Below are 144179 nucleotides of genomic sequence, written 5' to 3' on the forward strand. Positions count from 1 at the left end.
ATTGGAATATCACTAAGTGGGCACACGGTCACCCAGAATGAAAATAACATCTCTCACCCTCCTTGCACTAGATGTGACCATGTGTCTAAACTCTTGCTGATGGGATACAAGTAGAAGTGTTATATGGCAGCTTCTAGGAACAGAAAATAAAAGACTGTTGGCGTACCCTTTGCCTACTTCTCCATCTTTTGACAAACTTCTTTCTCCCTGGTCTGCAGATATTAACTTGGTGCCTGAAGCTGAAGGCCACCCATCAGCAATGGAGGGTGACCCAGGGAGCTGGAAGCAGCTGAGCAGGGAATTTCGTGGAGTAGAGAGCTTCTATTCCTGCCCTGGGCTGCAGGCATCTGATATTTTCTATTCTATTCCACCTCATTAAAAAAAAGTTGGCTGTGACCCACTTGACTTCACAACACACTAATGGGTCACAAGTGCCGGCCGCCCTTGAAAGGCAGGTTCCAAATGGGGCAGGAATACTGGAGAACTGGTAGGGAATATTCAGTCATCGTGTGCATTGGGTGCTGTTTTCTGCTTTCAAGAGTCCTCAGAGAGCAGGGCACACATAAACAGAAGCGCTCCAGTCTTCAGCAGAGATAGAAAGGAATGTACTCTGCTGGCAGCCCCCAATCCAAATTGTCCAAGGGTTCCCTAACATGGAGAAAATCGGGGCTGAAAGAAGCCCTCTGCTTTGGTATTTCAAACCTAGGCAATTATGAGGAGCGGCTTAGGAGCAGTAGTGAGAGATAAGGCTAACTTTCCCCCAGAGGCCAGGAGCCTGAAGGCAAAAAATGGGATTAAGGAATTTGCCTTCCCACCCTGTTTTAGAAGCATTGAAAGCGGCTGCCATTAAACTCAGCACAGAGGCTCATTTGTAGACCAAACTCTCCCGGCCTAAAAATTTTATCTAGGTGAGGTCTTTGACTGTGGTCATTTGCACATGAAGCAAATAGTCTGGAGGGCTGCTAAGTGTCCCCCCTTAACCGTGGGGGGATAGTTCCAAGACCCACAGTGGATGCCTGAAACCATGGCTAGTACTGAACACTATACATACTGTTTTTTCCAGCATCACTACTCTTGCTCTTTGGGGCCATTATTAAGTGAAATGAGAGTTACCTGAACACAAGCTCTGTGACACCACAGTAGTCGATCTGATCACCGAGAAGGCTACTAAATGTCTAAGGGGCGGGAAGTATATGCAGTGCGGATGCACTGGACAAACAGGTGATTCATGTCCCTGCAGGACAAAGGTACACTGGGCAGGGTTTCATCACACTACTCAGAACGGTGTGCAATTTAAAACTTATGAATTGTTTGTTTCTGGAATTTTCCATTTAATATTTTCGGATGGCATTTGACCTTGGCTAACAGAAACCAGGGAAAGTGTAAGTGAAACTAAAACCGTGGATAAGGGGGTGCTACTGTATTACCCAAGTAACCACCAGTTTGGCCTGAAAACATCTGTGACTACTCAACCCTGAAACCATTCCCAGGCTACAAACCTGCACCAGAAGTGAAACAGGCACTGAAAACCTTGTGGCCCCAACAGGCATCTCCCCAACACCAACCTCTCCTGTGTCCTTGGGGGATAGTGGACATTTCTCTCATTTTCAGAACAGTCATTTTTATTGTGGTTACCTTGTTCCTACTCCACTAGTACATACCTAAAGACAGTTTGTCTTTTAGCTTATAGGTTGCACCTCTAACTGGACCCAGTGGGTAGTTATAGACTTAGGTTATAGACTTTGAGCTGAACACAGTGGGATTTGGGGAGTTTCTCTATTGGGGATCAGGTGAATGTGTTTCATAAGTGGAGAGAAGAATATATATAGGGTGACCATTTAATTTATCATCCAAACTAGGACACTTCTTTAAAAATTATTTTTAATATTATTTATTCATATGTTAATGAAATTATGTGTGCATGTTTATTTTAATAATATTATTTAGGTATCCTTGACATATAAAAAACTGCACATATTTAAAGTGTACAAATTGAAAAGTTTTGACATAGTATATACCTGTATATACCCATGAAACTGTCACCACAATCAAGATAATGAATTTATCCATCACTTCTGCCAAAGCTTCCGTGTGTTCCTTGGTTATCCTCCTCTCTTATCCTTCCTTGTACCCCCCAGCAGGCCACCACCAATCGACTTCTGTCACCATACAGTAGTGTGCACTTTCTAGAAAGTATGTGAATTCTATATAAATGTATATATAAATATAGCATAAATTATTTTATATGGCTTCTTTCACTCAACATAATTATTTTGAGATTCATCTATGTTATTGCAGGTATTGTGAGTGTATTCCTTTTTCTTACTGAAAAGTATTCCATTGTATACATATACCAGAGTTTGTTTATCCATTAACCTCTTTTTTTTTTTTTTTTTTTTTCTGTGTTACGCGGGCCTCTCACTGTTGTGGCCTCTCCCGTTGTGGAGCACAGGCTCTGGACGCACAGGCTCAGCGGCCATGGCTCACGGGCCCAGCCGCTCCGCGGCATGTGGGATCCTCCCATACCGGGGCATGAAACCGTGTCCCCTGCATCAGCGGGCTGACTCTCAACCACTGCACCACCAGGGAAGCCCTCCATTAACCTCTTGATGTACATTTGGGTTGTTTCCAGTTTTTGGCTATTACAAAAAGCTGCTCTGAACTGTCAGTATTTGTATGGACATATATGCTTTCTTTTCTCTTGGGTAGATACCTTAAGGGTTTTTTTCACTTTTAATGGGACTTCCCTGGTGGCGCAGTGGTTAAGAATCTGCGTGCCAATGCAGGAGACACGGGTTCAGAGCCCTGGCCTGGGAAGATCCCACATGCCGTGGAGCCATTAAGCCTGTGCGCCACAACTACTGAGCCTGCGTTCTAGAGCCCGTGAGCCACAACTACTGAGCCCGCGTGCCACAACTACTGAAGCCCATGTGCCTAGAGCCCATGCTTCACAACAGAAGCCACCGCAATGAGAAACCCGTGCACCACAATGAAGAGTAGACCTTGCTCACCGCAACTAGAGAAAGCCCGCAAGCAGCAACGAAGACCCAAAGCAGCCAAGAATAAATAAATTTAAGAAAAAAATTGTGGTAAAATATACATAACATAAAATGTATCACTTTAACAGTTTTTAAGTGTTCAGTGGCATTAAATATATTCACATTGTTGTGCTACCATCACTCTATCAATTTCCAGAACTTTTTCATCATCCCAGATAGAAACTCCTGTACCTATTAAACAATAACTTCCATTTCTCCCACTCCCCAGCCCTTGTAACCACTCTCTGTCTTTATGGATTTGCCTGTTCTAGGTAACTCATATAAATGGAATCATATAGCATTTGTCCTTTTGTGACTGGCTTCTTTCACTTAGCATAATGTTTTCAAGGTTCATCCATGTTGTAGCGTGTATCAGTATTTCATGCTTTTAGTGGCTGAATAGTATTCCATTGTATGTATAGTTCACATTTTGTTTATCCTTCTAGCTGTTGATGGACACTTGGTTGTTTCTACCTTTTGGCTATTATGGATAATGCTGCTATGGACATGGGTGTACAGGTATCTGTTTAAGTCCCTGCATTCAATTCTTTGGGGTATATACCTAGAAGTAGAATTGCTGGATCATATGGTAATTTTATGTTTAACTTTTTGAGGAACCACCAAGCTTTTTCCTTTTTTTTTTTTTTTTTGACTTTTGAGTGAAAAGGAATTCTGTTAATAATTATGTGGGATAACAGTGTAAACCGTGACTCTCCCATGCAAACTGGGATGTATGGTCGTCTTTTGTATATATAGATGTAAGGATGGAATGTGGCAGAGAAAATTGTTTCCTTGTATATGTTCTCTACTTGGTCTGTAAAATTTAGGTGTGCACGTGTCTACTCAGAATGAAATTCATGTTTCCAAGGCTGCCTTGTGGCAAAGGTGTAGTTGTGTAAAAGTGCTCGCCAATGGGATATGTAAAGGCAGCTGAGGTTTCTGGGAAGGGTCCTTATAGGGACCTCCTCCTTCTCCCATTTCCTCCTTCTCCTGACTGGAATGGACGTGCTATGGCTGCTAGATCTCGGAACAGAGATAACTTAGGAAAGGAAGATGGATGGAGCAGAGCGGGTAGAAGGAGCCTGGGTCTCTGCTACCGGCTGGAATCACTAATGCCAACCATGAACTAACTACCTCTGGACTTCTACCAGAGGAAAAAATTAATTCTTGTTTTGTTTGTTTTGAGGTTTTCTGCTCCTAATTCTTACAGGGACTCTCAGTAGCTAGTCACTGATTGTTTTAATGCTCTAAATATGATAGTTACATATTACTGATCTTGGAGTTAAGTTTGTGGAAATCCAACCCATTGCCTTGCTTTCTTTGCTTTGCTCAACACTAGGCTATTTCAAGCTCCCTCACCCATCACACCTCCTCCCTCCTTTTCTCCTCGGCCTTTTGCTCCCCCTTCACGGCAAACAAAGCCCTCAGTCTGGACCCGCACTTCCAGCAGCTTGCTCTCACTGGGGCTGTAGAAGCTGGCGGTGTCCCGAAAGCTGCGGGAGCAGAGGCTCCTCCGGGTTCCCTCACCTGCTCCGCCCGGGGCTCTAACTCTGAAGCTCCTCCTGCCAGCTCTTCGCCATTAGTCCTTGGTCTCTTCATGCCGTCTCCTGTCACTGTTCACTCTTTGAAAACTCGGCATCTGGGCCCGGGGCAGGGGCAGACAATGGAAGGCAAAGGGGCCAGAGATCTGTGCTCATGGTTGACCAGGGGGTCCGGACGAAAGCCTCAGTTGTCATGAGGATCTCAGCACCTGGGCAATCTTAGTCGTTAACATCCCCTTCAGGGGATGTTACACACACCCACTCCCTCTGCCTTTCAGAAGCATTCAGCCTCCCCATCTGTCCACCCTGAATCTTTCTCCTTTCTCTCGGCCTCACCTTAATCACGCTGCTTTTCCTGCTGGGCTAGGGCCCACAGTCACTCTCTTGCACTATTTATTATCTCTCCAGCCTCACCGGCATCTCTGACTCCTTCTGTGCTCCCAACCCCCGCCCCTGCCTCCTGGAAGGCAGGAGTCAGCAGACTTTCTGTCAAGGACAAGATAGCAAATAATTTAGGCTTTGCGGGCCTTTCTTCCCTTGTAGCAAGAAAGCAGCCATAGACAATAGGTAAACGAATGGGTGGGGCTGTGTTCCAATAAAATTGTATTTACAAAAACTGGCAGCTCTTGTTTGCCGACCCCTGCTCTAGGGCATTATTCTGCCAGGCATTCCTGACTCCCTTCTGGATTTTTAATTTCCTTCTCTATGCCAATTTCTTCTCCACGTTCTACAAATATATTCAAGTATCTGCCTTTTTTTTTTTAATGCTGTGGGTTTTATTGTTAGTTTGTTTTTATTTATTTTTATTTTTTATTTTTATTTTTGTGGCAGCATGTGGGATCTTAGTTCCCTAACCAGGGATCAAACCCACGCCCCCTGCAGTGGAAGCAGAGTCTTAACCACTGGACCGCCAGGGAAGCCCCAAGTGTCTGCCTCTTAATGGGAAAATAGCTGAAAGGAGAGAGAGGATGAGTCAAAGGTGAGGGAACACAGAACAGTTTGGGCTGAACTTAAAGGAGAGGGCAAGAGAATGAGAGTGATTTCAACGAACATACATCAAGTGTAAGTCCTTGGGGACTTCCCTGGTGGCGCAGTGGTTAAGAATCCACCTGTCAATGCAGGGGACACGGGTTCGAGTCCTGGTCCGGGAAGATCCCATGTGCTGCGGAGCAACTAAGCCCGTGCACCAAAACTACTGAGCCTGTGCTCTAGAGCCTGTGAGCCACAACTACTGAGCCCACGTGCCACAACTAAGGAAGCCCTAGGGCCTGTGCTCCGCAACAAGAGAAGCTGCTGCAACTAGAGGAAGCCCATGCACAGCAACAAAGACCCAACGCAGCCAAAAAAAAAAAAAGATAAATAAATAAATTTAAAAAAAAATAAGAGCAAGTCCTTGTAATGATCATATCTAAAGCATTGAAATAATAAGAAACCAGCCCTTTTACTAATTGGAGTAGTTTCCAGGGCCACACCAAAGAGAACGTGGATCACTTAGGATTAGGTTTGGCTGGCAGCAATTGGAAAATCCAAAATAACAATGACTTAAACAACATAAGAGTATTTCTTTCTCTAAATAAAAACTGAGAGACACACAGCACATGGAGGGAATGGTTCTCCACAATGACAGGGACCCTGGCTTCTTTTTCTATCCTTTTGCTGTGCCATTTACACCTTCCACTTCCAAGATCACCTCACAGTACAAGGTGGCTGCTTGAGTTCCAGCCACCATCTCTGTCTTCTAGCCATCAGGCAGAAGGAAAAGGTAAAGAGGTGAGCACATGCCCCCTGTGGTGGGCAGTCTCTATAATGACTCCCTGTTATCCCTGTCTCCCAGTATTCACATCTTTGTGTAACACCCTCTCCCTGAGCATGGGCTGGATTTACTTATTCACTTCTAGGGAAGGTAATACAGGAGAAGGGTAGAATATTACTTTCAAGATTAGTTCATGAAAAGATGGTGGTTCTGTCTTGGGTGCTTTCTCTCTCTCCTTCTCTGGATGGCTCACTCTGAGGAAATCCAACTGCCGTGTTGTGAGGCTGTCTCATGCAGAGCCTAATTTGAGGGAATTTGGAAATGGATCTTTTTTTTTTCAATTTTTTTTTTTTTTTTTGGAAATGAAATTTTGAGGCCTGCCGATAGCCACATGAGTGAGCTCAGATGCAAATCCCTCTCCCCCCCTCCCCCCCCCAACCCTGGTAAAGTCTTGGGATGACTGCAGCCCCAGCTGATACCTTAATTGCAGCCTCTGAGAGAGAACCACCCAGCTAATTTGCTACTGGATTCCTAACCTACAGAAACTTCAAGAAACAAATGTTTCCGGCTTCCCTGGTGGCACAGTGGTTAAGAATCCGCCTGCCAATGCAGGGGACACAGGTTCGAGCCCTGGTCCAGAAAGATCCCACATGCTGCGGAGCAACTAAGCCCATGCGCCACAACTACTGAGCCCATGCGCTGCAACTACTGAAGCTTGTGTGCCTAGAGCCCGTGCTCCGCAACAAGAGAAGCCACCACAATGAGAAGCCCACGCACCCCAACAAAGAGTAGCCCCTGCTCGCCACAACTAGAGAAAGCCTGCGCGCAGCAACAAAGACCCAATGCAGCCAAATCATGCTCAAATCACGGGTCTTTGGTGATTAATCTCCAGCCCCGCCCTTCTCCCCAGAAGTGGGTGGGTGAAGATGGAGTTGCAAGTTCCAACTCTCTAATCCCATGGCTGGCTCCTCTGGTAAGGGGCTACCCAAGCTTGGTGGGCTTCTGGTACCTCCTGAAGCTACCCAGGGGGCCCACCAAGAGTACATCATTAGCATAAACTCAGGTATGATTGAAAGGAGCTTATTATGAATAACAAAAGACACTCCTCTCCCCCCATCACTCAGGGTTTTAGGAATTCTGTGCCATGAACTGGAGACAAAGACCAAATATATATTTCTTATATCACAATATCACAGTCCCTTCTCCCTGTGTCCTCACATGGCCTTTTCTCTGTGTGCTCCAATCGCTGGTGTCTCTGCCTCTCCTTATTAGAAGGCGAGTCATATAGGATTAGGGCCCTACCCTAACAGCCTCATTTTAACTTAATCACCTCTTTAAAGAGCTTTTCTCTAAATAAGCTATATTCTGAGATACTGGGCATTGGGACTTTACAAATTTGGGGGGAACACAATTGACCCCATAACATCATCTTGCTCCAGAAATCTTCACCTTCATTTATGCACGATTCATTCAACAAACATGTACTGGACATATGTAGAGATGGCACTGAAAGGCTGCCTAGGGATAGAGAGTGGTATTAGGTGGCCAAGGTCTAAGTCTTGGGGAGCTGAGCACTTTTTTTTTTTAATTTATTTTGGCTGCGCCACGTGGCTTGCAGGATCTTAGTTCCCCGACCAGGGATCAAACCCAGGCCCCCTGCATTGGGAGAGCAGAGTCTTACCTACTGAACCATGAGGGAAGTCCCTCCACTCAGCATTTTGAAGGCAGAGGAGGAGGGCCCAGAAAATGAGATTGGGGAGGAGTGAAGGGCTCCCTTTCTTTCAAGTGGATCCTCCCTCATGCTCTCCTCTGGATCTTCGGTCAGCCTCTTCCCTAAGCCCTTCCTCACTTTGAGCCCCATTCCTGCCTCTTGGGACTCCCCATCCCTCCAGGCATGAGAGTAGCTCTTCTGGTGTCACGTTCCAGTTGGATGTCAGTGGAACCTTCTTCTGCTTGGGTGTCTACTACTTTCCAAGGGGATTAAGGGTAGTGGGGGAGTGCTCTGGACTTTTAACAGGGATGTAAAATCTTAGGCCTTCAGCTGAATCTCTGTATCAGCCATAGCTGTAGCTGTTTCGCTCCTCAGTTACCAAACGGCAAACTCACCTTCTCACCACAGAATTCATTTCTTCCAACTCCACACTGTCTAGTCCAGTGAAAAACACGATTTCCTCTGATTGATATGATTTTGCCCTTTTCCCTAAGAAATGATAAAAATTCCTTAGCCTTTCTGTCCCCAAAACGCATCTGCTTTCCTCCTGGGGATTTTTTTCATAAAAATGATATATGATAATGCCTCCATCTGAGTACCAGGGAAGGATAGCATCATTCTGGACTAGATCTCTGATTTCCCAAACTTCTCTTCTAATCTAGGGAGGGTTTTGTCCATTCTGCCATAGTATTTTTTTTAATATATTTATTTATTTATTTTTATTTTTGGCTGTGTTGGGTCTTCATTGCTGCGCGTGGGCTTTCTCTAGTTGCAGAGAGCGGGGGCTACTCTTCATTGCGGTGTGTGGGCTTCTCATTGCGGTGGCTTCTCTTGTTGTGGAGCACGAGCTCTAGGCGCGCAGGCTTCAGTAGTTGTGGCACATGGGCTCAGTAGTTGTGGCTCGCAGGCTCTAGAGCTCAGGCTCAGTAGTTGTGGCACACAGGCTTAGCTGCTCTGCAGCATGTGGGATCTTCCCGGACCAGGGCTTCAACTCATGTCCCCTGCATTGGCAGGCGGATTCTTAATCACTGCACCACCAGTGAAGCCCTCTGCCATAGTACTGAAACCAGAGAAGGGGTAGACACCAGGCCTAAGGATGTGGATGAGTTGTGTTCTGATGCTTTATCTTTGCTCTGTGCGGTAGGAAGCAAGGCCATCTACTGAGAGTAAAACGGGAAGGCAAAGGAGTACATAGTTTAGCAGAAAAAAAAAAAGAAAGAAAGATTAGCAATAGTCTTATGGAGACCTGGAGAGAGAGCTGACCAGAGATGCTTGGTAATACTCTCAGCATTGTTGAAGGCCCAGGGAGATGGGTGACCCTGAATTTTAAGCCAGACCAGTTTGCCCCTGCAGCATACAGCTGCCTAGATACGCCACTGTCTCCTATTCCTGGCTAATAGCACTATTGTCCCCTAACAGGAAACCTCAAGCCCTCAAGGAGCCAGCCATTCAACCACCAACCTTACAGATTCAACTGCCTAAATATTCCTTAAATCCATCCCCTCTACCTTTTCTTTCATCGTATAACAGCTTCCTCATTGGAGTCTCTGCTTCTGTTCTTTCTTCACTCCGCCAGCCTATTACAGTAACTTTCAGATGCTTTCCAAATTCTCAAAAATTTGATTGTGTCACTCCCCTACTTAAAGCCCTCCACTGGTTCCCTGTCATCTGTGGGCTTTGTTCTAAGCACAGCAGAAGCCACTGGAGGGCTTGGAGCAGTGATTTGATTCAATTAACGTGTTGAAAAGATCACTCTGGCTTCTGCGTGGAAGAACTACTTTGACAGGGGGCAAAAGTAGCAGCAGGAAGACCAGTGAATGCGTCTTCTTATGCAGGTGAAATGGTGGCTTAGACCACATGCTGGCAGTGGGGAAAGAGATAAGGGGAGAGATTTGAGATTTATTTTTAAAATAGAATTGATCACATTTGCCAATGGATTGGGTATAGATTGTGTGGGAGAGGGGGGTTTAGGAAAGACCCCTTACTTCCGGAGACTCGGAAGACCCCGAGTCCTTGGTGCCGGCAGCACTTTGCCCTTCCCTTTCCCAAGTCATGCCTCTCAGTCTTGTCACTTCTCCACCATCATTGCCAGCTCCTTAAAGGATGTGATTCTTCAAGGCCTATGACTCTCTTCCACTCCAATTGTATCAGCTTTCTCTGGGAAAGCGCACTTACCCCTTAGCTTCTACTCTTAACTATATACTGACATTTTCCGAGTCTACATCTCCATTCTTTTTTGTGTGGTTTTTTTTTTGTTTGTTTTGTTTTGTTTTTGCGTTACGCAGGTCTCTCACTGTTGTGGCCTCTCCTGTTGCGGAGCACAGGCTCCGGACGCGCAGGCTCAGCGGCCATGGCTCACGGGCCCAGCTGCTCCACGGCATGTGGGATCTTCCCGGACCGGGGCACGAACCCGTTTCCCCTGCATCGGCAGACGGACTCCCAAGCACTGCGCCACCAGGGAAGCCCTACATCTCCATTCTTGACCCATTGTTTATCATGTTCCATACCAGCCTTTCTGTCCACAATAGGCACCTCAAATTGAACGTGTCCAAAATAGAACCTATTCTTTGACCCTCAAGAATGCCCCACTTTCTGTACTCTTTTTTCTTTTTAAATAAAATTCATTTATTTATTTATTTATTTAGGCTGCTTTTGTCCTTTGTTGCTGTGCGTGGCTTTTCTCTAGTTGCGGCGAGCGGGGGCTACTCTTTGTTGTGGTGCGCGGGCTTCTCACTGCAATGGCTTCTCTTGTTGCGGAGCACGGACTCTAGGCACGCGGGCTTCAGTAGTTGTGGCTCATGGGCTCTAGAGCGCAGGCTCAGTAGCTGTGGCGCACGGGCTTAGTTGCTCCGCGGCATGTGGGATCTTCCCGGACCAGGGCTCGAACCTGTGTTCCCTGCATTGGCAGGTGGATTCTTAAGCACTGCGCCACCAGGGAAGCCCTGTACTCTTGATCTCAATGCTTTCACCATCTCCAAATATTTCTCGCTCTCTACTAGTACATCATCATCTTCACCTTTCTCTCCATTAACCCCCATGTGCTGTGAGCCGACAAATTCCATGGTCTTCAAACATGTTTCTCACTCAGTCTTTCTATCCATTTCCAAAGCCACTGACTTACTTCAATTCTACATTATCTCTTGCTTGGATTATTCTTACCTCCATGAACCACTCATTCTCTAGCTTTTCCCTCTGCGTTTCTGATGCTTAGAATTCGTAATTCCCTGGGATTGCTCCACATATGGCTTGGTCAAGGTTCAGGTGGTATCACCAGGAACCAGTCTCATATCTTCTCCCTGTCCTGCTTCCTCTGTGCTGACTCTATTCCTAGGCTCTATTCCATTCCCGTGGTGCTGCCATAACTCTGGGCTTTCTCATTCAAGTCAGCAAATTAAAGACCTAAAATTGAGCCTCATTGGCTCTGATTGACCAGATTTGTGTCATGAACCCATCTTGAACTGATTATTGTGTTCAAGGGTACAGAATGTTCTTATTGGCTTAAGACTAGGTCACATGCTCCACCCTTGGTAAGGGGCTGGAAGAAGTTTCACCCGAAGCATCACGGTTGAAAGTGGGGGAGGAATGGTTCCCTTAAAGCAGAACCAGGGTACCATTATCACAAGAAGGCAGATTTGATGTTGAGCATCATCCACTACAAGGTTCTTCTTCCTGTATCCCTTTTCTTACTGAGTGGTACCACCTTTGACTTAACCACCTGAGGTAATCCTTGGCACATCCAATCAAATCCACCAAATGACAAGATTCTAATCAATTTTTCCTTTCTGTCCTCAACAACAGGTTGCTATCAACTGTCTTATATGTTCACAATCATTCATTCCCTCCAACGCATAACAAATTTCCCTGGCCTACTGACTTTGGATTTTGCCACTTGATATGCTTTGGCCAGTGGGATTTAAGTGTATGTGACCTTTGTCACAACTGAGCAGAGCTTTAAACGCAATTGTGTGGCTTGACCGGGGGGCTTTTTCTCCAACCCTCTGCTATGAGAACAACATGTCTCAGAAGGTGGCTGTTCCTTCATCCCGGGTTCCAGAAAGAAAAGATTTGTGCAGCTGCATCTAGCAGAGGGATAGCCAACCTGCAACTTTCATGTTACATGAGAGAAAAATAAGTATATGTTGCCATACGCCATGAGATTTTTTTTTTTCTTTTTTGCGGTACGCGGGCCTCTCACTGTTGTGGCCTCTCCCGTTGCGGAGCACAGGCTCCGGACGCGCAGGCTCAGCGGCCATGGCTCACGGGCCCAGCCTCCCCGCGGCACGTGGGATCTTCCCGGACCAGGTCATGAACCTGTGTCCCCTGCATCGGCAGGCGGACTCTCAACCACTGCGCCACCAGGGAAGCCCTGCTATGAGATTTTAAAGTTGTTTGTTATGCAGCATAACTTAGAGAGAGCTGAGTAGTACATACACCTGAATTCAAGTCCTTATCATTTCTACCTGGATCACTATCACCATTCCCCACTCCCACCGCAGCATCCTCCCAGCTATCTTTCTTGCTGGGCATCTGGCCTCCTCCTGCCCATTCCCCACATTGCAGCCACAGGGATCTTTCTAAAGGGCAAATCTGATCACATAACCTCCCTGCTTACCTCCAAAGTTTTACCACTATTTTCAGGATAAAATTCAATCTCCTTCTTTAAGCACACCCCAGCTTTTTAGGAGCTTATCCAGATCTCCAGCCTTATCTACTTCCCTTCCCCACACAGGCACCCATTGCCCCAGTCTCACTTAATCCCATGAAGTTACTGAACGAAGCATTTTAAGTTAGTGGTACCTTCACCCACCCTGCTGGCTCTGCCTACAATGGTCTGCCTGTTACTCATCTAGGTGTCTCTTACTTGTTCATCAAGAAGTAATGAACCTCTAGCCATGTCTTCTGCTGCTTCTTCTGCTTCTTCGTCTTCTTTTTTTTTTTTTTTCACCACGACGCACAGCTTGTGAGATCACAGTTCCCCAACCAGGGATTGAACCTGGCCATGAAAGTGCTGAGTCCTAACCACTAGACCACCAAGGAAACCCCTAGCCATGTCTTCTATTATGGAACCCCCTGCCCAAGGTGGATTTAGATCTCCTCTCCCTCCTCTGTGCTCCCACAGCACCCTGTGCCCACCTACTCCTTTTGTAACACGAGGTTCACTAATCTCACTCCTTCCTGGCCCCAAAGTCTCACGAGGTCAAGGACAGGGTCTGGTTTGTCTCTGTGTTCCCTGGGCTTGGTGATCCCTGGTACAAAGTGTGTAGTGATGCTTGGAAGATGATTAAATGATAACATGAACACATGTATTGGATTTTCTACTACGTATGTCCCCGTATCAGCCAATCTTCTACATTGCTACCAGAGTTACCTTCCTATAAACAAGATTGAATTATGTGACTTCCTTGCTAAAGAAAAAAACTGTACTGGCTCCTCTTTGCTCTTACTTAGTTTGTCTCCGTCTACTTTCATCCACTCCTTTGACCTCAGGCACTATTTGTATCCTGATGATACCCAAAGTTCCAGCCCAGAACTTTCTCCAGTTTTATATGTAAAACTGCCTATTGTACTTAACCTACTCAGGTAGGGTCTTGCAGGGACCTTAACTTAGAAGAATAGATGTCCATTTTCTTCCTCAAACCTTCTTCTCTCAATAAATAGCGTCATCAGCCACTCATTTGCCCAAACCTGACACCTGGGAGCCACTCTTAAGAGATGGGTCGAGAGCATGAACTTGGCAGCCAGATATATGGCTTCAAATGCTGATTCTGCTACATAGTACCTATGTGACTTCAAGCAAGTTCCTTAACCTCCTTTAAATCTGTACACTCTCATCGTGGCAGACCTACCTCTCCAGATCACCGAGACGGCTGAATGACGGAGTCACGCCAAGTGCTGGGCAGGTACTACCGCGTGGTAAATCCTTACCAAATATTAGCCTTTATTGTTATACTGATCCTCTCTCTCCTTCACCCTGTCATCCAACCACCAGGACTGTAAATTCTATATTCTCAATATCTCTGGAATCTGTCCCATCCTTTCTATCCCCACGGCCACCATCTTGATCCAGCCACCTGTCCTCTATCACCTGATGACGGCAGAAGCTTCCTAACAAGTCTTCTGGACTCCACTCTTGTCCCCTTTCAATCCTTTCCCCATACTTCTACTGTGGTTTTTTCTGAAAACCAACTCTGCTCTTGTCAACTTCCTGCTGAGCCGAACTTCTTTCAGTTCCTCAAATGGACAGAGCTCTGCTCTCCCTCCATAAATGCTGTTTCCTCTGCTGGGGCCTGTGGTCTCTGTAAGCCACCTCCACAGGCTGGCTCCCTCTTCTTTCTGCTCCTCACATAAACATCAGGCTGCCTGCTCACCTGCAAGGCTCTGTTAGACACTCCTGCTTTGTGTCACTTTCCTCCAAAGTGCCTCAATGTCCCCTATTATAGCACCCATCACATATCACCCCAATGATGGTTTCAGGGACAGTCACCCATCACTAGACGAGGAGCTCCACAAGGCAAAGACTTTGTTTTGGTCACCACCATATCTCTAGGATTTAGCACAGAACTGGCCCATAATTGGAGCTCAATACATTTTAAAATTATTTAACTTACTTTTAGGTGATATGTGCACCTAGTAGAAAATCCAAAAGGTGCAAAGGGACATACAGTAAAAAAAAGTCTCTTTCCACCCTAATTCCCCAATCACCCACTATACCTATTTTCTTCAGGATCCTTTCAAGATATTCTTTGCAAATACAAGCATATGTGCATATATACTGTAGTATTATACACAGTATTCTACACCTGGCTATTTTCCTGCTTAACAATGTATCTTGAAAGATATTCCTTTTCAGCTTGTATAAATTTTTTAAAAATCTGCATGTTCCTTTGTAAAGATGCATCATAAATTATTGAAGCAGTCCTTAGCTGCTAGGTATTTAAGTTGTTTTCAATCTTTTTCTATTATAACAATGTTACCCTGAATAACCTTGAATGTGTCATTTCACACATAAGCGAATACAGACCTTCCTCGACCTTAAGATGGGGTTATGTCCTTATAACCCATCATAAGTTGAAAATATTATAAGTCAAAAATGCATTCAAGGGACTTCCCTGGTGGCGCAGTGGTTAAGAATCCACCTGTCAATTCAGGGGACACGGGTTCGAGCCCTGGTCCAGGAAGATCCCACATGCCATGCAGCGACTAAGCCCATGCACTACAACTACTGAAGCCCCTGTGCCTAGAGCCCGTGCTCCACAAGAAGAGAAGCTACGGCAATGAGAAGCCCGTGCACTGCAACAAAGAGTAGCCCCCACTCGTCACAACTAGAGAAAGCCCACGTGCAGCAACGAAGACCCAACACAGCCAAAAATAAATAATAATAATAAAAAATAAATTTATTTTTAAAAATGCATTCAGTACACCTAAACCTACAACACATCAAGTTTAGCTGAGCCTACCTTAAACGTGCTCAGAACACTTACATTAGCCTACAGTTGGGCAAAATCATCTAACACAAAGCCTATTTGATAATAAAGTGTCGACTATCTCATGTCATTATATGAATACTGTACTGAAAGTGAAAAACAGAGTGGCTGTCTGGGTCCAGAATGGTTGTAGGTGTATTGGGTGTTTACCCTCGTGATCACGTGGCTGCCTGGGAGCCATAGCTGCTGCCCTGCCCAGCGTCCCGAGAGAGCAATTCTCCCAAATACCACTAACTCGGGAAAAGATCCAAATTCAAAATTTGAAGTATGGTTTCTGCTGAATGAGTGTCACTTTCGCACCATCCTAAGGTTGAACCATCGTAAGTTGGGGAACAACTGTATATCACAGGATAAATTCCTAGAAATGAAATGGCTGAGTCAAACCATACATACATTTCAAAGTGTGTTAGATGTGCCACGCTGATATCATAGAAGTTCACCCATTTACACACCCGTCTGTAATGTACTACTATACATTCTTCACATGGCAGCCAAGAATATCATCAAACTCCTTGATATTCGCCCAATCTGATAATAACAAAAAGAACGCCATCATAGTTTTATCATCTCTTTTCATAATTGAAGGTGAACATCCTATATACTTAAGATCCATTTGCAAAGTTAAAGGACAATGACGAAGTGGGAAATTACAAATCATCAATCAGACAAAGACAAACAAACCAACGGAAAATTGAACAAAAGCTTGAACTGGCACTCCATAAAAGAAGAACTCCTAATAGGCATTAAGGGAAATACAAATTAAAATCACACCAAGACTGCACTGCATTCCCACCAGAGTAGCTAAAATTAAGAAGTCTGACAATACCAAATGTCCTCAATGATGTGGAGCAATAGGAACTCTCATACACTGCTGGCAGGAGTATAAACTGATAAACTGCTCAGAAAAACTGAAGATATGAATGCCCTATATCCCAGAAATTCCAATCCTGGTATCTATACTCCTTGAGAAAGCCTTGCCCATGTATACCAGGAGTTATGTAAATGAATTTCAGAGCAGAATTGTTCCCAATGGAACAAAAATGTAAAATCTTAAATGTCCATCCATAGTAGAATGGAAAAATAAATTGTAGTTTGTTAAAAACAGTGGAAAACCATACAGCAATAGAATGAACAACTCACAACTTCATTCATCCTCATGGCCGAGGTGCATAAAAATGCAAGCTAGAGCTTCCCTGGTGGCGCAGTGGTTGAGAGTCCGCCTGCCGATGCAGGGGACACAGGTTCGTGCCCCGGTCCGGGAAGATCCCACATGCCGCGGAGCGGCTAGGCCCGTGAGCCATGGCCGCTGAGCCTGCGCGTCCGGAGCCTGTGCTCCGCAACGGGAGAGGCCACAACAGTGAGAGGCCCGCGTACCGCAAAAAAAAAAGCAAGCTAAATAAGTCACAAATGAAGAGCATGATTCTCCTTATATAAAGGTCAAAAATGGGTGGAACTAAACTACTGTACAGTGTCTGAGGATGCAAACATAGGAGGAAAAACTATATTAAATAGACTAGGAGGGGGACTTCCCTGGTGGTGCAATGGCTAAGAAGCCGCCTACCAGTGCACGGGACACAGGTTTGTTCCCTGGTCCGGGAAGATCCCACATGCCACAGAGCAACTAAGCCCATGCACCACAACTACTGAGCCTGTGCTCTAGAGCCCATGAGCCACAAGTACTGAGCCTGCGTGCCACAACTGCTGAAGCCCGGGCGCCTAGAGCCCGCGCTCCACAGCAAGAGAAGCCACTGCAATGAGAAGCCTGCGCACCGCAAGGAAGAGTAGTCCCCGCTCGCTGCAACTAGAGAAAGCCCACAAGCAGCAACGAAGACCCAACGCAGCCAAAAATAAATAAATTAAAAAAAAAAAAAAGACTAGGGGGACTTCCCTGGTGGCGCAGTGGTTGAGAATCTGCCTGCCAATTCAGGGGACACAGGTTCGAGCCCTGGCCCGGGAAGATCCCACGTGCCGTGGAGCAACTAAGCCCATGCACCACAATTACTGAGCCTGCGCTCTAGAGCCCGCAAGCCACAACTACTGAGCCCGCATGCCACAACTACTGAAGTCCGTGTGCCTAGAGCCTGTGCTCTGCAACAAGAGAAGCCACCACAATGAGAAGCCTGCGCACTGCAATGAAGAGTAACCCCTGCTCGCTGCAGCTAGAAAAGCCCGTACGCAGCGATGAAGACCCAACGCAGCCAAAAATAAATAAATAAATAATATAAATTTATAAAATAAAATAAAAAGACTAGGGAATGATAATGACTGAAGTCAGTGTAGTGGTTACGTCCTCTGAGAAGCAAGGGGTTTGTGATAGGAGAGGCCACCCAGCCAGGGGTAGGGCTGCTAAGATACTGGCTTTATTTGATTTCATTACCTGGATGACGGTTTTACAGAGTGTTGGCTTTGTCTTTAAAATGTATGTATATGTTTCATACACTCCTCTGTGGGTATGATGTATTTCACAATATAAAAATAAAAATAAAGGTTCAGAATAGCATATGTATAATACCACTTAACTAAAAGAAAATAGTTTTAAAAAGGCAAAGAAATATACATTTGTTTCCTCATATGTGCACTGATTAGCTCTAGCTCTGGGAGCATACAGAAGAAACTGGTAACAAAGATTGTCACTGGGGGACAAGAGTAGGACGAAAAAGCTGTCTTTTACAGTGCTAAACCATGTTAATATATTACCTACTTAAAAATACATTTGCATGGGGAATTCCCTGGTGGCCCAGTGGTTACGATCCTCGCTTTCACTGCCGAGGGTTCGGGAACTAAAAGCCCACAAGCCACCCAGAGAGGCTTAAATAAATAAATAAATACAAAAATACATACATACATACATTTGCATAAAAAAAAGTCCTGTTGGTATTTCCTTTCCTGTATTGTTTTAGTTTTCTACTGCTACATTACAAGTTACACAAATTTAGTGGCTTAAAACAACACATATATTTATTATCTCACAGTTTATGTGGGTCAGGAGTCCAGACATAGCCTAGCTGGGTCCTTACTTCAGCGTCTGCCAGGGTCGCACAAAGTGTCGACTGGGCTACATTTTCATTGGGAGGCTCAAATGAGGAAGAATCTATTTCCAAGCTCATTCAGATGGTTGCAGAATTCATTTCCTTGTAGCTGTATGACTGACGCTCTGGCTTTGTGTTGGCTGATGGCCTCCTGCAGTTCCTCGAGACCACCCAGAGTCCCTTGCCAGGTGAGCTTCCTCAACGTGGCTGCTCTTGATACAGTCATACATAACACAGCATGATCTGGGAGTGTCATCCCGTTACCTTTGCCATATTCTACTGGTTAGAAGTGAGCCACAGCTTCTGCCCACACTTCAGGGGAGGGAATTACACAGAGGCATGGACACCAGGAGGTGGGAATTATTGCGAGTCACCTTAAGGTTTGTCAGCCACAACTGTTTATTGCTTGGGGAGGGTTATTTGCCCAATGTTTTTCTACTTTTTTTTCCTTTATCTTTTCGCAAGAGCCCTGTGGATACGTTAACCCTTTGTTTGCCACATGAGGTGCCAATTCAAACAATTTTGATAAATTAATACATGACTTCACGAATCTCCTATTAGTTGCTCTACACACTTTTAGCTACGGCAACAGTGACTTCAGGCCTTTACAGAGTCTGTTTCCCTTACCTAGAAAGCTGAGTTGGGTCAAAGCACAGAATTTAATTAATGTTCAAGGATGAGTGAGAATATTGATTTGGACTTGACTTGAAGTTGCTCTGACTATGATTTATGCCAAGATGAGCCAAAGAAGTAGTGCAAAGAATAAACCTGCAATGAGGCTGCAGGTAGGAGAACACGGCAGGTATTTCATCTGAGTCTCATGGACGTGTACCTGAAGTCCTACAGAATGAGATATCTGTAGGTTGGCAGAGTGGGGGACACTGGGTTTGCTGCCTTGTCTGCCTCTAATGACCTCAACACCCCAAAACATCTTATGTCACCAGGTGATACATTCAGCTCCCCAGTAAGCCACTTTACCAGTGGCCATTGTCCAGCTTCTAAGCTTTATGTTTGCTGTGCCAGCTCTGGGCACTCTCCTCTTACCTGTGCCTAGACTACAGAGCCAAAGAGGAGCTGCTCAATTATTTCACAAAAGCCTCTCTTTTTTTTTTTTTTTTTTTTAACAAGGATAACCACTCCGAATCATTCAAGACTCAGCTCCTCCTAGGCTGTCTCCTAGAGGGACATCACAACTTCCAGGCCAAGGTAGTCATACCACCAACTTTGTGAACCCCTGTGTTAGCCTTCACTACAGAGTATTGTAATTGATCTATTATATTCACATTTCTGTTTCTTTCACTCCATAGCAAGACCCTCCAGGGCAAGGACCGAGTTTGATTTCCCTAAAAACTGTACATCCAGCTGTCCATGGGAGATCTCCATATGGGTTCCCACAAGCACATCACCATGTCCAAAGCTGACCTCACCTGAAGCACCCCCTCTGAGTGTCTGTACAGCATCCAAGCCTCTTTCATTGCATCTTGTATGTTAGATTGTAGTTTCCTGTTCACAAAACTATCTCTCCCATTAAATAGTGAGCAACTGAGGGCAAAACCATGGGAATTTTATTTATCTTCCTATCCCTGGAGCCCAGCACAGTGCCTCCCATATAGGAGTTATTCAATAAATGGTCACTGAACTGAACTGGATATCTGTATCTTCAGGGCCAGGGGCCGTGCGGGAATCTTGAAAATGCTCAGGACACGTTTGTTACATTAGATTCTGGGAAAGGTGCTTCTCTCAGAGCCCTCTGCCCGCCCTCCTTCTCTAGCAGGCTTGGATTAACACTGAGAGCCAATAGTTTGTCACATAGCAACAATAGTAAAGAATGAGCTACTGCCGAATAGAGCAGAACCTTTTCTGCCGCAGACAGCAGAGCAGAGCTATTTTGAGATCTTTTAGGTAGCGTCACAGTCTGATAAACCCACACGTTTTGGTGATAGTTACACTCAACTTAGGAGTACAAGGCATTGAAAACATCTTATTTGTATATCTGTCTCTTTTGTCATCCTTTGGAGCTCCCTTTTAGAATACAAAGTAGCAAATTTTAGGTCATCGTTTTTCTTATTTTGCAGTCAATCAAATTTTTATTTGCAATACTACTAACATATTTTAATATTCCACTGAATTACTGTACAGATGTGCTAATTTATAGATCAAATGACCACAAAACCCAAACAAAAAATCAGGACTTAGGTCTCAGCCCAAACTTCCCAGCATGGCACACAGGGTCCTTTGTGGCCTGGCCAAGCCCACTTTTCTGGTATCCAATCCTTCCTGGCTGTTCTCATTAGCATATGCTCCAGCCTTGGTGAGCAGCGTAGAGGCACCAATGTGACAAGTGCTTTCACTCATGAATTAACCATCCTTGTTTGCCTTGAGAGAGCCCCTATCACTCTGTCCAGGAACTTTACCTCTATGAGTTTCTTTCCAACCAGATAGTGTGCCCAGAGGAGAGGAATAGTGTTTTTCCCATGTTGGAATTCACAATATCCAGCAAAGTGCTGGGCACAGAGAAGATGCTCAGTAAAGGTTGCTTCAGGGTATAAGGAACGCAAGTTCCTCAGTTACCTTAGACTATGCTCGTCCACTTCAGTCTTAATGGTGGGACACTGTGCCTAATGACATGGACAATTACAAGTTCTGTGGCTGCTTTTGTGGCTTTGGCACTCTGTCTTCTGATTTTATAGAAGAGATACTATGAGTGTGTGTTTATGTATAGAACTTTCTTCTTCCTTTATTCATTCATTCATTCATTCATTCAACAAACACTCATCGGCTATGAATTCTGTGGCAGTTCCTGTATGAGGTGCCGGAGATATGAGGAAGCTGCTTCCCACCCTAAGTGTTCAGTGCTAAGAGGCCTGTATGTGATGCTGGAAGACCTGAGCTCAAGCCTTCCCTCTGCCTCAGTTTGGGGTCTCATGAAGGACATTTTACTTGCTTTAGAGCCCCAGTTTCCCAGATCATTAATGAATACAAACATTCTCCTTCTGTTGTAATTATAAACAATCCAGGTCAAGACATTCAAGACTTCAGGAGAGAGGAAGATTGGCTGGCACCCTGATGGACAGAGAAAAAAGACCATCTCTTCTTCAAGGCCAGAAAATCCTTGTCACTGCAGAAAAACAGATGAGGATGGACAGGGAGACCCACCAACCCAGACCAGATTCACAAGTCAATGGTATCCATTAATTTGTTCAAGAAATTTGTGTTGAGTTCTAACTATGCATCAGGTCCTAAATTAGGAGCTGGGGAGAGAGAGATGGACTATATAGTCATCCTTCCTGCTGCCACAGGGAAAGGCCAACAGGGACTGTCACAGTGTGAAATGGGGGGCAGTTTAGAAGTGTAGGATGCTCACCATGGGAGGGCATGGGAGGAGTCGGTAACCTGGACTGGGGCGGGGGATGGGGGAGGACTTTCCAAGAAAAGGGATGTGTGAGCTGAGACCTGAAGGGTGATTGGGAATTAAGTGGGGAAAAGGGATGAGGGCGGTGAGTGTTTCAGACAGAAAGAATGTACGTGTGACTGTCCCAGGGACAGAGAAAGCATGGCACAACAGAATAAAAATAATTCCACTTGCCTGCAAGGAAGGAAGTTGAGAGGAATGAGACAGGTAGGCAAGGGCCATTTCTTGAACATGAAACTTTACCGTAACAGCAAAGAGGAACTATTGAAGGTTTTTGAAAAAACACTTTTTGGTTCTGATTTCACACACCACAAAATTCATAATGTAGAATGAAATCTCCCCAGATCATTGCTCTCACCCCGACACTGGTAACAGTTGGGTGCATATTCACTCTGTTTCTAACCCATTATTATTATTAATTACATTTGTAAAAATAGAGCCATTCTTTACTTGCTGTCCTATAATTTTCTCTTTGTCCTTAGCAATATATGGATATCTTTCTATGTTACTGCATATCTACCTACTAGTTTTTAAATGACTGCATAATATCCCATCATTGTAAAGCTGTTTGTTTTTTACTGTGGTAAAAAATATATATATACACATCTATATTTTAAAACAAAATGTATATATGAAACAAAATTTATCATTTTAACCATTTAAAAAATGTTTAAATAAACGTTGGTAAAATACACATAACAGGGGCTTCCCTGGTGGCGCAGTGGTTGAGAGTCTGCCTGCCGATGCAGGGGACGCGCGCTCGTGCCCAGGTCCGGGAAGATCCCACATGCCGCAGAGCGGCTAGGCCCGTGAGCCATGGCTGCTGAGCCTGCGCGTCCGGAGCCTGTGCTCCGCAACGGGAGAGGCCACAACAGTGAGAGTCCCGCGTACAGCAAAAAAAAGGAAAAAAAAAAAAAAAAAAAGAACAGATCTTATTAAATGTGTGATATTAAAAAAATGTGGAGACTTCCCTTGTGGTCCAGTGGGTAAGACTCTGTGCTCCCACTGCAGGGGTACAGGGTTCAATCCCTGGTCAGGGTAAGATCCCGCATGCCGTGCAGCACAGCCACAAAAAAAAAAAAAGTGTTCTTGCAAATGTCGGCAACACTTTACAAGAGTATATAATATATAAATCAATAATTCCTTGTGAAGGATGTGCGGCCACTTTCACAATCCTGTCCATGTTCACATCTGCAGGAGCAACCCAAGTTCGTGAACCACTTTTCTCTTGATGACAGTGCTTTGGAAAAACTTTGCTGAGGCCACACCTATAAAAGGGTTTTTTTTGTTTTGTTGTGTTTTAAAGATTCATTTATTTATTTATTTTATTTTAAAATTTTTGGCTGCATTGGGTCTTCGTTGCTGCACGCGGGCTTTCTCTAGTTGTGGCGAGCGGGGGGCTATTCTTCATTGTGATGCGTGTGCTTCTCATTGTAGTGGCTTCTCTTGTCACGGAGCACGGGCTCTAGGAACGCGGGCTTCAGTAGTTGCGGCATGTGGGCTCAGTAGTTGTGGCTCGCAGGCTCTAGAGTGCAGGCTCAGTAGTTGTGGCGCACGGGCTTAGTTGCTCCGCAGCATGTGGGATCTTCCTGGACCAGGGCTCAAACCTGTGTCCCCTGCATTGGTATGCAGATTCTTAACCACTGCACCACCAGGGAAGAGCAAGAGTATTTTTTTTTTTAATTTTTGTGAATAGGCAATACTTGCACATGGTTCAACATCCTTGATTTGGAAGATAGTTCAGGAAGTAGAATCCACAGGACTTGACTGGGTGTGAGGAAGAAGGAATAGGGAGGACTATGTGGATTCATGGATGGTCCCCAGATATCCAGCTGGACAAATAGAGGGACATAGGAATAAGAAACACAAAACAAGAGGTATAGATCCTGGGGAAAGCGGGCAGGGATGAACTAAGGCTATCGTACCAGTGGGTCATATGGGTAGCATCTCGACCAGACGCAACTGATGGATTCACCCTGGGGTAATACCATTCTTCTCCTATTCTTGTGCCACTCTCTAGGGGTCTCCTTTTGGCAATCAGGGTACCTGGGAAGCTGGATTAGTGATTAGATGTTTCGAGGTGAACAGAGAATGACTTAAAGGAGTTGGACGACCCTGTGAGACGTTTCCTTCTGACTATGGAGAGGCCAGTGTGGTAGCCCAGGAGCAATCGCCAGGCTCTGGGCACTGCTAATCACTTTACATGCAGTGATCTCATTTTCATTCTCCTAGCAACTCTCTGAGTTAGGTAAGACCTTTTCCCTTTTAGAAGGAATGACCAGAAACAACTAAGGTGTATTGTGTACTTACTGTATGCCAGGCACTGTGTTAAGCATTATTCATGAATTATCCTGTTTAGTCTTCACAGCAGTAAAGTAGGTCTAATCAAGAAATCCATTTTCAAAAAAAAAAAAAAAGAAAAAAATCCATTTTCCCAATGAGGAGCCAAGTCACACAGCTGCCAAGTGACAGAGCCGGAATTTAAACCCAGTCCTGGCTGACTTCTCACCTGCCAGGCTCTACTGTCTGGTGTGTCTCCCTTCCCCACTCTCTCCCACCACCCAGCCACCGCACCGTTCTGAATGCTCTCTTCACCTACACGTAGCACTCCACAATTGATTAAATTTTCATTTGATTAGGCTAGATATAATCCAAGCTGAAGATTCAATTCTGTGTTTTTGAAAACATCTGCAGTTTCACCTTGATTGCCTTTTGTGTTGACAACATTCCTCCAGCTACTCCCAATAGGATTGACTTCAGTGTCAAACTCAGGGTAAAGCAGGAGTGCCATGCTTCAGAATTCCCCATTCACAGCAGGCAGAGCCTTCCCTTCCGGGCAGATCCATGGCCCCTGACTCCTCTCTGCAGAATTTTCTCATGAGATGTTCCTCAGATCTTCCTTGATAAGTTTCCTATACCTAGTCCCACAGTATTTGGGGCTAGATGGGCCACGGCTGTTTGAATGCTGTTTAGCCTCAAGCTGCATCCTCTGCAAAACTAGGCAAATCTTTTCCCAAAGGTCAAAAAATCAGATGAGCCACCTCCCACGAGGAAATTACAGGCAAAATTTCCAGGTGTTGTCCACATTTCTTTCCTCTGTCCTCTTGACTGTGAATGTGGGTATAAACTATTAAAGATAATTGAATCATTCCTGAAGGCCAGTTCTGACCTTAGCCCAACATGGTGAATCCATCCTGTAACAACTTTAAGGTTAGTCGGTACTGTCCTTTTCAATTTGCCTGGTTTTCCACTAAAGTTTGGGGTAAATTAGGCCTGAAATCATAGGACAGAATTCATCCTTGCTGGCAACCCGAGTTGCTTCATTAAGATTTTCACTCCTAGGTTTTTATTTATTCTCCTATTCATTCATTTAAAAGGCAATAAACAAAATCAACAAAAATCAAAGTATCCTGGACGACAAGTATACATCACCTAAGGACCATAAGATTTGAAATATGTTTAAAAGCTTTTAACTATCTCCATAGATACTGGTTTGGGGGTTTCCTTGGGGAGATCTTGCCACCAATTTACCCAAGGCCAAACACAGAGGAATCCTGTAACCTGTAGGAATGTGAAAGAATGCTGGCAAGGCCCTCCTCTGCAAAACTGTTATCACACACACCACATTTTATTTATATTCAAGCATTTTCCTTCATCGTTACATTTTTGCTTTTTTCCATCCTTACATTACCTTTAGCATAGTATGTTTTTGCTTTTTTCCCCTAATTACGTTATCTTTAAGGCACTGCCTAAACATGGTCTTTTTTTAAGCTGGTTTGAGAGTGGGTTAAAAGGAACACCCTAAAATGTCATCAGGTCCTGGATGTGGTTCACAAAAATAATTCAAGGCTCCTTTGGTGAGACTGCTAACTGGTAGGGGTAATGTGGATACACGGTGGGTAAGAAATGAATTTAGATCTGGTATTAAAACATCTTCCCACTGCTGTGATTTTTGTTTCCTGGTTATCAAAATAATATATATGTCCATTGTCAAAAAACTAAAATTAAGAGAAAAAGGAAACAACTCGTAATTGGTGTGATTTTTGGATGTGAGCCCTTCCCTTTGGGAAAGCGATGGAGAGGAACGCACTGTCTCTGGCCTGGAATACCGGGCGGCGGGGTTTCCCCTGCCTGGTAAATTCAACCGGCTTCGGAAGTCAGGCCGCCAAAGGGCCCGGGGCGCAGGGCCATCCCCATGGCGTTCCCATTCGGCCACCTGTGCGGCGACTTGTCGTCCTCCCCGAGTAGCTGCCAGCCCCGTCACCCCCAGTTCCCACCGATCTCCTACGCAGAGACCCAACCCAGACACAGTCCCCCGTAAGTGTCCACCGACTGAAAATAGATACCGAGCCCGCCCCTGACCCCCCCCTTCAAATCCTCCCCTTTAAAGGGAGCCACCGGGTGACGCCGGGGGAGTTTGCGGAAGCGCCAACCGCGTTGGGGCCTTGGGCGGATCCCGTGATTGGAGCCGGCCCCGCCCCCGGGTCCTCTTCCCCCATTGTGAGAGCGGCTCGGGCCCAGGCCCCGCCCACTGCCACCTCCCTCTGGAGGCCCAACCCCTCCCCTTTTTTTCACCCCCCCCCCCTTGGCTCATTTCCGGCCGCCGCTGCTACCGCTAGCCTGTAAGGAGGATTCGGCAGAGGGAAGAAACAACAGCCGCCATCTTGTTTGTGTGCTAGGCTCGGGGGGAGAGAGGGCGAGAGGGAGCGGGCGAGAGTGGGCAAGCGGGGTGCCGGGCTGAGTGCGAACTGCGGGAGCGAGAGTTCGGAGGAGAGCCGGGACGGAGAGAGGCGGCAGGGGCCGAGACAGTGGCAGGGGGCCCGGGGCGCACGGGTTGAGGCGACCCCCAGCCCCCTCCCGCCGGCACACACCCCCACCGCGGCCCGGGAGCCGGGCCGGCGTCGACGCCTAGGGCGGACCATTACATAACCCCGCGCCCCGCGGCGCCTTCGCCCGCCGCCGAGGGCGGCCCCGAGCGGAGCCCCGGGGGGCGGGCGCTCCCGGCATCTGGCCGCCGGGGGTGGGGGCCGTAGCGGCGGCCGTATTTATTTATTTTCCGCGGGAGGGAGGGCGAAGGAGGAGAGCGCGGCGCGAGAGGAAGCCGCCTGCGCTGCCCGCCAGAGCGGGGCCTCCTCGGTGGCCTCGGCGTCGGCGCGGGCTGGCGGCGCTGCTCGGCCCGGCCCCCTCGGCCCTCTGCGCCGGCGAGCTCCGCGCCCGGCGTCCTCGCCGCGCCTCCGCCGCCCGCCGTGCGATGTGAGGCGGCGGCGCCAGCCTGGCTCTCGGCTCGGGCGAGCTCTCTGCGGCCATTAGTGGCCGGTGCGGCGGCGGCGCGGAGCGCGGCGGCAAGAGGAGGGTTCGGAGGGTGGGGGCTCAGGTCCGGGAGGGGGCACCGGGAGGAGGTGAGTGTCTCTCGTCGCCTCCTCCTCTCCCCCCTTTTCGCCCCCGCCTCCTTGTGGCGATGAGAAGGAGGAGGACAGCGCCGAGGAGGAAGAAGCTGATGGCGGCGGCGGAGCTCCGAGAGACCTCGGCTGGGCAGGGGCCGGCCGTGGCGGGCCGGGGACTGCGCCTCTAGAGCCGCGAGTTCTCGGGGATTCGCCGCAGCGGACGCGCTCGGCGCATTTGTGTGCCTGTGCCCTCCTCCGGGCCTGGGCTCAGGCCCGGCCCCTCGCACTTGCCCCTACCTTTTCTATCGAGCCCGCATCCCTCTTCAGCCACCGCGATCCGGCGAAGAGAAAAAGGAACTTCCCCCACCCCCTTCGGGGGCCGGCGGAGCCCCCCAAGCCCACCCCAGGGATCCGGGCGGGGACCCAGGCCTGAAGAAGAGATTTCCCGGGGATTCTCGTTTTCCTCGCCCGTATCTCCGAAAGAATTAAAAATGGCCGAGAATGTGGTGGAACCGGGGCCGCCTTCAGCCAAGCGGCCTAAACTCTCATCTCCGGCCCTCTCGGCGTCCGCCAGCGATGGCACAGGTTAGTCTTGGGAACCCTGGCCTTCCACCTCCTCCTTAATCTTTTCTCCTCGCAGCTTTATTCGTCCATATTTTCTTTCTCTCTCTTCCTAGTTCTCTGCCTCTTGATTGATTTTAAAGGTGTTTGAATGAACTGGTCGAAGGCGTCCAGTAGCCCAACCATTTTCTTTCCTTCTTAATACATTTATTGCAATACTATGTCATATCGCTGTGTGTTCTGGAATTAGAGGTATTGAGTGGTGCTGCAGAAATGGCCTTTATTGTTGTTCCCATTCAGTTTAATTTTGGAAATGCCAGTGCATTTGAGTGTAAGGGCCTTTTTTGCAATTTTACTTTTTCTGTTGTTGATAAATGAGGAATCGTGAATCCTTTCTTCCTGATCGTACTTGTCCCGTTTCCTCTGCTTTCTACTCTTCAAGAATTTCTCTTTACATGAGATTTTCTGTTGAGGATGAGGATATAAAAAAATCTTGGTTTTATTTATTTGTGTGTGTGTGATCCAGGATTTCAGGTTTGACGTGAAGTTAAACGTCAAACCCGAAATTTGGTATGAATTATTTTATCTACCATTCCCAGCTTTTTTGCCGACCCCCCACACCCCCATTTGCTTTAAAAATCAATATGGAGCGCTGTTCATTTTCCATCTCATTTCTTTGGTGCCAGACCAAAACGTCTGAAACTCTGGGGTTTTTAGGTTGGGAGAGAGGACAGAGGCATTTTCTTTGCAGTTTGCAGTTACTTTCTCTTTGGGAAGGGCTGGATGGGGGGCTAACAGATTTTATGGAGTTATGTACTTGGAAATCAAGATTAAAAGTTGAAAGAGTCCCAATCATGAACTGCAAACATGAACTGATAATACAAGAATTTTAAATGTGCAGTAGGTTTTGTATTTGTGTGTTTTGTCTTTTTTACACTTTAAACATATGTGGAGATCCAGATTTTAGTTTTAAAAAGCGCTTCAAATTTTTTACTTCACTCATTTGTGGACTAGCCCTTTTGTCAAGAGAAATTCGGGGAGACTTCTTTCCATCATTCCCTTCTTACAGTTAGTTTGATGCTATCCTGATGGCCACCGACCTTCTCTTTTGCTGTCTTAGTTGTTTGAGGTGCCAGGGTAATGAAGATGAAGAATGGCTGGCCATCTGACAGTCTACAAGATGTTCCCCCTTACTACGGAGCATCTCTTTAACTCCCTGAGAAAACAGGCTCAACGTCATTCCTCCATCTGCCAGTGAGAGTGCATAATGGAGTTAAATGTACCCTTTGAGTTTGTAGAGAACTTCTAAAGAAGCGTGGTTCTAAGTAGGCTCGTTTCTGTGGGTGAAAAACGTAAGGATATGGCAAATGCTTTGGATTCTTTGCTTTTATAAGAAAGATGTATCGTGAGTTTAAGGTAACCTGCAAAGATTGAGGATTTTTGCAGAGTTCCTCTGCTTCAGGCTTGTAACGTTGGCAGTACATGAACTTTGATCTGTCCTCATTCCTTGAAGTTTCTGTAGTCTTCAGGGATTTTTTTTTAAAACCTGTGTTTTTTCCTCAGAATTCATACCCATATGGAGTATTGTATTCCTTTGTACTTACTAAAATGTCACTTGGTAGGACTTTTAGATCACCTTTAGACACATTTTTCACCTGTAGATTTTTGTTTTGTTTCTTTAGTTTTTGTGTAATATGGTAATGGATTTTACATTTGAGTTAGCCAGTGACTGGGAATATTGTAGAGAAAACTTTTTACTTGTACTGTTTTGATGACTCCTGATTTGAACAGTTTAGTCTTAGAGTAATGCAAGGTCTGAAAGGGAGGCTGTGCTCTCTTGTTCAAATATCTCTGTTCAGGTGCACTGCTGCAGTCTCCATATTTGATCTGTGTATTTGGTAACTTTAACTCATTTTGGTGCTGTCTCACCTGACTAATGCACAGGAACTGTTTTGCTACTTGAAATATCTTTGAATCATTGTAACAGTGCTAAATGTATCAAGTGGGTTTTTATAATATAAAACCCTCAGCACTGAGATTAATTCAGTCTTAGTCCTAAGAGTTTATCTTTCTCTAAATTTTGTGTAGGTTGTGTAGGTTGATTTTTCTTCCCCCAGGATTCTACTCCCCTTAAGATTCTACTCCAGGAATTCTTTGGTATCCAATTTTTAATGCTAACCAGTTTGGATTTTTTGATGGGGGAAGGGGAGAAATGAGTGTTAAGAATATACTGTCCCCCTGTGAACTTCAAGTTGGGCACCATTACATTTTGATTTTTATTTGCATCTAGCACTGTGTAGTATAAGTTTGCAGTCAACTTTTAACAGAGACTCTTCATTTTTTAAAACATTACATTTTAAACTTGTAATTTCTACATTTTTACTTCTGAGTTGCCGCATATTTTGTAAATGTGAATGTAAATTATTCCTTCGTACTTGATTAATTTTATTTAGAACTGTTCAAAATTATCCCAAAATGCTAGACTCCAGAAACTTTTTTTAAATGATTGAGGCTTGCAGTTTTAGTAGTGTAAGTGTACCTGCCAAGAGTGTTTGCATGTTCCAGTTTTATAGGAAAGAAAATTGGAACCCAGTTGGGTCGACATGCTAAACTAAAGTGTTACAAAACAAATTAGTACTTAAATCCCAAAATTTGATTTTCTAAGGTTATCCACTGATGCAGAATAAAAATGACTTATTTAATTTTCAAAGATTCTTCTAAAAATTTTCTAGGTTGATAAAAATAATTTGAATTACATTTAAGTTTCACATGTTAGAATGGGGAGAAAGACTTACCACTTTTGTATTTTTATGTTCCTGTTTCAATCTTTGCACTTGATACATTGAAAATACTATTTAACTTGGCATGGTTAGATCAAAACTGTTTGAGGAATCAAATGCCTTCCTGTCCTAACACCTCCATTACCACTCCATCATAAAAACCATTTGCAAAAATTTTTTGGTAAAATTATTGACCAGAATAGTTAATACATTGTCCTTCAAATATTTCTTGAACCTGTTTCTGATAATCACCTGTGTGATGGAATGATGAGGATGATATATTGCCTTCATTGCTCACAGGACATGTTTTGTCACTGCTTTGTGAACACTTGATGCTGTATGGGCTGAAAGAACAGACTCTGGAAAGAGGCGTGTCGGCATTAGGATCTGGCATATTTAGTAGGGTAAAAGATTCTTCTGGTCTTGGTATGGTTTTGTGGCCCTGCTGTGTACCCATGTGTCAAAATTGGCTTGGATTTTATGCCCGTTTTCATTTTGAAGGCACAGGGCAGATACATCTGCATTTTGACCCCTAGATTAGTGTACACAATAGATTTTTTTGTGACAGGAATTTTTTTTTAACATCTTTATTGGAGTATAATTGCTTTACAATGTTGTGTTAGTTTTTGCTGTATAACAAAGTGAATCAGCTATATGTATACATATATCCCCATATATCCTCCCTCTTGCGTCTCCCTCCCTATCCAACCCCTCTAGGTGGTCACAAAGCACCGAGCTGATCTCCCTGTGCAGTGCAGCTGCTTCCCACTAGCTATGTTTTACACTTTCAGAACCTTTTTTTTTAGATTCCATGTATATGTGTTAGCATATAGTATTTTTTCTTTCTGACTTACTTCACTCTGTATGACAGACTCTAGGTCCATCCACCTCACTACAAATATCTCAGTTTCGTTTCTTTTTATGGCTGAGTGATATTCCATTGGCAAGGATTTTTTAAATGTCAGTTTTACTTTCTCAACACCATTGTGTCTTAGTGGTTTGTCATGTAACTAGAATATTCTTTTTTGGAGATCATTTCTTTGTTAGCTCTTAAACCTGTGATACTGTGTTTTAATTTTATTTTTCGGGCATCAGCGTTTACATGAGAGTTCTGCTTCTGAAGTTTTTGAGTTACTGCTCTTTGGTCCAGCGAGGTATTGCCGACCTCTCTGCTAAATTGCAAAACGTTTTACTAAGTGTCTCGAACTCTGGCAGTTGCTTACTCTCAAGGCTTTGTAAGTTCATTTATAGGGCTTCAAGAAAGCTATCTGTGGTGGATAGTAAGTTAAGGTGACTTGTTACGTTGTAAATCTTGTATGTGTTACAACAAGGGTTCCCTTTTTCAGCTGGAGTTCATATTCTGTTACAGAGGTAAGAAATGTATTCGCATGTCCAGTGATTGGATGATGGGGAGGGAGGAAAAGGTTTCTGCCTTGGTTGCGACATTGTTTTCTCTGTTTTACTTTGCTTTCTACCTTTTCCTTAGTCTATTCTATAAAGTGGGGGGGGGGGGTAAAACGAGAAGTTGAAAATTAGTGCCTTGTGGTGTTTTTGTAAGGACATTAAGTGGTAAATAAGAAAGAAAACGAGTAAGAAGAATGTTGCAGATACAAGTGGAAGTGTAAAATGCTTCTTCCTGGTATATTTACAAAAACAATTCAGGAGTTATTCTGCCAGTTCTTACACCCAACAATTAATGGAAAAATAAGACAACTTGTTTTGTGTGTTTTTGAAATTTTAGGGTCCCTCTTTAGAGAATTTCTGAAGTTGAATTTTTTTTAGTGTGGCAAGCATTAGAGAAATTAATGGGCAAGTTGAAACTTAAATTATGCCACGTGTAAAATATTTAAAACATTGGCTTTTGCAGATGATTTTTTTTCATGAAATGGATGGTAATTTTCTTCTGAAATTTTAATGGTAAAATATTTTATTGCTCAGGTCTCAAAAAATGTTTAAGAGAATAAACATTGAGGTTTTAAGCCTCTTCTGAACAATTTGGATATCATTTGTTTTTAGATGTAGATCTTTTTGTTTTCTTTTTTAAGATTTTTTTGATGTGGACCATTTTTATTTTTTAATTTTATTTATTTATTTTTGGCTGCGTTGGATCTCTGTTGTTGCGCGCAGGCTTTCTCTAGTTGCTGCGAGTGGGGGCTGCTCTTCATGGCGGTGCGTGGGCTTCTCATTGCGGTGGCTTCTCTTGTCACAGAGCATGGGCTCTAGGCGCTCAGGCTTCAGTAGTTGTGGCACACGGGCTCAGTAGTTGTGGCACACAGGCTTAGTTGCTCTGCGGCATGTGGGATCTTCCCGGATCAGGAATCGAACTCGTGTCCCCTGCATTGGCAGGCAGATTCTTACCCACTGCACCACCAGGGAAGCCCGTGGACCATTTTTAAAGTCTTTATTGAATTTGTTACAGCATTGCTTCTGTTCTATGTTTTGGCTCTTTGGCCACGAGGCATGGGGGATCCTAAGTCCCTGACCAGGGATCAAACCTGCACCCCCTGCATTGGAAGGTGAAGCCTCAACCACTGGACCGCCAGGGAGGTCCCTAGATGTAGATCTTTTTAAATAAATGCCCCAAAAGGCAATTAGGAGTAATTTAGTTGAGAGAGAGTATAAAATTTAAACTGCTGGAAAAAAGTGAGTGGTGAGAGAATTTGTTTTGGAGTCAGACTAGTAGAGTTAAAATCCCTGCCTTTATTACCTGTGAGCCTTGGGCCAGTTACTTAATCTCTCTGTCTCAGCTTCCTCACCTGTAGTACCCACCTTGTAGGATTGTGGTAAGGAATAGTAAATGAGAATTCTCTTTGTCAAATACTTAGGACAGTGTTTGCTGCAGCATAGTATGTTTTCATTAAGTGTTAACTGTTTTTAACTTTACTGCTAAATATATCCCAAAAAAGCAGTGCTGGATTTTTTTAATGGGTATACAGATAGATTGGGTAAAGAGAAAACAAAATGTGTGAAGTTGAGAGTGGTCTGAAAAGTAAGGCTTACAGAGCCTTACTTTTAAGGTGCAGAGTTAGCGTATACATCATCTATTCAAAGATTAAGTTTTTTGAGAGTATAAGAATATGGCAGCAGAGGTTAAAATAAAAGTATATATATTGTCACATAGGGGAATCTTGTATATGTAAGTAATTGAAATGAACATAAATATTTAAGGCATAATGAGAAATAAGATTGTTCTTATTGGAAATGATCAAGGTAAGAATGGCTTTTTTCTAAAGAATCATGTGGTTGAGCATTATTTTTTATTTATCTGGGTCTTTTTTTAATCATTTTATTTATTTTTGGCTGTGTTGGGTCTTCGTTGCTGTGCGCGGGCTTTCTCTAGTTGTGGCGAGTGTGGGCTGCTGTTCGTTGCGTTGTGCAGGCTTTTCGTTGCAGTGGCTTCTCTTGTTGCAGAGCTCGGGCTCTAGGCGCGGGCTTCAGTAGTTGTGGCATGCGGGCTCAGTAGTTGTGGGTTGCGGGCTCTAGAGTACAGGCTCAGCCCAGGCTTAGTTGCTCCGCAGCATGTGGAATCTTCCCGGACCAGGGCTAGAACCCGTGTCCCCTGCATTGGCAGGCGGATTCTTAACCACTGTGCCACCAGGGAAGTGCATTATCTGGGTCTTAAAAGAAGACTTTCTTAAAGGAGGAGGAAGAAAAGTAGAAGGGGCAATGCAGAGCTTTTCAATATTTTTTGACCACACCCAAGTAAGAACTACATTTTACATGGAGAACCAGAGACCCTGTCTCAGGAAGTGAGCAAACAATATTTATCCTACCTAGCCTTACTACTTATAATATACTCTGATATTTTCTATTGCATTTCATGTTTTAAAAAGTGGTGGTCGTGGGCTTCCCTGGTGGTGCAGTGGTTGAGAGTCCGTCTGCCGATGTAGGGGACGCGGGTTCGTGCCCCGGTCCAGGAAGATCCCACGTGCCGTGGAGCGACTGGGTCCGTGAGCCATGGCTGCTGAGCCTGCGCGTCCGGAGCCTGTGCTCCGCAACAGGAGAGGCCACAGCAGTGAGAAGCCCGCGTACTGCAAAAAAAAAAAAAAAAAAAAGTGGTGGTTGTGACTCACTATATTGATTTCATGACCCACTATGGCTTGTGACTCACAATTTGAAAAATACTAGTTTAAAAGAGTTGACAAGCTGCCAGTTGTCCTGTATTGGACCAACGTCCTGTATTGGACCAACGTTTTCTGTATGCCCGGCATTTCATCTCAAAACAGGGAATACTCTGGTGATCCAGAAAGACGTGGGCCCTTCCTTCCTGGGGTTTGTAGATAAGGGGAAAGAAGGACATTCAAGTCTGATGTGACCAGTGTTGTATATGTACAATGTACAGTGTTGTATTTGCACGGTGTACAGTGGGAGAAACGGGTACCTAACCTGTAGTTACTGTTGCTCTAGTGGCTTTTTTTGAGGAAATCGGTGTCTGATCTTGGGATTTGAAGGATAAAGGGTTTCTAAGAGTGAGCCCAGGTTGAAAACAAGAGATAGTCTGTCATGGAATCTGTAAATTTCGTCTATCTGGGGGATAGCAAGAAATATAACTGTAGAGGTGAGCAAGGGGCCAATCTTGCAGGATTTATTGGAGTTACTGCTTATTGGAGTTTAGATTTTTTTAGCTCTTTTAAATGGATGGACAGAATTGTACCTTAGATGATTGACTAAAGCGAGGAATGGTTTGGAAAGGAACAGGGGAAAATAGTCAGGGAGACCAGTGAGATGACTGTTTCAGAATTCCAGCTGTGATGAGGGTGGCCTGGATTAGTACACGGAAAGAAGTGAAAAGGTTTGAGAGAACATGGGTGGTCAGCAGAACTTGGGGATTAATTAATTAGTGTCAGAATATTGCCATAGAGGAATCAAGGGTAATTCCCAAGTTTCAAGCTTGGGTAGCAGAATTGGTGAGGATGTCATTTATTCAATACTTAGAGAAGTGTTTGTGTATGGATATGGATGGGGGGGGGGGGTTGTGATGAGTTAAATTTGCATATTTTGAAGTTGTGTGATTCTCCTGAATTGGGTAGTCACTATTTTCATTTGGAGCACCTTTCATTCAAGCCAAGAAACATTGACTACCCACCAAGTTTTAGGTATTTGGAATGTAAAGATGAATCAAGGTGCAGTTTCTGCTCTCAAAGCCTTTAGGATCTGGTGGAGTTGGTAGTACACGTATCCACACAGTTTTCCCATGAGTTATACTCTGATAAGGTTTTTTGTTGGTTTTTTTTTGTTTGTTTTTTTGTGGTACGCGGGCCTCTCACTGTTGTGGCCTCTCCTGTTGCGGAGCACAGGCTCCGGACGTGCAGGCTCAGCGGCCATGGCTCACGGGCCTAGCCGCTCCGCGGCACGTGGGATCTTCCCGGACCGGGGCACAAACCCGTGTCCCTTGCATCAGCAGGCGGACTCTCAACCACTGCGCCACCAGGGAAGCCCTACTCTGATAAGTTTTAAATGTTTTAGATAAAGGCAGAGGATAGGGATTATTTCTGACAGGATGGGTTTGGAGTATTGGGGGAAAACTTCATATAGAAAATGTATATTAAAATGGAGGTAGGAGAGCATGACCTGCCTTTTCTTAGAAGTTGGGAATTACCTGGTGGTCCAGTGGTTAGAACTTTAACTGCCGAGGGCCCGGGTTCAGTCCCTCCTTGGGAACTAAGATTCCGCAAGCCATGCGGTGCAGCCAAGACAAAAAAAGTAGGGAAAGTTGGAGTGGTATTTCAGGTGGAACAAATACAAGTGGTTTTTATGTGACTGGAACAGACCATACGGTGGAATGTTTTCATGGGAGACAGATGGAAAAGGATGTTAGGGTCCTAATATGGAAAGACAAATATGCTAAGGAATTTGACATTCATCTCACCATCTGGATAAAAATTTTATGAGAAGAGTGACATGGTCAGGGAAAGAGTAATGCTAGTGACACTGCACAGGATCAGTAGCAGGGAGGGAACCTAATGGCAGGAAGACTTAGGGTTTGTCATTTATCTCTTGAAATGCACTTATCATTTGTCTTTGAAGTTTTTGGTAAATTGTAGTTAACAAAGTGAACTGTTTATTTTCTTAAGATCCAAGTTTTGTTTACCAGTTGTCATGCATGTAGAAAATGTAGCAGATTTTTTTTAAAAGTCACGCTCCCCTTTCTCTTTACAGATATACAATTTCTAGGAGACTTTTTCTTTTTTTTTCAGAAATGGTACGATAGTTTCACTATCTAGGATCCCCTATAGGCATTCCCTTGGAGCAAACCCCAATTAGGCAAACAAATCCAACCCTCACTACAAAGCTTCTGTCAAAATGTTACTATACTCGGGCTTCTCCGGTGGCGCGGTGGTTAAGAATCTGCTTGCCAATGCAGGGGACACGGGTTCGAGCCTGGCCCGGGAAGATCCCACATGCTGCGGAGCAACTAAGCCCGTGCGCCACAACTACTGAGCCTGCTCTCTAGAGCCCATGAGTCACAACTGCTGAAGCCCACACGCCTAGAGCCTGTGTTCCACAACAAAAAGAAGCCACTGCAATGAGAAGTCTGCTCTCCGCAACGAAGAGTAGCACCCGCTGCCACAACTAGAGAAAGCCCGCGTGCAGCAACGAAGACCCAACACAGCCAAAAATCAACCAATTAATTAATTTTTTAAAATGCATATTTTGAAAATTAACCTGTACTTTTGCCCTTTGGCTCTATTAGCTTTCACAGTTCACCAGCTGCCAACATGCATAGCTATGTGATCCTGTGAAACTTAATATTGATTATCATCTTCGATCAAATTTGTATATAACCCACAGGTTGTTACCAGTTGTTTTTTGGTTTTGGTTTTTTTGGCTGCGTTGGGTCTTCGTTGCTGCGCGCAGGCTTTTCTCTAGTTGCAGCGAGTGGGGGCTACTCTTTGTTGCGGTGCGCGGGCTTCTCATTGTGGTGGCTTCTCTTGTTGCGGAGCACGGGCTCTAGGTGCACGGGCTTCAGTAGCTGTGGCTCGTGGGCTCTAGAGTGCAGGCTCAGTAGTTGTGGCACATGGGCTTAGTTGCTCCGTGGCATGTGGGATCTTCCCGGACCAGGGCTTGAACCCGTGTCCCTTGCATTGGCAGGTGGATTCTTAACCACTGTGCCACCAGGGAAGCCCTCGTTACATTTTCGTAGTGTCCTTCAAATTCAATATTGTAGTTTTAAGTGTTTATGCACCTTTACTTCCTTGATAGGTGGGTTTTTTATGATTAGGTTAATTCTGCTTCATCTACGGAGTATTAAATGCCATTTCTGAAATAAAGTACTGGATGAAAGTTAGGATGGTTATTTTAACCTGATAAGTTCATGAAATTTACAAAATCGCCTCATTTTAAAGGCCACGGTGTTTTAAAACGTCATACTTTGTTAAGCACCCAAAACAGCTGAGTTAATGTAAGAGTAGAAGTGCCCTAAACCAATAAGGAGAGATCTTTGTGAGATTGATAGTTTTCATGTCTAGCCAAACTGTTTTAAGAATTATTAGAGTTCTGTAGATTTGACTTTCATCTCTAATCCTTAGTTTTTTAAATCTCAGATCTCTGCCCACCTCATCACTCACCTGGCTCCCCCTCCTTTGAATTACTTCAATTGCTGTGGCTCAGCTTGAGTTGTTCACCTGTCCTCCTTTTTTCCACTCTTCACTTGTCTAGTTCCTACTCGTCCTCTGGTCTCACCACTGGGATGAAAGAAAGGTTTTGAGATCTGGAATGTTCATTTTTTAAAAAGCATTTTTAATGCCACAGAGAAAACTAACTGAAAGGAGGAGAGTTGATGGATGAATTCTGTCTTTTAAGCAGATACTTGAGAATTGACTAGTTTTAGAATAATTCGTATGGGTATTTTGCTTAATGTACACAGTTTAAAACCCAGCTGAGTTTTTATTTGAATTCAGCTTACCTGAAGTACAAAAATAAGCCTGTTTATTCAGCAAATAATGTTTGAGCCTTCTAAATGGGAAAAAAATTTGTAACTGAAAGAGGTACTGTTATGCAGTAGAATTAGATTTTTTTTTTTTTTTTGGTGGTACGCGGGCCTCTCACTGTTGTGGCCTCTCCTGTTGCGGAGCACAGGCTCCGGACGCACAGGCTCAGCGGCCATGGCTCACAGGCCCAGCCGCTCCGTGGCACGTGGGATCTTCCCGGACCACGGCACGAACCCGTGTCCCATGCATCAGCAGCCGGACTCTCAACCACTGCGCCACCAGGGAAGCCCTAGAATTAGATTTTGAGCCAAAATTATTTCAGTTCTGCATCCTAGTTTGTAACTTTTTAAAATCTTTTGTTTATACTCAGTGTAGTATTTGGGATTATATTGTTAGTAATCCTAATTTTGAAGGTTATACTTCACTTACATATTTCATGGTGGGGAACATTTGTGTAATTTCTCATGTATTGTGGAATTGTCTTGATCTTTTGATTTTTTTGGAAAGGCTAAGTGAGTTGAGTATTTATTTTACAAGAGATGATATAGCTAAATCTGCTGTGAAGACCACAGAACTAAGAAGACAACAAGGGTGACCTACAGAATCAGTATGTAATAATGAAAGGATGTTTTGACTCAATACTAGTTTCCCACATGCTCAATCCAAGTTCGTTTTTGTTTAAATTATCACATTTCTAATACACAGTTCATTGGATAAACCTAATGTATTATGCTAAACTTTTCAAATCAGATTTAATTCTGTCCTGTCAGTCACATTTCATGTCACCGTGTTTGGACTGAATGTACACTCAGATGAAGAAACTTTCCTTTTTTTTTCTTTTTTTGGCTGCTCTGCACTGCATGCAGGAGCTTAGTTTCCTGACCAGGGATCAAACCTGCGCCCCCCCTGCAGTAGGAGCAGAGTCTTAACCACTGGACCACCAGGGAAGTCCCGAAGAAACATTTTACTCAAAGTCATTTTGTATTTGAGCATCTGGGAACCATATATGGGAATTTGTCAATAAACTATTTGGTAGAAGTAGCCTGCCGATGATGTTAATTAGTTGATATTTTAGAAAGTAAGCAGGAAATGTCTTACTGGAGATAGTGTGGGTATGTTCATTTCAAGTTGTTTCTGATACTGTCTTGAAATGTTTGTCATAGGATAGTTTAAAAGTAATGGGATAAATTTCAGATTTGTAAATGTCTAATCAAAGAGAAAGGGGGGGTCAGCAAATCAAATATGTAAGAACTCACCTTAATATCTAGAAGAAGTACTCGCTGTCATTTACTTTCTACTTCCTACTTCTCAGTCCATTGCAGTCTGGCTTTTGTTGTTACCTAGTTTACTAAATATCTCCTATTACCTATATTTAGTGAATTTTCTGCCGAGCATGGAACACCACTAACATTTCCTTTTGGAAACTGATTTCCAGGATTCCTGGTGGATGGGCTGGGGAATGTTGAATTTTAGCATCCTTTGCAGGTTAAGATCATGTCCCTTAAAAAAAAAAAAAAAGATCATGTCCCTTAAATACTGGCATTTCCAGTGGTCCCTTTAATGTCTGATGGTGACTTAAGCTCCACATTTCTCTCTCACATTGCCATGTATTCCTCTGATTGCCCATATGGATAACTGTACTCTTAGGTTATCCAAGCCAGAAACTTAGGAGTCATTCTTTTTTTCTCTCCTTAACTCCCTAACTCTAGTCAGAGTCTTTTTTTTTTTTTTTTTTTTTTTGCGGTACGCGGGCTCTCACTGTTGTGGCCTCTCCCATTGCGGAGCACAGGCTCCGGACATGCAGGCTCAGCGGCCATGGCTCACGGGCCCAGCCGCTCTGCGGCATGTGGGATCTTCCCGGACTGAGGCACGAACCCATGTCCCCTGCATCGGCAGGCGGACTCTCAACCACTGTGCCACCAGGGAAGCCCTAGTCAGAGAGTCTTTTGATTGGCCTCTTTGATGCCTCTTTAGCAGCAGCCTCCTCACCAGTCTCCCTGACTCTAGATTTGTCTGTCCAATTTATTCTTCATCTTGTTTGTTTCAGTGGACTCTAATAAATGCAGATTTGTTCATATCATATTTCTGCTTAAAATTCTTTAGTAGATCAATTTTCTCTCTACAGTAAAAATCCCAAGCTATTATGTGTAGGACCCTCTAGGTTGCTTCTTTTATTTGTTGAACACGTAAATTTTATTCAACTGATCTGAACTAATCCCTATGAAGAGCAAGTTGAGATGGGGGCCTGAGAAGGTGATTTATTTGAACCTTTATTTTTTCCCTTTCCTTGAACAAAAAGGAAGAACCTGAGGAGCTTAGTAAGAGGGGTGGATTGAGGCTGGTCAGTACTAAAACCCACTGTTCAGTAGGATTTGTTTGAATTATGACATTTAAATTTCTAATTATTTTTCCCTTGCATCTTCATACATATTGCTTTTAATTTGAGACTTGCTTTTCTACTAGTTTTAGTCCATTGGGTTTTATTTGCTATTTATGACAAACTGGTTAAATACATAGTCTCTTATTTTTAGTAGCCTTTTTCCAATATGCTGCTCGTGAGCTTGCGGCCAGGTTTTTTTCTGGGAAGCCCCTTGCAGAAGGACCTAATGGGGAAAGATTGGAAATTTGATGGCTAAAATAAAATCCACATATTAGGTTTTTGAACTTTAGTACTCTTAATCCTACCAGTATAGAATTGATTATTTACAGTTCGAGTAGTTTTTCTTAGTCTGGGAATACTTAAATTTTGTTTAAAAAATTGTTTTCTCAGTTTAAAAATGTTTAGAAAAGTTATAGTTCTCATAATGTTGAATAATCTAAAACAGCTGCTAAAAATGAAGTCTGTTTGCTTACTTACATAGAAAGAATATTCTGCTGGGATCCAGGGACTTTATAATAGAGTCCATACTCAATAACAAAATAGTACAATCTTAGGGAAGCTAGTGATGCATCAGTTACTGCATCTATAATATGAGAGAATCAGTAATTTTCAAACTTGGGCCCTCCCTGGGAGGGGCAGTGTTCTCAGAAGCCTGAGGAAAATCCATCTTCATTCTCCCAATTCCTCCTCACCCAATATGGTTCTGCTTTTTATTCTGTCTGTGTTTCCAAATAAACACTACTAGATGATCCTAAAGGATCCTTTGCTCTGTCCCACCTGGTGTATATAACTTTTAAAAAGGGGGTTAATAAATTTACACATTTTTTATAGATGCATAATTTATATGCTTTAGAATCTATTAAAATATTTAAGACCCATCTCATTGGTTCTTAAAACAACTCCATGAAGGAAGTAGAATAAGTTTTACTGCCTTCTGATAGAAGAAGTAACATGAGCTCACATTTGGAAAGTAACTGGTAAATGAAGTCAGCTTGTAGAATTGGGTGTAAATCCAGGTACTTGGACCCTTTGAGCTGTGCCAGGTTAGATACCAGTGATGGCTGATGGCATTTAGGAATCGTAAATGTCCAGAACTTCGAGGCACAATCATAACAGCTTAGGAGTGATAATGACAGTCAGTGATATCAAATGAAATAATAAGGTCTGCTTAATCATGGGTCAAAGTATATATGATTTTTTTATATAATCTTCCAAATCTAATTAATATAGTCATTGAAAATTACAAGTTTTAAGGAAAGGTTAAGAGAACTTTTATAGATTTGTGAACTGCCAATCAGATAAAAATAATTATAGTATGCAATTGCAGAATTGCTGGAAATGTTTATTATCAAATTTACTCCTTGAGCATGTGCTAGGTGCTATGGGAAATGTAAATATCTGTTAAATGAGACCCTTATCTTTCAAATACTTATGATTTACTAAAGAAGTAAGGTGCACACAAATACTTAGCTATAACAAAAGATAGAAGATACAAAGTGCATAGTTGAGGTTGTAACAAAGTGAGCCATCTTAGGAAATAGTATTTGAATCTGTCTTTGAGTTGAAACCTGAGTGGATCTTTTGTAGTGGACACTACAATTAAGTCTGTTGAAAATACAGAATTACCATTAAAAAACAACCCTATAACCTTTATTGTCAGGGTCTACCAATGCCAGCCTTCCTGTCTGCTTCATAATGGAGCCTAACCTTGTAATGAGATGTTAAATGTTTTGCATAATAAACATGAAACAACAACCAAGTGCAGCAGATTTGGCTGTAGTACAGGTTAAATTAAAGTCCTCAAGACTAGAGCCTGGAGTAAGACTTTGGTATTACTGAAGTTGATTTTTCCTCAATGGACTCTATATATGTGGCTGTTAACTACTTCTGAAGTTGTTAGAGGATTAATGAGAATAATACAGTTATTGAGGAGCCACAGAGACAATGCCTGACACATTGAGAGTGCCTGAAAAAAATTTGTTCTTATTATTATGAGCTAGTCTTATCTCCTAATAGAGTGATGATTCCACTAAATAATAATAGAGGTAACATTTTCATAGTGCTTAATATATGCCAGGCACTGTTCCAATTACTTATATTAACTCATTGAATTCTCACAAATAACCTGTGAAGTGGGTACTTTTCCTGTTACACAGAGGTGGAAACTAGGTTCTTTAGAATCATCTTGTCTGGTTCTTTGAAAAACTGTTAGAATTTATTGATTGATTGATTGCCATGTTGGGTCTTCGTTGCTGCACGCGGGCTTTCTCTAGTTGAGGCAAGTGGGGGTGACTCTTTGTTGCGGTGCGCAGGCTTCTCATTGCAGTGGCTTCTCTTGTTGCGGAGCCCGGGCTCTAGACATGCAGGCTCAGTAGTTGTAGCTCGCAGGCTCTAGAATGCAGGCTCAGTAGTTGTGGTGCACAGGCTTAGTTGCTCCACAGCATGTGGGATCTTCCCGGACCAGGGATCGAACCCTTGTCGCCTGCATTGGCAGGGGGATGAATAACCACTGCACCACCAGGGAAGTCCAAACTGTTAGAATTTTGATTGGCATTGCATTGAATCTAGATCAATATTGGGGAAGCATTGAAGTCTTTATATAACATTGAGGGTTTGTATCCAGACACTTGTGATTTTGTGATGTTATTTTATTTATTTAGGTGGTCTTTTTTTGACTGCTTTGGGTCTTCATTGCTGCACGCAGGCTTTCTCTAGTTGTGGTGAACAGGGGCTGCTCTTTGTTTTGGTTTATCATTGCGGTGGTTTCTTTTGTTGCAGAGCACGGGGTCTAGGCACGCGGGCTTAGTTGCTCTGCGGCCTGTGGGATCTTCCTGGACCAGGGCTCGAACCCCTGTCCCCTGCATTGGCAGGCAGATTCTTAACCATTGCACCACCAGGGAAGTCCTGTTTAGATGGTCTTTAGTTTCACAGTTTACACATATTTTCTAATAACGTTGTCAGATCTTTTTTCCCCTATTGTGTTTTTAAAACTTATTTCTAATCATTTTTTGCTCATGTATAGAAGTGCAATTTAATTTGTCTGTATTTGTGGTATGTTCAATCACCTGGCTACGCTCTCACTATTTCTACTTCTTTGCCTTGGGTTTTCCATGTTGACAGTTATATTATTTGCATACAATAAGTTGTGTTTCTTCCTTTTCAATCTTGACTCATGAGTGTTTCTTATATTATTTCTTTGGCTAGAGACTCCAGTTCACACTGAATAGAAGTGGTTGTTATGGGTATCTTTGTCTTGTTTCGATGCTAAAGAGGCTACTTTGAATGTTGGTCCATTATCCATATTTGCTGTCAGTTTTTAGGTTTTGGAAGAGACCTTTGTATCAGTTTAAGGAAGTTCCCATCATTTTTTTTTTTTGTCGGTACGCGGGCCTCTCACTGTTGTGGCCTCTCCTGTTGCGGAGCACAGGCTCCAGACGCACAGGCTCAGCGGCCATGGCTCATGGGCCCAGCCGCTCCGCGGCATGTGGGATCTTCCCGGACCAAGGCACAAACGCGTGTCCCCTGCATCAGCAGGCGGACTCTCAACCACTGCGCCACCAGGGAAGCCCCATCATTTTTTTTTGTTTGTTTTAATTTTTATTTTATATTGGAGTATAGTTGATTTACACTGTTGTGTTAGTTTCAGGTGTACAGCAAAGTGATTCAGTTATACATATACATATATCCTTCTTCCCATCAGTTTTTTTTTTTATTAATTAATTTATTTTTGGCTGCATTGGGTCTTCGTTGCTGCGCATGGACTTTCTCTAGTTGGAGTGACCAGGGGCTACTCTTCATTGCAGTGCACAGACTTCTTATCATTGTGGCTTCTCTTGTTGTGGAGCACGGGCTCAGTAGTTGCGGCTCTCAGGCTCGAGAGCGCAGGCTCAGTAGTTGCAGCCACGGAGCAACTAAGCCTGTGGCCGCAACTACTGAAGCACCCCTGTTCTAGGGACTGTGTGCCACAACTGTTGAAGCAGCCCACGTGCCTAGAGCCTGTGCTCCACAGCAAGAAGAAGCCACCACAGTGAGAAACCTGTGCACCACAAGGAAGGGTAGCCCCTGGTCACTCCAACTAGAGAATAGAGAAAGTCCATGTGCAGCAATGAAGACCCAATGCAGCCACAAAAAAAAAAAAAAAAATTGTGATTGGGTATTGACTTTTAGCCAGTGCTTTTATTATAGTCATTGAGATAGATATAATGTTTTCTTTCTCCTTTGTTACTACAGTGAATATGCTAAACCCTCCTTCTGGATTCCTGAGATGATCCCAGCTCGATCATGATATTACATCTATAAAACACTGATAAACTTGATTTGCTCTTCGTTTTTTTTTCTTTCTTTTTTTTCTTTTCTCTCTCTCTCTTTTTTTTTTTTTAAAGGATTCTTGCTTCTGTGTTCATGACTTCCTTTTCTTTTACTGGCCATATGTGGTTTTCAGAGTATTTCTATTTTCTAGAAGTGTTTGTATAAGCTTGAATTGTCTTTTCCTTGAAAGTTCAGTAGGACATGCCTGTAAAAATATCTAGTTCTGGTCTTAATGGGAAAAATTAACCAATAAGTCTTTAATAGTAATAGGATTATTCAGGTTTTCTCTGTCTCCTTTTAAAGTTTTTTAAATGAGATAATTCAATTTAGTAGAACAGTAGAAAGAACTCTTATGTGCCTATTACTACAAGTTACTGATCATTTTGTCCACCCCCCCCCACACACACCCTTTTTTTTTCTGCTGGAGTTTTTAAAAGCAAATCCCGGACTTGTCATTTCAGTAGAAATACTTAAATATATGTCTCTTAGGACTTATTTTAACTTAACTATGCTATTGTCATACCTAACAAAATTAATAATTTCTTAATATTACCCACTATTCAGTCTGTATTATCCTGATTCTCTTAAAATGTATTTCCAGTTAGTTTGAATCAGGATCCAAACGAGGTATGTTTGGTTGTTGAATGATAACAGCTTCTCTCATTCTCTCTCTTTTTTTTTTTCCTTCCCCCTTTTATGCCATTGATTTGTTGGAGAAGCTAGGACACTTATCCTATATAATTTCTTTTTAATTGAAGTTTATTGAGTATTTTATTTTATTTTTTATTTTTGCGGTACGCGGGCCTCTCATTGTTGTGGCCTCTCCCGACGCGCAGGCTCAGTGGCCATGGATCACGGGCCCAGCCACTCCGCAGCATGTGGGATCTTCCCGGACCGGGGCACGAAACCGTGTCCCCTGCATCGGCAGGCAGACTCTCAACCACTGTGCCACCAGGGAAGCCCTATTGAGTATTTTATGAGGAATTTATTCATTTTTCTTTCTTCAGTTTTTTTGTGTGAAATTGATTAGTAGGACCACTTTCTCTTTTTATTGTCTTTTTTCCTTAACTTTCCCAGAAGTTTATCTTTTATTAGTCTTTTCAAGGAACCAAATTCTGATCTTGTTAATAACCTCTCAGTTCTATCTCCATTTTTCTAGTTTTTTTAATTGCTTTTATATTTGATCATCTTCTTCTTACTGTTTTTTAACATAATAACTTGGATACTTGTTAATTTCAAGCTTTATTTTCTAACATAAACCTTTAAGTTTTGAAATGTAGTATTTTTATTATTTCTCAGTTTGTGATTTCTCCTTTATCACTTACGTATGTGTGTATTTTGATTTTTGATTTTTGATTAATTTTTTAAATATTATTTATTTGGTTGCACTGGGTCTTAGTTGTGGCAGGTGGGCTTCTATAGTTGCAGCTCACCGGCTCCTTGGTTGTGGCATGTGGGCTCCTTAGTTGTTGTTTGTGAACTCTTAGTTGTGGCATGTATGTAGGATCTAGTTCCCTGACCAGGGATTGGACCCGGGCCCCCCCTGTGTTGGGAGCACAGAGTCTTAACCACTGTGCCACCAGGGAAGTCCCTGTGTATTTTTGATTTATTTTATTTTATTATTATTATTTTTTTCTTGGCTGTGCTGTATGGCTTGTGGGATTTTAGTTCCCTGACCAGGGATTGAACCCAGGCTCTCAGCAGTGAAAGCACAGAGTCCTAACCAATGGACTGCCAAGGAATACCCCATGTGTATTTTTTAAGTTTCTAAATAGGTAGAGATTATTTTTATTTTTTCCTAAATGTTTAACACTAAAAATATGCTGATGATGGAATGTTTCCTTGTATACTCCAGGGGGAAAGTAGAATGCAAAATTGCTTAAAAGTATATATGGGGACTTCCCTGGTGGCACAGTGGTTAAGAATCCGCCTGCCAATGCAGGGGACACAGGTTCGAGCCCTGGCCCGGGAAGATCCCACATGCTGCGGAGCAACTAAGCCTGTGTGCCACAACTATTGAGCCTGCGCTCTAGAGCCTGCGAACCACAACTACTGAGGCACGTACCACAACTACTGAAGCCCGCGCGCCTAGAGCCCGTGCTCAGTGATGAGAAGCCACCGCAATGAGAAGCCCACGCACCGCAACTAAGAGCAGCCCCCACTCGCCGCAACTAGAGAAAGCCTGTGCGCAGCAATGAAGACCCAACACAGCCAAAAATAAATAAATAAATAAATAATTTTATTTATTTATTTATTTATTTATTTAAAAGTGTATATGATTCCAGTATTGTGAATTATGTAAATAGGAAATAATGAAGGAAATATATCATTATATTGATATTAAGCAGTTGCCTTTTGAGTAGTGGTGTCAGGTAAATTTTATTTGAAACCTTATTCATATTCCACAACTATTCATAAGACATTTTATTTTTATGATGGAGGGGCACATGATTTTTCCAAAGGAATTGAATAATTCTGTAAAAATCTGGACTCTAAATCATGTCCTGAGATCCTGGGGTATAATTCAGTTCAACTAAAATATGACCAGTTGCTTAGCTCTGTTGGGCATTAGGCAAGGAGTTGGTATGTAAGTGGTAAGACATGTTATTCCCGGAGTTACAGTCTGGGTGCATAGGTGGGGTGAGGGGTGGTGATGGGGAAGAGATGGCAGGAGAGGAGGAGAGAAATATAGACAACACATGTTAATTTCATTGCCATGATAGAATGCAAAAGAACAGGAAGGACACATAGAGGAAGAATTGCACTTATGAACCAAGGGTAATTGGACCAACACGATCATTATTAGAGTGGTATCTTGTCTTTGATGGATGGGTTATTTTTAATAGGATTATCAGTTGTAGATTCAAATATATTTAATTTTTAAATACCCAGAAGTGTCCTTTTAATGTTAAAACTACTTGGAGAATTAAAACTCAAAACATCTCAATCTGTATAATGAGTTAGTACTGTCAACAGGTCAACCAAGGGACAATTTTGCACCTCCAGGGAACATTTGGTGATACATGGAGACATTTTTGATGTCACAAATGGGTTAGAGCTACTACTGGTATTAAGAGGAGAGACCAGGGATTTGCTGAGTATCTTATAGTGCATAGGGCAATCTCCCCCTCTCCCCAAAGAATTATCCAGCCTAGAATGTTTAATAGTGCCAAGGATGAGAAACCTAGGTTAATCCATAATTTTTGCATCCTCTTTCTCAGGGATGGGGCAGAGGTGGAATGGTAGTGGTTTGTCAGTTGTTGAAGAATCTAGAGGCATGGTTTTGTATCCTGTTCAGCTAGATTTTGGTTAAGGAAAACTAATCTGTAGTCTGAAGTCAGGTCAAAGCAAATTCATTCAGCTTTGTAGCAGGCACTGTGTGATGGGAATTTGGTAAAGTGGTAAGCAGCTCCTGTCTTCCTGGAGCTTACACTGAATGGTTTACAAAGGGGAGATCTTTTTTATCAGTTGTCTTTTTTTATTATTATTATATTTTAAATCTTTTGTTCTGAATTTATTTTGTGTATAGATAAGTTATTTTAAGCTCTTCTAAGGAATTCTGGAATAGTATACACCTTTTTTTTTTTTAATCTATTTTTTATTGCTTTGGGTCTTCGTTGCTGTGCGTGGGCTTTCTCTGGTTGCGTCGAGCAGGGCTACTCTTTGTTGCGGTATGCAGGCCTCTCACTGTTGTGGCCTCTCCCGTTGCGGAGCACAGGCTCCAGACGCACAGTCTCAGTGGCCATGGCTCACGGGCCCAGCCCCTCCACAGCATGTGGGATCTTCCTGCACGGGGGCACGAACCCGTGTCCCCTGCATTGGCAGGCGGACTCTCGACCACCAGGGAAGCCCAGCAGGGGGATTCTTAACCACTGTGTCACCAGGGAAGTCTGGTACACAACTTAATTGTGTATCTTTTGCATGACTGTCAGTACAAACTTTTGGCAACTCATGTAATGGGTGTGTGTTCCCCCCATGTAAGATGTATTCCCCTTTTCTCTGGTCTTGTTTTAGGTACAGTCTATAAGTGTTCAAACTTGTTGGCATGACAATAATTTATATATATTTATATATATATAAAACACCTTTTTTTAGTATAATATGAAAAACTAATAAAAATAGTATTCCATGGAGTGAGGTTTAGAAATGATATTTAATGCTTATCAAGAACAAAGTATAGAGAACTTTGTAATTTTGACTCTATCATACTTTAACCTTTATCTTTCCTCTTTGTTTTTAGATTTTGGCTCTCTATTTGACTTGGAGCACGACTTACCAGATGAATTAATCAACTCTACAGAATTGGGACTAACCAATGGTGGTGATATTAGTCAGCTTCAGACGAGCCTTGGCATGGTACAAGATGCAGCCTCTAAACATAAACAACTGTCAGAATTGCTACGTTCTGGTAGTTCCCCTAACCTCAACATGGGGGTTAGTGGCCCAGGCCAAGGCATGGCCAGCCAGGCCCAACAGAACAGTCCTGGATTAAGTTTGATAAATAGCATGGTCAAAAGCCCAATGGCACAGGCAGGCTTGACTTCTCCCAACATGGGGATGGGCACTAGTGGACCAAATCAGGGTCCCACACCATCTGCAACAGGTATGATGAACAGTCCAGTAAATCAGCCTGGCATGGGAATGAACACAGGGATGAATGCTGGCATGAATCCTGGAATGTTGACTGCAGGCAATGGACAAGGGATGATGCCTAATCAAGTCATGAACGGTTCAATTGGAGCAGGCCGGGGGCGACCTAATATGCAGTACCCAAACCCAGGCATGGGAAATGCTGGCAACTTAATGACTGAGCCACTGCAGCAAGGCTCTCCCCAGATGGGAGGACAAACAGGATTGAGAGGGCCCCAGCCTCTTAAGGTAAGTGCAGTTCTGGTTTCTGTGTACCGTCAGTATGTTTTTCAGTGCTCCAGTGATGGAGGAGGAGGGCTTGAGGTCAGTTATTCATTTATTCTTTACTGTTCATGTTTAATCTTCTTACATCATGTATCATTTCCCACATATTATATGCCAGGGATCTACTGTGTTGTCACAAGTTTTATGAAGCTCTTATATTAAATGTAAGTAATACTTTTTTTTTTTTTTTTACAAATGATTGCCAGCTAATTCCTGTTCCCTGTGGCACAAGTATTAGAATATTTTCATTTCATTTCTAATTCATCTCATTTTAGCCTTCATAGCCTTCCTTAAAAAAAAACAACACAGTTTTGAGATAGCCAGCGTTATATTATCTTCAGGTAGACTTTATTTGTCTACCTGAAGATTGCTTGGGATGTCCCTGTTTTTTAAGAGATGTGTTATTTTTTTTTCTTAACGGTTGATGGAAATTAAGATGCATTAGTTTACTATAAAGCCTCAACCAACATTCCAGGTCTTCCAGTTATCCTGATTTTGGCTGTTATTTGAAAGGTTTAGAGAAAAATAGGTTTTGTGTTTCATAGAGGGGCCATGCGGTGTGAATTGTTCTCTTGGCCTTCCCCATCCCTGGGCCTATCCTGAGTGCTGTGTTGGCTCTCTTGCTCCATCTTCTGTTCCCTGACCAGGGATCGAACCCATGCCCCCTGCAGTGGAAGCGCAGAGTCCTAACCACTGGACTGCCAGGGAAGTCCGAAAGCCTTTTCTTTTTTAAAAAGCCTACTTTCTTAGCCTTATTAAGTAGAGAATGCTAAATATATTTTTAAAAACCTTTTAAATGTGTACTCTGTATGTATAATTAAGATGTTATAAGCATATGTTGGATGTTTATTCCACCATATTTTTCATACACATTTTATTCCTTTTTCTTAAAATGGTATCACACTATGGTTGCCAGTGCCTGGCATGTAGTTAGTAAATACTTGTTGAATGAAAGAGATGGCTTCGCTTGGAAGGTGATACTAGAGATGGGAGAGATTTTCACAAGGAGTCAGGAGCAAGCTTGCTCTGTAAGAGGAATAATTTGAGCAGGCATTGGGACTTCTATATTCCTGAGAATAATGATGGTGAGAGTTCAAGGATGAAATGAAGACATACGGATGAATTGGGAGTGGGGGCACTGAGGTCACATGTAGATAAATGAAAGCCCTTAAATATTTTTTTTTTGCTACAGGATAAAGAATATTGACATCTTGACTTAGGAAAAAATTCTGTTTGGCATCACTATCTACTCTATAGGTTCTCCCTTTCTGGCACTTTTATGTTGCTGTTTTGATGTGGTTTACTTAGAACACTTGGAGTGAGAACCAGAAACAAGAAGGTAGAATATTTATTAGGTACCTCTTCTAGATTTCTAGGAACCTGCCTGTGAAGAGTCCCTGCCCTCCTGATGTTTATATGGGGGGTGGGGGGGCAGGAATGACAGACATTGAAAGTTTCACTGATTGAACAAATATTTACTGAGTCCTAGCTTGCTTTTTTGTTTTTTTTTTTTTTTTTGCTGTACGCGGGCCTCTCACTGTTGTGGCCTCTCCCGTTGCGGAGCACAGGCTCCAGACGTGCAGGCTCAGTGGCCATGGCTCACGGGCCCAGCCGCTCCGTGGCATGTGGGATGTTCCCGGACCGGGGCACGAACCCATGTCCCCTGCATCGGCAGGCGGACTCTCAACCACTGCGCCACCAGGGAAGCCCCGAGTCCTAGCTTAGATGCTGAAGATAGAGCAGTGAATAAACTCACTTCATGGAACTTACTTTCTTTTTTATATATATATATATAAATTTATTTTATTTATTTTTGGCCGCGTTGGGTCTTCATTGCTGCGTGCCGGCTTTCTCTAGTTGCAGCAAGCGGGGGCTACTCTTCGTTGCAGTGCGCGGGCTTCTCATTGCAGTGGCTTCTCTTGTTGCGGAGCACGGACTCTAGGCACATTGGGCTTCAGTAGTTGTGGCTCATGGGCTCTATAGAGTGCAGGCTCAGTAGTTGTGGCGCACGGGCTTAGTTGCTCCGCGGCATGTGGGATCTTCCCGGACCAGGGCTCGAACCCATGCCCCCTGCGTTGGCAGGCAGATTCTTAACCACTGCTGCACCAGGGAAGCCCGGAACTTACTTTCTAGTGTACACATAAGATATAAATTCATAGTGTTCCAGGTAAGTGCTGTGAAGAAAAATAAAGGAAGGAAAGGCACATTGGGAGAAGGCCTAGGTTGAGAGTGGGGCACTGTCCTACTTCTAATCTAAATCACAAATTTCTGTATCAACATTGTTTCAGGGACTGTATATATAGCAGTAAATTAATCAGACAAAAATCCCTGTACCTGTGGAGCTTATATTTTCATGGAAAGGGGCAATTCAAATATAAAAACTTAATTATTAAAATATTTCCTTGTTTTATATGAAACAAGGAAATCCCACCTATATTTTATATTTGAAAGTTGATGTAAATTGTTACTTTTGGAGCTCTTCTCTTAAAATTAACATCAGTTTGTGATGCGCTTTGGCATGTGATATTAAAGAGTGTTTAACCTATAAATTTTAAAGTAAGAGCAGTGATTGATATGTTGCATCTTTGTCTTTCTTGTGTGTTCTTGGATAGGCAAGGAGTGAAGCAGGTAGGAAGAGCCAGTTAAGAGGGTATTAAGTATAAGGCAGGGAGGAATAATCCATGTTGAGAGAGAAAAAGACAGATCTTAATGCCATATCCTGATGGGTTCTAAAGAGGAGGATCTTATTCCCAAATTTACGATCTAGATGGGTGTGGTTTTAGGTGTACAGTATCAATTTGAAAAATAGTCCCTGTGGGGTGATGACGCCCCCCTAAACTAAGGCAGTGGTATAAGAGTAATAGGACTGAGTCTAGAAAACGTTTAAGATTGGTTGTCAGTTCTGTTCTGAGAGATCCCTGTAGTCTTCCTTGTTTATCATTGTACGTGCTGCCCTGCCCCTGCCATGGTTAACATAGTGCCTGGCGAATGACTTGGATATAGATGTATTTATCAAATCTGATAGGCTGGAGGACATGTCAGGATGTTGTTTAATTTGTTATTATTTGGTGAATCACGGAGTCACATTTTCACATTTAGTATCGGTGTGCACTACTGTTGATGCCTGCAAGTCTTATTAAGGGATTTTTGTCCCTATGTTAAATGTTCCTAAACTGTTATATTTGTTGTATATTGGGCACTACTTTTTTATTTGTCAGTGTTTGGTACCATGGTGTGTCTTATGTGTTCCTGTGTTCCCTTTTAATGTATTGAACACTAAGAAACAACCTGTAGTGTCAGATTTATTTTTAAAGAAAGATAAAATAGTCCCCTGCAGGCCCTTTGGTTTTAGTTGCCTAGGACTGTGGCTTCCTGGTCCTCTGCCTTTTCAGTTTAGGTGGAGATCTGTATCGCTGCTGTTCAGGTAGGTGGTTGTTAACTAGTTGGACATCTGGATCCCATTAGCTATAGAGAAGGGAACAAGATCAAATAACTAACTACAGTGTAGCAGAAATTAAGTACAGTATATTCCCTTCCTATTCTATTTCGTGGGGGAGTAGTGGGGGGTGGGTAAATAGAAAGGGTAGCGGTGGGGGGGGTTGGTTGCATTTCATTTTCTAACACTGACAGCAGAACTCTGAGGGAGATAGGTAAACAAAAAGCCTGAGAGAGTCTTTGTTGGTCAGAGTGACCAGAAGTGTCAGGAGTGAATTACTGCCAGCTGACCCGCAGTTAGTGCAATCTGTATATTTGAGACCGTAGTCTGCTACAGAGTGAACTTGGAGTTTCTAGGTAATGCATTGTGACTGAGGGAACAAGCAATGTCAGGAATTGGTTGAAACTCGGTTAGTGTAGGCAGTCAAGGCAATATCCATGTGAACAAATGTGTGAAGGACCAGATTCTACTAGGACGTGTTTGATGAAGGTATTAGCTTATTAACAGGAGACATCAAGGCATCTTACAAATCCCAGCATTTTATCTATATAAATTATGGACTCTTAAATGGCTTTCATTTTATGTCTACCATGAATTTCCATGCTAATAAGAAATACAAGTAAAATACTCCTCCAGGTGTAGGTGAGCATACTATTGGGACTATATTAGTATAAATATTAGTACTTTAAAAGCAATATGTAGGGCTTCCCTGGTGGCGCAGTGGTTGACAGTCCGCCTGCTGATGCAGGGGACACGGGTTCGTACCCCAGTCCAGGAAGATCCCACATGCCGCGGAGCGGCTGGGCCCGTGAGCCATGGCCGCTGAGCCTGTGCGTCCGGAGCCTGTGCTCCGCAACGGGAGAGGCCACAACAGTGAGAGGCCCGCGTACCGCAAAAAAAAAAGCAATATGTAGCAGCAGCACTCCCAGCCACATTGGAAACTACCAAAAGAAACCTGAACTTTGCATTTAAGCCTGTTTTTGTATTTGATTTTCTGGCCAGATTCACGTAGGAAATTCCAGTTATTGGAGACTGAATAAATTTTTTACTCTGGATGCTTCCCATTCATGCTGCCTCATTTTTTTATGCTTTCACCTACACTATGCCACTTCCCTCAGTCTCGTTCCCTATCATCATTCCTGCCTCTTTGCGAATTTAATATTTTATTTCCTTTACAGGTTAGCATTCAGGAGTAAAAAATAGGAAAGGAGGGTGTGCCACTCAACTGCCTAGTTTTAGGGAAAGGGAAAATCTTAAGCAAATGCTGGCGATTCAAGAAGCATGATGCTCTCAGGTTTGCAAGTTAATGGGTATAGGAGATAGGATACCATGGAGAAGTAGTCAGTTCACATGAAGATCATGAAAGGTCTGGTATACCGTGGTTTTCCCCCTTTATGAGTAGAAACCAAGTGAGGACAGAAGGCAAGAAAACCTGTTAGTCACAGTCTACAAAAGCTGTGATGAAGAGCTTTGTATTAGGACAGTGACAGTGGGCATGTATACATGGGAATGATGGGGATTGGGTGGCTAGAGGCAGAATTTGAAGGACCCTTTGATAGAATTGGATCTCTCTGAGAAGGATATAGAAATCTAGTATGACTCCTTTTAATTGGACAGTAGCTGTAGTGTCATTAGTTTTCATTCTGAGTGCTTGCCTAGTAGGTGATGATTGACTTACAGTGGGGTCTTATGTGGAAGGATAGAATTGTAAGTTGCATCATTGTTATCAGTAAAACATTTGGTTTTTGAATAATTAATGCTCTGTTCAAGTTAATCATTATACAGTATGATGGTTCCACGTGGACTTACATAAACACAGGAAAAAACTTACTTTTTTTTCTTTTTTCTTTTTGGCCATACTGCACAGCATGTGGGATCTTAGTTCCACGACCAAGGATCGAACCTGTGCCCCCTTGCATTGGGAATGTGGAGTCCTAATCACTGGACTGCCAGGGAATTCCCGAAACTTACTTTTTAAAGTACATAGGGATTGCACATACACTCAGATTACTTTAAGAGCCAAGAAGGCAATTTAATAAAGCAGCTAGGTGTAAGACAGCAAGAAATGGTGCAGACTTTGAAGTTTGCATGCTATACCTAAAGGATTCAGATTGAAAAAGTTTTAAAATCACTGTTCAATCCTGTCCCTAAGTAAAAAAGTACATATCCCCCCAGGCTACCAATCTTCTACCTTTTATATAAACAATGCTGGAATAAGCATTTTGATATATCAAGTTCTCTAATATATTTAAGGATTAGATGGTTTATTGAGTTGAATTGAATTTATTAAGTTATAGTTTGCACCTTAAATGAAAGTTATTTAGTGCATTAAAAGTGGAGATGAATGGCAGAGCCTGCTTAGTAGATATAGCTAAATGAAGACGCTTATACATTTTTCTAAAACGTTTATCGCATATTTACAGCAAACAGCTCTAAATTTACTGTACCTCAGGCCCCTAGATTATAGTCTGTTTATGTATACAGAGAGTTTCTTTTAAAATTGTCTTTGTAAATTAGGAAGTGGAAAAGGAAAGGAAATAGTAATTTCCTATTAGTGTGGGGAATAAGATTTAATTTCTCTTCTGTTTCTTGTTCTTAGATGGGAATGATGAACAACCCTAATCCTTACGGTTCACCATATACTCAGAATTCTGGACAGCAGATTGGAGCCAGTGGCCTTGGTCTACAGATTCCGACAAAGTCTGTACTACCAAATAGCTTATCTCCATTTGCAATGGACAAAAAGGCAGTTCCTCCTGGTGGAGGAATGCCCAACATGGTGGGTAGTAATCTGTTTACAAATTTGTCTTCCATCTGACACTTTAACAGAATTGTGTTAAACCTCTTATGTCTTCTATTATACTATACACACTAGGATGTAATGGATGGCCCCTGTGATTGAGGAAGCTTGTGCCTTCCTTCCATTTCACCTGGTGTTTTTTTACTTGCAGTATTGACCAGTAAGGATGCTGTCCAAATAGGAGCAAATGGGGCTGCTACACTGAAAGTTTTGGGGTCCTGCCATATGCAGCTTCTCCTTGTGAGCAATTCTTTTTGTAGGATACAAAAGTGGAACCTTTTTCCTCTTGGGAAGGACTCTGAAAAAGGATTCCAACTCTCAATCACCACATCTACTGATTTGTATCTGATGCTATAACACAGAAGTAACTTCCCTTTCAAAGTTACAGATTGTTTTTAACAGTGATTTTTGTTATGGTAAAATCTCCAAAGCTTCTAACGTTGCTATTTTTCTAAAGTAAAACTATCTCCATTTGTAAATGTGTCAGGTAGTCCATGTCCATCTTTGGAAAAAATTGTCCTATAGGAATTTTATTTCCTTTTCAGATGTTTTAGGTTTTTTGCTTTGTGTCCCATAGTCATTGAATGCCTATATTTCAGATACTTCACTAAGTACTGGAGACAAAGATGAACAAAACATGTCATTTCTGCCTCCAGAAATGTTTACTTTTTTATTAGGAAAAACCAAATTTCTTCCAGGGTTTACAGAAACTAATTTTTCACCCACCTGAAAGGCCCCTGCCAGCTCTCCCAAGAAGCTCTTCACTATTCTTCAAAACCTAACTTGAACACGCTCTTCACAACAGATCCCTTCCTTTCCCCCCCTCGCACTGGAGTTTACCATGTCCTTCTCTTTCTGTTTTCAGAAGAGTTGCTTCAGAGCAACCAAATACAAATACACATTTTAAAAAAATTTTTATTGGAGTATAGTTGTTTTACAGTTGTCCTTCTCTTTCTTTTGCTCTCTGTATGTTATACATACTTTGATTATATTGCTTGCTAATATAGCAATTTGTTTTCTTGTTAAATTGAGCTTCTTGTTGGTAGAAGTCATCATTTATCGTAGAATCCCCTGTGTCAAAAAATTGGGTCTGGTACATGGTAGACTGTCCTTAAAGGTTTTCATTGAAAATCTCCAAGTCCGTATTTATTAAGGAGGTAGCAAACTATGACACCTAACATCAAATGCATCTTTATTGTTTTATCCCTTAGGGCCAGCAGCAGACCCCGCAGGTCCAGCAGCCAGGCCTGGTGACTCCGGTGGCCCAAGGGATGGGTTCTGGAGCACACACAGCTGATCCAGAGAAGCGCAAGCTCATCCAGCAGCAGCTTGTTCTCCTTTTGCACGCTCACAAGTGCCAGCGGCGAGAGCAGGCCAATGGGGAAGTGAGGCAGTGCAACCTTCCCCACTGTCGTACAATGAAGAACGTCCTTAACCACATGACACACTGCCAGTCAGGCAAGTCCTGCCAAGGTGAGTGGGCTCAAAAGGTTTTTGTGCTCAGCAATTAATATTTTTTTTTTACAGTTAGAGCTGATCACATTTTCTCTCTTCTCTTTTGAGACTCCTTACTGATAATGCCTTACTCTGTATTTAATTATGATAAAATTCAGAATCATTTTGTGAATGAGTATCTAGAGATGTGGTAGGAGAGGAAGTTTTAGATTCTTCCCTTTTGGGGTGATACTGACTTTTATTTGCCCCAGCATAGCTTTAAATATTATTGAGGGTTTGCTAACTATCATGTAGGCCAATACTAAAAGAATGTTACCCAACTTAGTACAATTTGTATGTTTATAGAGTCATTAGAAATCTGTGTGTTGTTTTTTTTTTAATTTTTTATTGGAGTATAGTTGATTTACAATGTTGTGTTAGTTTCTGCTGTACAGCAAAGTGAATCAGTTAAACATACACATATATCCACTCTTCTTTAGATTCTTTTCGCATACAGATCATTACAGAATATTGAGTCGAGTTCCCTGTGCTATATACTAGGTCCTTATTAGTTATCTATTTTATATATAGTAGTGTGTATATGTCGATCCCAATTTCCCAGTTTATCCCCCCCTCCCTTTCCCTCGTGGGAACCATAAGTTTGTTTTTTACACCTGTAACTCTATTTCTGTTTTGTAAATAAGTTAATTTGTACCATTTCTTTTTTTTAAGAGAAATCTGTTTTTATAGGGTTTTTTTTTAATTTATTTAATTTATTTATTTTTGGCTGTCTCGGGTCTTTGTTGCTGCACAGGGGCTTTCTCTAGTTGTGGTAGGTGGGGGCTACTCTTTGTTGTGGCACGCAGGCACATTGCAGTGGCTTCTCTTGTTGCGGAGCACAGGCTCTAGGCGCGTGGGCTTCAGTAGTTGTGGCTCACGGGCTCTAGAGCACAGGCTCAGTAGTTGTGGCGCACGGGCTTTGTTGCTCTGCAGCATGTGGGATCTTCCCGGACCAGGGATCGAACCCATGACCCCTGTATGGCAGGCGGATTCTTAACCACTGCGCCACCAGGGAAGTCCCCAGGTTTTTATAATGTAAAGTAGATTGCACAGCTTTGTGGTGAAAAATAGAGGCTCTGGAAGCCAGACCACTTGAGTTTGAATCCCACTTTGGGTGCTCTGTGACTTTGTACACATTACTTAACCAGTTTTTGCCTGTTTTCTCAACTATAAAGTGGGAGGATTAATAACTACCCTATAGAGGTGTTATGAATATGCAATGAGTTAATAGCATTTGTAGCACTCATTATGTGATCGATAAGTTAGCTAACAGTAATATAAAAATATAACCTGCGTTTGAAAAAATAATCATTTTTCTTCTTTTTAGTGGCACACTGTGCATCTTCTCGACAAATCATTTCACACTGGAAGAATTGTACAAGGCATGATTGTCCTGTGTGTCTACCCCTTAAAAATGCTGGAGATAAGAGAAATCAACAGTGTAAGTGACTAAATCTTTTGAAGCTTTATATCAAAAGTATTCTTAGACTCACCAGCACAACTTGGTGAGATGGTAGAGTACCTCTTGATTGTGTGAAGTTCCTGTGACTGCCTAGTGCTATCACACTAGATTATTTCCACTTACCACTAACTTCATATTAATAAGGTTAGAATGGAAGTACTTATTACCTAAAATAAGATCCAGAAAGATCATTGCTTTGACATTGGGCAAGTTACTCTTTTATACCTGTGATATAAATATTTAGATAATTTGAAATTAATGTAAAAAGAAAGAAGAAAGTTTGAGATTATTTTTAGAAGCCTGGGGTGATGAGCTTTTCTTAGAGGAAAGACAAGTCAAAAGTAGAAAGTGCAGCCACCACACCTCCTTTAGAAACAAAACATTTAGCATTTAGGATTGAAAGATAAATTTGGAACTGTATATATAGCATGTTTTTAAAAAGTAATTAAATTCCATAAATTAATGAAGAAATCATAAATAGCCCAGTAGAGAATTGGGACTAGGAAATAGTTCACTAGAGGGAGGAAATACCAAAAAGTTCCCTGTTAAATTAAGGAATGAAATAAAGTACCATTTCTCTCCTGTCACATTGATAGAAATGATGCTACCTGGTGTTGGCTTTTGTGTGGCTCTGAGGCATTTCATACACTCTGATGGGAATATTGATACAGCCTGTGGGAAGGCTTTTGGGTATTTTGGATCAAAAGCTTTTCATGCCAATGATCCCCTTTGACCAATCAGTTCTGCATCTAGAAATTTTTTCAAGGAAATAATGGGAAACAAGATGTGTGTATTTCATAATCACGTAACAATAATTTTGTGTTTAAAATTCACTCAGACATCCTAGTGTTTTCTTTCTCACCATCTTTAATGTTGTAATACTGTTTCTTTTGTTTTCTCTAGCAATTCTGACTGGAGCACCAGTTGGACTTGGAAATACTAGCTCTCTAGGGGTGGGTCAACAGTCTACTCCCAGCCTAAGCACTGTTAGTCAGATTGATCCCAGCTCTATAGAAAGGGCTTATGCAGCCCTTGGACTACCCTATCAAGTAAATCAGATGCCAACACAGCCCCAGGTGCAAGCAAAGAACCAGCAGAACCAGCAATCTGGACAGTCTCCCCAGGGGATGCGGCCCATGAGCAACATGAGTAAGTCTGTGTCCTCCTAGTGACAGATGTGATACCAGTTGTGTGTGTAAATACCATGTAATATGCAAGGTTAACTTCTTTGTTTATTTTAGTCTCTGTGTGTGTGTCTATCTCTTTTATTGTCTCTCTTTCTCTCCATGTCTCCCTCTCTTACTTTTTTTATTACATGATTAATTTTTTGAAGTAACTTTTAAAAGATTATAGTGTAGAAATCCCCTTGTAATCCACATACCAGAGGCAACTGCTATTGGTTTATATCCTTCTTAATCCTGTTATACATATATTAGTTTATATTTCTAGAAGTGGGATCCCATGTGTTATAACAGACTTATTTCTTTACACAATGTGGACATCTTTCCATTTCCATGCCTAATGTATCCTTTTTAATACTTGTATAGTATTTTGTCGCATAGAACAGTGTGTTACAGGTGGACATTTAAGTTTCCAAATTTTTTGATATTTTAAATGCCACAAAGAAACTGTTTTGGCTCGAAGTATTCTTTTGGTAGTATTCTTTTGATTTGAAATGTTTGGTTATTGTTAATATAGATTTCTGCATATCTGGCAGCAGTAGTCGTTTGCCTTTGAAATAGTTTATCAAATACACTTGTTCTCCTAACCTCTTCCTATAATAAAACTGAGAGGGAAGGGAAGTGTGAGCAGTGTTTTAATATCCTGATTTGGGGGTAGTTTTTATTCTCTAATTGTATGGTAAAATAAAGGAGATTTGCCCTATGACTATCCATTTACTGTCAGGCAGTTGAACATCTAAGCAATTTTATATAAATTGTTAAATGCCCAGCACAGGTAAGCCCATAACTTTTAATTATTTGCCTCTTATTCTAAAATTGTTCTTGATGATGAAGTTCTTCTGTAATTAGACAACTGTCTAATTTGGAATAATCTACCATGCTTTTTCCTTTGAAACCCATTTTCATCCCTCTATTAGTAAGTGCAGTAGGCTTTAGTTTCTGCAAACTGTTTGATTCTAAATGAGAAAATTGGGCACGCTACTCTTGTAAGAATGTAAATCTTACTGATTTTTATTTTTAACTTAAGGAAATGTACACTATTTCATAACAAGCAATGCTAACTTGTTAAACAGTTATTGAGAAAGGAGTTTTAAAAACTGGACTAGAAACCGGAATGAAGAGCATTCCTGCCTTTTCAGGCTTGTTTTCAAGCTCTTATTTATTAAAAGAGAGATCTGAGGACTTCATTCCCCCCCCTTTTCCATCTCCTTCTCTCCCTCCCCCTCCCCTCCCCTCCCCTCCCTCCTCCCCTCCCCCTCCCCTCCCCTCCCTCCCCCCTCCCCTCCCCTCCCTCCCCCTCCCTCCCCCTCCCCCTCCCCCTCCTCCCCTCCCTCCCCCTCCTCCCCTCCCTCCCCCTCCTCCCCTCCCCCCCTCCTCCCCCCCCCCAACTTATGATTGCTTTTTTCCTCTCTCTTTCAAAGTTATGTAGAGTGCATCTTCCTTGAGCTTTAGGATCTTGACCCAATGCAGCTGTCTACCCCTGGCCTAGATTTTCATTTTTGTAATTGGTTGTTTCCCATTACTTTTTCAAGTTTCTGTGTATAATTACCAGTTTAGTTCTTGTCATCTTCTCTTGTATCATCTGTGTATTTGCATGTACATTTATATATACCCACAAGATTATTTGAAAGTTAACTAGCTTCTTGGATTTCTTTTTTCCCCTTTCTCAGTGTCTTTTTAAAAAATGTTTTAGGATTAAGATTAATCAGGTTTTTCCATTTCTTGTTATTGAGTTAACGGTGCCTTTTTGATAATAATCATCATTGTGAGCCAGTACTTTTAGAATACCTCAGATATTTCTTTGTTGTGTCAGAGCCCATCTTGAAAACTGGTGTAAAACAAACATAAAATGTCATCATGGTTTCTTTTCTTCAGGCACAAGCCAGATAGTCAAAGGCCTCCTTTGAAGTAATTTTTCCTTTTATACCAAAGTCCTGTAATGCAGGGACATTCTCAGAGTTATAAATTTTACGTACCTGTGAGTGACAAGGGCATTTGAATAAAAACAGCATTCACTTAGATGTGCTGTGTGCTGAAAAAAACATACTAAAGGGGGCATGATCCCTACTTTTGAAACATCTCTAGTTTGGATGGGCAGGTAAGTGACTAAATAGGCAAAATAACAAGATCTCTACTACGTGTATCAGGTTATAGAGACTCTGTAACAGGGAGGGCAAGAGGGAATCCACTCCAGAACTCCATATTAGAGCTTTTTACTGTAAGCCTTCCATGACCATATTTGACCACATTCTTAATCTTCTGGTTTCTATTGAATTCACTTATTCTGTAAAGATTGTGTTAGGGCTTAGAAAAAATACGTATTCTCCTATGGCTTAGGATTCCCCCTAGGGCTTTAAAATATACACACACACACACACACTCACTGAATATTAGGTGCCTTGAATTCTTTTTTTGTTCATTTTCTTTCTGACTTATTCTCTCAGTGCCAGTAGTGTCTTTCTTCCTACATTTTTGTATTCTCAAGTGAATGCTCACTCTTAGGGTCTTGAATGCGAACCTATATAAGGGTATCCTTCTCAAGTTATTATGGAGCCATTACTTGCAGTAATGGACCCGGATACTTCAGAGGGAATGTTTGGCTGTGTTTTCATGTGCCATCAGAAGGCAGTAAGATAAGCAAATTGATACATAGTGTAATCACTTTTTCTTTTACCTTCATATTCTTACGACCAGTAAAACAAATCTGTGTTAAGGGTACGTAATTTTTCTAAAAATGAGTATTCACACGTGGAGTGTTTATAGTGACAAGTAGACCACTACCAGCAACTACATTTTAGAGCCTGCCTTGATGATGTCAGAAGCAGAGTTCTGCCTAAGCATTTGGGAAGCATGATGAAAGAAGGCAACAGGATTTTTATTAGCCATTGTCTAGAAATCTAGTCAATTATTTTCATTTTACGGAAGTTTTTTCTTTTTTTTAATATCTTGGAGGGTATATTAATAAAATTGTATATCAGAAAAATTTTTAACCACACGAAAATCTGGTTTAGTGTAAATATTGTTTGTTTTTTTGTTTTTAAAGAAATAATATTCATTAAAATCATTAATCAAAAAAGTTAATATGTGTACATAGAGCAGCTATTCAAGCCAATTTGAAGGAGTATTCAATTAAAAATGTTTAACCCAAACACTGTTTTTCATTCCCCTCCCTAGGGGTCATCATACATGTCCTTACATAGATTGTGCTTATGAAAGCACCTGCATATATTAATTCAGTTCCCTAAACAATTTTGGTTCTAGTTTTTTAGCTCCTTTTAACATCATTACTCTTATGTCTGTCCATACATATATAACTGTAAGACAATATCAAGTGGAAATCCTAAGTCAATGAATATATGCACGCATTTTTTCATTTGTTTAGCAGTTACCAGATAGCTCTCCCAAGAGTGGGTCAGTTTACACATCTGTGAATTTTTATTGAAAATGCTTCTTTTCCCAAACCTTTCTCAACACTTGGTATTCTCAGACTTTATAAAAAAGTTTTCACAGGAATTCCCTGGCCGTCCAGTGGTTAGGACTCCAGGCTTCCACTGCAGGGGGCACAGTTTCGATCCCTGGTTGGGTAACTAAGATCGCATAAGCCAGTAAGATCCCTCAAGCCGCACAGCCAAAAGAAAAAAAAAAAGTTTTCATATTTTCGTACATGAAAAATATATTACTTTAAGTTTTACTTTAAATGCAGTTGAACATACTTGCATACTTTTAAAGCTGTTGTATTTCTTTTTTATGTAAATTGCCTATTCCTTTCCTCTTGGATTCTTCATCTTTTTCTCACTGGGTTGTAAAGGTACTTTGTGTATTAGCCTTTATATATGTGTTGCTAATTATATCGCAAATGATTGTTTATTATATACAATGCTAGCATTTTTTCCCCCGATTTGTCTTCTGTCTCTTGACTTTGTCTATGGTGATTATTTTACTTATTACTCAAATTTCTAAATGTCCTTAAGACTTCTGTTTTGGGTCTTACTTTAAAAGGATAAAAATTTCTGTGATATTTTCTTCTAGTACTTTCATAGCTTTTCCTTTCTCTTCATCCGTTTTTGTCGTTTTTATTGTTGCTGGTATTTAAAATACTCTGTCTTGCTTTTTGTTTTGACCTAGGTGCTAGTCCTATGGGAGTAAATGGAGGTGTAGGGGTTCAAACGTCGAATCTTCTTTCTGACTCGATGTTGCATTCAGCCATAAATTCTCAAAAGTAAGTTTTATCTTGGGTTGTGCCCTTTGTCAGATTTCAGACACTTGTTAGAATTCCTTGAGTTTTTTTAGTTTGCTTGATTTGAAGATATCCTTGATGAATGAAGACAAATAATATGTTTGAGTTTATTCTTTAGGCTCTCTATAACCTCTTTAGAAATTGTATCAATTATTTGGGGTAACTGACACCTTCCCACATACAGTAGAAAGTTCCAAATGCAGCTGCTTAAAAAACGAGTTTGCTCTATCCCAGTGTTAACAATTAATCCATTGCCCAGTGGATTCCCTGGGATAAGCTGTGTCAAAGTGACAACTTAGTCTTATAACACAAGACTTAGTCTTTTAAACACAAGACATCATCTACCCCTTCACACAAAGAAATGTTGTGGGTTTAACTCTTTTCCCTCACACAAGTACAAATACATACACACCATTTCCCCCAGACTTCTTTATGTGTAAATAGACTTGTCATAGTGTATTGGTCCTATTGCAGTCATCACTGTCAGCTCTACTTAAATGAGATCCTCCTTCTCCTACCCTTCTTCACTAAAACTATTTCACTCCTTTTAAAAGCCCAATGATGAGTGAAAATGCCAGTGTGGCCTCCCTGGGTCCTATGCCAACAGCAGCTCAACCATCCAGTACTGGAATTCGGAAACAATGGCATGAAGATATTACTCAGGATCTTCGAAATCATCTTGTTCACAAACTGTAAGATTGTCGGCTTGTCTTATTCATAAGGAGTTACCAGGTCAACATGCTACCAATCTGCCAGGCACTTAAACACAAGAGAAATATTACTGATTTTTCTATAGCCTGGCTGCTGCTGCTGCTACTTCTATGGCTTTCCTGCTTCCTATTCTCTGCTTCTCAACATTTTCACCATCATTTGTTAGGAGTTTTTCAGCCTTTAATGGTGTGTGAATGATTCCGCCTAGCAACAGTAATCAATATATATTAGTTAAAAGTTATTCATTTAGGGCTTAGGTGGTTGAGAGTCTGCCTGCCGATGCAGGGGACACGGATTTGAGCCCCAGTGCGGGAGGATCCCACATGCTGCAGAGCGGCTGGGCCCGTGAGCCATGGCCGCTGAGCCTGCGCGTCCGGAGCCTGTGCTCTGCAATGGGAGAGGCCACAACAGTGAGAGGCCCGCGTACCGCAAAAAAAAAAAAAAAAAAAAATTATTCATTTAATGCTATCTTAACAAAACTCATATTTTAAAAGAAAATCTAGGTCTTAGATCATTAGAATGGTAGAGGCAACACTGTCTTCTGTTGTTATCCTTGGTAAAGCTTTTATTATCTTGACAAATTGAATCTGTTTGGGTGGTCTCTCTGTGGTCTTCTGGTCCTCCAAATGTGCACATTGTAGTAGTATGTGAAATACCCCTGCACTGTTTGGTGTGAAGTTTATGTATGCCAGGCACACTGCCTCACAAGCACTGTCTTGTTGGATGAAAGAGGGGGAAGGCTTATAGAGTGGTAAAATGTAATGTGCCCAGTATCCTAAAGATAGAGCTCTGCCCTTACTGATTAGAGAGCTTATACTTCAAACAAAATGCAGCATTTTTTTTTTTCTTGGAAGAATCAGTCTTTTTTCATTTCCCTTACACTTAATAGAGGGATCTCCTTCAATTCATCCAATTTTGTATTGGCTTAGAACCATGTGGTCTGTCTTTTATCTTCTTATTTTTATGTTACATTGGCCTACTAATTCAACTTGAGCTTCATTTAGGAGTTCTCAAATGATAGCATCAATAATGGAATTTGACACAAGGAGAAAACTCTGAGATTTTAATACTGAATTAATAAGGAATAACCAAAACAAACTTATCTTGTGATCACAATAGATTATTTAGGATTGATCATCTGACTTGATGTTAAATGTTTATTATGTGCTTGCAAATTTTTTACTAATTCGGGTTTTCCATTTATTTCTTCTCCACTTGGTTATTTCAGGTATAATACACAACTGAACATGAGATGTCCAGATGATAAAATTAGTAGCTGACATCACATTTTGTCAACCTTCAGGAAAGTTAGTGCCAAGCATTTTGCAGGGAATTGCTAGAGAGCAAAAGACATTGAATTTAGCAGAATTATTATGCATTTTTGTTCCCTTCACTTCAAGTTTTTGATCATTTAAGATTTTGTAGAGATTATTCAGTTTTATTTTACTAAGCTGAATAAAGAGAGTAGAAGGATCTTAAGGCTGTTGGTACTTTGGCAAAGGTCAGGTTTTCTCACTTCCTTTATGCAAATAGCACAGTATAAGTTTTTTTTTTTTAATTTTATTTGTTTATTTATTTATTTTTGGCTGTGTTGGGTCTTCATTGCTGTGCACGGGCTTTCTCTGGTTGCAGCGAGTGGGGGCTACTCTTCATTGAGGCGCATGGACTTATCATTGCAGTGGCTTCTCTTGTTATGGAGCACGGGCTCTAGGCACACGGACTTCAGTAGCTGCGGCACGTGGGCTCAGTAGTTGTGGCTCACGGGCTCTAGAGTGCAGGCTCAGTAGTTGTGGCGCACGGGCTTAGTTGCTCCGCAGCATGTGGGATCTTCCCGGACCAGGGCTCAAAACCGGGTCCCCTGCATTGGCAGGCGGATTCTTAACCACTGTACCACCAGGGAGGTCCCACAGTATAAGTTTCTTGCTCTACGTTAGAGTGACTGGGACCAGAAAGTATTTTTATGGAGTCATTTCTTAATTCTGATCAGGAAAACCCTTTCATTACCACAGAGAGACACTTTCATTTTGGTCAGTAATTTATATTTGAAGACATCTCATACCTCATTTTAAAATTTTACCTAAAGTGTTCGTTGTATGAAAATGAGTAAATACTAATCAGGAAGACATTTAAAATACTGTGTACTTATATGGTGAGTAAAAAAATGCTGACATGATATAATAGTAGAAGGATTTTCTATTCCTAGTGTTCAAGCCATATTTCCTACTCCGGATCCTGCTGCTTTAAAAGACAGACGGATGGAAAACCTGGTTGCATATGCCCGGAAAGTGGAAGGGGACATGTATGAATCTGCGAACAATCGAGTGAGCGTCTGTTTTTTTCTACTCAAGGCAAAAGTGGACCTCTTCTGGCTGTTTAGTTTATTCCTCTTAGTTGCACATACACGGAATACTATACTTTAGAGGACACCCTTTAGCCATCCTGTCTTACTCTCACTGTGGAGTCACGATAACAAAGCAGTTTTCTTAAAGTGTACGTCAAGAATCTTACATTTTTCCTCTTAATAATACAGTGCACTCATGTGGCACTTTATCTGGGTTGTCCTTCTGTCAGCTAAAAAGTGGTTGAGCTGTTACCAGCTCTGTGCTATTTTCACTAGAATATGGTGAATCAGCTGCTTAGTATTTTCATCTCAAGTAGTATTTCTGTATCAGTTGAACCTTCCTCCCTAAATTGGCACTTTTTCAAAATGTAGCATATTCTTCCCACATGCTGTAAATTGTAAACCTACTTTGAAAAGTCATGCTTTACTATGTAGGTTCATTATATAGCAGCTATTCATATGATCATTCCAAACATGAGCTCATATTTTTAATGTTGTAGGAAAGTAGATTAGATTTACTCTTCTCCGTTTTCATTTCTGCCTACCTTTTTAAATGAAGCTAATGTCTGTTCTTAGTTCATTTTTTGTTACCTGATGGTAGTCCCCCTTTTTTCCTCATCTCTATTTTCAAAATTCAAAAAGGCGGAATACTACCACCTGCTAGCTGAGAAGATCTATAAGATCCAGAAAGAACTGGAAGAAAAACGAAGGACTAGACTACAAAAACAGAACATGCTACCAAGTGCTGCAAGCATGGTGCCAGTTTCCATGAACCCAGGGCCTAACATGGGGCAGCCACAACCAGGAATGACTTCTAGTAAGTGCTTTTTATTATATTTGTTTTGGGGATAAACTGAAATAAAACGGTACCTAACCAAATTCACTAATTTGCATTAGCTTGTGTAACTATTCTTGAGCTTTCAAATGACTCTTTTTTGCCTTTTCAAAGAAAATAATTCATTCTCTAGTAAAAACAGTAGGCTGAACAGTATATTGAAATTTCTGGACATGACTTGACAATATGGCATCATTTTTAGTGCCAAAGATATTATGCTGTCATAGTGACACCTAGGAAGTGATAGTCCACAGGTTTTCACTGATTTGCATATGGTAGGCAGCCAGCCAATAGATGTAGACTGAGCAGGTTCAAATGCCTTACTGGCTTTGATACATCCTAAACAATATGTTACTTACGTTGTCACACTTTCTTCCTGACCCAATATGTTCAAAGTCTAAGAACTGTTTATTTTTTAGAAGCAGCATTTGAAATTCATCTTGACAGTTTCAGCCTTCTTGACCTAATGAATTAACTGGATAGCCAGGATGATCATGCATTCCATTATTCATTTATTGACTCATTACTAGGTTCCAAGCAGTGAAATATGGTGTGGGTACACAACGGTGAGGAAAAATACAGGCTACTTAAATGATGTGTGAAAGGCTATGATAGGGAAAACCTATGTTTCTTGAGTCAGGGAAAGCTGGCTACCTATAGATAGTGCCAAATGAGCCAGCAGGTACCAACTCTTAGGCCATTAGTGGATTATAAGTGGGCTGAGAAATTCACCCCCCACAGGCCTTGAAGTAGTCAGATGGAGAACTTTTAGCAGCCTCATTTGTTAACTGCAGTGTTGTGCTAGATATATTTTCTCATTGAGCCACGATGTGAAAAGAATTGAGAATAGCATTTCTGGCAGAGGGAACAGCATACACAGAGGCCCCACTAGCAAGGGAAAATGCAGGTATTTTTTGAGTAGGTACGAGAACAGTTGTTCAGAAACAAAGTCAAGACTAGAGTTGTGGACACTGCCTCAGTGCTAATGGTTTGAACTAGGGCAGTAACTAAGATACAGAGACAAGTAGACAAATTGGAGATACTTGGGTGTGGTTGAATTTACTTGAATTCTTCAGAAATTTGAGCCAAGTTAAAAGTTTATCAGATGTTAAACTGTAGTGTTACGTTAAAATAAAGACAGGATGGTACTGGTGCAGTAGGGTAGGGATAAATATCAGTGGAACTGAATAGCCCTAAGTATGTGTTTATAGACTGAGATCCCTGTCTTACCCCACACACAGGCATTAACTGTAGAAGAATCCAAAGTTTTTAAACTGTAAACCAAAAAATCAAAAGTACTACAGAGAATACTGAAGCAAATATAAAATGAAATGAGAAAGGTCTCTAAAGCAAATACTACCTGGTAGCTTTTTTTTTTAATGAATTTATTTATTATATTATTTATTGTTTCTGGCTGCGTTGGGTCTTTGTTGCTGCTTCATTGCTTTTCTCTAGTTGCAGCGAGCGGGGGCCACTCCTCATTGCAGTGTGCAGGCTTCTCATTGCGGTGACTTCTCTTGTTGTGGAGCACGGGCTCTAGGCACACGGGCTTCAGTAGTTGTGGCACGCGGGCTCAGTAGCTGTGGCTCGAGGGCGCTAGAGCGCAGGTTCAGTAGTTGTGGCACACGGGCTCAGTTGCTCCGCAGCATGTGGGATCTTCCCAGGCCAGGGCTCGAACCCGTGTTGCCTGCGTCGGCAGGCGGATTCCCAACCACTGCGCCACCAAAGAAGCCCTACCTGGAAGCTTTAAAGAAAGAAGAAAAAAACGGAAGATACCATAAACATAATTAGTGAGCAAACCAAGGAAACTATTTTCATATTAAAGGTGCTAGTTTCCTTAATATACATTTAGAGTATATACATATGTATATTTTCATCATTCTTAGTTATTTCTATTTTTGTATTTGTTTTAAGAGCTGCGTGATGAGATAAAGTGCAGTGTAATATGTATTATTTAAAGTCAGTGTTCACAATGGGCTTGTATGCATAAAAACACATTATTGGGGTACACAGTCAAACTTGGTCACTGGATAGAATCTGTGGCTATTGTCTATAGAGGTATTCTTCATACCAATGAAATAATCAGGCTTGATCAAATAACAGCATATTAAATGCTGTATTAGTCTGTTTAAATATGAGCTTTTATATTATTGTCCTGTCAGTGCTGAAAGCACCCTGGTTCATAAAGAAATGTACTAAAACCATTTGGAGGCATTTTCTTGTGTTCCAGAAATAACATTTTCTTCAGGTTCCTGTCTACTTCATAGCTTTATTTTTTTGATATTCAGACTGAATTGTGTAAGTTATACTTTATTTTTTAAAGGGGAATGGCTGCCTAAAAGATGCATTTCTAACCATTTCTGTATTCCATTCTAGATGGCCCTCTACCTGATCCATCTATGATCCGTGGCAGTGTGCCAAACCAGATGATGCCTCGGATAACTCCACAACCTGGTAAATTATGAGGGAAATCGGTGTACTTAACCATGGCTTTTTTTTAACAGAGTTCCTAGTGTATTACAAGATTACACCTGCCGCAGGCCAGCAGCAGCTATCATAATTACCTGCCTGAGAAATCAGAAAGCCTTTTATTAGAGTGGGAGCCCAGGGAGGAAGGAAGGGTGAAGAGCAGATTGGCTGACAGGTCAAGGGGCAAAAGACATTAAATGATCAAGCATCCATTTAAAAACAACTAGCCAAGATGAAATTTATTCCAGATTGTAAAATTTGGTTCAGAGACCATACATTCATTAACAGTGCCCTTCTGTGGCTGCTGTGAATTAAACAGAGATTCACAGTTGGAAGCAGGTGCCTTTATTTGTCCTGATACAGTGACATAGAAGCATAAATAAGAACTCTTTTATTCTCCAATTACATGAAGGTGTTCAGATCTAATATTTTACACTTACTCACAGGTTTGAATCAATTTGGCCAGATGAGTATGCCCCAGCCCCCTATTGGACCCCGGCAAACCTCTCCTCTTCAGCACCATGGACAGTTAGCTCAACCTGGAACTCTCAACCCGGTAAGTTTGACCTCTGAGTAATCTTTGGCCTTTACTTGACATTTTTAAAATCCTTTTTTCTTTCAGAGAACAAATTCTCACACTTGCTTAAACAGCTAACTATACATAATTAATTCTTAACACTGATTTTTTTCTATAATTCTGTTGTATTTACCCTTAATATAGACATGATTAAATAATTAAAACTAAACCATATACCACAATTAGGCAGAGAATACTAAAGTCTTTAATTTTCACCTACCTCTTTTACCTGTATGCGTTGTTTTTAGAAATTTATCCTACATAAATAATTCTTGAGATATTAAAAGGATATAATTTGAAGGGCTTCCCTGGTGGCGCAGTGGTTGAGAGTCCGCCTGCTGATGCAGGGGACACGGGTTCGTGCCCCGGTCCGGGAAGATCCCACATTCTGTGGAGCAGCTAGGCCCGTGAGCCATGGCCGCTGAGCCTGCGCGTCCGGAGCCTGTGCTCTGCAACGGGAGAGGCCACAACAGTGAGAGGCCCGTGTCCCGAAAAAAAAAAAAAGATATAATTTGAAGAAAATGCATATTAAGGATGCTACGTTATGTACTGTGTTTTAGGAAAAGGCCATAGCCTGAATGTACTGTAAGGGATTATGTTTAAATTACAGTACATCTGTAAATTGGAATGCTTCATAAGCAATAATTTCAGAATTTATATGATGGCATGAAAGGTGTTTACAGCTTTAAGTGGGAAAATCAGGTGTCTAAAGTATATTTATTATAGAATCCTGTATCGTTAAGGACTTTCTTGATTATAATTTATATAAAATAAACACTAAAAGAAAGATTTCCTTCCAAATACTGTTCATATATAGTCACAGTACTAGAAAGCTTGTAGGAGCAGCCAGTCACCACTGCCTGGAGTCTCAGTGTTGAGTAGTCTGCATACTTTGACACAGTCATCTCTCTTCCGTAATGCCTCTCTTCCCCAAACACAGAACCTACCCAGGCAGGAAACTGTCAAGGGTGATGGAGGGGCAGTTGCCTGATTTTAGAGCGTGGAGAAGATGGCCTCTGAGCATCTCACTGCTCCTTGTGCAAATTCTAAACCTGTCATCCAGCTTTCAATATTGTCCCCAACCCTTACCCTGCCTCTCAGAGTTAGTTAGTACTATCAATTGTTAAGCCTCTTTGGAGTTGTCTAGCACCAGTCTGCTGTATTTAATGAGGGGTCTTATTCTTCATTTTAACCTATGAAACAAATACCTTTCTTAGACTTTGAAGTTCTTGGCCTTTGGTATCCATAATTACTCACTATGGAGTCTTATAGTTTGTGCTTTAACAATACCGCCTACGTAAGCAAAGACCTCATGAAATTGTGATTCGCTCTCCTCACTTATAAAACAAACGGAGTGTATAGGCAGTTACCTATGTGCCTCGTTCTAGATGCATTTGTGCAATTTCTTGACGGTGGGCTTAGGTAAGCTGTGAGGCTGTTCTCCATTATCTTGGCATGAGCGTCAGCTGTTGTAGCACCACTTTCTCCCTTTCCTACCCCACCCTCCCCATAGCAGAGCCAGAGCAATTGGTAATTCCAGCTATAGTAGAATAACTGAAAAAAAGCAATTTGGTGCTCTGTGTTTTTTTGTTTTTGTTTTTGTATGTGTGTACAGCCTATGGGCTATGGGCCTCGCATGCAGCAGCCTTCCAGCCAGAGCCAGTTCCTTCCTCAGACTCAGTTCTCAACACAGGGAATGAATGTAACAAATATGCCTTTGGCTCCGTCTGGCAGTCAAGCACCAGTGTCTCAAGTATGTCTCACAAATGGGTTTTTTTTTGTTGTTGTTTTTTTAAACTTGTTTCCGTGATTCCTGGAACTTCTTAATTTGGGTTTTTACAGAGAAGGGTGACAGCAAATAATGGGTGGAAATAGATGATTAAGCTTTTAATAAGAACAGTTATGGACATGGTATTCTGAACATGAAAGGATTACTAAGTCTACTTAATTACATACTGTATTGGTTGGATTTTCAATTCTGTTCTGAATTGCGTCTTATGTTTTTCATTTTAACAGGCACAAATGTCCAGTTCTTCCTGCCCTGTGAACTCTCCTATAATGCCTCCTGGGTCCCAAGGGAGCCACATTCACTGTCCCCCTCTCCCTCAACCAGCTCTGCATCAGAACTCACCCTCACCTGTACCTAGTCGTACCCCAACCCCTCACCACACTCCCCCAAGCATAGGGGCTCAGCAGCCACCAGCAACAGCAATTCCAGCCCCTGTTCCTACACCTCCAGCCATGCCACCTGGGCCACAGTCCCAGGCTCTACATCCTCCTCCAAGACAGACGCCTACACCGCCACCAACGCAACTTCCTCCCCAAGTGCAGCCTTCACTTCCTGCTGCTCCTTCAGTTGACCAGGCGCAGCAGCAGCCTCTGTCCCAGCAGAGTACAGCAGCCTCTGTGCCCACCCCGACGGCGCCACTGCTGCCTCCGCAGCCGGCAACTCCAGTAAGCAGAGACGGGGCTTTAAGCAGGATCGTGTCAGCTGTGCTGTAGTTTTACACTGCTTCTGTGCTGTTTCTTTATTCTTTTCTCCCTTTTTTTTTTTTTGGCCGCATTACATGGTTTGTGGGATCTTAGTTCCCCAACCAGGGATCCTGGCCCGGGCACACGGCAGTGACAGTGCCGAGTCCTAATCACTGGACCGCCGGGGAATTCTCTGTGCTGTTTCTCTTCTGTGTTGTTTCTTCTCTTATTGTTGTCTCCGCAGTTAGACTAGAATCTGTTTATAGTTACAGACCTTCTTTCTCTTTTTTTCTTGCTGTCGTACCTAACATAGGAGGAGCTCAAAAGATTTTGTTTAGATCGTATGTTGACCATGGTCATGTTGTATTACGAGGCTCGAAGGCATGTAAGGAGAGGTGACAAAGGGAGAGCATCGACAGTACATTTAATACCCCACGTGAATTTTACAGATATTTAAAGAATCTTTTCATACAGTCTGAACTGATGTACTCAAGAGCAAATGAACAAAATCATCGATTTATGAGTGTCTGTGGTACTAGCCAAAGTTAGAAAATTCATCATGTAAGAGATTAGAAAACTATGGGCCTGAAACAAACCGGTAGCTTCCTTGTGAAAGGCTTGTTATCTATATAGTAGAGATCCAAATGCACATTTAATACTTGCATTCTTACTAATAGAACTCTATGTGTCACAATCTAAAACTTTCTACTTGATCACTGATACTAATATTTCAGTTCTCTGTCATACTGGTAAGCTGAGGATCCCCATGAGTTATAGCTACTTCATAAAACATTGCTTATCCATGACTGGTTCATCTTAGCTTCTGATATGTAAGGAAAAGCAGGATGCAGAAAGGAAACTTAATTCTATGTAGGATAGTTTCTGAAAATACTAATTTCTCATTATGAGATATCTTATTGGAAGACTTAGGGGAAAAACAGAGATTGCTAGTTATCCCATTAAAGTGTGATGATTCAAAACAGCTGCTTATTGTGGGAGTTCATAATATTCTCTCTACTTTCCTGTACATTGAAACCTTTTCTAATGAGAAGTTTAAAAGAAAAGATTGCCAGTCATCCTTGTTCTCTTTCCATTTTTCTATAAACATGAACTCCTCTGAGGTAGTCATTTCTGAAACACCCCTCCCAGGCACACTGCCACAGAATGAGTTACTGAAGAAACAGTTGCCTACTCTTTTATCTGCAACCAACCAACCTATATTTGCAAGTCCTCAGTCTCCTATTCTTGAGTGTAATTTACTTCAAGGGGGCGAAATAGGTTGAGTAAGTGAAAGCACCATCAGTGGGTGTAATGACACTAGCCTAAAGATAGGTAGTTAATCATGCCATCTTGTTGTGTGTAATAGGCAAACTTTTTGTTTTTCCCCCTCTTTCTACCCAGCTTTCCCAGCCAGCTGTAAGCATCGAAGGTCAGGTATCAAACCCTCCATCTACTAGTAGCACGGAAGTGAATTCTCAGGCCATTCCTGAGAAGCAGCCTTCACAGGAAGTGAAAATGGAGGCTAAAATGGAAGTGGATGCACCAGAACCAGCAGATACTCAGCCAGAGGATATTCCAGAGGTGAGAGTAGGGCAGTTACTGCTGTTTTTTGGTTAGGACCTCTGTCTAGGAACTCAAACATGTTACAGGAAAGTATTCTATAATTAGGTCTTATTTTATTGATTTCCATATGAAAAAGGGTCTTCAGCTACATCCACAGGGGAGAGTAAGTAAGATAATGATGTTATTGCTTCTCAGTTACATGTCTTTAGAAAACCAAAAATTCCTACCTTGCCTTTTAGACTAAAGCAGAAGACTGTAAAGTGGAACCTACAGAAACAGAAGAGAGAGGCACTGAATTAAAAACTGAAACAAAAGAGGAGGAAGACCAGCCAAGTACTTCAGCAGCCCAGTCATCTCCAGCCCCAGGACAGTCAAAAAAGAAGAGTGAGTCTCTTAGGCTCTGTGTTTGTGGAGACAGAGTAAAAACCAAAGACCTTAGTAGAGTGAGATTGGATTTCTTGGGCCTTGGAATTGAATTTTAATGTGATTTCATTAAGCTTGGAGCCCTTGGCCTGGTCTCTTCATTATTGCTAATGTTGGAGAAGAAATTTTCTTTCCTTTAGGTATATGTGCATCCTACAGTCACTGGGTGGCTAACAATTTCTCAAATTTATCTTTGTTAGAGGACAGAAATTATTAAATAATATTCTTGACTAAAATGCAGGAAATAATAGCAATAATAATATTTTTTGTTAACCTGCTGTGCGCCAGGCACTGTGCTACAACCTGCCGTGTCTCATCTAAGAACTTCACAGCCCCTCTGTGAGGTTACTGATCACTGTTTTACAGGCAGGAAAACTGAGGCTCAGCAAGGTCAAGTAACACTTCCCAGCTCACTCAGCCCAGGCAGGCTGATTCAGAGTCTCTGCTCTGAACCACGCTACTGAATATTAATGAGTCAAGCCAAGCAAGCAGCAATGCTTAGCAGAGAGTGTTAAACAATTCCCACAGAAATTAGTTTACTAACTAGTTTAGGACTGGAACTTCTCGTGGCTCTAGTGACCCCTTCAATGGCACAGGTAGGACTTATCTCAAAGAGGAATCTGCTGGCTCCTGAAGATGACGTATACAAAAGTGCTCCATGAATACAATATACTTTAAAATGATGGGGTTAAAAAATTATTTTCATTTAAAAATAAGGTTGTTGGGACTTCCCTGGCGGTCCTGTGGTTAAGGCTCCACGCTTCTACTGCAGGGGCATGGGTTTGATCCCCCGCGGGTCGGGGAAGTAAGATCCTGCATGTGCATGGCATGGCCAATGAATGAATGAATAAATGTTTGTTATATATGGAGATGTTATTTTGATCTAGGCTGCAACAAACCCAATCTTAATATTAGGAATCTGCTTTTAAAACAGCTAATCTCACAAATTTGCTCAAAGCACAACAAAGTATGAGACAAAGAAGATTCTCCCGTCTGTCTGATTTTTTTCATGTCAGCCCCCACCATGTGGTGAAAAAATACTCAAGGTACTGACAGATATACCCCCTTGAAGATAAAATTAATTTGTAAATAGAAGAAGTAATAAGGCCTCTCTGCTCAGACTGATTCAAAGCTCGAACTGGACCCTTAATGGCCAGCTTCTTAAATGGTAGTTTAAATTAATTCCATTTGGGACATGCCAGCAAATCTTTCCTGACTTTTGGGAGACATACTGAGAACACATTTGAGCATAATTTGATCAACTGAGTCCATCATTCTGGCAATAACAATTTAGTTCTTTCTTTAGACTGGAACCTAACATTTGCCATTAAAATAGTAAATACGTCTTCTGCTGAAGCTCTAAAACATCAAACATTTCAAAGGACTCTTGGCCTTCAGTGGCTCTGATTCCTTTGGCGATAAGACAATACCAGGTCTAATTTCTGACTTGTTACATGCTGATACCAGGAAGGAGGGCTTCTTCCGTTCTTGCTTCACAGCATCCCCCGCCTGTCGTATCTTTTGGAACATTCTGACAAGTCTTTTCATAAATTTTTGGAAGGCTTAGCATTGTTTCTACTTGGTCAAGACTATCTTAACTGGGTTTCTGACTGAGAAATTATCTGAGCCATGAAGGGTATTTAAAGGTGACTAGACAAGATGGATTTTTTTTTTTTTTTTTTGCGGTACGCGGGCCTCTCACTGTTGTGGCCTCTCCCGTTGCAGAGCACAGGCTCCAGATGGGCAGGCTCAGCGGCCATGGCTCACGGGCCTAGCCACTCCACGGCATGTGGGGTCTTCCCGGACCGGGGCACGAACCCGTGTCCCCTGCATCGGCAGGCGGACTCTCAACCACTGCGCCACCAGGGAAGCCCCTCGACAAGGTGTTATAAAGGATCTCTCTGAACCAGGAAATAGAAACACCCTTAGTGATATTTCATGGGGATAATGTAGAGGATTTTGTGTTTTCTGAGCCTTGAGATATATTTTATAGTTTTGACTTGAACCTTTTTTCCTCTTTTGCTTAATTGGTAACTAATTTCAAATATACTCTTCTTAAGTTTTCAAACCTGAAGAGTTACGACAGGCATTGATGCCAACATTGGAGGCACTTTACCGACAGGATCCAGAATCCCTTCCCTTTCGTCAACCTGTGGACCCCCAGCTTCTAGGAATCCCTGTAAGTATGTGGTGGTACTTCTCTTTTCTTTTAAAATTTGTTAACAGCTTTATTCGGATACAGTTCACATATTGTACAAATCACCCATTTAAAGTGCACAGTTTAATGGTTTTTGTGTATTAACAGAATTGTGCAGTTATCACCACAGTCAGTTTTGGATGATTTTCATCACCCCAAAAAAGAAACCCCATTTCCATAAGCAGTCACTCCCCATTTCCACCTACAGCCCCTACTACCAACCAACTGCTGGTCTGCCTTCTGCCTCTGTGGATTTGTCTCTTCTGGACATTTCATCAAAGAGAGTCTTACAGTATGTGGTTCTTTGTGACTGGATTCTTTCACTTAGCGTAATGTTTTCAAAGTTTGTCCATATTGTAGCACAAATCAATACTTCATTCCTTCTTACAGCCCAGCAATATTTCATCATATGGATGTGCATACATTCTCTTTATCCATTTATTAGTTGATAGACATGTGGGTTGTTTATACTTTTTGGCTGTTGGGGATAGCACACCTGTGAATGTTTACATACAAATTGGTGTGTGTATCTTTTTATTTCTCTGGGGTATATATCTAAGAGTGAGATTGCTGGATCATATGGTTTATTTATTTTTATCACTTGAGTAGCAGTAGTTCATGATAGGAAAGATAGATCCAAATTAGCTTCATCTGCTTTTAAAGTTGCCTTTATACACCAGGCTGCTGGGAGGTTTCATTTTGAGTATTTTAAGTTGTATTGGATAAGTCATTGGAGTGCTTCGAGGGGCAAAAATCTGTTAGAATCTTTTTTTTTTTTCCCTATATTTTTCTGTGGCCTTAGACAGATCACCAATATTTTCTGGGCTTAGTTTCATCTGTAGGCTGCATCTAGTACTAAAATGTGAAGGGTCTTTGATTTCTTGGTGTTTTAAGTTGATCACACATGTACTATGGTAAAGTATCTAGAATCGCTCCTGTAGACGATCAGCTTGCTCCTACAAAATCCAGAGTAGTTGTTATTCTCTCTGCCCCTGGCTGCTTCATATCTCTGTAGACTAATGATTTAAAAAAGTGATGGGCATCGATCATTTCTTTGGAAATACAGACACATCAGAGACTCAACATTATCCAGAAAATTTATAATGATTATAGCAAGATATGCTGTGGACCTTGAATATAGTGAGACTTTTGGATAATGTTGTTTGGTGTCACTTGTCCTTCTAGGATTACTTTGATATTGTGAAGAGCCCCATGGATCTTTCTACTATCAAAAGGAAGTTAGACACTGGACAGTATCAGGAGCCCTGGCAGTATGTGGATGACATTTGGCTTATGTTCAACAATGCTTGGTTATATAATCGGAAAACATCACGGGTGTACAAATACTGCTCCAAGCTGTCTGAGGTCTTTGAACAAGAAATTGACCCAGTCATGCAAAGCCTTGGATACTGCTGTGGCAGAAAGGTAAGAAATGTTTGCACAGATAAGAACTGCATGGAAAACTTGCCAGTTAGAATCCTGAGTCATCAGATTGTAAGTTCATCTTGGATAGGGACTTGGTCGTATTTACCTGTGGTGCACGGGGCGTGGCATATACTAGTTTTCCTGTACATGGCAGTTCACATTGAGCTCCTCTTGTCCTCTTCAGTTCTTTGGTAAATGGTGGAAGGATATGACTGTTAAGCTTACCTCAGAGTGGTGGAATAAAACAGTAGCAAACAAGATTAGTTTTAGTTCAGTGAACTGTCTTGGAAACTGAAATAACCCATTATAAGAGACATAATGAGAAGTAAGGCTTCACTAACTTCTGTTTCTGATTTACTTGCCAGTGTAAATATTTTAGCTTGCCCTTCAAACCATATTTAACAAATGGTTTCTTTTGCAGTTGGAGTTCTCTCCACAGACACTCTGTTGCTATGGCAAACAGTTATGCACAATCCCTCGTGATGCCACTTACTACAGTTACCAGAACAGGTAAGCTCGACCTGTGTGGACCATGGTCAGAGTGTCCGCGTGTCCAGGGAGTGCATGCGGATGGACCAGCACACATACAGTCATGGTTCATGTGTAACTTGCTTGAAAACAACTGTACAGCACAAGTTCTGGTATCAGTTTTCTGGGCCCTTATTTTTATAAGACAGGAACCCAAGGCATTAAGAAGTTAAGCAACTTTATGAATTGGTGGCATACCTGGGATTACGTCCCAGGCCCCATATTTTTTTCCCACTGTCCTTGTATAGCTCACCACAGCCTCAGGCAAAAACAAAAAAGTTTCAAACTAATTGATCTACTTCCCTGTGAAATTGCTGCCATCTATTGCCATTCCCAAAACCACCCAGAAAACTTTAACCAAAAGTTTCCTAGCCAGCTGTATCTTTTAGGAAATGTTTCCTTTTTGTGTGCAGCTGATACCTAAGTTTTTCTTGGAGTATGTAAAAACAAAGGATCCCAGGGTATTTGCTTTGCCTCTGTTGGGCACATTAAAGAGACCTCTGTACCAGACTGTTCCTTACAAAAATTTGCATATGACCATGGACGGTAGGCTTCTAATAAATTAGACACTTCTGCCTTATTTTCTCCTGCTCAAATAAGGGCTGTAATCACACAAATTGGATTTGCTAATCTATCTTAATCATGATTTGTCTCTTATTTTGTGTAATCAGCCAACAGTATAGCTGGCATGGGATGTAAATAAAAAAGCAAGGCTGGACAGTCAATACTTTGATGACCCAAACCCATGGTGGTCGTTTTTTGCTGAACTTGTGTGCTACAGATGTATTTCTAGCTTTGAAAAAGTCACTTAAGCTTTTTGTTTTATTTACAAAAAGTTAGGTGCACTCCCCTAATGCTTTGTAGTCATAAGAATCTATAGTGTTTTACTCCTTAAAACCTAGGAAAAGTGGGGGTTCAAGTTGTTCAAGAAAGCAAGTGACTGGTCTTCCCTGGTGGCACAGTGGTTGAGAGTCCGCCTGCCGAAGCAGGGGACACGGGTTCGTGCTCCGGTCTGGGAAGATCCCACATGCCACGGAGCGGCTGGGCCCGTGAGCCATGGCCGCGGAGCCTGTGCGTCCGGAGCCTGTGCTCCGCAACGGGAGAGGCCAGAACAGTGAGAGGCCCGTGTACCGCCAAAAAAAAAAAAAAAAAAAAAAAAAGTGACAGCTGGCATGCTGTAATCTCATGCTATAATCTTGGCATTTATGTACCTTTTTTGGATTTTAAGCACCAATCTACAGCGCCCAGGAATATATAATCATGTATCTGCATACACCACTGCCTTTTCCCTCTTAAACTATGTCAGTTGGTGGCTACAATCAGTGTTTAACTGCTTGTGCAGACTTTTTATTGTACTTATGTGGCTTCCTTGGGATCAAAAGGAAATTTGGGGTGTTTTTTCAAACCACAGTTGTTTCTAGATGATTGTTTCCTGGTACTGTATCCATAGTGGATTTTTTTCTTTGGAAGTGGGGAAGGTTTTTTCTTTGCTATGTTTAGGTAATAGAGTAGTAGTTCTTCTCTCCACAGTATATTTATCCTACTTTCGATTATTTGCATCAAGTAGCATAAATTACTAAAATGAAAGGCTGTAGGTCTGTGTGAGACTTGTTTGTTTTATTTGCTGTAATCATTTGCTACTTGTGATCCCATTGAGATATTTAATGCTAATCTGTGCTTTGCCTTGGCTTTCTGCTTTGTGTTGTCTTGTCTTGCTTTTATGTTTTTTGTTGTCCTGCAATCCCTCATTTCTTCGTTTGTTTTGTGTTTTTTTTTTTCTCCCTCATGCTTGTCGTTGTCTGCACTTGGCTTTGATTGCAAAAAACAAAAACCAAAAACAAAACCCAAACTGTGGTGCCCATAAATCTGCATCATTGAATGTCCTTGTCGCCGTTGATGACCTGCTCTCTGCTCCCGTCCCCCTCTTGGCCTGCTGTGATTGGTGGCTTCGTTGCTTGGCTTGGGCTGTGTTGTGTGAACGGAACAGTTCACCCCAGTATGGCCTTCTTGCCGACAGGTATCATTTCTGTGAGAAGTGTTTCAATGAAATCCAAGGGGAGAGCGTTTCTTTGGGGGATGACCCTTCCCAGCCTCAAACGTAAGTAACTATATTATTTTGGAAAGTATTCTCTTATTTCTCAGTTTGTTGTCAGGTGATTATGCTCAGGCTTCTAAGTGGTCTTGGGTTATGCTGTCCAGTATCGTATAGCCACAGGTAGCTATTTAGATTCAAATTAATTCAAAGTAAATAAAATTTAAAATTCCCAATTTCAGTTACTCAGTAGACAATCTGTGGCTAGTGGCTGCCATATTGGTCAGCACAGATAGAGAATATTTCCATCACAGCAGTGAGTTGTGTCGGTACTGATCTAGGGAATACATCAATATTGGATGGTCATTTCAGATATATTTCTTCTATAGGGAAATAATCAGCTTCTCCTAAAAAGTGAAAGGCTGTAGTGCAAGGGAACTTCATTGTTAACTGTTTTGAGTTTGAGAGGAATTGAACAAATATAACCACCTTACAGCCTTCTCATAAAGGTTAACGATACCAAAGTCATTATAATCGTCAGTGTCATTTAACATCATTAGGGGTTTAGGAGTTTGTGAGAGTGATTTATTAGAAAGAAACTTGGTTGGACATTCACAATCTCGCATGCTCTTGTGGTTTGGTAAATGCCAAGAAAAATTTTTAAACATAGCCTAAACTGCCTCATAGTACTTCTGATCTCTAAGATTTAGTTTACACACACAAATTTGGACTGTTTTAGGAAGAAAGAACTATTTGGTGTCCTTTTAATATTCTTCAGCTTCTTTTCCGGTTTAACCTATAATAAACAGTCAATTCAGAACATTTCCCCAAAAAGTATGGAATTGTTATGTTACGAGTAAAAACAGGGCTTCTGAGAAAAACTGGTTAGTGTTTTCAAATTGGGTTTTCAAGTTGTACTTTTTCTTCATTCACCATTGACATATAATATAGTGGGGTCTGGTACTGGTCTTGGGGTAGATACTGGGTCCCCTTGAACCTTAAGAGATTTTTCTGACCTTGGCTAAACCAGGGAAGTCAGGTCTGATGCAGCAAAGGGAGGCAGCCTTACCATGGGTACTACTGAGTGGCTTACCACATGTTCTGTACCTTAGGACAGCACCACTCTGACTGTGAAGAGTGTAGAAACCCCTCTTGCAGTTCCTCAGGTCAGCAGTGAGCCTGGGAGTATGCGGTACTAACAAGTTCCCAAGTCCTTCTAGACTGCTGATCTTTAGAACACACTTTGGGTAGCAAGACCTTAGGCCAGGTAGCGATGAATCTCTAGCCTGTAACTAATAGAAAACAGTTTAAATGGGGAAATGTCCTCATTCCTCATTTTTGTGAGGTAGAGTCACAGTAGTCGAAGTTGGGCCCCCTGCAGTTTGTTCTAGGTGGAGAATAAGGCTGTTAGCTCCTGTATTTGTGAGGCTATGAGCAGTGTGGTAGGCTAGATTTCAGAGTAGGAGGCCATGTGGAAATTTTTTAATGAATAACCTGAAATACGTATTCTTAACATTGAAATTTTTTATTAATATAAAGAATTTGACTAGACTCCTGAAATTTTAGTATTTTTTATAAATAGTGGTTTAGCTCCCTCTATACACAGTATCTTTCATACGTAGCTCAGTCTAGGAACATTAAACTATTAGAAGGTGTAAATACCTAACACCAAGAGTAGTAGGCAAGATTTTAAAAGGAAAAGAAGAACAAATTCATGTTTTTAGTTCTTACTGGGTTCTCCTCTTCCTGTAAATGGGAACAGATTTACTATAAAGTCCTTTCCAAAAACATAGGCATGTAAATGTGCATTTTGTGGGAGCCAAGAATGTACTGTTGTATCCTTGGTATATTCTTAGATGTAAATAATCCACTTACAGGGTGGGGTTTTTGCCCTTTGGTAATTAGAACAGTAGTCAGACTGCTAATCTTTCTGTGTTGCTTGTTCTCATTGTGTCCCTCTTCTTTTCCTTAGTACAATAAATAAAGAACAATTTTCAAAGAGAAAAAATGACACTCTGGATCCTGAACTGTAAGTAGTTCCCCTTGAGTAGTCAGTACACTTTGATTTTCCTTCTTCCTTTCATTCTCTTGGTTTGCACAGCCAGTGAGATGATTCTGTATTCTTGGACTAAATCTATAACATACATCTAACAGAGATGGTAGAAGTGCTAAAATTTACATATGGTTAGTATTCATTTACATTTCACTAAATCTACCTAATATTTTGGTGTTTTATAGGCTTGAGTGAAGCACAAAGCTACCTCTGCTCAGTGCCATTATTCCAGCCCTGTTGTGCTCTGTATTTTCAAACCAGTTCATAATCCCCTCCTTTATAGTGAGGCCTTTCAGAAGTATTCAGAGGTACAGAGATGTACTGGTATTCTAGGTATTCCTGGAATGGATATGATGGTGTCAGACTCACTTGGAAGTTTAACCAGCAGTCATCTTGATCTTTCACTTTTTATTCCATAGTCACAGTTCATATTTAATGACTAAACTGCTTTTGAGATTTGCTCTACCTGTTACACTAAAGAGCTTTTAAAACCTATTCTTCAATTCTTTGGACGTGATTTTGGCTATCTTTTGAATTGTCAGAAATTGGGAAATATTGGAAGTTTTGATTTGGTTAAATTTTTGGATTTAATCTTGACATTTTGACTTTTCCTTTCCAGGTTTGTTGAATGTACGGAGTGTGGAAGAAAGATGCATCAGATCTGTGTCCTTCATCATGAGATCATCTGGCCATCTGGGTGAGACATCAGTATTTTCCCTAGACTTTTTCTTTGTTGTGAATTTTAGGAAGTTTGTCTTCTCTGCAATGATTATGTTTTATCTTCAAAGTTACTGTCTCTTGGAATTATTCTTTTTTTTGTTTATTTATTTTTGGCCGTGTTGGGTATTAGTAGCGGTGGGTGGGCTCTTTGCTGTGGCGTGCAGGCTTCTCTCTAGTTGTGGCTTAGTAGTTGCAGTGCACAAGCTCTCTAGTTGTGGCGCGCAGGCTTAGTTGCCCCACAGCACGTGGGATCTTAGTTCCCCAACCAGGGATCAAGCCCATGTCCCCTGTGTTGGAAGGCAGATTCTTTTTTTTTTTTTTTTTTTTAATATTTATTTATTTATTTTATTTATTTATGGCTGTGTTGGGTCTTCATTGCTACGAGCGGGCTTTCTCTAGTTGCGGTAAGCGGGGGCTACTCTTGGTTGCGGTAAGCAGGGTTTACTCTCGGTTGTGGTGCATGGGGTTCTCATTGCGGTGGCTTCTCTTGTTGCAGAGCATGGGCTCTAGGTGAGCGGGCTCAGTAGTTGTGGCGTGCGGGCTTAGTTGCTCTGCGGCACGTGGGATCTTCCTGGACCAGGGCTCGAACCCGTGTCCCCTGCATTGGCAGGCGGATTCTTAACCACTGCGCCACCAGGGAAGTCCCTAGAATTATTCTGGTTTGGGAAAAGATCATTAAAATCCAGTTTTAAAATATTAAATAACCTAGAATCCAAAAATATAGATATTTCTCTTATTTGCATTGTTTTAATCCATATACAAATACTTTATTCTGTTTTAAATTCTTTAGTGGTCATTGTGCATCAAAAGATTTATCAGTAGAGGGTAACAGGAAGTCTGTAGCACCTGGAAACCAGCAAGGAGATGTTAGACACAGTTAAACCTGCTAGATTTTGAACATTACTTACATTGTAGTAGAAAAACTAGACGGTATGGATAATGCAGGTTGCCAAGGAGCCACCCCAGTTTCTGCCTCTGAGAGAACATCGCACTGAACAGCATACTGAATGGTGACCATGGTTAGGTTTTTTTTTTTTTTTTTTGGCTGCGTTGGGTCTTTGTTGCCGTGCGCGGGCTTTCTCTAGTTGCGGCGAGGCAGGGGCTTCTTTTGTTGCGGAGCACAGACTCTAGGTACGCGGGCTTCAGTACTTGTGGCACATGGGCTCAGTTGTGGCTTGCAGGCTCAGTAGTTTTGTCGCACGGGCTTAGTTGCTCTGAGGCATATGGGATCTTCCCAGACCAGGGATCGAAGCTGTGTCCCCTGTGTTGGCAGACAGATTCTTAACCACTGTGCCACCAGGAGAGTCCCCCAAAAGATTTTAAATCAAATCCTAACCAGGGGACTTCTCTGGTGGCACAGTGGTTAAGAATCTGCCCACCAGTGCAGGGGACATGTGTTCAAGCCCTGGTCCTGAAAGATCCCACATGCCGTGGAGCAACTAAGCCCATGCACCACAACTACTGAGCCCACACGCCACAACTACTGAAGCCCGCACGCCTAGAGCCCATGCTCCGCAACAAGAGAAGCCACCGCAATGAGAAGCCCGTGCACCACAACGAAGAGCAGCCCCTGCTCGCCACAACTAGAGAAAGCCCACACACAGCAACGAAGACCGAACGCAGCCATAAATAAATAAATAAACAGGCAAGCAAGCAAACATAAAATCCTTTGGGGAGTTGGTTAATAGTTAACTAGGTGTTGTCCAGTGAAAGGCAAAGTTGCATGAAAATGACTAGATACAGACTTCAATGAACTAGGTATTCTTGGGCCTCGTGGTCTGTTTCTGAATATTCTCCACATATTTACCCAGAGTGCACATCATCAATGCCTTTCATGGGCAGTGAGTGGATTTTTGTCCATTGTGACACTTATGTGTTTACTGCTATGGGCTACCTCTCTTTGTCCAGGAATGGGGCTGATCCCAGCTCTGTTCCAAGGGAAGGGTTGGGGGAGTATCTGTGTATTAAATGACTCATTTGAATGGATATCTACTCTCTGCTCTTTTCCTGGACTGTTGTTGTTGTTGTTTTAAGAGCTTTATTTTCTAGGTTGCTTTCCCTCCAGTGACTTTTTTTTTTTTAATATTCATTCATTCATTCATTTCTTTATTTGGCTACGCCGGGTCTTAGTTGTGGCATGTGGGATCTTTGTAGCGGCACACAAGAACTTTGGCTGCAGGATCTTTAGTTTCAGCGTGTGGGATCTAATTCCCTGACTAGGGATCGAACACGGGCCCTCTGCATTGGGATCGTGGAGTCTCAGCCACTGGACCACCAGGAAAGTCCCCTGGACTGACTGTTGATGCTAGTTCAGAGGTCACAGGAAAGAAGAGGCTAATTAACAAATTTCCAGAAAAAAACACTAAGGAAAAGCGCAGTAGTTGATGTTTATATGGCTTGTCTTTAGATAGGCCTTTTTAGTGCTTTCCTTAATTAAGAGTGGGTAAGGATAATTAAGGGAGTTGCAATGATCCTTGCAACTGAAGGTCAGCCAGGCGTTGATGAGTACTTAAATTCTACTTATGCACATATCCTTATGTAATTGCAAAAACAAAGAGAATGTACATTTAAAATCTATTAGTGCTGGACTTCCCTGGCAGTCCAGTGGTTAAGACTCTGGGCTTCCAATGCAGGGGACACAGGTTCAATCCCTGGTCAGGGAACTAAGATCCCACAGCGTAGTCAAAAAATATTTTTTTAAAAAAATATTAGTGCTGCTTTCAAAACGTACTTATTTACATTCCCACCGGTAGCATGTAGACTTTTGCCAGTGTGATTGGCCATGACACAAATTTTCTGCTTTAATCTGTGATTCTTCAGCATCTTTGTGCGTGTATGCCAATTTATATGCCCTTCACATTTCTTCATGTCTTTTATCTATTTATCAGTTAGGTTTTTTATTTCTATTTTTTTTTTTATTTTTGGCTGTGTTGGGTCTTCATTGCTGCGCGCGGGCTTTCTCTAGCTGTGGCAGCTGGGGGACTACTCTGCGGTGCGCAGGCTTCTCATTGCGGTGGCTTCTCTTGTTGCAGAGCACAGGCTCTAGGCGTGCGGGCTTCAGTAGTTGTGGCGCACGGGCTTAGTTGTTCTGCGGCATGTGGGATCTTCCCGGACCAGGTCTCAAACCTGTGTCCCCTGCATTGGCAGGCAGATTCTTAACCACTGCACCACCAGGGAAGCCCGCAATTAGGTTTTTTATCCTTTTTCTCTTAATGTTTTCTAAAAGCTCTGTGTATATTGGTTACATTAACTTTTTGTTGTATATTTAGAAATATTGCTCCCAGGTTGTCTTTTAAATTTCAACCTTACACATACATAAGATAGATTCTATAGCATACGTTACTTCAAGTGTTTCTCTAAGTTGTTTAAGCAAAGTCTTGGTTTACATTTTAGATTTGTCTGTGATGGCTGTTTAAAGAAGACTGCACGAACTAGAAAAGAAAATAAGTTTTCTGCTAAAAGTAAGTTTCATTCTTACAGGTAAAATTTGGCAAAGCTTCACTGAAGCATAGTTAAAAATAAACATCCAGAATGAATTATTTTGTTTCAACATTATTTGAAATTTTAAAAAAATTTTTTAATTAATTTATTTTTTGGCTGCATTGGGTCTTCGCTTCTGAGTGGGGGCCATTCTTCATTGTGGTGCGCAGGCTTCTCATTGCAGTGGCCTCTCCAGGCGCGCGGGCTTCAGTAGTTGTGGTTCACAGGCTCTAGAGCGCAGGCTCAGCAGTTGTGGTGCACGGGCTTAGTTGCTCCACGGCATGGGGGATCTTCCCGACCAGGGATCGAACCCGTGTCCCCTGCATTGGCAGGCAGATTCCTATCCACTGCGCCACCAGGGAAGCCCCTGTTTGAAATATTTAACCAAAGTTAAAACCAAATAATTTTTCCATGATGTACTTAAAGTTGAACTGTAATGTAGTTTTTGGTGTGAAAATCATTAGACCTAGTTATTTATAGGAAGGAGGATATATGTTTTTCTTGTTCCTGCACGTATCCTGATGGAGGCCAGATGTGGAAATACTTTCCCAGAATTGCCATCTCATGAATTCCCTCAAACTGATTCCCTCAGTTTTGTGTATACCCTTAGTCGGGACTGCATTTAGACCTGTCTGATCTTTTCAGTTGGGTGGGGATGGCAGTCAGTTTTAGTTTTGTAGAATGATGCCTTTGCAGTTTTTTGCTGATCTACAGGTTGCTTTTAATCCTCTGTAAAGCTTATCAAAGCACCCGACAGTTGTTTAATATTACTGCAATTGAGGCAAAGTGCATATGAGTGTTTGTTCTGTTTTTTGACTCTTCTGAAAAGGAAAATTTTTCAAAATAAAAAGTTGGGGAAAATAACATTTAAAAAGTATTAACTACCCTGCTTGCTTTAACTGTACATATACTGAAATCAGAATGATATAGAGATGATTAGCATGGCGCTCTGTAAGGATGATAGACTCGTAAAGGGTTCCACATTAAATCTTTTTTTTAAGTATTAACTAGATTGCTAACTTAACAAAATCTAGCAAGTAATCTTGTTAGTATTGAAAAAGCAGAAATGAGATTTGGTATTGAAACTTAAGACTGATAGTAATAAATTTGCACCTTAGATACTACTGAACTTTTAACTTTTAAATTCTTAGGGTTGCCATCTACCAGGCTTGGCACCTTTCTGGAGAATCGTGTGAATGACTTTCTGAGGCGACAAAATCACCCTGAGTCAGGAGAGGTCACCGTTAGAGTAGTTCATGCTTCTGACAAAACTGTGGAAGTCAAACCAGGCATGAAAGCAAGGTACCTCATAATTTCCCCTTTTCTTTGTGGATCCACAGTTGCTCCTACACAGTTACTGTTGATGAATCTAATCTGAATGAAACGTTGTGGTCTTTCCCTCCAACATGAATTGTATAGGTTTGTAGACAGTGGAGAGATGGCAGAATCCTTTCCATATCGAACGAAAGCCCTCTTTGCCTTTGAGGAGATTGATGGTGTTGACTTGTGTTTCTTTGGCATGCACGTTCAAGAGTATGGTTCTGACTGCCCCCCGCCGAACCAGAGGTAAGACTTTACTATGGCTACTTTCTAATTTGCGTGGGAGTTTGAAGTTATAGTAAGGTAAACAAGCATAATGGACAAGAAAATATTTGATGTGCTTGTTTTGGAAATGCAAGTTTTCAAGTGTGTAGTATGGAAGTAAAACAAAACTAGAAAATACTGCTCTTGTGTGGTCATAGTAATAGGGAAAGGGATGTGAACAGCAGCTTAAAACACAAAATGACGACTTTTCAGAAAATGTAATTAAGTTTAGGTTGTTTCAAGTACCTTGCTGAGATGTACGTGAAAGAATGTCATACAAATGAGGTAGAATATGGTTTAGAATTCTCCATTTCCAAAATAGTATAAAGGCCAGAATAAGAGTGCTGCCAGAATGTTTGGATTGCTCAATACTGACTGATTATACTGTGTCTCAGGCCCTGCTAGGTGCTGAGACTGTAATAGAGCCACAGGCCCACAAAACCCCCCGACGGGTTCACAATCTAGTCATTTACCTAAATAACTGTAATATTGTGTGATAAGCATTAAAAATGACAAGGTCAGCAAAGGGCACAGAAAAGAGAGAAGGTGTTTTTAGCCACATCAGTAGGAACTCGTTGCGTGACTTGACCTGGCTTCTTTCTCCTCGTTTGGTATAGGAGAGTTTACATATCATACCTGGACAGTGTTCATTTCTTCCGTCCTAAATGCTTGAGGACTGCAGTCTATCATGAAATTCTAATTGGGTATTTGGAATACGTCAAGAAATTAGGGTAAGCATAAAAACAAATGCAAAACAACTTGTTTAATTAGTTTTAAACTAATCACCACTGATATTATGGTGAGATATACATGCAAATATGTGACTTTTGGTCTTTTTTCCTCAACTTTGGCTTTCATCTAATGGAACTATAATTTGGAGACCCTTGGTTAATTTTGCCAGTGGGAAAGAAAATGGATATTTTGACCGTAGTTGCACCCATCCCAGATTTATTTTGTTCAGTTAAGCTATTAGGTACAGTTTGATTTGAAGGGCCAGAACCTTAACCTGCACTTGGTCCTTTTGCACCTGAGTATCAAAACCAAAATCACACTAAGGTCTGGGGATAAAAAAAAATTCATCAGACTGGTTCCTTACCTTCAAGGTATATATGTACTTGAGAATATTTAGCACCTCACCTTGCAGGTTATTCCTTTTAACAGTTTGCATTTCATTTAGCCCTCCTGCTGACATGGATTCATTTTCCTTTGCATTGTAGCTTTTGTTTGGTCTTTAAATGCAAATTTGGGATTTTTTTGATCCAGGGTTATGCCTAGTTCTGGCCTGGAAGACTTTTTTTTTTTTTTTTTTTTTGGCTGCGTTGGGTCTTCGTTGCTGCGACCGGGGGCTACTCTTGCGTTGCGGTGTCTAGACTTCTCATTACGGTGGCTTCTCTTGTTGCTATGCGCAGGCTCAGTAGTTGTGGCTCATGGGCTTAGTGGCTCCACGGCGTGTGGGATCTTTTAGGACCAGGGTTTGAACCCGCGTCCCCTGCATTTGCAGGCGGATTCTTAACCACTGTGCCACCAGGGAAGTCCCTGGCCTAAGACTTTTGGTCTGATGTGGATTGCACACTTCATGTTATCTCGGGGAAATTATTGGTTTCTGTACTGACTCCATTTTGTAGTTTAAAGTATAACATTCTTTCTAGGATGGGTGATCTTTCTCTTGAATGTTCCTTCTCTTTGTGTTGTTAGGTATACAACAGGGCATATTTGGGCATGCCCCCCAAGTGAAGGAGACGACTACATCTTCCATTGCCACCCCCCCGACCAGAAGATACCCAAGCCCAAGCGACTGCAGGAGTGGTACAAAAAGATGCTCGACAAGGCTGTATCCGAGCGAATTGTCCACGACTACAAGGTCAGGAGGTGGGGGGGACGATAGAACTGTGGCTTGACTAATCCTGCTGCTCTGTATTCTGCTCTTTTTACTATCTTAACAGAAATCTCCTGTTTGTTCTCCCTCTTCCATGTAATTTGTAAAATTAAGCTAATTTGATAGCGGGTGTTTTCTTTCCTGAATTACTAAGATGAGTGGATCTGGCAAAATATTTAATAGCCATTTGTGATTGTAGGGTATCCCATGTTAAGAAACTTGAACTACTAAATATCTTATCTGTTTTTACTCATGGGGAGGAAAACATGAAATGGGTGTTTTCCTAAGCAGCCCAGCAAATCATTCTTTAACCATGTGGTTTCCAGTAATTGTAATTGGGGTTGTTTTGAACATATTTCTCAGTAGGAACTGCTGATACTTCAAGGGTGTGTGCAAGGCGGGCGTGCCTCCTGTCGCACTGCGTTCTGTCTCAAGAGTGGTAGAAGCCACGGTGTGAATGATGCTGGCTTTGCCATTGTTCCTGACAGGATAGTTTGCCACTTGGTTATGTAAAGGCGGATAATTTCCCTGTCCTCGTGAGTAGAGGAAAGAGGAACCAGAAATACTGATTTCAGACCAGACCTTTCACTGTTTGTGACACTAAATGTCTCCCCGGACATCAGACTTGGGTATAAAATCTCTGCCATCTTCCAGAAGACACATCTGATTCTTCATGTTTCTTGCATCCGTTAGCTATGACTGCTTCTGTATAATAAACGTGGTTTTTTTTAATATATAAATTCCTATTTGTACACGGATATTTTCACAGGATATTTTTAAACAAGCTACTGAAGATCGATTAACAAGCGCGAAGGAATTGCCTTACTTTGAAGGTGATTTCTGGCCCAATGTACTGGAAGAGAGCATTAAGGAACTGGAACAGGAGGAGGAAGAGAGAAAGCGAGAGGAGAACACGAGCAACGAAAGCACAGATGTGAGGGCTTTGCATTTCCCTTTCCAGCCTCTACCTATTCTCATGTATAACCCAGAAGTGAGCTTAAGTTTTCAACATGGTCTTAAAGCTCTCAGCTCTTCAAGTTGGGCAAGAAATATTGGCGTAGATAAGTTACTGTGGTTCTAGTTGAGTGGTTTTAAGCCTTTTTTAGCATCAGACCTCTTTCTTTTAATATATAAATTGATTGATTGGCTGATTTTGGGTCTTCGTTGCTGTGCACGGGCTTTCTCTAGTTGTGGCGAGCAGGGGCTACTCTTTGTTACGGTGCATGGGCTTCTCATTGCGGTGGCTTCTCTTTGTTGCAGAGCACAGGCTCTAGGCACGTGGGCTGCAGTAGTTGTGGCTCGCAGGCTCAGTAATTGTGGCTCACAGGCTCTAGAGCACAGGTTCAGTAGTTGTGGCGCACGGGCTTAGTTGCTCCGCGGCATGTGCGATCCTCCCAGACCAGGGCTCGAACACTTGTCTCCTGCACTGGCAGGCGGATTCTCAACCACTGTGCCACCAGGGAAGTCCCAGACCTCATTTTTTAAAAATATTTATTTATTTGGCTCCGCAGAGTCTTAGTTATGGCATGCGGGACCTACTTCCCTGACCAGGGATCGAACCCGGGCCCCCTGCATTGGGAGCACGGAATCTTAGCCATTGGACCACCGGGGAAGTATCAGACCTCATTTTTAAATGGAATCTTGGATTTCTAGTAATGGAAGACTGAGGAAATTACCCATCTAGAGCATGGGGTTGGTAAACTTTTTCTGCAGAGGTCTAGATTATGAATATTTTGGCCTTGCAGGTCATATATTGTCTCCAGCACATTCTTTTTTTTCTGTTTTTTCTTTTTTTCTTTAAACAACACTTTATAGATATAAAAACCATCATTCTTAGCCATACAAAAACAGGTCTGGGGAAAAAAAAAAAAAAAAAAAACAGGTCTGGGCCAGAGTTTGCCAGTCCCCAAACAGAACCTATGTTGTAGAAGGATCATCTGAGGAGCTTTTCCTTGTCATTTATTTCCCCATAGTTTATCTAGATTGCCCTTGCTGAGTCTGAACTATTAAAGTCACCCTTAAATAGTCTAATAAAAACCCTTTACAGCCTGCAGTTTAAACTCCTCGACTGAACGTTTTTCAAGTTTTTTTTTTAATAGTAGGCCCATAAAATTCTAGAAAGTGAGCAGAAGGAAATGTAGCCAAGGCCTTTGGCTCCCTGCTCCTGTGTGCACTTCACTACCCCACACTGCCACTCACTCCTTGTTCTTGTCCTCAAATGTGGGATAGCCTGGGTCCACCTGAGGTGTCTCCTTGGTCTGCGGGGTTCTTCTGGCCAAAAAGCTAAGGCTGCCATTGTCTTAACGAAGAGACATTAGTGGAGACATTCTTCACTGGGAGAAAATAAGTGCAAAAACGTTAGTAAACTTTAGTTTACTGTAAATAACAGCTTTAAAAAAGAGAGGAGGAATGAAGAGAGCAGATGGTGTAAGGTGGAAGGTTATGATCTCTAGTTTCAAAAATGGAGTCTTAAAAAAAAAAAAATGGAGTCTTTTTACCATTATTTTTTCTTAAATCTCTTAACAAATAGTTAACATTTTCTCGTCCTCTTGTGCTAACCTGCAGGTGACAAAGGGAGACAGCAAAAATGCTAAAAAGAAGAATAATAAGAAAACTAGCAAAAACAAGAGCAGCCTGAGTAGGGGCAATAAGAAGAAGCCAGGCATGCCCAATGTATCCAATGACCTCTCGCAAAAACTGTATGCCACCATGGAGAAGCATAAAGAGGTAAGATATAGCCACCAAGCATGGAAAAGAACAGGGCAGGATTTCTCAAAAGCTCCCCACCGTGGTTGGTATTTATGACGTGAGCACCGGAGCATTTGAAATTCAGAAGGAAGAAAATCATTTGAGGGGAAAGAAGGCAAAAAGAGGATGGCTAGAGTGGGTGCTGAGAATAGGAAACGTAAGCCGTCTTTGATTTGTAGCTGTTATAAAGCTAGATGGTGCTGGGAAAGTGTAAGCATAGTTTGTCTGACCCTGTTGTTTGTGATCCTTTTATGTTTGTATTTCTGTCCGTTGTTCAGGAGATTGGCTTGTTGGGTATCTTTATTGTTTTGTTTTAGACCAAGCTCCTTAGAACTCCATTTGGCCACTCCACTTTGTCTGTAATGGAACTTTGGCAAAATGAATGAATATTTGCCTTCCTGAAAGGGAACTGGGAAGTGTAGAGAATTGAAGAAAAGTTAAACTTTCATATATGCACCTGTAACACCTTCTCAGCAAAGTTAAAACTTTGAATTATTTCATTATTTAAATTGCTTTATTGTTGTAGGTAGCTTGGGAGTAAAACTGGGTGTGTTGGACTTTTTCTCCCCAACGTCATCATTGCTAAGATGAGGAGTCTTGAAGGGTAATTCATGTCAGTTTGTTGTTGTTGTTGTTTTTTAACATGTATGACTCTGTTCAGACATCATAGTCAAGTTCTTATAGGAAGAGGCCATTATGTGGAGCGGGGACTTGAAGTCTTGGTTTAAGGTGTGGATGCCTCACTTAGATAATGATTGTCAGCTGTTTTGAGCAATATATAGTGTCACAGAATTCTATCATAACAGCAGTTGGGGAAAGCCCTTAGAGTATGTCATAATAGGTGTGACTTAAGTTGTGGATACATCATCTGAAGAAGATGTGGGTAGTAGTCACCTGTTAGGAGTTAGAATCTAAGGTCGTCAATTTAGGTTAAATTCAAGTATTGTCTTAGCTCTAGGGTGACATACAGTGGAATCAGTCATAATGGTTGTTATTGGATGGTTGGCCATAGTGAAGATTTCCTAGGGAGTCACCAGATGGTTTTATCTGCCCCTCTTTTGAATGGGTTGCTGCAGACATTCCCTACTTGTTAGATCAGGCATTTTCAAAATGCTCTTCCTTGCTTTATGAGTGCTTTCTTTGAGCCACAATGTCACACCCAGTATTACAAGGTCACACACACATCACGGTCCTCCCTTGATGTTTTTAACTTTCGGCATCTGTTTTTATATGTCTTTAGTCAGTGTGTGCACTCTTGTCCTATGTTTTCTTTTTTTTGTTTTTTTCAAGTTTTTGTTTTTGGCCACACTGTGTGGCATGCAGGGTCTTAATAGCTCCCCGACCAGGGATCGAACCCACGCCCCCTGCAGTGGAAGCACGGAGTCTTAAGCACTGGACTGCCAGGCAAGTCCCTGTGTTCTTTTTCTAGACTCTTGTTTTATGCCAGCATTGCTGCCCAAGTATATAACAAATGTTACTGCCAGTTTGCACAGATTTTCAGCCTCTGAAAAACTGGTAGAATATAGTGGGCAATACAGCAGTTACAAGTTCTTGATCTCTTGAAGGTTCCATTTTACATTTTATTATTACATATATAATCCGAGCTTCCTCTTGCAGCCTTTACACCAGTGGTTATGGGAATTAATGGTGGTTGTGTGTCTTTAAACTTCAGTGAACAAACTTCAACTTTTGCTGTTTCTGTAGCAAGGATGAAGGAGGTTTTGCTTTTTTAATTTTCCCACCCCTACCAACTTTTTTTTTCCTCCAAACTTACAGGAAAGTTATATAGAAGGTGCCCTCCCATAGCCTTCACTTAGATTCACCAGCTGTTAACATTCTGCTACATTTTCTTTATCTTTATTGCAGCAAGTCCCTTCTAGGAAGGAGGGCGTTTTCTGTGTGAGCGCGCTGTGGCTTCACGCTCAGGAACCTCGCCCGCTGCTGCCGTCTCGGGCCTGCTTCTCCTGCTCCATGCCGAGTCGCCATGTTTTGGTTCCTGGCCTTACTTTCTTAACATGACATGGAAGACTCCAGCCCAATTGTTTATAGAATGTCCCTCAATTTGGATTTTTCTGTTTCCTTATGATTAGAGTCAGGTTAAATCATGGATTGTATCTTAAAGTAGACCACTTTGAGGCAGAATGTCCACTGTACGGTGCTGTACCCGACCAGTCTTCTTTTGAAAAAATTATTGAATGAGGTAGAAAACATAAGATGTAGATTCTTTAGGCCCATCGTAGACAAGTCCCAGAGAAGAGCACAGAGGTAGTGAAGCAGGAGAAAGAGGGCCATGTCGTGTAACCTTGCGAGGTGGTCATAAAACTAAGCCAGGTGTCCTGGCCCCCCAGGTGCACAGCCTGGCCCACCCGTCCGCGGCATCTGGTCCAGTGCCCCGTGGTGCTCTAGCGCCAGAGTCAGGATGAGACTGTCTGTTTTGCAGGTCTTCTTTGTGATCCGTCTCATCGCCGGCCCTGCCGCCAACTCCCTGCCTCCCATCGTTGATCCCGACCCCCTCATCCCCTGCGACCTGATGGACGGGCGGGATGCCTTTCTCACCCTCGCAAGGGACAAGCACCTGGAGTTCTCCTCACTCCGAAGAGCCCAGTGGTCCACCACGTGCATGCTGGTGGAGCTGCACACCCAGAGCCAGGACCGCTTCGTCTACACCTGCAACGAGTGCAAGCACCACGTGGAGACGCGCTGGCACTGCACCGTGTGCGAGGTAGGCCCCTGGCAGGGGAGGGGCGGGGGGGCTTCCAGGTGCCTGAGATGCGATTCAGACAGAGGTTATGCAGGCCTGGAGGGCCTTCCTGGGCTCCGGGGCCACTGGTGAGTAACCAGGACGGGGTGGGTGGGGCCTGGTCTCAAATCTGAGTAGTTGATTAGAGGCTTTCTCTAAAACGGGGCTTTTTAGCCCAAGCAGAGTATGTAACTACTTTTGAATGACTTTAATCCTGGAGAGTTGACCTGCACCTATGTCTTCCCCCAGGATTATGATTTGTGTATCACCTGCTATAACACTAAAAACCATGACCACAAAATGGAGAAACTCGGTCTCGGGTTAGATGACGAGAGCAACAACCAGCAGGCCGCGGCCACCCAGAGCCCGGGAGATTCCCGCCGCCTGAGCATCCAGCGGTGCATCCAGTCTCTGGTCCACGCCTGCCAGTGCCGAAATGCCAACTGCTCCCTGCCCTCCTGCCAGAAGATGAAGCGGGTTGTGCAGCACACCAAGGGCTGCAAGCGGAAGACCAACGGAGGGTGCCCCATCTGCAAGCAGCTCATCGCCCTCTGCTGCTACCACGCCAAGCACTGCCAGGAGAACAAGTGCCCCGTGCCCTTCTGCCTCAACATCAAGCAGAAGCTCCGGCAGCAGCAGCTACAGCACCGGCTCCAGCAAGCCCAGATGCTCCGCAGGAGGATGGCCAGCATGCAGCGGGCTGGCGTGGTGGGGCAGCAGCAGGGCCTGCCCTCCCCGACGCCTGCGACCCCGACCACGCCCACCGGCCAGCAGCCGACCACCCCGCAGACACCCCAGCCCCCCTCCCAGCCCCAGCCCACCCCTCCCGCCAGCATGCCGCCCTACTTGCCCAGGACTCAGGCTGCTGGCCCGGTGTCCCAGGGCAAGGCAGCCGGCCAGGTCACCCCCCCGACCCCTCCGCAGACTGCTCAGCCACCCCTCCCAGGACCCCCTCCTGCAGCGGTGGAAATGGCGATGCAGATTCAGAGGGCAGCCGAGACGCAGCGCCAGATGGCCCATGTGCAAATTTTTCAAAGGCCGATCCAGCACCAGATGCCCCAGATGACGCCGATGGCCCCCATGGGTATGAACGCACCCCCCATGGCCAGAGGTCCCGGCGGGCATTTGGAGCCAGGGGTGGGGCCCACAGGGATGCAGCAGCCACCACCATGGGCCCAAGGAGGATTGCCTCAGCCCCAGCACCTGCAGCCCGGGATGCCCAGGCCAGCCATGATGTCAGTGTCACAGCATGGTCAGCCCCTGAACATGGCTCCCCAACCGGGATTGGGCCAGGTAGGTGTGAGCCCTCTCAAACCGGGCACTGTGTCTCAACAAGCCTTACAAAACCTTCTGCGGACTCTCAGGTCTCCCAGCTCCCCCCTGCAGCAGCAACAGGTGCTTAGTATCCTTCACGCCAACCCCCAGCTGTTGGCTGCGTTCATCAAGCAGCGGGCTGCCAAGTACGCCAACTCCAATCCGCAGCCCCTCCCCGGGCAGCCCGGCGTGCCCCAGGGCCAGCCAGGGCTGCAGCCCCCCGCCATGCCGGGCCAGCAGGGGGTCCACTCCAGCCCCGCCATGCCGAACTTGAATCCCATGCAGGCGGGCGTCCAGAGGGCCGGCCTGCCACAGCAGCAAGCGCCACAGCAGCAGCTCCCGCCGCCCATGGGGGGGATGAGCCCCCAGGCTCAGCAGATGAGCATGAATCACAGCACCATGCCGGCGCAGTTCCGAGACATTCTGAGGCGGCAGCAGTTGATGCAGCAGCAGCAGCAGCAGCAGCAGCAGGGAGCGGGGCCAGGAGTCGGGCCTGGGCTGGCCAGCCACAGCCAGTTTCAGCCACCCCAGGGCCTGGGCTACCCTGCCCCCCAGCCGCCGCCGCCGCCGCCCCGGATGCAGCAGCACATGCAGCACCTGCAGCAAGGGAGCGGGGGCCAGCTGGGCCAGCTCCCCCAGGCCCTGGGGGCAGAGGCAGGAGCTGGCCTGCAGGCCTATCAGCAGCGACTCCTTCAGCAACAGATGGGGTCACCCGCTCAGCCCAACCCCATGAGCCCCCAGCAGCATATGCTCCCGAGTCAGGCTCAGTCCCCGCACCTTCCAAGCCAGCAGATCCCATCTCTCTCCAATCAAGTGCGGTCTCCCCAGCCTGTTCCTTCTCCGCGGCCACAGTCCCAGCCCCCCCACTCCAGTCCTTCCCCACGGATGCAGCCTCAGCCTTCTCCACACCACGTTTCCCCACAGACCAGTTCTCCACATCCTGGACTGGTCGCTGCCCAGGGCAACCCCATGGAACAAGGGCATTTTGCCAGCCCGGACCAGAATTCGATGCTCTCTCAGCTGACTAGCAATCCAGGCATGGCAAACCTCCATGGTGCCAGCGCCACGGACCTGGGACTCAGCACCGACAACTCAGACTTGAATTCAAACCTCTCACAGAGTACACTAGACATACACTAGAGACACCTTGTAGTATTTTGGGAGCAAAAAAATTATTTTCTCTTAAGACTTTTTGTACTGAAAACAATTTTTTTGAATCTTTCTTAGGCTAAAAGACAATTTTCCTTGGAACACACAAGAACTGCGTGGTAGCTGTTTGTGGTTTAAAGCAAACATGCGAAATGAACCTGAGGGGTGATTGATAGAACACAAAGAATCTATTTTTGTTATGGCTGGTCCCCACCAGCCTGGTTTTTTTTTTCCTTGTGTGTTTGGTTCAAGTGTGCACTGGGAGGAGGCTGAGGTCTGTGAAGCCAACCACATGCTCCCGCCTTGCACCTCCAATAGGTTTTATTATTTTTTTTAAATTAATGAAAATATGTAATATTAATAGTTATTATTTACTGGTGCAGATGGTTGACATTCTTCCCTATTTTCCTCACTTTATGGAAGAGTTAAAAAAGAACATTTCTAAAACCAGAGGACAAAAGGGGTTAATGTTACTTTAAAATTACATTCTATATATATATAAATATATATAAATATATATTAAAATACCAATTTTTTTCTCTGGGTGCAAAGATGTTCATTCTTTTAAAAATGTTTAAAAAAAAAAAAAGGAAAAAAAGTCCCCTCAAGTCAACTTTTGTGCTCCAGAAAATTTTCTATTCCGTAAGTCTGATCGTAAAAACTTCAAGTATTAAAGTAATTTGTACATGTAGAGAGAAAAATGACTTTTTCAAAATATACAGGGGCAGCTGCCAAATTGATGTATTATATATTGTGGTTCTGTTTCTTGAAAGAATTTTTTTCGTTATTTTTACATCTAACAAAGGAAAAAATTAAAAAGAGGGTAAGAAACAATTTCAGTGGGATGATTTTAACATGCAAAATGTCCCTGGGGTTTCTTCTTTGCTTGCTTTCTTCCTCCTTACCCTGTCCACCCCCAACACACACACACACACACACACACACACACACACACACACACACTTTCTGTAAAACTTGAAAATAGAAAGCAAAAACCCTCAACTTGTAAATCATGAGATTAAAGTTGATTACTTATAAATATGAACTTTGGATCACTGTATAGACTGTTAAATTTGATTTCTTATTACCTATTGTTAAATAAACTGTGTGAGACAGACACCTGACTTTGTTTCACTTCTTGCATCTTTATCTTAGAATGCCTCAGTTTGCATGCTTGATGTGTAGGATTCAGGTTGGTGAGGGGGCGTGCAAGCACTAGCTTACAGCCCTCCCTAACTGTTACGTGAAGTGATTTTGTGATAAAATAGATTTTAAAAAACAGATTTTGGTAAATTTGTCCAAAGTTCAGGGGAAAACACAAATACCAGCTAAATGTTATCAATTGGAATTGATACTAATTAGCCTTTATCAGCTTGATACAGGTCCTTCTTCTGTGGTCCCCTGTGGATAACCTCATGGTCTTCCAATCACCCTCATCTTACAGGGCTAAGAATGAGCACCTAAGAGGGGTCATATCTGCCTAAGTCACAAGTAACTCCTTGAAAAAGCACTTGGAGCTGGGCTGACAGTACATCCCTATTCTCTGTTACACTTTGTTTTTGCTACCTGCCAGTCAGGAAATCGTCAGGGGAATGAGGCTGTAGGAAAGGAAACCGTGTGGAAATAAACCCAGGAGGCCGAGAGAGATGACAACGCAGAGTCTGATACTGTGCTGGGCACTGAAGAGAGGTTACCAGTCCTCCCTCGAACTGAACATTACGTCGGCTTTGAACAAGTTTGAAAACTCAGAAGAATACTGAGAGTGAGCTGCTCTGGCATCGTTCGGCAGGTCTTCCTTGTTACTGTCACGGAGCTTCTACACTGACTATGTTCGATCATCTGCTGAGGGCTAAAGAAGACTCTCTTCAAGTACCATAATTCAGACTCCTGTTTGTCCTTTCCACTATTTTACATTGTCTCAGGAAAAATAACCAGTACCTCCATGTGCGGTGAAGCCGCACACTAAGCATTAATCGGCGCCCACCCCAGAAAATGTTAACAGGTGTCCACCTGCCTCAGGTCAGTGGTCCAGCAGATGTACGTGCAGCACCTGTTTCCTGTGCCAGGCCAGACAACACGCGTGGACAGGGTGCAGCCCTTCCCTCAGGCTAGCCAGCTCGAGATCTAGAAGAAAAGACAGAATGATGCTTAAACAAGATAAAACAGAAAAGTGTTCAGTGGTCTACGCAGGGGACACAGGCAGCAGGGGTAAAAGCTTCTGGCTGGTGGGAATCGGGAAGTTTTCCGGGAAGGGTAGCATGAAACTGGACCTTGTGGGGGAGATGAATGGGAAGCGGTAGAGAGGGGTGAGGAGGGACCCTGCCCAGAGGAGTGAAGAATCAGATCCTAGTGGGAAAACCAGCTTCAGGTCCACTTGACTGAGACCAGAGAGAAGATGCTGAGTGCCTGTTACAGAAAGGGCCCCATAATGGTCCCCACAACTAGGGGCCCAGGGTTGATCTGAGCCCTCAAAAGGGAAATAGTTAGGATTCTAACCCATTTCCAAGCAGTAAATTCCCAGCGTTCATAGTCCTAGGCTCTTTGGCTAAAGACAGCTGGACTGAAGTGTTAACGTTTTCACCCCAGTGTGGCAAGGAGAAAGTGGGGGCAGAAATTAAACGGGGAGGGGAAACAGGCTGTCCTCGCCAGGCCAGAGGCAGTGCTAAGGAGGGGGAAGATGTGAATTAATCCACAGTCAGGAATACAGGAAGGTGATTTCGATGTTTATGTGTATTTGAAAATTATCACAATGAAAAGTTCAGAAGCGCTAAAAGGAGCCCCAAGTTTCCAGTTGGGCTGTTTCTGAGACATCAGTCTAGGAAATGAGCCCAATGGGGGCCAAGCAGCAGCCAGGTGCTTTTTCATTTACTTAGCTCACTGAATCCTCAAAAACAGCTCCAAAGACTGACAAATGAGAAAAGGGCAGCTCAGATGTGTACTCAAGGTCACACAGCCAGAGAAAGCCAAAGGTCTGCTGGATTCCAAAGCCTGCCTTCCCCGTATCCTGGCTCTCTCTCACTGTACAGAAGCCCTTGTGACACAGGGCCCTATTCCAACCAAATTCAAAATACAGACTAAAAACTGAAAGGGGGAAAAAACAGGAATCATAAAGGTATGTTCCAGGCTTCTTTTCCAACCAAAGAACCTAATCTCTAGACAGATGGTTTTCCGAAATGTTATGTTCATGATGAAGTCACCCTGCTTAAACAGCACACAGGCCAGCATCAAAAAGAATAAAATGTTTAGGAATAAATTTAACAAAAGAAGTACAAGACTTGTACGTTGAAAACTATAGAACATAATTGAAAGAAATTAAACACCTAAATAAACAAAAAGACATCCTTGTCCACAGATCAGAAGACTGGGAAGGGACTTCCCTGGTGGCACAGTGGTTAAGAATCCGCCTGCCAATGCAGGGGACACCGGTTCGATCCCTGGTCTGGGAAGATCCCACATGCCATAGAGCAACCAAGCCCGTGCGCCACAACTACTGAACCTGCGTGCCAGAACTACTGAAGCCTGCACGCCTAGGGCCTGTGCTCCACAACAAGAGAAGTCACCGCAATGAGAAGCCCGTGCACCGCAATGAAGAGTAGCCCCCACTCGCCACAACTAGAGAAAGCGCGTGTGCAGCAACGAAGACCCAACGCAGCCAAAAATAAGTTTATTTTTAAAAAAAGAAGACTGGGAAGATCTAACACTGTTAAGAAAGTACAGGCATGCTTTGTTTTTTTGTTTTTTGTTTTTTTTTTGCTGCACCATGTGGCACGTGGGATCTTAGTTCCCTGACCAGCGATCGGACCTGAGTCCCTGGCATTGGAAGCACGGAGTCTTAACTGCTGGACCGCCAGGGAAGTCCCCTGCCTTGTTTTATTTTGCTTCACTTTATTGCACTTTGCAGATACTGGTGGTTTGGGGTTTTTTTTTTTTGGCCACACTGACACGGGGTCTTAGTGTGGCATGTGGGATCAAACCCAGGCCCGCTGCATTGGAAGCACTGAGTCTGAACCACTGGACAACCAGGGAAGTCCCTGACGTTTTTTCACAAACTGAAGGTTTGTGGCAACCATGCATCAAGCAAGTCTACCAGCACCATTTTTCCAACAGCATTTGCTTACTTAATTTCTGTGTGTCACATATTCGTAATTCTCCCAATATTTCAAACTTTTTCAGTATTATTATTTTTTCTATGGTGATCAGTGATCTTTGATGTTACTATTGTAACTGTCTTGGGAAACCACGAACTGCGCCCATCTAAGATGGCAAACTTGATCAATAAATGTATGTGATCTGACTGCTCCACAGACTGGCCGTTCCCCCGTCTCTCTCCCTCTCCTCAGGCCTCCCTATTCCTTGAGACACAACAATATTGAAATCAGGCCTATTAATAACCCTACGATGGCCTCTGAGTGTTCAAGTGAAAGGAAGAGTCGCACATCTCTCACTTTAAATCAAAAGCTAGAAATGATTAAGCTTAGTGAGGAAGACATGCCAAAAACTAAGATTAGGCTGAAAGCTGGCCTCTTGCACCAAACAGACAAGTTGTGAATGCAAAGGAAAAATACTTGAAGGAAATTTAAAAGTGCTACTCCAAGGACTTCCCTGGTGGTCCAGTGGATAAGACTCTGCACTCCCAATGCAGGGGGCCTGGATTCAATCCCCAGTCGGGGAGCTAGATCCCACATGCATGCCGCAACTAAGACCTGACGCAGCCAAATAAATAAAATTTTTTTAAGTTCTACTCCAATGAACACACAAATGATAAGAAAGCGAAACAGCCTTATTACTGGTTTGAAAAAAAAAGTTAGTGATCTGGAAAGAAGATCAAATCAGCCACAACATTCCCTCAAGCCAAAGTCTAATCCAGAGCAAGATCCTAACGCTCTTTAATTCTAGGAAGGATGAGAGAGGTGTGAAAGCGGCAGAAGAAAAGTCCGAAGCTGGCAGAGGTTGGTTCATGAGGTTTAATGAAAAGAAGCCACCTCCATGGCATAAAAGTACAAGGTGAAACACCAAGCTGATGTAGAAGCTGCAGCAAGTTGCCCAGAAGACCTAGCTAAGATGATTAATGAAAATGGCTACACCCAACACTTTCAATGCAGATAAAACAGTCTGATATTGGATGAAGACACCATCTAGGATTTTCATAACTAAAGAGGAGAAGTCAGCAATGCCTGGCTTCACATCTTCAAAGGTCAAGCCGACTCCCTTGTCAGGGAATAACGCAGCTGATGACTTGAAGTTGAAGCCAATGCTCATTTACCATTCTGGATTTTCTAGGGCCCTTAAGAATTAGGCTAAATCTACTCTGCCTGTGCTCTATACATGGAAAAACAAAGCCTGGGTGATAGCACATCTGTATACAACATAGTTTACTGAATATTTTAAGCCCACAGTTGAGACATACTGCTCAGAAAAAAGAACCCTTTCAAAATAGTACTGCTCATTGACCATGCACCTGGTCACCCAGGAGCTCTGATGGAGATGTAATGAGATTAACATCCTCATGCCTGCTAACACCCGTTCTGCAGCCTGTGGATCACGAAGTAATTTCTACTTTCAAGTCTGATTTTTAGGAACTACATTTCATAAGGTTGTAGCTTCCATAGACAGTGATTCCTTTGATGGATCCAGGCAAGGTAAACTGAAAACCTTCTGGAAAGGATTCTCCACTCTAGCTGCCAATAAGATTCATGGCAAAAGGTCAAAATATCAACATTAACAGGAGTTTGGAAGAAACTGATTCCAACCCTCGTGGATGACTTTGAGGGTTCAAGACTTAAGTGGAGGGCTTCCCTGGTGGCGCAGTGGTTGAGAGTCAGCCTGCCGACGCAGGGGACACGGGTTCATGCCCCGGTCTGAGAAGATCCCACATGCCGCGGAGCGGCTGGGCCCGTAAGCCATGGCCGCTGAGCCTGCGCGTCCGGAGCCTGTGCTCTGCAACGGGAGAGGCCACAACAGTGAGAGGCCCGCGTACCGCAAAAAAAAAAAAAAAACTCAATGAAACAAGGCAAACAACTCAATTTTTCAAAATGAGTAAAAGATCTGGACCCTTCATCGAAAAAGACATACAAATGGCAAATAAGCATAGGAAAAGAGATTCAACATCACTAGACATTAAGAAATGCAAGTTAAAACCACAATGAGATCATCACTACACACCCATTAGAACGGAGCGGAAAAAACGGTAATACTAAGTGCTGGTGACAATGTGGAACAATTGGAGCTTTCACACATTGGTGTGACAAAATGTACAACCACTACAAAAATCAGTTCGTCAAGTTTCTTGTAAGGTTAAACATACACTTATCTTATGACTCAGCAATCCTACTTCTAGATACTTACCCTAGAGAGAGGAAAACTTATGTTCACACAAAAACCTGTATGAGAATGTCTGCAGCAGCAGCATTATTCATTATCACCAAAAACTGGAAATTGGAATTCGTGTACTTTTTTCTCTCTCAAATATTTTTTAAATGTGGTAAAATATGCATAACATAAAATTAAACATCTTAACCATTTTTATGTGTTATCATCCAGTAGTGTTAGATACATTCACACGGTTGTGCACCCAACGTCCAGAACACACTTCATCTTGCAAATCTGAAACTTCTAGGGTTTTCATCTTTGGGGTTTTTTTGCCACAGCATGCAGCATGTGGAATCTTAGTTCCCCGACCAGGGATCGAACCCGAGCCCCCTGCATTGGAAGCGCAGAGTCCTAACCACTGGACCACCAGGGAAGTGCCCTGAAACTTTTAGTTTTTCGAAATACTGGATACTGTTTTCCACAGTGGCTGTTCCCCCATTTCACATTCCTAGTAGCAGCAAAAGCATTCTAATTTCTCCATAGTCTCGTCAACACTTGTTATTTTCCTTTTTTTTCTTTTTACTATTTTTATTTTGCACTATAAAAGACACTACCAACCAGTAACATACTGCTTTTCTTCACATTCAAAAAACACTTGTTATTTCCTCTTGCGGTTCTGATTTGCATTTCCCCTAAGGATGGTGTTGAGCACTCTTTCATGTGCTTGTGGCCATTTGTATATCTTCTTTGGAGAAATATCTATTCAAGTCTTCTGCCCATTTTTTTTTTAACTTTTTAAATTTTTTTATTTCTTGGCCGCAACACGCGGCTTGCTAGGGATCTTAGTTCCCCGACCAGGGATCGTAACTGTGCCCCCTGCAGTGGAAGTGTGGAGTCTTAACTACTGGACCGTCAGGGAAGTAAGTCCCTCCTTTGCTCATTTTTTAATCAGGCTAATTGGGGTTTTTTTGTTGAGTTGTAGGAGTTCTTTACATATTCTGAAATATTAATCCCTTATCAGATACATGATTTGAAAATATTTTCTCCCACTCCATAGGTTGCCTTTTCACCCTGTTGGTTGTGTCCTTTGATGAAAAGAAGTTTTTAATTTTGATGTAGTCCAGTTAATGGATTTTTACTTTTGTTGCCTGTGCTTTGGTGTTATATCCAAGAAATCACTGCTGAATCAATGTCATGAAGTTTTCTCCTGTTTTCTTCTAAGAGTTTTACAGTTTTAGTTGTTAGGTCTTTATAATTAGATCACTTAGGTATTTATAGTTACATCTCTGAGGTCTCTTAGTTCTTTCGTCCATTTTGAGTTAAATTTTGTATATGTAAAGGTAAGGGTCCAACTTCCTTTTTTTTTTTTTTTGGTATGTAGAGATCCAGTTTTCCCAGCACTACTTGTTTTTTCTTTTAATTTTATTTATTTAAATTAATTTTTATTGGAGTATAGTTAATTTACAATACTGTGTTCCAGCACTATTTGTTGAAAAACCTTCTTTCCCCATAAAATGGTCTTAGCATCCTTGTTGAAACTCATATGATCATATTCAATACATGCATGGGTTTACTTCTGGGCTCTAGTCTGCCCTCTATTCTATTGGGGAGTGTCTAATGAGGATGGTGTTTCAGTTTGGGAAGATGAAAAAGTTCTGGAGATAGATGGTGGTGATGGTTGCACAATAATATGAAGGTACTTAATGGCACAGAACTGTACACTTTAAAATAGTAAATCTGGGGCTTCCCTGGTGGCTTAGTGGTTAAGAATCCACCTGCCAATGCAGGGGACATGGGTTCAAGCCCTGGACCAGGAAGATCCCACATGCCGCAGAGCAACCAAGCCCGTGCGCCACAGCTACTGAGCCTGCGCTCTAGAGCCCGCGAGCCACAACTACTGAACCCACGTGCCACAACTACTGAAGCCTGCGTGCCTAGAGCCCGTGCTCCGCAACAAAGAGAAGCCACTGCAATGAGAAGCCCGTGCACCGCAAGGAAGAGTAGCCCCCGCTCACCGCAACTAGAGAAAGTTCACTCACAGCAATGAAGACCCAATGCAGCCAAAACATAAATTAATTTAAAAAAATAAAATGGTAACTTTTTTAAATGGTAAATTTTATGTGTATTTTTGCCACAATTTTCAAAAATTTTAATGAAACAAAGACATTTTCAGAAAAGCAAAAGCTGGGATAATTTGTAACCAAGAGACCCTTACTCCAAGAAATGCTACAGAAAATTCTTCAGGCTGGAGGGAGAGATAACAATTCAGGTCCACAAAAAGGAAAGAAGCACATTGAAAATGGCAAAATGTGGGTAAATAAAAATACTACTGTTCTTTCTTTTCTTAAATTTTTTTAAAAAATCAATTGCCGGGCTTCCCTGCTGGCACAGTGGTTAAGAATCCGCCTGCCAATGCAGGGAACACGGGTTCAAGCCCTGGTCCGGGAAGATCGCACATGCCTCAGAGCAACTAAGCCCGTGCGCCACAACTACTGAGACTGTGCTCTAGAGCCCACGAGCCAGAACTACTGAGCCCGCGAGCCACAACTACTGAGCCCGCATGCCACAACTACTGAAGCCCGCACACCTAGAGCCTATGCTCTGCACGCAACAAGAGAAGCCCCTGCAATGAGAAGCCCGCGCAACACAACGAAGAGTAGCCCCCGCACACCACAACTAGAGAAAGCCCCATGCACAGCAATGAAGACCCAATGCAGCCAAAATAAATTAATTTAAAAAAAAAAGTTTAAAAAAAAAATCAATTGCCTTTTTAAAGTAAAAATAGTAGTGGATCACTAAGTTTATATCATTTATAGAAGTAAAATAAATGACAACAGTACAAAGGACAATAAAGGTGTAAATACAATGATACTGTTGTAAAGGTTTCGTTAAACGTGAATCAGCTGTGATGAATTAAGGACGGATACTGTAATCCCTAAAGTAACCACTTAAAAAATGATCAAAGAACTGGCTAAAAAGTCAATAGAAGAAAAAGAATGAATTACTTAAAAATAACTAACCCAAACAATCCAGGAATGGAGAAATAAAAGAACAAAAAACAGAGGGGACAAAAAGAAAACAAATATCAAGATGACAGACTGGAATCCAATCATATGAGTGATTACATTAAAGGTAAATGGAATAAGCATCCAATAAAACTGATGAATCTCTTGATTCATTAAAGAGAGAAAACATAAATCACCAACAACAGTAATGAAAAACAGGACATCTCTACAAAATCTACAGAATAAGATGAAATTATGAATAACCTTACGCCAATATGTTTAACAACTTAAATGTAATGGATAAATTTCTTGAAAAATATAATTTACCAAAACATACAAAAACATAAAATATATGAATAGTTCAAGATCTATAATAAAGAAATTGAATTCATAATTAACAACCTTCCCACTCGAAAACTCCAGGCCCAGATGCTTCATTGGTGATTACACCAATTTTTTTTTTAAGAAGTTGAATATTTTATTATTAAACTGTTTCTTATTTTCCTGCAAGGCTGTTGCTTCACTGTATAAAAATAGCACCAGCAAACACAGTATATTGCAAAATTAAGACAGTAATGTTCTTCACTGGACACTATACAACTAACAAACTTTTCTCCACTGTCATTTATTTCCAGTGGCAAGTTCATTGAGTATTTTGACCCAAATCCAGGGACGGCTGTAAGCAAGTTACAATATTATATAAGGTTAAGATAACAATGTTATCCTTGAATTACATAATTTTTGTAACTAGTTTTACCACAGATAATTTCAGGAATTCTGAGTATTATAACTGGAGACTAGCCTAAAAATCACAGGGTGTTGTGAAAAAGATGTATAGTGTTTATCTGAAATCATTAGGAAGTTAAGGGGTATTTTTTTCAGGCAACATTGTTGCAAGCAGTTTCTTTTGCTAAAAGTTGCTTTTTAAAAATCCACCACTAATTTAAGACAACTATGCTAGGTTAAGTTGTTTCAAACTAGTTTATTTAGGGGTTCCATTTTCACTCCTCAATAGATTTTATGTATTTCTCATATGCTTCTTCACTCATTAGTTCATCTAGTTCTGAAGGGTTACTGAGTGTCATCTTGATCAGCCAACCATCTTCATAACAAGATCTGTTGACAAGTCCTGGATTTTCTGCTAGAGCTTCATTAATTTCAGTTACTTCTCCTGAGAGAGGAGAATAGAGTTCACTAGCAGCTTTCACACTTTCCAAAGCACCAAATTCGTCTTGTTTGTTCAATTTTGTCCCAACTTCAGGCAGACTACGGTGAACAACATCTCCCAAAGCTTCCTGTGCAAAATTGCTGATTACCACTGTTCCAACACCGTTTTCTGTTGTTACCCATTCATGTTTGTCTGTGAATTTACGACCCGACAGCAGTGCGGGGCCGTTGCGCAGCGCCCGGACAGCGCCCACCCGCAGTCCCCAGGGCCGAGGCGGCAGGGCGCGTTGGGCGCAGAGATGGCGCGCAGGCTGCAGACCGCGGCCCGCACGCTCCGCGCCACGCCACTCGCAGCGCCATGTTCGCAGGGGTGCAGAGGGTCTCCGCGCAGCATATAGAGCCACACCAAATATTTAAGGAAGATAAAACACCAATCTTACATAAACTCCTTCAAAAGTAGAAGAGGGGCTTCCCTGGTGGCGCAGTGGTTGAGAGTCTGCCTGCCGATACAGGGGACATGGGTTCGTGCCCCGGTCCGGGAAGATCCCACATGCCGCGGAGCGGCTGGGCCCGTGAGCCATGGCCGCTGGGCCTGCGCGTCCGGAGCCTGTGCTCCGCAACGGGAGAGGCCACAGCAGTGAGAGGCCCGTGTACCGCAAAAAAATAATAATAAAATAAAAGGACTGAGAAGATCAAGTACTGTCAAGGACATGGAGCAACAGGAACGCTCACACATGGCTAGTGGGAATGTAAAATGCTATAAACACTTCGGCAGTTTCTTTCTTTCTAAAAGACACTTACCACACCACTCAGGACTCCCACTTCTAGGTATTTACCCAACAGACAGAAAAACCTCTGTCCACACAAAGACCTTCATGTGAATGTTGGGGTTTTTTGGTTTGTTCTTCATTTCTTGGCTGCGCTGCACGTTTGTGGGATCTTAGTTCTCTGACCAGGGATCGAACCCAGGCCTTCAGCAGTGAAAGCGCCAAGTCCTAACTACTGGACTGCCAAGGGATTCCCTTTTATTTATTTATTTTTTAATTTATTTTTTAGTTTTAGACCTTCATGTGAATGTTGATAGCGTTATTCGTAATAGCCAAACCATGGAAACAGCCCAACAGATGGTGAGTATATAGCCAATCTGAGATCCATCCATTCAGTGCATCACTACTCAGCAATCAGAAGGAACAAACTATGATAAATATGACATGGCTGAACCTCAAAAGCGTTATGCTGAGTGAAAGAAGCCCAGGTTCAATCCCTGGTTGGGGAACTGAGATCTCGCAAGCCATGCGGCATGGCCAAAATTAAAAAAAAAAAAAACAAAGAAAACCAAACCATTACAGTAACATACAGAGTATTTTCACTGCCCTAAAAATCCTCTGTGCTCTGTCTACTCATCCCTCGCTCCCCCCAACCCCTGGCAACCACTGACCCTTTTATTGTCTCCATAGCTTTGCCTTTTCCAGAATGTCATGTAGGTGGAATCACACAGTACGGAGACTTTTCAGATCGGTTTCTTTCACTAGGTAAAATGCATTTAAGATTCCTCCATGTCTTTTCATGGCTTGATAGCTCATTTATTTTTAGCACTGAATACTACTCCATTGTCCGGATGGACCACAGTTTGTTTATTCATTCACCTACTGAAGGAATCTTGGTTGCTTCTAAGTTTAGGCAATTATGAATAAAGTTGCTATAAACATCGTGTGCAGGTTTGTGTGTGAACATAAGTTTTCAACTCCTTTGTATAAATACCAAGGAGTGAAATTGCTGGATCATATGGTGAGATTATGCTTAGTTTTATGAGAAACCGCCAATCTGTCTTCCAAAGTGGCTGTACCATTTTGCATTCCCATCAGCAAAGTTCCTGTTGCTCTACAGCCTTGTCAGCATTTGGTGTTGTCAGTGTTCCAGATTTTAGCCATTCCAATAGGTGTGCAGTGGTATCTCATTGTTTTAATTTGCATTTTCCTGGTGACACAAGCTGTGGAACATCTCTTCATATGCTTACTTGCTATCTGTATATGTTCTTTGGTGAGATGTCTGTTAAGATCTTTGGCTCATTTTATAATCAGGTTATTTCCTTATTATTGCATTTTAAGAGTCCTTTGTATAATTTGGATAACAGTCCTTTATCAAATATGTCTTCTGCAAATATTTTCTCCCAGCCTGTGGCTTTTCATTCTCCTGACAGCGCAGAAGTTTTTAATTTTAAGGAAGCCCAGCTTACCAGTTATTTCTTTCAAGGATCATGCATTTGGTGTTATATCTTGGAAGTCATTGCCAAGCCCAAGATCATCTAGATTTTCTCCTGTTATCTTCTAGGAGTTTTTTTTTGTTTGTTTTTATTTACTTTTGGCTGCATGGAGTCTTAGTTGTGGCACGCGGGATCTTTCGTTGCAGCGCACGGGCTCTTCGTTGCGGCGCGTGGGCTCCTCTCTAGTTGTGGCACATGGGCTTAGTTGCCCCGTGGCACGCGTGATCTTAGTTCCCTGACCAGGGATAGAACCCACGTCCCCTGCATTGGAAGGCGGATTCTTAACCACTGAACCACCAGGGAAGTCCCTTCCAGGAGTTTTATAGTTTTCTGTTTTACATTTAGGTCTATGATCCATTTTGAGCTCATCTTTCCAAACTGTGTATGGTCTGTCTAGATTCTTTTTTTTTGCATGTGATGTCCAGATGTTCCAGTATCATTTGTTGAAAAGACTATCTTTGCTCCATTGTATTGCCTTTGCTCCTTGGGCCAAGTATCATTTGACTATTTTTATATGGGTCTATTTCTGGGCTCTCCATTCTGTTTCATTGATCTGTCTATTCTTGAACCAATACTACGCTGTCTCGATTTACTGTAGCTTTATAGGAAGTCTTGAAGTTGGGTAGTGTCAGTCCTCCAACTTTGTTCTTTAATTTTGAGTTGGCTAATTCTGGATCTTTTGCCTCTCCCTACAAACTTTAGACTGAGTTTGTCAATATCCACAAAATAACTTAGTGGGATTTTGACTGGGATTGAATTGAATCTATAGATCACGTTAGGAAGAACTGATATCATGACGTGATATCGTGAGTCTTCCTATCCATAAACAGGAAATAACTATTTAATCCTTCTTTGGTATCTTTCATCAGAGTTTTGTAGTTTTCCTCATGTAGGTCTTGTATGATATAAACTTTTAATACGCACACTCACGTATTCAGTATGGAGTTTGTCCATGTAATTGCCATCTGCCTTTGAGGTCAGGGCCATGTCTGCTTAAGTGGCAGATGGTGTGACAACATTTGTAGGTATGGACATCAGAAATGCTGATGAAGGGGAGGAGAATCTGACAGATTCCATTAGAATTTGGATTCTAATCCCAGCTCGACCACTAACTTGCTGTATGACCTCTGGCAAGAGATTTCCCCTTCTGGGCCTTAATGAGGGGGTTAGGCTACACCAGTGGATCCTGGGCTCAACTCCCAAATGCTTTTTCAGTAGGTTTGGGGAGCACCTGGAGAAGTCTGTATAATTAAAAACTTAACGCTGGTGTTTTTGATCTCCGGGATCCACTGACTCATTTGGAGTAAAGGTTCCCAAATTTCTGCCACTCACGTGCCTTTAGTGACTCAATAATTGCTTCATGATGCCCCTAGGCCTAAAGAAATACCTAATAGTTCTGTCATTAAGTAGATAAGCCCCAAAAAACTCATTATTTTTTAAAAAAATAAATGTATTTATTTATTTATGGCTGTGTTGGGTCTTCATTGCTGCGCACGAGCTTTCTTTAGTTGTGGTGAGCGGGGGCTACTCTTCGTTGCGGTGCGCGGACTTCTCATTGTCGTGGTTTCTCTTGTTGCGGAGCACGGGCTCTAGGCGCGCAGGCTTCAGTAGTTGTGGCACGTGGGCTCAGTAGTTGTGGCTTGCGGGCTCTAGAGCTCAGGCTCAGTAGTTGTGGCGCACAGGTTTAGTTGCTCCACGGCATATGGGATCTTTCTGGACCAGGGCTCCAACCCACGTCCCTTGCATTAGCAGGCAGATTCTTAACCACTGCGCCATCAGGGAAGCCCCAAACTCAGTAAGTGTTTATGTCCTAACAATTTAGTGCCTTTTGGGCGCCGCACACTGTCTCAAACCTCGAAATCAGACTGGACACCCCACTCTCTTTTCCTCTTCCATATTGACTTACACACGGTACTTGCTTTTTATCACAACAATCTCCAAAACCTCGGCTTGGCAAATATAAGACATTATCAGAAGGAATGCAGTGTGAGCCAACGCTGAAACTGCCTCAAGCCAGCAGTCTGTGCAGCATCAAGCGGCACTGTGTTACAGGCTGAATGGTGTCCCCTCTTCAAATTCATTCATGTTGAAGTCCTAACCCCCAGGACCTCCGACTATGACTGTATTTGGAGACAGGGCTATTAAGGAGGTAATTAAGGTAAAATGAGGTCATATGGGTGGGTCCTAATCCAATATGACTGGTGCCCTTATAAGAGGAGATTAGAACACGGATATGCCCACACAAAAGAAAGACCACTTCAGGTACAGCAAGAAGACAGCCATCTGCAAGCCAAAGAGAGAGGCTTTGGAAGAAATGAAACTTGCTGACACCTTGATCTTGGACTGCTAGCCTCCAGGACTGTGTTGTTGAAGCCATACAGTCCTGGTAATTTGTTAGGGGAGCCCGGCAAACCAACACACTAGGTTTCCTCTAAGATTTTAAAATATCCCTCAGCACCCCTGAGAGGTCCCTGCCATGCCTCAGAGCACCTCAAAACATAGTTGCAGAACCACAGAGGGTCTTAAATATTCCCCACTCAAATCAGTAATTGCTAGGGTATAAGTCAGCTAGCAAAATTTCACTCAGCATATATAAACATTTCTGCCCTAATCACACACCTGGCTCTTTGCTTCAGTAGACATCCATCATTTGGTCGAAGAGTCACCCTAGGCCAGTGATTTAGGAGGTCTTTGGAGTAGTCTGGGAGAAAGCCAGTTGTGAACTGGACCGGGATGGTAGCAGTGGGAATGCAGAAAAGTGGACATATCGGGATATGTTTTGTGGTGAGAAGTAGTTCAGTCAGAACTTGTAGATGGATCTGTGAGTGGGAGAGAGCAGAATCAAGGATAATTCCTAGGTTTTGGTTTATAATTAATTACATTTCTATTGTGACTACAATCTTTCATTCCACAATTTTTAGTGAGAGCCTGCTAAAAGCCACACTATGTCCAAGGTGTTGGGATACAGAAGTGGGAAAGACAACGTCCCTGCTTTCACTCGATTAGGAGAGTGGATGCTAAAGCCAGACTGCCTGGGTTCAAATTCCAGCTCTGTCACTTAGTAGCTGTGTGACTTTGGGCAAGTTACTTACCCTACCTAAGACTCAGTTTCCTTATCTGCACAATGGGGATAATAAAGGTATCCACCTCTTAGAACTGCTATAAGGATTTAAAGACTTAATATATTACAGCCCTTATAACAGTGCCTAACAAGAGTAAGTAGTCTATAAGTTTTAGCTATTACACCTCAGGGAACTTTTATCCTAGTGGAAGGAGACAGAAAACAAACAAACACTGAATATTACATTGTGGTAAGTTCAATGAAGAAAATCAAAAAGGGGGATGTGATAGAGAGCTTCATGAACTACTTTACCCTGGGGGCTCAGGAAAGGCCCTTCTGAGGAGATAACATTTAAACTGAGACCTAGGGGAATTCCCTGGTGATCCAGTGGTTAGGACTGTGCACTCTCACTGCCAGGGGCCCAGGTTCAATCCCTGGTCAGGGAACTAAGATCCCACAAGCCGTGCAGTGTGGCCAAAATTAATTAACTAATTAAAATAAAAAATAAACAAGCCAGTAGTGAAAATAAATTTGCTTTAAGAAATAAAATAAACTAAGACCTAAATGGTAAGAAGGAGCCAGACATGAGAATATTCAGGAAAAGAACATTCTAGAAAGAAAGAACAAAAGCAAATTCCCCAAGGAACAGATCTGGCATGTTCCAGCGACAGAAAGAAGGTCAGTAGGGCTGGAATTCAGTGAGAGGGGGAGAGAATGATGCAGAGTGAAGCTGGCAAGGCAGGCAGCTGACAGATCACGGAGAGGCCCTTACAGGTCAGCAGGGAATCAGAGTTTATTTCAGAGTAATGAGAGGGACTTCTCCAGTGGTCCAGTGGTTAAGACACCACGCTCCCAAGGCAGGGGGCCCTGGTTCCATCCCAGGTCAGGGAACTAGATCCCGCGTGCATACCGCAACTAAGAGTTTGCATGCTGGGCTTCCCTGGTGGCGCAGTGGTTGAGGGTCCGCCTGCCGATGCAGGGGACACGGGTTCGTGCCCCAGTCTGGGAAGATCCCACATGCCGCGGAGCGGCTGGGCCCGTGAGCCATGGCCGCGGAGCCTGCGTGTCCGGAGCCTGTGCTCCGCAACGGCAGAGGCCACAGCAGTGAGAGGCCCGCGTACCGCAAAAAAAATTAAATAAATAAAAATAAAAAAAAGAATTTGCATGCTGGAACCAAGACGTCTGCATGCCACAGCCAAGATCCCGCATGCCGCAACTAAGACCCAGCACAGACAAAATACATAAATAAATAAATATTTTTTTAAAAAAAGACTGATGAGGAGCAAAGGGGTGATTAAATGAGGAAGGCGGCGTGGTTCGACTTTTTTTTTTTTTTCCAACTTACTTTTTAAAGAGATCTGTCTGGCAGTTGTAAGAATAGGTTTTAGGGACAAGAGTCTACTATAGGACTTCAGGCAAGAAATGAGGGTGACTCCATCTGAGGGGAGGGACAGACGTAAGAGGACAGATCTGGGATGTGTCTTAGATGTAGAATCAACTAGACCTGCACTTCACACAAAGGTCCTGCTGTACGAAGCTCAGGACAGTCGGCCTCGTACTAGTCACAGGTGTTGACATGTGCAGCTTAGGTTCAGATGTGCAGCCTTAGGGCTTTAGATTCTGACAGTCGTGGATTTGAATTCTGGCTCCACCACTCAGCCACTGTGTGACCTTATACAAGCCATCTTCACAGCTTCCTCCCCTGTAGAAGGGGGATGGACAACAACACTTGTCTTAGGCGGAGCTGTGGAAGTTAAATGAGAGAACCCAGTCAGAGCACTTCGCACAGAATCTGACCACACAGCAAGAGCTCAGTGAATGTCAGCGGTTATCACTGCGCTCAGTTACTGGACATCTCCACACTCATTCCGATGAACCAACTGCAACTGTTCTTTGCCTGGCCTCCCTGCCTCCAGCTGCACCTGCTCCAATCCATCCTCACTCTGCTGTAGGACTTTACCTCGGACATAAACCAGTCATGTCACTCCCCTTTCAGAATCACTGCAACGGATCCCCTGCCTACAGACAAAACCCCAAAGTCTCAGAACAACACCCAAAGGCCCTGCGCACTCGGCACCCTGCCTGCCTCCCCATGACCTAGCCTACAGCCATGCTATATTATTTCAGTTCACCAAATAAACCACTGTTCCAACTTATCATGCTTTTGTCTATGCCAAAGTATTCTTACCCCCATGTACCTGTTAAACAATAACTCATCTGTCAAGACACAGCTTAAGTATCACTTATCCTGACACCTCCCTTCCCATCCACCAAGAACTGCTCTCTCCTCTCTATTACTACTGTAAATTGCACATAATTCCAATACTTCACTGATTGATCTATAACCTTCACCTGTGAAGTCGCAGAGGGCAGGCACCGAGAGCACCTCTGAAACCCCTGCACAGCACCATTCAGGAAACATCTAATGAATGGAGAACAATGCAGAAGGAGGAGACTTTTATGAATACACTTCTCCAGGGGAGTATGTTTAGTTCCTAGTTGGTGGTCTTCTTAGGGAGGCTTCACCCTGAGATGGTTAGGAAAAATGGCTCTGGAATTGGAAAGAAATGTGTTGGAACACACACAGTGAGGATGCTCCCACTGCACCCTCACTGTGCGACCCTGAATGCATTACTTAACCTAAGACTCATCTTAGGTCTTCATCTGTGTCTTCGTCTGTAAAATGGAATGATAATAACCTCACAGGGTTGCTGCAAAGAGCAAAAGAGACGTACGTAATGAGCTCAGTCAAGAGCCTGGCATCCATCGAGCACGCAGTGCAGAGTAGCTTTTAAAAAGTGCAAAAAATACAGCAGACCGCTAATAGTGATTATGGGGTGTGGGGGGACAGATTTTGAGGGGGGCTAAATTTCCATTTTATGTATTTTTATGTATTGTTTGAAAATCAGAAAAATAAAGAGATAGCAAAATTAATAATAAAAATTTTAAACAGGGGGATTTCCCTGGTGATCCAGTGGTTAAGACTCCAACGCTTCCACTGCAGGGGACTCAGGTTCAATCCCTGGTCGGGGAACTAAGATCCTGCAAGCCACGCTGGCACGGGAGAAGAATTTTAAAAATTTTAAAAATTAGGGACTTCCCTGGTGGCACAGTGGTTGAGAATCCGCCTGCCAATGCACGGGACACGGGTTCGATCCCTGGGCCCAGAAGATCTCACATGCCTCGGAGCAACTAAGCTCATGCACCACAACTACTAAGCCTGCGCTCTAGAGCCCACGAGCCACAACTACTGAGCCCGCATGCCAGAGCTACTGAAGCCCATGCGCCTAGAGCTTCTTGTGCTCCACAAGAGAAGCCACCGCAATGAGAAGCCCACTCACCACAACGAAGAGTCGCCCCCGCTCACCGCAGCTAGAGAAAGGCTGCATGCAGCAACGAAGACCCAACTCAACCATAAATAAATAAATTTTTAAAAATACAAACCAAAAAACAGATCCAAGCCTTCTACTCCATATCCATTGTTTTTTACATGCTCCCAAACCCTGGAAAGACGGGTCATGTTTAAGAGTAAGTATGGCCTAACACAACATTGAAAATCAACTATACTCCAATAAAAAAATAAATAAATAAAACGTGAGCAAAAAAACCAAAAGGCACCGCCAAAATCAGTAAGTCTGTCTGAAGTGCTTTGGTCAGCAGGGGGCTGGCACCAAAATCAGTAAGTCTGTCTGAAGTGCTTTGGTCAGCAGGGGGCTGGCACTGGGAGAAGAAAATGATTTCTTAGGAATCCTTTGCCCTAGACTGTCCATTCTAAACCACAAAGTAAGGAGACAGGTATCCGGGGCAGTAGCTCTGTTCGGTGATGAACACTATATAGATAACAAGAGTTTCTTCCAAGCCAGCAGTAGTCACAGACTTACATGCTTTCAGTGGCCAGATGCCAGCACAGATGCATGCATGCTGTAAACAGTGGGGACTGGCAAGCTGGAGAGGACAAATGCCGTCTAAAGGAAACAAAACTAGCAGCCCCAGCCAAGTGCTGCCCACTGTGTAGGCACCAGTGTCCCCACATATTCTAATTTTTTAAAAAAGAAAAGCTGGAAATCCAGATTATTTTTTGTAACATTTAAATATTACTTCAAAAAATTTTATAACCACAGTACCAGCCAAACAAAACACTTTTGCAGGCTGAATTCAGCACATAAGTTCCAGTTTGCACCACACTTTTCTACAGGATTTCTTAGGAAATTGAGGCTGGGGCAAACCATGGGAATGGGTACCTCCACCAAGGTCAGAGTCCTTCATCTTTGCCTGTGTGTGTACAAATGACTTAAGCCTGTCTGTCCCCATGTCTTTCTCAGTTAACAATAAAGCTGAGAGTCTTTTTTTTTTTTAACAAAGTATCTAAAACTTCACTCAACATGCTTCAGGGTAAAGAGAAAAAAGTAATTTCTACTTATTCTTCACAACCCAGCTCAGGTGATACCTTCCCCGGGAATCTGTCCCCTGATCCCTTAGCCCACCACGCCCTGTAGGACTACCTAACATTCCCTGAGCACTTACTGTGCCAGGTCCTGCCCAAAGATCTTTACCAGTAAAAACCCATCGAATCCTCTCAACATACCTGTGACTGCAGGTACTACTCCACACCCATTTTACATAAAAATGGTCTCTCTGCCAGAGACCACTCCGTTTAGACAGAGCAGGGTCAGGACTTGGATGGGGAGCTCCTTGAGGACTAGTGTCTCATCTTAATCATTTTTGAATCCAGAGGGATAAGTACTTTGGCACTAAATGTTCACGAATGAACAGACAAATGGATCACTCCCCATCTGTATGTGTGGATACGGTAGGCTCTGAAGGGTGATCTTGACCACACAGGTATTTCTTCAACAACCTTTCTATGAGTCACACCTGTTGGGCTCTAGACATGGACAGATCATGGTTAGAAGGCTCAGTTTGGTGAGGGTACCAGGCGTGTAAATTTTTAATTTAAAATAATAGCAGTGTCACTTGGTTTGGCTTGCAAAAATCAGGGAAAGCTTCCTGGCAGAGGAAATGCTCAAGCTGAGTCTTGAAGGAAGAGAGTAACGTGTTTCCCAGGCAGATAAGGACAGAAAGGAGAGGCCAGCTGAGGGGCAGCATGTGCAAAGGCCTCGAGATGACCAAATCTTTATCCAAAGACCTGCAATCAGCCCAGAATGGCTCACATGCAAGGAACATGGTGGGCACATTGGGAGAGGCTGGAGGGTGGACATCTTCCAAGCATTCAGGGCCTTGACTGGGTAAGAGATGGGGAACAAAAAAGGGGTTTTATTTTTTTAACAGTTTTATTGAAGTATGATTTGCATGCTATAAAAATTCATCTCTTTTATGTGTACAATTCAATGATTTTTAGTAAATTTAAAGAGTTGTATAACCATCCCCACAATCCAGTTTTAGATCTCAATTACCCCAAAAGACCCCTCCTGTCTATTTGCAGTCAATGCCTGTTCCCACTTCCACCCCAGGCAACCACTGATCTACTTCTTGGCTGTACAAATGTCCAATAAACAACAAGGTCCTACTGTATAGCACAGGGAAATATACTCAATATCTTGTAATAATCTATAACGGAAAAGAATCTAAAAAAGAATAGATATACATGTGTATAACTGAATCACTCTGCTGTACACTTGAAACTAACACAACATTGTAAATCAATTATATTTCAATAAAAAAAATTTTTTTAAGTCTGGGATGAATAAAAACAACAACAAAAATATGTGCCTTTCCAGTAAAGGCAGAAAAAAAAATGACCTGATCAGATTTATATTTTTAAAACAACCTCTGAGTTGTGGAGGTTGGTTCGAGGAGGGTTAAGACTGAAGGCTGGGACTTCCCTGGTGGCCCAGTGGTTAAGAATCCGCCTGCCAACGCAGGGGACACGGGTTCGAGCCCTGGGCCGGGAAGATCCCACATGCCGCGGAGCAACTAAGCCCATGCACCACAACTACTGAGCCTGCGCTCTAGAACCTGCGAGCCACAACTACTGAAGCCTGCGCACCTAGAGACCGTGCTCTGCAACAAGAGAAGCCACTGCAATGAGAAGCCCGCGCACCACAACAAAGAGTAGCCCCTGCTCACCGCAACTAGAGAAAGCCTGCGCACAGCAACGAAGACCCAACGCAGCCAAAAATTTTAAAAAAAGACTGAAGGCTGCCTCTGTCACTATTTCCCTCAATGCTCAGATTTAAGCACCTGAAGGCAAAGGCCTTTTAACAAACTACCAATCACCTTTCTTACTGGACATGCTGGAATCTCCACCAGATGTTTTTTCATAAGTAACACCTAATTGGTCCAAGTGTCAGATCAGTGGTTAGTCCCACTAATCAATATTGAGTGCACTTATCACAGGAAACCAGTGACATTTTCAGATTTAATTATTGTCAGTGGAAGAATGTGCTCTTGCAATTCGCCTTGTTTTGCACCACCCCTTTTGAGATGTCAGGATTGTATTAAAGGAATTACTGCTGTTGGCGTCTCCAGAGCACCACATTATATTTAGAAAGAGGGACTACAACACCACCATGGATTTATAAGTGCTTATCTCCTGCCCTGTAGGAGTGGTTGGGCTTTTCTTTTTTTTTTTTTTAAGGCTTGCTAGTTGATATTAAGGTGATCAGCTGAAATAGCAAAAAGCATGGTGGGTTGTCATGAGGATTCAATAAAATACTCAAAGGCACCTGGCAAAAGTAGCTTCTCATTAAATATTCACAGACTCTGAACCTGGATCGATCAACAATGGGAAAAGTGTGGTTTAGCGAAAAGTTTTTTCGGCACCAAGAGGGCTGGTTTACTTAACTTTCCTAAGCTTCACTCTCATTTCTAAAAGGATAAAAAAAAACCCTCCTGCCTTTTAAGTTTGTTGTGAGGAAAAACAAGGTTACATGATAGGTGATAAGACCTAGTCCAGAAAACACCTGACACACATCACAGACAGTAGAAAACACCTGGCCCCTCTTCCCTTTCACAGGCCAATGGGGACTGAACAAAAATAGCATCTCTCAGGGTACCTGTCAGTGTCTGTGGTGACGGACTGCCACCTGCCTAGACCTCACTGCATGTATTAGTAAATACACCCCTCAAAAATAGGCATTTGATAAGCGCCTGCCAATTTACTGTACCCCTAGAAATGGTATCACCAAATTAACTGCCATTATTCTACAAATAAACAGTTTCGGTTCCTTTAACTGAGATTTCAAAACCCCTACTTACGTTTCTCATGTTCCTTCCAGTAATTTGCTAGAAGGTGAACCTGTCAATAGGAAGGACACAAATTATTATGTATCACCAATGCCCTCAAAATAATTGCTGCTCAGAAAACCCAAAACATTCAGTTGGAATTTTCAGAATTCAGGCAACCCCCTATCCGACTACTTCCCAGTTTTGACTTCGCCTAAAGCACTCCTCGTAGTTGGTCCAACCCAAACCAGGAACCACTTAAAAAATAATAAGAGTTAAAACTGCTGCGGCCTGGTGATCTGGGTTGCTGGGACACAGTTGTTGGGAGCTGGGAAGGGGCAAGCAGACCCAGCCAAAGTATTGTTTTAAACTAACAGCTAGGAGCTCCGGTGAGGCCACAGGATGTTTCAGTTTCAGAGTTTTATGCTCATCCAAGGCAGTTATCCTACAAGCCATTGATTTATTCAACATTAATGCTCTGCCCCTGCCCCTGCTCTGATCTTATAAACTTCTCTAGGACACAATTTCTCCATCTATTGATAAAGGGAGGCTAATAAAAACACTCCCTTGGTGGGTTGATTGTGAGGCGTTATCTATGACAACGTATTTCAAAGTGCTCTACACTTCGCAAAGCACTACTCACATATTAGTTCTCAGTCTTCCTAAGTCCAGCTATTTTCACGTCGGAGGAAAGTATGGCCCTCAAAGATCAAACGACTTCCCAAGGTCTTACAGCGAACTGGGGCAGAGCTCGCTCAGTTACCTCCACCCATCAAACCTTCTCAATCTTCAAAGGCTGGTTCAAGAACGCGTTTTCCTCAGCCTAGCGCAGCCGGCAAGAGCCAAATGGCCCAGGTTCGCATCCCGGCTCTGCCTCTTTCACAATCCTAGGACACACGTGCGCCCTGTGTGCCAAGGCTGCCACCGCGTGAAGGAAAGGGTGGTGACGGCGCCTGGCCAGCCTGGGTGCTTAATAATGGCAGTTAGCCTCTGTCAGCCCAGTTATCACTCCCTTTCCTGTTTTCTCCCCGCGCTGGGGTTGCAATCAAGGCCGGGATAGTTTGAGGGCTCGCTGCGCGCCAGGCACTGTGCTCATTGCTCTGGCCGAGCGCAGCCCCTCCCCTCAGCCCAAGACAAAGGGGGGAGGGGGGGAGTCGCGCCGCCCCCTTCCCCCACGCTGGGCGCAGCCCGGGGGCGGACATCCCAGCTCTGTAGCCCCCAACTCAGTAGTTCTCCCGTCGACCCCAGCGCCCCCACCCTACACGGCGGTCACTGACGCCCCCAGACTGGACCCCGCTGTTCAGCGGTCCCAGCGAGCCCGCGCCGCTGCTCCCCGCACCAGCCGGGCTTGCACGGGTACGAGCTGCAGGATTCCAGCCGACGGGCGGCGGGGGCGGGGTGATGGAGGCGGGGGCCGCGCGCCGGGCGTGGGGGGCGTGCCCCGGGGCGGGGCGGGGCGGGGTGGCCAGCGGTTGGCGCTGGGAACCGGCGAGCGCCGCCCGGCCACGTGACCCACTGGCCCGCCCTGCCCCTCTGGGGATGGAGGCGGGGCAGTTATTGCGATCCCCTTTCACTTAGGCGGCATCCCCACCCCCTACCACCGGGGGAGCACCAGAGAGTCAGGAGCTAACCGTTATCATCCCATTTTGCAGATGAAGCGAAGAGCTGAGGCCTTCCCAGAGTCATAGGTGGCCGACCGGGTGTCAAAGCGGTTAGCACCATGCCCCCCGCTTGTCGGGGCCGGAAAGCGTTGGTCTCCTTTCCTTTGGATTATGTTGGAATGGAAGCTCCAAGAGGGCAGGAACTGTGCCGTCCTCCCGTTTGCTGTTGTGTCCAGAGCACAGTAGGCACGCTGTAAATCATTTGAACAAATAACTCTTACTCTGGGGGCTTCCCTGGTGCCAATGCAGGGGACTCGGGTTTGAGCCCTGGTCAGGGAAGAGCCCACATGCCCGGAGCAACTAAGCCCGTGCGCCACAACTACTGAGCCTGCGCTGTAGAGCCCGTGTGCCACAAGCCCACGCACCTAGAGCCCGTGCTCGGCAACAAGACAAGCCACTGCAATGAGAAGCCCGCGCACCGCAACGAAGAGTAGCCCCTGCTCGCCACAACTAGAGAAAGCCCACGAGCAGCAACGAAGACCTAACGCAGACAAAAATAAATAAATTTTTTTAAAAAAAAAAAAAGGAAGAAAGAAGAAAACATTTTTCTCTATTAAAAAAAGATAAATAGGGCTTCCCTGGTGGCGCAGTGGTTGAGAGTCCGCCTGCCGATGCAGGGGACACGGGTTTGTGCCCCGGTCCTGGAAGATCCCATATGCCGCGGAGCACAGGCTGGGCCTGTGAGCCGTGGCCGCTGAGCTTGTGCGTCCGGAGCCTGTGCTCCGCGACGGGAGAGGCCACAGCAGTGAGAGGCCCGCGTACCGCAAGGAAAAAAAAAAAAAAAAAGATAAATAACTCTTCCTCTGGCCCTTCCCTATCTCTCTAACCTCAATATGAGTCGTCCTGCCCTCTCCCCAAAGATCTTATGAAATAACTGGGGGAAGGCCAGACAGGTGTGGTATGATACGGAAACGAGCACCCAGCCTGCACAGCACTGGTGCAGAGGAGTTAATCCAGTTTACAGGATAGGTTAAGAGAGACCAGCTAGGAGGCTTCAGTGAAATCCAGAGCAGGGATGATAGTGGTCTGGGTTTAAGGGGTGGCAGTAGGGATAGAAAGAAGAGGAAATATCTGAGATAGGTTTTGGAGAATTATAGGGATTTGCTGACGGATTGAAAGTAAGCGATAAAGATGGAATCAAGAGGAAGTTCCTGAGTGACTGATGGTGCTGAGTACTGAAATGGGGAAAACTAGAAGAGAAATAGGTTTGGGGTAAGGGAATAAAGTGTTCTGTTTTGCAGTTTACGATGTAAGTTATCTCTACAGATGGATATGAGTCTGCAACTCAGAGGACAAACACACAGGCTGAAGATTGGAATCCGGTGCATATAAATGGCATTTACAGCATTAAGAATGAAAGACATCAGGCTTCCCTGGTGGCGCAGCATCCGCCTGCCAATGCAGGGGAGATGGGTTCGAGCCCTGGTCCTGGCAGATCCCACGTGCCGCAGAGCAACTAAGCCCATGCGCCACAACTACAGAGCCTGCGCTCTAGAACCCACGAGCCACAGCTACTGAGCTCGTGTGCCACAACTACTGGAGCCCACGCACTTAGAGCCCGTGCTCCACAACAAGAGAAGCCACCGCAATGAGAGGCCCGGGCATGACAACAAAGAGTGGCGCCCACTCTCCGCAGCTAGAGAAAACCCGCACGCAGCAAGGAAGACCCAATGCAGCCAAAAATAAATTAAATAAATTTAAAAAAGAATGAAAGACATCACCTTCAGTGAGAAGTAAAGAGAAAAGAAGCAGGTCCAGGACAGAGCCCTGGAGATCACCATTCCTTAGGGTTGAGGTAGAAGAGGAAGGCCCTGCAAAGGAGAGAGGATTGGCCAGAGGGGCAGGAGGAAAACCAAGAGGGACCCAGAAAGGACAGTGTTTCAGGAAGCATGGAGTCATCAGTTATGTCAAATGCCACTGAGAGAAGAAAGATGTGGCTCTACATCAGAGAAGCTGTACTTGAACTTGCCAGAGTGCTTTTGGTGGAGTGTGGGGACAGGTGTCGAAGTGAGGAGAAGACGAAGTGGAGGTAGTGTGTGCAGACAATTCTTTCAAGACATTGGGGGGTGGAATAGCACCGTGGCCAGGGACAGAGGAGGTGATTTCAAGGGATTTATTTGTATAGAATGGGTGACATATGAGCACATTTGTGCTGTTAACTGGGATCTGACAGTGAGAGATGAATGATCCCAGAGAGACAGGGACAGTGACTCACAGAGGGAAGCCCCCCCAAAAGAAGGGAGTATATGAGGTTGTGTGTAAAGGCATGGCTCAGACCAGCCAAAAAGCGTAACTTTGCAACAGCTCAGACCCAAGGCCCAGGAGCTCCACCGCAGAAGGAACAGCCACACTGTTTCAGGGTGGCCACTGTTGCTTAGCAACCTGTGTTTAATAAGATGTTTCAACTGAATTCCTAATTAACCGCCATTTCAACTTATGCTAACAGTTTCTGTCACTGTGGGGTCCTGCCTCAGCTTCCTTCCCTCCCCCAAAGCCTGGTAATTTTGTTTCTTTTGTTGAAATGTGTGAAACTGGAAAGCTCCAGTTTCCGCTTTCCTCTACTGTTAACGATATATGCATTGAGATGTGAAAAATAATACATCACAGAGAAGATGGATTTAGGGACTCTCATTCTATCTTAAAGGGAGGTTGTCAAAAATTGCAGGATTTACATCTCCAGGTCAGGGCTCTCTGGTGAGCTCCAGCTGCCTTCTTGCCCTCTTGGAGGCATGCTAGACCAAGCAGAATTCTTAATTCCCTCTATTCAGCCACCCAAACTCCCTTATTCCTTGTACAGTTTTTAACCACTACAGAACATGGTCCCACCGTCTACCCATCTGACAGGTTTGCCCAGGGTCCTTCTGGATTCCTCCTCTTCCAAACCTACTCCATACAATTAATTACTGCCTCCAACATATTTCTCAAATTCTTCTACTTTTCTGCATGCCTTCTAAGTCTGCCTTGGTCCAAGCCACCATCGTCCTTCCCCTGGATCAGTCCAGGAGCCTTCTAATAACTGGTCTCCCTGCTGCTTCTCTTGACCCACCTCCAATCCATTCTCCACACAGCACCCAGCGAGTGAGCTCTTAAAACATCATCTGAACCATTTACTCCCCTCCTTAAAACCTTTAAAGCTTTCCCATTATATTCTCCTGCCAACTGGAGCTGTTCACCTCCCGCTCTAAATTCTGTGTCTGTGCCTGGAATGACCTTTCCCCAGCAACTCTCTTCTCCTAACTGGCTCCTTCTCATCCTGCAAGTAAGGCCTTCTCCCCACACCCCCTCTGCAGGTGCTCACTTCCCTATTCTCCATCACAGTGCCCTGCTAATTTCCTTCTCAGTTGGAACTAGATGTTTGTTCAGTTTCCACTATCTCCCTGCAGGAGGCAGTAAACTCCATGAGGACAGAGCTGTTCACCTCTTTCTCCTCAAGTGTCCAGTGTGGTCCCAGGCACAGAGTAGGCACTAAATAAGTATATGATGAATAAGCTGATTTGTTTGCCAGGAGCAGATTCTCTGTCTGTGAGATTCACGGCTGTGCATTTATAAAATTATAAAAGTTTAAGCAACTCACAGAAGATATTCTTCTAGGTAGGTTTACTCCTCTAGTTGCTGCCACCTAGCATCTAATAGGATGATAATAACTACCATTTACTCTTCCCTGTATGTGGCAGGCACTGCACATTTATTATTTCTAATTCTTACAAAAACCCAATGAGGTGGTCTTACTCCTATTTTACAAATTAAAACTCCGGGCTGTATATTCGAAAAAAAACGAAAACACTAATTCAAGAAGGTACATGCACCCCAACGTTCATCACAGCATTATTTACAATAGCCAAGAAATGGAAGCAACCTAATTATCCAGCAACAGATAAATGGATAAAGAAGATGGGGTATATGTATACAATGGAATATGACCCAGGCATAAAAAAGAATGAAATTTTGCAATTTGCAATAATATGGACGGACTTGGAGGGTATTATGCTAAGTGAAATAAGTCAGACAGAGAAAAACAAATACTGTATGATATCACTTATATATGGAATCTAAAAAATAAACTAGTGAATACAACAAAAAAGAAAGAGACTCGGGGGACTTCACTGGTGGTGCAGTGGTTAAGAATCCGCCTGCCAAAGCAGGGGACACGGGTTCAAGCCCTGGTCCAGGAAGATCCCACGTGCCGCGGAGCAACTAAGCCCATGCGCCACAACTACTGAGCCTGTGCTCTAGAACCCGCGAGCCACAACTACTGAAGCCCACGCTCTAGGGCCTGTGCTTCGCAACAAGAGAAGCCACCGCAATGAGAAGCACACACACCGCAACGAAGAGTAGCCCCCGCTCGCCACAACTAGAGGAAGCCCGCGTGGCAGGAGACAGGCAATAAACAAGTAAACTAATGAATGAGAGCATTTCAGACACAAACAAGTGCTACAAAGGACTGTAAAATGGGAGAAGAGATACAGAGTGAGGGAAGGGAACAACTACTTTAAATAAGGTCCCAGACGAGGTGACTTTGAGCTGAAATCTAAAAAGATGAAGATCCATCCATGAGAAAAGCCATGGAAAGAATATTGCATACAAGTGGAACAGCAAGTGTAAAGGCCCTGAGGCCAACTCAAGCTTGGCAGTCAAAAACAGAAAGAAGAGGTGAGTGGATGGATGCAGCGAAAGGTAGAGAGGATGGTACAAGAGGAGGTTGAAAAGAAAGCTGGGGCCAGGTTATTGTCGATTGTTTGGATTTCATTCAAAGTGCAAGGGGAAGCTATTAGGGGTTTTAAGCAAGAGAATGAACATGATCTGGTTTGTGATTTTAAAAGATCACCTGCCTGGATTAAAGCAGATAAAGATTCAAACTAAGAAACTAGTAGGAGGGCTGCTGCAGTGGACCAGTGGCTTGTATTAGGGTGGTAGAGGTGGAGAAATACAGGATACATTTTGGAGGTAGAAGAACCAACAGGGACTTCCCTGGTGGTCCAGTGGTTAAGACTCCACGCTCCCAATTCAGGGGGCCCGGGTTCTATCCCTGGTCAGGGAACTAGATCCCACATGCCACAACTAAAGATCCGCATGCCATAATGAAGAGCCAGCGTGCCGCAACTAAGACCCGGTGCACCCAAATAAATAAATATTTTTTAAAAAGAACCAACAGTTTTTGTGGATAGCACAGATATGGGGTTGGAGGTAGAAAGTGTTGAAGAAAAGAAAGAAATCAGGAAAGACTTTCACATATATCTGGTGGACCTCAAATTTAGAAACATATTTAATATATGTTGAGTCCCACTTACTACAGTTAGATTCTCAGTTAGAGTACAGCACAGGGAAAGAATTTGGACTAAATCTTAAAGTCCAATCCTGTGTGATGTTAGTGTCTAAACCCAAAGAGCCACCGTTTCCTCATCGTCCTCTTTTTTTTTTTTTTTTTTTTTCCCTTTTTGGCCGCACTGTAGAATGTGGAACTTCCTGTACCAGGGATCGAACCCGTATCCCTGCAGTGGAAGCAGAGAGTCTTAGCCACTGGCCACCAGGGAAGTCCATCCTCATCTTTAAAAGGGTGATTGCTTATCCCTGATTTGAGATGTTTGTAAAGCTCTACGACAGCACCTAGAACTCCGAGTGTGTAAGGAGGTTGTGGGAAATCCAAGAGGAAAGAGGCAGAGAGCCACGTATCTGAGTTTTTTTTCAGGAGATGGTGATGTAAGAGGGAGTTTTGCAGGATTTTGAGCATGCGGCACATTTACAGCATTGGGCATAAGAGTATTCCAGTTTCTGCCTGAACCGGAAAAGAGTCTCTCTGCTAGCATCCCCGCCCTAGGGCACCTTAAATTTCTGATCAGGAAGAGTCCGAGGTTATTCCTGGCGCCTGGACAGTACCTATCTTAGGTATTCAATAACGTTAATGAAGAATGGAGTTGGAGTGATAGCAAGAGGTTGGCGTGGAGAAACGAGAACAGTCCGCGCGAGCCGCCGCAGCTCTAGGGCCGGGGGAATTTTCAGGTCGCTATAGCAACGCCCCCCTTCAAGCGCACCCAAGGGGGAACTACAAGTCCCATAAGGTCCGCGGCTTCCCCCTCTCCCGGGGAGGAGGGGCACAGGGGAGCGCCGAACCGGCTTTACCTCTTTCCTGCAGCGTGATTGGTCCGGGGCTCTGGGAGGCGGCCAATGAGTGCGCTCGCGGAGAGCAGCGAGGCCAATATGGCTTCCTGCACCTGGTGACGGTTGAAGAAACTGTTAGGTCTCATGGAGAAGCCCCGGGGCGTCGAGGTGAGAGGGAGAGGAATTCTCGTGACTGGGAAAGGGAACCCCGAGAGCCCTGCTCGGTGGGCCCTTCTTTAGGCCTTTGAGCGACGCCTGGAGGGTGGAGGGTGGAAGGATGGATAAACAGGTAGTTAGGCTGAGCAGGGCCCGAGGCGATTGGCGTTGCTTTTTGCTCCGGTTCTGCTGGGGCCGAGTAGTTGAGGGAGGAACAGCCTTCCTGGCCTGGGGAAGGGGAATTGGGTTCAGAATCTGAGAGCTCCTGAATCTTCCTCCTCCTCCTTGTCTCATGGTGGTGTCCTTTAGGGACTGTGAGGCCTGTCACATCCTGGTGGGAAGTAAGGGATGATTAAAGTTTAATAAACCCTCCGTGTCCGGAGCGTTCACATGCATTATCTCCCAGTATACTCAACAGCCCAGTGTCTCGTTTTTGTGGTTCAGGTAGCTGAGGCCTGGTGGGGTGGTGCGACTCCCCAGGAGGGTCACAGGACTGTAAAGTGAAGGAGATGGGCACTAAGTCCGTCAAGTTCCAAAACTCTACCAGGTTTGCTTTTTCCACTCTACCACCACCTGTAACCCACGCATCCTTTAATCATTCGGCTTCTGGTCACCTTATATTTGAATTTCCTTTCTAGCACATTTGCATGTGTAGTTTGTAAATGTAAAGTGGAATCGCTCAAAAGCTCTATAAGGGTAAAGGAAAAGAATCATACAGTGGAGAGTGAGAATGACAGCTCACAGTTTTAGAGCTGTCACTCACTGCTGGAAATGGAACTAGGCTTTGCATGTCAGCAGTCCTCTAGAGGGCTTGTTATTATCTCCATTGTACTGATGGAGAAACCAGGAGCAGTGAGGTTAAATATCTTGCACAAAATCACACAGGTAATAAGTGGAAGATCCTGGATTCAAACTCAGGTGTACCTGTTTTGAGAGCCCATGCTTTTTTTTTTTTTTTTTTTGGTGGTACGCGGGCCTCTCACTGCTGTGGCGTCTCCTGCTGCGGAGCACAGGCTCCGGACCCGCAGGCTCAGCGGCCATGGCTCACGGGCCCAGCCGCTCCGCGGCATATGGGATCTTCCCAGACTGGGGCACGAACCCGCGTCCCCTGCATTGGCAGGCGGACTCTCAACCTCTGCGCCACAAGGGAAGCCCGAGAGCCCATGCTTTTAACCAGTAATAATTGCCAACATTTACTGAGCACATGCTGTGTGCAACTCACTGCTCTGAGTGCCTTGCCCGTATTAACCCTTCCTTCTCCCCCAAAGCCTATGTAATAGGTGGAATGGTCCTCATTTACAGGTGCGGAAATTGAGGCATTGAGATTGACCTGCTGCAGGTCATACGGTAGGGGTGGTAGTAACTAGTAAGCAGTGGGAATGGTGCTGGAGCCCTGGCCTAGAGCCCAAATTCTTCACACCTTTTCTGCAACATGCCAGGTAGAGTTATATACAGTATCTCATTTACAGTCCACCTCCTGGAGCCAAATATTCTTGTTTTATAGATGAGAAAATTGAGACCCAGAGAGGTTGAATGACCTGCCCAAGGACCCACAGCTAGTTAGGATCAGAGCTGAGTCCAAAGCTATTGTATATACCACAGTGCTATAGCCAGCGTGTCATTAGCCTCTGATATCCTCTTTAGGGCAGTCTGGGCCCCAAATTAACTTTTGTCTGACTTACGTTGTTTTTGAGTTGAAATTACTTTGGTGTACATATGCGGAAGGGGGAAGAATGAGTTTCTAAAATACATCTTCCCCAGAAAGTCTTCATGAGGCACTTTGCTTAGGATATTTTCACATCAGTGTATTCTGTTTGAATTATGGTAAAATGTCATCACTTATAAATCCACAGAGGGACCTTGGTGAATTCCTAATACATGTTTTCTGTCTTGCTAAGTTATTCTTTTTTTTTTTATTTTTGGCTTCATTGGGTCTTCACTGCTGAGCGCTGGCTTTCTCTAGTTGTGGCGAGTGGGGGCTACTCTTCGTCGTGGTGCCCAGGCTTCTCATTGTGGCGGCTTCTCTTATTGCGGAGCACGGGCTCTAGGCGCGCGGGCTTCAGTAGTTGTGGCACGTGGGCTCAGTAGCTGTGGCTCACGGGCTCTAGAGCACAGGCTCAGTAGTTATGGCGCACGGGCTTAGTTGCTCTGCGGCATGTGGGATCTTCCTGGACTAGGGCTCGAACCCATGTCCCCTTCATTGGCAGGCGGATTCTTAACCACTATACCGCTAGGGAAGCCCCTAAGGTATTCTTTTGATTTGCAGTTGAGAAATGTATAAACAAGAGTAGTGATCCAGGTGTTTGCAGAAGGAGTATTTGATTCTGCCTGCCACTTGGCCCAAAAGTGTTGACTTGACCAAGAACTGGAAAGGGAGTTGATAGCAGATCTGCAGCTTCCCTTCCCATACACTAAGCCAACCATAATTCCTTCTGCCTGCTTTTGTGTCACTAGGAGACTTCAGAACCAATGGAGGAGGAAGATGATGACTTGGAGCTCTTTGGTGGCTACGACAGTTTCCGGAGTTATAACAGCAGTGCGGGCAGTGAGAGCAGCTCCTACCTCGAGGAGTCAAGTGAAGCAGAAAATGAGGATCGGGAAGCAGGGGAGCTGCCCACCTCCCCCTTGCATTTGCTTAGCCCTGGGACTCCCCGCTCCGTGGATGGCAGTGGTTCTGAGCCAGGTGCCTTCAGAGTGTCCCCTGAAGAGGGGGAGGTTTCAGAGGCTGTGGAGGAAGAGGGGGATATAGGCCAGGTGGGCGAGCTGTCCAGGTGTGAAGGGCCCTTTGATCTGATGTCTAAGGCCCTAGGAGAGAGCAGAGGCACCCCAAGTATCCCCAAGGGTCATTTCCTCTGCTGCAGTCTGATTTCAAATTGTGATTTCATTCTTTCTTATAATTAGTATTTATTCAGCACATATTAGATGCCAGTCATTAACGTGGTGCTGCTTTTGCGATTGTCCTGTTCTCTAGATATTGAGAATATAGGACACCTAAAGTGATCTGGTTACTATCTGGGAAGGGACAAGAAATAGCCTGTGGGTTGGAAGTGAGAGGGGGGAAAATACAGAATAAAGTGACCTCTGGGTTAGAGGGTTAGGGTAGGAGTGGGCAGGTGAGAATCCCTGTGAATCATCTGGAAGACAGTTGGCTTCAGAGATGTGATGCTTACACAGCTCCTGGACCCCTGTGCCAGGGCCTCCAGTGTGGGGACGCCTGTGATAATGGGGAGGCTAGATGGTCTGTGATGACATTTCTGTCCCCTGGTCCCTTTACTTTTTAGGAGAGGAGAATCTAATACTCTTTGCCACTTGTTTCCTTTCCATTCATCCTGTCTTCTCTTCCTTTCTCCCCTTTCTTTTATCTTTCTCCCTTCTATCTTCTTCTAACCATTCTCTTAGAATCTTAGAACTTTAGAACTGGAACGAACTATTAGAGACCATCCAGTCCAGGGGTGCTATCGCCTGGCTGCACATTAGAATCACCTGGGGAACTCTGAACGAACCACAGATGCCTGTGTCCCACCACAGACCAGTTAATTAGAATCAGGCTTGGGCATTTTTTTTTTTTTTTCTGCGGTATGCGGGCCTCTCCCGTTGCGGAGCACAGGCTCCGGACGCGCGGGCGCAGCGGCCATGGCCCATGGGCCTAGCCGCTCCGCGGCATGTGGGATCCTCCCGACCAGGGCACGAACCCGTGTCCCCTGCATCAGCAGGCGGACTGTCAACCACTGCGCCACCAGGGAAACCCAGGCTTGGGCATTTTTAAACGCTCCTCAAGTGACTCTGATGTGATATCAGGGATGAAACATTGATCTAGTTCAGTCTCTTTATAGATGAGAGGAAAATAGGCCCACGGAAGTTAAATGATATGGGTACGTTTTTTCTTCTCATTTTCCTCTTTGCAAACTTTCCAACACTCACCTGTTTCCCCAGTCATCCTCATGGATTTTCCTTAGCCCCACCATTGACACATATAGCCAAGGGGTGCTAAGGAGCTTTAGGTGTATACACCCAAACCTTCTATTCCAGTTCTGTCAGCCTTAGGGGGCCTGGGACTCACCTGATTAATGCAGTGCCCCAGGTTTTGAAGGGCCCATCATTTTGTTTGATTTGGAGTGACGATCAAGGGAGTCATGTGCTAAGTTCTCTTCCCAGCTGTCTGTGAGATGTGTGGTATCGTGGGTACGAGGGAAGCCTTCTTCTCCAAGACCAAGAGATTCTGCAGCGTCTCCTGTTCTAGGAGCTACTCCTCCAACTCCAAGAAAGCCAGTATCTTGGCTAGATTACAGGTGAGAGGCCATCACTTGGAAGACCCTTCCTGGGGCCGTGGGTGCTGAGACAGGAACAATCAGCAGACTGGCCTTGTGTTTTCACAGCACCGGTTCTCAAACTTGACTGCACGTTGGGGTCACCTGCAAACCTTAAAAAATATTGATGCTTGGGTCTTACTCGCAAAGATTCTGATTTAATTAGGGCTGAGTGTAGCCTGGACACAGGGTCTTTAATGAGCTCCCGAGGTGATTGTCCTGTGAAGCGTGAGGGTCGCAGTGCCTGCTCTTCTGCTTAGTGCCTCATACACTCTATCTCTCTCTTTGTGAGACAGTTACTATTATGTCCCTCATTTTGCAGATTTTAGTCAAGGCATAGAAAAGTCCTTCTCAGTGAGCTAATAATGGTATTGTTTATAACTGTAGTTTGGGGATACTTGCTATGGGCTTGGCACTCTCAGTCCAACCAGTGATCCCTAAAAAATGAATTTTTAAAGATTCCGATTTTAAGAGCTCAAAAATTTTTACTAACTTACTTAGAGGTACACAAATAAAATTGAAGAGCCAGGGTTTGGACCCAGGTCTCTGGAATTTAAACCCAAATTAAAAAAAAAAATTTTGGCCACGCCTCACAGCTTGCAAGATCTCAGTTCCCCAACCAGAGATTGAACCAGTGAAAGCGCCAAACCCTAACCACTAGACTGCCAGGGAACTCCCTCAATCCACATTTCTATCTCACCGATCTCTTTAATAAATTCTCTGGGCCTTTCTGATCAGTACTTAAGTTACAAATTACAGACCAGATCAGTGGCCTTTCACTTTGGGGGACGATGCCTTTGAGCACCCGATAAGCTATGGACTCTCTCTAGAACATTCATGTATGTTCTAGAGCGAGTCCATGGTTCAGTTCACGAGCCCTTTGAAGCCCATTCTCTGCCATAAATTTGTAGGAGCACCAAAGGAAGGAGATGGCTGAGAGTTGACGACACCAAGAAGAGGTTCCTGGCAGAGGCGGGGCTTAAAAGATAGTAAAAGTGCCCCTCCCTGCGTGTGGCTCTGCCAATCCCCACCCCCCCCCCAGGTGAACAATAGCCAAGTGTGGGCAACCCCCATCCTTGCAGCTCCCCTCTGAGCTAAGCATTATCATTGTCATCATCTTGATTTACAAATGAAGAAACTGAAGTCCCAGAGAGGTTAACTGGACTGATGCCTGATTTAAACCTGTCCAAATCCAGAGCCTTGTTCTTAGCCTTTAGGCTACACACGCTCTCCTCCCTCCAGGGAAAACCACCTACCAAGAAGGCCAAAGTCCTGCACAAAGCTGCCTGGTCTGCCAAAATTGGAGCCTTCCTCCATTCCCAAGGGACAGGACAACTCGCAGATGGGACACCAACAGGGCAGGACGGTAAGACTGCAGGGACCGGTGCTCAGGAAGCAGGTTGGGTGCAGTGCCAGGACTGGGGTGGCCTCCCAGGGAGCGAGGATTGGAGAAGGTGGCCAGCTAGAAAGTGCCGGCCCGGGCTGGCTTCGGATTGTATCTTCCTCACCTGGTAATTGTGAAATTACCCCAGAAGATCCCTCCATCACTCTTAAATTGCCAAGACCCCTACTCTTGATAATTTAAAAGCCGAGGATTAGCTGCTTTTGTTTTGCATTGCCTTTAGCTCTCTGGCTTCTGTTTCCCTGGGGCAGTGGAGACCCAGATCTTGTTTGAAGAAGGGTGATGGGATAAGGGAGGAACCTTTCTTTCTGAGCTCGTGTAGCTATTTCTGAGCAAATGTAGGCATGAAGCGACTGCGCTAGATGGTCTGAGTTTCTGACCGACTGTGCTAGATGGTCTGAGTTTCTGACCGATATTGAGCCCCCAGGCTCAAGGGTTGGAGGGGCCTAGGTGTGTGCACCTCCCATCATTTAGATTGGCTGTGGCCAATGAGAGGTTGGGGGCGGTCTGAGGAATTTAAGCCCAAGGGTCTTTGAATTTCCGTCTTTCTCTGGGGAAGGAAGACCAGACATATTTCCCTCTGAGTGTTTCCTCTACTCCTGAGAGTCTGGCAGCCTTTGGATAAGGCCCTCCGCCGTCCTGATGGCCGCTGCTGGGGCAGGTATGGGGTGAGGAGGGGACCTGCTGCCCCCGCCCCTCCGGCCCGGGGTCCTGGAATGGCTGCTGCCGGAGCTCCCAGCTTCGACCCTTTAACCCTCTCCATCTTTGCCCCGCAGCGCTGGTCTTGGGTTTCGACTGGGGGAAGTTCCTGAAGGATCACAGTTACAAGGCTGCTCCTGTCAGCTGCTTTAAACACGTGAGTGCCCTGGGGATGAGGGGAGGACGGGCAGGGTCCTGAGTGCTGCCACCATCTCACCCACCTGCCTCGCAACGTCGGCACCGGGAGAGAACAGGGTGAGGTCTGGGTGCTCGAAGCCCAGCTCTGCCGCTCCCTCCAGCTTACCTTTCTGTCCACTTTTTCAGAAAGTCCTCCCACAGACCCTCAATGCGAGCTTCTAGCCCCTCGGAGGTTCCCCACTTCGCTTATTTACATAATGGCACTTTGTGCTTTGATATCCAGAAGCAAACTTTGTCCTTTTCCTTTTCCTTTCCTTTCCTTTCTCCTTTTCCCCCATTTTTAGTGCTTTCCCGTTGAAAGCTTGGTGCTGTGAACTGCCCTGGGCCCCTTGGTTCCCGGGAGGCCAATGTGGATGCCTCCTGGAGCCCCTTCTTCTAAAGGCTCCCCGACTCCCTGTCACTGAGAAACAGCAAAGGCTGAGACCTGGAGGGCTGGGCTTGGAGCCGAAGAACTTAGCAGGCAGGCCTGAGCGGTGGTCTCCTGCAGGCGCAGAGAGAAACCGAGGGAGCTCTCTTGTCTTTCAAGCCAATTTCCTAAACCTGGGAAATCCAGGAGGAGGCCTCTTTAAACCCACTTCCTAGCCTCTAATTTCTGAGCTGCTACTGAACTCTGGGGAGGTGCTGATCAGGAAGAGGTTGGCACTCGGTGCAGCTTAACTCCTCCTCTCCTGTCTGGTTGCTAGTGAAGGTGCACGTCTTTTCCAGTGGGGGGAGCTCTTTATTTCCTGAATTCTCTAGCAGTTCAGGCATTTCATTGCGGGGAGTTGCATCATACTTGCACTAATATATCTGCCTCGATATGCTCTGTAAAAAGCCCACCTGAACGTGCCTGAGCAGTATAACTGTTTCTGGGTTCTGTGATGAACCCAGTCCCTCCGGCCAGGGAGATGGAATGGGATACACTGATTGGCTGAAACCAGGGCTGAGAAGGAAAAAAGGAGAATCTCCCTAAAGGAGAACCAAAGTGCCACTGGCAGCAAAGTAAGGATTAGATACTGGGGAGGCAGCCCCAAGCAGTCCAGTGCTGTCGGGGGCATGTTAACAGGAGGAGGAGAGATGGAGAAAGGACGTGCCAGAGCGGTGGGTGGGCAGCCGGCTCTGTGAGAGCCAGCCTGGCGACAGCTGCAAGAACAGGGGTCGTGGTCCTAACGGCCCAGGTGGAGTGATGACTGGAAGAGGTGCTATGTGTGCCGAGAATGGCGCCTGGCACGTGGTGAGGGTGAGAAACTGCTAGGCGTCGTGACTGTCACGCAGGCTGGCGCAGCCATGGTGTGCCCGCGAGGATAGCAGCCAGGAGCGGCCCTGGAGAGCTTAGCACCCAGGACCATCTGACTCTGGGTCTCTGCCCAGCCCCACCACCACGTCTTGCCCGTCTCTTCATCCCTGGTCCCCGGCCTGGCCTTCCACACACAAGGAGTGAGGGGCAATGCTGAGGGGCGAAGGAGGAAGGACGCAGACTCTCGCGAGGCCCCTCAGCCAGCTGCTCTCCTCTGCCAGCCCAGGTGGCTCACTGTCCCCCTTACAGGTCCCACTCTATGACCAGTGGGAGGATGTGATGAAGGGGATGAAGGTGGAGGTGCTCAACAGCGATGCTGTGCTCCCCAGCCGTGTGTACTGGATCGCCTCGGTCATCCAGGCAGCAGGTGGGTGTTCCTCCGGCCGAGGCAGGGTCGGGCTGGGCAGTGACATCTCCAGATGGACAGGCAGTGGTGGAGCAGAAATCAGCTTCATAAAACAAAACACAAAAACCCGCCTGTTGGAGTTTTTGCCTCCCTTCTTGCTGTTCTTTTATCTTGCCTACCTTAGAGGGGACCACAGGGCTTGGCGAGTTTGGAAACTCCCATCTTTTAAGTTCATTCCAGGGTTGATCAGGCTATAGAAAATTATTCTCCCTCCTGTGCTGTACTGCTTTCCGAGTACGTGGCATGGGTTTGTTTTTACTCTGGCTGTTGTGGAAGGAGTTCTTGAAGTAGGCAGCACAAGTCCTGTTTAGGCTGGAGAAGAGCGAAGGCCTAAGAGCACACCGCTCCCTCCTCCTTCTCAGGGTACCGGGTGCTGCTCCGGTATGAAGGCTTTGAAAACGACGCCAGCCATGACTTCTGGTGCAACCTGGGGACTGTGGATGTCCACCCCATCGGCTGGTGCGCCATCAACAGCAAGATCCTGGTGCCCCCGCGGAGTGAGTCGATGAGAACGTTCCCTGTCCTGGTTCCTGCGGGGCCCTTGGGAGCAGTTAGACCAGAACAGGGCCCACCTGCCTCCTTGCTTCCTGTCCTGCCTTGTTCCAGAGGCCCTGTGGCAGGTCCAAGTTGGGGGAGTCCGGTTTTATAAGATGGTGATTGCTGGCCTGAAAAGGCAGAAATAAGTTATTTAGGCCCCTCTGCTGCTCTCTGGGGCAGCTTTGGTGCCCCATCAGTGGGAGTGTTGTCAGTCTGTACTCAGGGTTCTGCTCTGTCTCTGCAGCCATCCATGCCAAGTTCACCGATTGGAAGGGCTACCTCATGAAACGGTTGGTGGGCTCCAGGACGCTTCCCGTGGATTTCCATATCAAGGTCTGGCAGTGAGCCCTGTGGGTCTCCTAACTGATCTCCTTCCTGCCCCTATCCCGTTTGATCTGTCCTTTGTGCTGTTCACTGGAGTATTTTTTCTAAGACTCCCTTGCTTAGCAATCTTAGCGGCTCCAGATTTCCTAAGGATGGATGGTGGGTGTCGTCTGCCTTCCCAGCCTAATAGCCTCCTCCCTGCTCAGACGCATCGATCATGTTGCTTTGTCTGCCATTTCTTCTCCTAGATCCTTACCTTTGCTCATAGCATTTTCAGGAGCGTTCATTCAATAGATTTTATTAAGTACTTGTTGTATACAAGGCACTGGAAATATGGAGAATGTGGACCCTGCCATCTGGGACCGTCCAGTCTGGCACAGGAAATGAAGTCACACCCATGAAGAATATAAAATAGCCTTGATTTTGTACCAGAGATGTGCCTCAAAATCATCTGTGTGGCATTGAATTTTAAAAAATTATTTAGTTCTTTAACATAAAAAATCATACACATGGTAAAAATTCAAAGGGATCACAAGGATATGCAGTGGAGACTTAGTCTCCTCCCCCTTTGTGTGCCAGGCCTGCTGTTGTGCGGCTCGCTCACATAGGTGCCTGGGCCACATCTAGGGTCTCTGGGGCCCCTGACCCGGATGCCCACACGTGTTGTTCTCATGTTGCTTGGGTAAGCATCACAGCAGCGAGCCAAGGGGATGCAGGGCAGGTACCACCGTGACATGTGGTTGAACTGGCCTTGTGGCCTCAGGACGAGCAGGTGTTGAGGGAGGCTTTGTGGAGAAGATGGCATTTGAATTCTACCTTGATGGGTAGGATGTGGGCGGGCATGGAAGCCAGCGGTGGAAAATCAGATGGGAGGGTAGTTGGGGCCATCTCACCCAAGGCCCCGGATGCCTGGTGAGAACATTGGCGCCGTGGGCCTTAGCTGGTCTTCAATGAGTAATGGCTTCAGGCACCTCAAAAACAGTTTTTCCCTTATTTGAACATACTGGGTAGTGCTCATTTGCTCTTCATCTCTCTATATTTTGTTAATTATCATAGTCTTTTCCCCAAAACTGCAAGCTTTTTCTCCTATATTTCCCATAGTACCTTGCACAGTGGACAGGGTTGGCGACTGAAGATGAGCTGGCCCTAGCGTTAGGATGAGGCAAGTGGCTGTGTGCAGGCCACCAGGAGTGTCAAGGTGGCCTCATCTCTGCTTAAATTAAAAAGAGCTTGATTCTGGGTGGCAGAGCAGGGCTCTGCGTGAACAGTCGGCAAGCACACACTAGCTGTCACATGCCCAGTCCCTGCAGGGCATGCATGCAAAAGCAGCTGCCTCTGAAGATTGGGGGGTGGAGAGGATGGGGGGGTGGGTCTGTAGAGGGAGCTCAAGTCCAAATCCAATCCCTATATGGTAATCCAGTCCCGCATCTCCGTGCCTAGTTCTGTGCTTGGAGCTGAGAATGTACAATAGAAATGACTCAAACCTAGCTTCTGCCTTTACAGACCTTGAGTTCCAGCGTGTGACCTTAAACAAAGGAGGGCAATAAAGCGTTGTCGGGTCGTGGGCTGCACCAGTGGGCACAGAGGAAAGGAGCTTGTCAGGAAAGGCCAGCGGCGGGGAGGCGGCCCAGAGGGACCCCAGCCCAGTTCTCGCCCTGTGTCTCTCCCTCTGCTAAATGGGCCTGGTATATTCCAGCCCTTGAGCTGAGGGTGAAAGATCTGTGTCCTGGTGGCTGCTTTGTGACCCTTGGGCCGCTCCCCCTCCTGGTGGGATTTGGAATAGCACCGCTTAGCCCCCCGTCACGTGGAGACTGGGATGCTTCTCCCTGAGCCCGCAGTGCCCTGGTACTGGAAAAGCCCTACAGAGCTTACGTAACCATCCTCTACCCCCGGCAGGACAGCACCAAAGTCACAGCAGACAAAGAATCTCCCGTCTCCTCACCCAGGCCCCGCCACCAGGGCTCTAGAGCAGCTTGTGGACATCTTGGTCACTGTCCTTTGCTGTGTCAGAGGGGCAGGCATCACTACTGAGGGGCTATGAGAGCCGTTCAGAGCTGCAGCGCAGAGGGGCTGGAGCTGAAATTAGATGTATGGAGGCGAGGGGCACTCAGTTCCCTAAACGTGAGGCTTGTATGTGCCGTCAGTGGGGGCCAGCAGGTAGAGGGGAGCGGGGTGCCCGTGTGGTCAGAGTGCAGATCCCTGAAAGAGCACAAAGCTGGACACCAGAGCCAGATCTGCGGCCCAGCTCTGCCACTCACGAGCCCGTGTGACTCTGGGTAAGTCACGTGACCTCTCTGGGGCACCTGTTTCCTTAGTCTGAAAAGCGTTCTGTAATACCCATCATAATGACTTACTGGCATTTTGGTGCACATGTAAAAATCATATCATCAGTATCATCCCAGGGACTTGAGAGCCAGGGTTGAACCTGGCGGGACAGGAGGGCTCATCTACCTGCTTCCTGACGCAGTGTGTGCGGTGCTTCCACTCCACCTTCCCCATCCTCTGATTACTCTTAAGGGACAGAACAGGAAGGTGGGTGGGAGGGTCCACATGACCCCAGCAGGCCTGTGTCCTGATGTCATTGCAGATGGTGGAGAGCATGAAGTACCCCTTTCGGCAGGGCATGCGGCTGGAGGTGGTGGACAAGTCCCAGGTGTCACGGACCCGCATGGCTGTGGTGGACACGGTAATCGGGGGTCGCCTACGGCTTCTCTACGAGGATGGCGACAGTGATGATGACTTCTGGTGCCACATGTGGAGCCCCCTGATCCACCCAGTGGGTTGGTCAAGGCGTGTCGGCCATGGCATCAAGCTGTCAGGTTAGCAGAAGTCCCTGGCCAGCGAGGGCACATCTCTACACCCCACAACCATGCTGCACGGTAGAGGCGATCATCTCTACCATGCGGATGGCAGGACTTGACCAAGTATCCCGAGAGGTTGAGTGCCTTGACTGAGGATGCTCAGGTTGAAGTGTTAAAAACTGGTTTGAAACTAGAGGCTACGGGCCACATCCTTTCCATGTGATGTGGGAAGAGTCTGGGTCCTAAGGGCTGAATAGTTCCTACAGAGACCTTCTGGTCTAGGGGGCACATTTCTGGGGGAGGCGTGGAGATGGCCCTGTTAGCAGCTTCACCTTCCTTTTCTCCCTTCCTCCCTCTGCCATTTCCCTAAAAGAGAGGCGCAGCGACATGGCCCACCATCCCACTTTCCGGAAGATCTACTGTGATGCTGTTCCTTATCTGTTCAAGAAGGTGAGGCACAGCCCTTGGGCACTGTCCCCTTGGCCACAGGTCCACTCCAGGCCTGCGGACCCCAGCTCTTCCCTGGGATGTCCCTTTCCCTCCCCACTTCCTTCCCAGGCCGATGGCAGATGAGGCCTGCTTTCCCACCTTCCCTGGGCCAGCCCGGAGATTCCCCAAGTGCCCCGTTCCTTTAAGGTTCGAGCTGTCTACACGGAAGGCGGTTGGTTTGAGGAGGGGATGAAACTGGAAGCCATTGACCCCCTGAATCTGGGCAACATCTGCGTGGCAACCATCTGCAAGGTGAGCCTGGGGGAGCCTCCAGTATCGCTTTCTGCGGGCATGGAGGTGGCAGAGCTTCCCAGTTCTCGCTGCTCCTGGGCTACCTGCTTTCGTGTCAGGGTCAGAATCTGCTTTCGTGTCGGGGTCAGAGGTGCGTTGGACAGGTGCTTACTGAACACCTGGCCTGAGCCTGTCCTGGGTCAGGTGTAGGCTTCCCTGCTGCCACATGCCACCTCCTTTGAGTGCTGACCTAGCCAAGCCATAGCCGGGCTGACTTCACTGCAAACCTCTGTTACTGCTGCAGCCTGAAGAGCCAACAGCCACCCTTCGGCCCTCCAGGGGGTTTTGCCGATTTATCCATCCAGCAGATCTCCAGGCTGGGCCCGTGTGTTCACTGAGAACACACTGACAAGAAGACAGATGCAGTTCCTGCTGGCACAGCATGTGCTATCTAGTGAGGAGGCTAAATGATCTCACGAGTGTGGGTTACACCAGTGCTGAGTGCTCTGAAGCAGCTCGGGGAAGGCTGAGAA

General features: G+C 43.9%; 2 protein-coding genes and 1 pseudogene across 3 annotated transcripts in view; 2 read left to right on the forward strand and 1 right to left on the reverse strand.

Annotated features, from left to right (window-relative positions):
- Window positions 1-27697: 27697 nt before the first annotated feature.
- Window positions 27698-101190, forward strand: EP300 (EP300 lysine acetyltransferase). Its single transcript, XM_082665753.1, has 31 exons — window positions 27698-27937; window positions 49553-50190; window positions 56262-56441; window positions 57674-57935; window positions 59284-59397; window positions 60322-60567; window positions 64725-64818; window positions 65391-65528; window positions 67751-67868; window positions 68531-68705; window positions 71100-71177; window positions 71639-71748; window positions 73385-73522; window positions 73786-74223; window positions 75643-75822; window positions 76044-76188; window positions 78288-78406; window positions 79610-79849; window positions 80271-80359; window positions 82395-82475; window positions 84382-84438; window positions 85082-85159; window positions 88576-88643; window positions 89814-89964; window positions 90082-90228; window positions 90864-90977; window positions 91942-92107; window positions 92892-93056; window positions 94688-94849; window positions 97311-97592; window positions 97860-101190. The coding sequence occupies exons 1-31, from the start codon at window positions 27844-27846 to the stop codon at window positions 100062-100064; spliced, it is 7272 nt and encodes a 2423-aa protein (XP_082521879.1). The 5' UTR covers window positions 27698-27843; the 3' UTR covers window positions 100065-101190.
- Window positions 101191-110388: 9198 nt separating this feature from the next.
- LOC309830281 (glycine cleavage system H protein, mitochondrial-like) lies at window positions 110389-110914 on the reverse strand (annotated as a pseudogene). Its single transcript has one exon. The product of its transcript is annotated as a glycine cleavage system H protein, mitochondrial-like (transcript).
- A 20047-nt stretch (window positions 110915-130961) lies between these two features.
- Window positions 130962-144179, forward strand: part of L3MBTL2 (L3MBTL histone methyl-lysine binding protein 2) — an 18275-nt gene continuing 5057 nt past the window's right edge. Inside the window, exons 1-11 of the mRNA XM_082665805.1 lie at window positions 130962-130988; window positions 133431-133659; window positions 135132-135265; window positions 136526-136649; window positions 137462-137541; window positions 139108-139225; window positions 139627-139761; window positions 140046-140134; window positions 142713-142944; window positions 143300-143376; window positions 143563-143667. Coding sequence (XP_082521931.1) covers window positions 130965-130988; window positions 133431-133659; window positions 135132-135265; window positions 136526-136649; window positions 137462-137541; window positions 139108-139225; window positions 139627-139761; window positions 140046-140134; window positions 142713-142944; window positions 143300-143376; window positions 143563-143667 — 1347 coding nt within the window. The 5' untranslated portion in view covers window positions 130962-130964. The remainder of the gene's footprint in view (window positions 130989-133430; window positions 133660-135131; window positions 135266-136525; window positions 136650-137461; window positions 137542-139107; window positions 139226-139626; window positions 139762-140045; window positions 140135-142712; window positions 142945-143299; window positions 143377-143562; window positions 143668-144179) is intronic.

This window comes from Grampus griseus (genome assembly GCF_964374135.1).
Source record: "Grampus griseus genome assembly, chromosome: 11".
Taxonomy (NCBI): Eukaryota; Metazoa; Chordata; class Mammalia; order Artiodactyla; family Delphinidae; genus Grampus; species Grampus griseus.

Excerpts from the sequence above, each read along its gene's own strand:
- EP300 (XM_082665753.1), top strand. The coding sequence starts at position 27,844 with ATGGCCGAGAATGTGGTGGAACCGGGGCCGCCTTCAGCCAAGCGGCCT. Across the intron at positions 93,057-94,687 it reads CGAGCAACGAAAGCACAGAT|GTGACAAAGGGAGACAGCAA; the intron begins GTGAGGGCTTTG and ends GCTAACCTGCAG. Across the intron at positions 97,593-97,859 it reads GGCACTGCACCGTGTGCGAG|GATTATGATTTGTGTATCAC; the intron begins GTAGGCCCCTGG and ends GTCTTCCCCCAG.